A 104,884-nucleotide genomic window follows, 5' to 3' on the forward strand; every position below is an offset into this window, starting at 1 on the left:
CATTTGAATTGGTCTGGTCCACAAAAAAACATGTTGCTACGTGGGGGAGGTGGAGGAGGAGGAGGAGGGAGGAGGAGGAGGAGGAGGAGGAGGAGGAGGGGGAGGAGGAGGAGGAGGAGGAGGAGGGAGGAGGAGGAGGAGGAGGAGGAGGAGGAGGAGGAGGGGAGGAGGGGGAGGAGGATCACCCTAGGGGGGGAGGGGGGGAGGAGGGGGAGGAGGGGGGAGGGGGAGGGGAGGAGGGGGAGGGGGGGGGGAGGAGGGAGGGGGAGGTGGGGAGGAGGAGGAGGGAGAGGGGGGGAGGAGGGGAGGGGAGGAGGAGGAGGGGAGGTGGGGGAGGGGAGGAGGAGGGGGGGGGGTCGGAAATCAGCCCATTTCCTGTTCTTCCCACCAGCTGTAGCTACAGTTGAAACTGATCTGGCAGAACAGTCCTGTTCCATCCATCTGGTGTCAGTATATACCAGGACATCATCAACGACAAAACAAACAGAACAATATTCACCCGCTGAGGAGAACGGCCAGACCGCTATTCTACTTCCTTGATTCCTCACGTCCTGTCTCCTTGCTTCCTTCTCTAAATGCGTTGGTGGAGAAGATCAGAAGGGAGGAAGCTCAGATCTTCCACTCCAATATTCTTTGAAAAAGAGATGAGGAGGGAGGATGTGAGGAATCAAGGAGATACAATTGAGATTCACCCAAAGTGTTGGGCCTTAAGGCACTGCATCCCCCCATCAGTACAGACAGCAGTAGATCACCCTAGGTGTTGGGCCTTAAGATACAGCACCCTTCCCCCATCAGTAGTCAGCAGTTGATCACCCTAGGTGTTGGGCCTTAAGGTACTGCACCCCCCCCATCAGTACAGACAGCAGTAGATCACCCTAGGTGTTGGGCATTAAGGTACTGCACCCCCATCAGTACAGACAGCAGTAGATCACCCTAGGTGATGGGCCTTAAGATACAGCACCCCCCCCCATCAGTAGTCAGCAGTTGATCACCCTAGGTGTTGGGCCTTAAGGTACTGCACCCCCATCAGTACAGACAGCAGTAGATCACCCTAGGTGTTGGGCCTTAAGATACTGCACCCACCATCAGTACAGACAGCAGTAGATCACCCTAGGTGTTGGGCCTTAAGGTACAGCACCCCCATCAGTACAGACAGCAGTAGATCACCCTAGGTGATGGGCCTTAAGATACAGCACCCCTCCCCCATCAGTTGTCAGCAGTTGATCACCCTAGGTGTTGGGCCTTAAGATACAGCACCCCCATCAGTACAGACAGCAGTAGATCACCCTAGGTGTTGGGCATTAAGATACAGCACCCCCTCCCCCATCAGTACAGACAGCAGTAGATCACCCTAGGTGATGGGCCTTAAGATACAGCACCCCTCCCCCATCAGTGGTCAGCAGTTGATCACCCTAGGTGTTGGGCCTTAAGATACAGCACCCCCATCAGTACAGACAGCAGTTGATCACCCTAGGTGTTGGGCATTAAGATACAGCACCCCCCCTCCCCCATCAGTACAGACAGCAGTAGATCACCCTAGGTGATGGGCCTTAAGATACAGCACCCCTCCCCCCCATCAGTAGTCAGCAGTTGATCACCCTAGGTGTTGGGCCTTAAGATACAGCACCCCCATCAGTACAGACAGCAGTAGATCACCCTAGGTGTTGGGCCTTAAGATACAGCACCCCCCCCATCAGTACAGACAGCAGTAGATCACCCTAGGTGTTGGGCCTTAATATACAGCACCCCTAGGTGTTGGGCCTTAATATACAGCACCCCCATCAGTACAGACAGCAGTAGATCACCCTAGGTGTTGGGCCTTAAGGTACTGCACACCCCACCCCCATCAGTACAGACTGCAGATCACCCTAGGTGTTGGGCCTTAAGGTACAGCACCCCCATCAGTACAGACAGCAGTAGATCACCCTAGGTGATGGGCCTTAAGATACAGCACCCCCCCCCCCATCAGTAGTCAGCAGTTGATCACCCTAGGTGTTGGGCCTTAAGGTACCCATCAGTACAGACAGCAGTAGATCACCCTAGGTGTTGGGCATTAAGATACAGCACCCCCCATCAGTACAGACATCAGTAGATCACCCTAGGTGTTGGGCCTTAAGATACAGCACCCCCTCCCCCATCAGTACAGTCAGCAGTTGATCACCCTAGGTGTTGGGCCTTAAGGTACAGCCCATCAGTACAGACAGCAGTAGATCACCCTAGGTGTTGGGCCTTAAGGTACAGCACCCCCATCAGTACAGACAGCAATAGATCACCCTAGGTGTTGGGCCTTAAGGTACAGCACCCCCATCAGTACAGACAGCAGTAGATCACCCTAGGTGTTGGGCCTTAAGGTACAGCACCCCCCCCATCAGTACAGACAGCAGTAGATCACCCTAGGTGATGGGCCTTAAGGTACAGCACCCCCATCAGTACAGACAGCAGTAGATCACCCTAGGTGTTGGGCCTTAAGGTACAGCACCCCCATCAGTACAGACAGCAGTAGATCACCCTAGGTGTTGGGCCTTAAGGTACAGCACCCCCATCAGTACAGACAGCAGTAGATCCAGATCCACTGAGAAAAGACAAAACTCTCATGAGCAGATTTGTCTCTCCCCCTCTGGTCAAACAAAGTTACAGTTCTGGGATAGATTCATCTTTCAGTCGTAAGGTTATTAAATGAGGTTAAACAACACTGATCTAGGTCACTCAGAAAAAAGGCAATTAACTGTGAGAAGGATGGTCCCTGAAGGACAACAGAGAGACAGAGACAGGAACTTAGAGGTTGGGAGATACAACTGGGTCACTTGACAGAGACAGTGTATGTCCTTTATTCAGATACCAATGGCCACTGGTAAAAAATAAATTACAAATCAACATCCTGAAACCGGGCGTAGTGTAGTGTTATGTAGTGTTATGTAGTGTGTTATGTAGTGTGTTATGTAGTGTGTTATGTAATGTGTTATTCAGTGTGTTATGTAGTGTCATGTAGTGTGTTATGTAGTGTGCTATGTACTGTTTTGTAATGTTATGCAGTGTGTTATGTAGTGTTATGCAGTGTGTTATGTAGTGTTATGTAGTGTGTTATGTAGTGTGTTATGTAGTGCGTTATGTAGTGTGTTATGTAACGTGTTATGTAGTGTTATGTAGTGTGTTATGTAGTGTGCTATGTACTGTTATGTAATGTTATGTAGTGTGTTATGTAGTGTTATGCAGTGTGTTATGTAGTGTGTTATGTAGTGTGTTATGTAATGTTATGTAGTGTGTTATGTAGTGTGTTATGTCATGTTATGCAGTGTGTTATGTAGTGTGTTATGTAGTGTTATGTGGTGTTATGTGGTGTTATGTAGTGTGTTATGTAGTGTGTTATGTCATGTTATGCAGTGTGTTATGTAGTGTGTTATGTCATGTTATGTAGTGTGTTATGTAGTGTGTTATGTCATGTTATGCAGTGTGTTATGTAGTGTGTTATGCAGTGTGTTATGTAGTGAGTTATGTGGTGTTATGTAGTGTTATGTGGTGTTATGTAGTGTGTTATGTAGTGTGGTATGTCATTTTATGCAGTGTGTTATGTAGTGTGTTATGTAGTGTTATGTAGTGTGTTATGTCGTGTTATGTAGTGTGTTATGTAGTGTGTTATGTCATGTTATGCAGTGTGTTATGTAGTGTGTTATGTAGTGTGTTATGTAGTGTGTTATGTCATGTTATGCAGTGTGTTATGTAGTGTTATGTGGTGTGTTATGTAGTGTGTTATGCCATGTTATGCAGTGTGTTATGTAGTGTTATGTGGTGTGTTATGTAGTGTGTTATGTCATGTTATGCAGTGTGTTATGTAGTGTGTTATGTAGTGTTATGTAGTGTGTTATGTTGTGTTATGTAGTGTGTTATGTAGTGTGTTATGTCATGTTATGCAGTGTTTTATGTAGTGTGTTATGTAGAGTGTTATGTAGTGTGTTATGTCATGTTATGCAGTGTGTTATGTAGTGTTATGTGGTGTTATGTAGTGTGGTATGTAGTGTTATGTAGTGTGTTATGTCATGTTATGCAGTGTGTTATGTAGTGATATGTAGTGTGTTATGTAGTGTTATGTAGTGTGTTATGTAGTGTTATGTAGTGTGTTATGTAGTGTTATGTAGTGTATTATGTATTTTATGTGTTGTGTTTTGTTTCCTGTTTGTTTACATATATAATAAAATACTGACTAAATGTGTCAGTGTGTCTCTCTGTTTTCACTACACTTGACTGCTGCAGCAGCAACTGAAATGTCTGTGCTGCTAAGACTAGTATTACTGAGACCAGAAGACCAGGAGACCAGGAGACCACCACAGACTACTGAGACCAGGAGACCACCACACTGTCTGTGCTGCTAAGACTAGTATTACTGAGACCAGAAGACCAGGGGACCAGGGGACCACCACAGACTACTGAGACCAGGAGACCACCACAGACTACTGAGACCAGGGGATCACCACACTGTCTGTGCTGCTAAGACTAGTATTACTGAGACCAGGAGACCAGGAGACCACCACAGACTACTGAGACCAGGAGACCAGAGGATCACCATACTGTCTGTGTTGCTAAGACTAGTATTACTGAGACCAAGAAACCACCACACTGTCTGTGCTGCTAAGCCTTGTATTACTGAGACCAGGAGACCAGGGAACCAGGGGACCACCACAGACTACTGAGACCAGAAAACCAGGGGACCACCACAGACTACTGAGACCAGGGGACCAGGGAACCAGGAAACCACCACAGACTACTGAGACCAGGAGATCACCACAGACTACTGAGACCAGGAGACCAGGGGACCAGGAGACCACCACACTGTCTGTGCTGCTAAGCCTTGTATTACTGAGACCAGGCGAGCAGGAGACCAGAAGACCAGGAGACCAGAAGACCAGGAGACCACCACACTGTCTGTGCTGCTAAGCCTTGTATTACTGAGACCAGAAGACCAGGAGACCAGAAGACCAGGAGACCAGAAGACCAGGGGACCACCACACGGTCTGTGCTGCTAAGACTAGTATTACTGAGACCAGAAGACCAGGGGACCACCACACTGTCTGTGCTGCTAAGACTAGTTTACTGAGACCAGAAGACCAGGAGACCACCACAGACTACTGAGACCAGAAGACCAGGAGACCAGGGGACCACCACACTGTCTGTGCTGCTATGACTAGTATTACTGAGACCAGGAGACCACCACAGACTACTGAGACCAGGAGACCAGAGGATCACCATACTGTCTGTGTTGCTAAGACTAGTATTACTGAGACCAGGAGACCAGGGAACCAGGGGACCACCACAGACTACTGAGACCAGAAGACCAGGGGACCACCACAGACTACTGAGACCAGGGGACCAGGGAACCAGGAGACCACCACAGACTACTGAGACCAGAAGACCAGGGGACCACCACAGACTACTGAGACCAGAAGACCAGGGGACCACCACAGACTACTGAGACCAGGGAACCAGGAGACCACCACAGACTACTGAGACCAGGAGATCACCACAGACTACTGAGACCAGGAGACCAGGGGACCAGGAGACCACCACACGGTCTGTGCTGCTAAGACTAGTATTACTGAGACCAGAAGACCAGGGGACCACCACACTGTCTGTGCTGCTAAGACTAGTATTACTGAGACCAGAAGACCAGGAGACCAGAATACCAGGAGACCAGAAGACCAGGGGACCACCACACGGTCTGTGCTGCTAAGCCTTGTATTACTGAGACCAGAAGACCAGGAGACCAGAATACCAGGAGACCAGAAGACCAGGGGACCACCACACGGTCTGTGCTGCTAAGCCTTGTATTACTGAGACCAGAAGACCAGGAGACCAGAATACCAGGAGACCAGAAGACCAGGGGACCACCACACGGTCTGTGCTGCTAAGACTAGTATTACTGAGACCAGAAGACCAGGGGACCACCACACTGTCTGTGCTGCTAAGACTAGTATTACTGAGACCAGAAGACCAGGAGACCAGAATACCAGGAGACCAGAAGACCAGGGGACCACCACACGGTCTGTGCTGCTAAGACTAGTATTACTGAGACCAGAAGACCAGGGGACCACCACACTGTCTGTGCTGCTAAGACTAGTATTACTGAGACCAGGAGACCAGGAGACCACCACAGACTACTGAGACCAGGAGACCAGGTGACCAGGAGACCAGGGGACCACCACACTGTCTGTGCTGCTAAGACTAGTATTACTGAGACCAGGAGACCAGGAGACCACCACAATGTCTGTGCTGCTAAGACTAGTATTACTGAGACCAGGAGACCAGAAGACCACCACAGACTACTGAGACCAGGAGACCAGAGGATCACCATACTGTCTGTGTTGCTAAGACTAGTATTACTGAGACCAGGAGACCAGGGAACCAGGGGACCACCACAGACTACTGAGACCAGAAGACCAGGGGACCACCACAGACTACTGAGACCAGGGAACCAGGAGACCACCACAGACTACTGAGACCAGGAGATCACCACAGACTACTGAGACCAGGAGACCAGGGGACCAGGAGACCACCACACTGTCTGTGCTGCTAAGCCTTGTATTACTGAGACCAGGAGACCAGGAGACCAGAAGACCAGGGGACCACCACACGGTCTGTGCTGCTAAGACTAGTATAACTGAGACCAGAAGACCAGGGGACCACCACACTGTCTGTGCTGCTAAGACTAGTATTACTGAGACCAGGAGACCAGGAGACCACCACACTGTCTGTGCTGCTAAGACTGAGATTCAGAAACCCATTCGCTGGACTGAAGAGACTGAGATTCAGAAACCCATGAATAATGTTTGTACCATGTGTTGTGTTGCTACTATGCTGTGTTGCTGACATGTTGTGTTGCTACTATGCTGTGTTGCTGACATGTTGTGTTGCTACTATGCTGTGTTGCTGACATGTTGTGTTGCTACTATGCTGTGTTGCTGACATGTGTTCTCTTTATGTCGTGTTGATGTGTGTTTTGTCCTATATTTTATTGTTTAATCCCAGGCCCCGTCCCCGCAGGAGGCCTTTTGCCCTTTTGGTAGTCTGTCATTGTAAATAATAATTTGTTCTTTAACTGACTTGCCTGGTTAAATGAAGGTTACATAAAGGTTAAATCAATACAAATACAACGCCAGCCCTGGGCTACATGATCTGTGTCAGTGAGTGTCTTTCTCTGTTCTCCTCCCTACCTCCACTGCACCACAGCAACTGATCTGTCATGGGCACAGACATGGGCACAGACACGGGCACGGCACAGACACAGACACGGGCACGGCACAGACACAGAAACAGGCACAGACACAGACACAGACACAGACACAGAAACAGGCACAGGCACAGACACACACACAGGCACAGGCACAGACACAGACACAGAAACAGGCACAGGCACAGACACAGGCACAGAGGCACAGGCACAGACACGGACACAGACACAGGCACAGGCACAGACACAGACACAGGCACAGGCACAGACACGGACACAGGGACACAGGCACAGGCACAGGCACAGACACAGGCACAGGCACAGGCACAGCACACACAGACACAGACACAGAAACAGGCACAGAAACACAGACAGGCACAGACACAGGACACAGACACAGGCACAGGGACACGGACACACAGGACACAGGCACAGGCACAGGCACAGACACAGGCACACAGGCACAGACACACAGCCACAGACACAGACACAGACAGCACAGGCACAGACAGGCACAGACACAGGCACAGGACCAGCAGAAACAAATCAATCGGTTAATTTCACACATTTATCAGCTTTGGCCTCAAACCCCCTTTTGTTGGTCTCTCAACTTTTTGATTATGTGCTTTTGACTTCGAATGTGAATTTGCCCTACGTCAGCTCGGCCACCATTGGTCAGCCACCTCAGCTCGGCCACCATTGGTCAGCCACCTCAGCTCGGCCACCATTGGTCAGCCATCTCAGCGCCACCTCAGCTCGGCCACCATTGGTCAGCCATCTCAGCGCCACCTCAGCTCGGCCACCATTGGTCAGCCACCTCAGTACCACCTCAGCTCAGCCACCGGCCACCATTGGTCAGCCACCTCAGTACCACCTCAGCTCGGCCACCATTGGTCAGCCACCTCAGTACCACCTCAGCTCGGCCACCATTGGTCAGCCACCTCAGTACCACCTCAGCCACCATTGGTCAGCCACCATTGGTCAGCCACCTCGGCCACCAGTACCACCTCAGCTCGGCCACCATTGGTCAGCCAAATGCTCAATATAGATTATTATTACAGAGAACAGAGAAATTGCGCAAAAATCATTAATACAACTTTTTGTTAAACCAAATATATATATATTTTTCGACCAGCCCACCTCAGTCCAAGATGGTCCAGCCCCTCTGACAACGGCCAATCCGCCCATGTCCTGAAATCAGTTTTCCTTCCCTTAATCAATTCTCAGAAATGTAGTATAAATATGTTCCACTAGGTGGCAGAATATCCCTGAAAACAACTTGTCATCCCTCCCAGAGAGCGGTCCTGTCCATCCACTTACTGTAGTATCAAAACTCTCTGGCACAGACGTAAAAGCATTTACACACTGTGATTCGCTCATGTTAGGATGTCTCACCTTGTGTTAGGATCTAACTGATCTACCATTGGCAGCATCCTGGCTCAGAGAATCCCTAAAGATGCAGGCTATTGGTCAATATCACCTTTATTTAACCAGGTAGGCCAGGTGACAACAAGTCAAATCAAATCAAATCAAATTTATTTGTCACATACACATGGTTAGCAGATGTTAATGCGAGTGTAGCGAAATGCTTGTGCTTCTAGTTCCGACAATGCAGTAAAAACGAACAAGTAATCTAACTAACAATTCCAAAAAACTACTGTCTTATACACAGTGTAAGGGGATAAAGAATATGTACATAAGGATATATGAATGAGTGATGGTACAGAGCAGCATAGGCAAGATACAGTAGATGATATCGAGTACAGTATATACATATGAGATGAGTATGTAAACCAAGTGGCATAGTTAAAGTGGCTAGTGATACATGTATTACATAAGGATGCAGTCGATGATATAGCGTACAGTATCTACGTATGCATATGAGATGAATAATGTAGGGTAAGTAACATTATATAAGGTAGCATTGTTTAAAGTGGCTAGTGATATATTTACATCATTTCCCATCAATTCCCATTATTAAAGTGGCTGGAGTAGAGTCAGTGTCATTGACAGTGTGTTGGCAGTAGCCACTCAATGTTAGTGGTGGCTGTTTAACAGTCTGATGGCCTTGAGATAGAAGCTGTTTTTCAGTCTCTCGGTCCCAGCTTTGATGCACCTGTACTGACCTCGCCTTCTGGATGACAGCGGGGTGAACAGGCAGTGGCTCGGGTGGTTGATGTCCTTGATGATCTTTATGGCCTTCCTGTAGCATCGGGTGGTGTAGGTGTCCTGGAGGGCAGGTAGTTTGCCCCCGGTGATGCGTTGTGCAGATCTCACTACCCTCTGGAGAGCCTTACGGTTGAGGGCGGTGCAGTTGCCATACCAGGCGGTGATACAGCCCGCCAGATTGCTCTCGATTGTGCATCTGTAGAAGTTTGTGAGTGCTTTTGGTGACAAGCCGAATTTCTTCAGCCTCCTGAGTTTGAAGAGGCGCTGCTGCACCTTCCTCACGATGCTGTCTGTGTGAGTGGACCAATTCAGTTTGTCTGTGATGTGTATGCCGAGGAACTTAAAACTTGCTACCCTCTCCACTACTGTTCCATCGATGTGGATGGGGGGGTGTTCCCTCTGCTGTTTCCTGAAGTCCACAATCATCTCCTTAGTTTTGTTGACGTTGAGTGTGAGGTTATTTTCCTGACACCACACTCCGAGGGCCCTCACCTCCTCCCTGTAGGCCGTCTCGTCGTTGTTGGTAATCAAGCCTACCACTGTTGTGTCGTCCGCAAACTAGATGATTGAGTTGGAGGCGTGCGAGGCCACGCAGTCGTGGGTGAACAGGGAGTACAGGAGAGGGCTCAGAACGCACCCTTGTGGGGCCCCAGTGTTGAGGATCAGCGGGGAGGAGATGTTGTTGCCTACCCTCACCACCTGGGGGCGGCCCGTCAGGAAGTCCAGTACCCAGTTGCACAGGGCGGGGTCGAGACCCAGGGTCTCGAGCTTGATGACGAGCTTGGAGGGTACTATGGTGTTGAATGCCGAGCTGTAGTCGATGAACAGCATTCTCACATAGGTATTCCTCTTGTCCAGATGGGTTAGGGCAGTGTGCAGTGTGGTTGAGATTGCATCGTCTGTGGACCTATTTGGGCGGTAAGCAAATTGGAGTGGGTCTAGGGTGTCAGGTAGGGTGGAGGTGATATGGTCCTTGACTAGTCTCTCAAAGCACTTCATGATGACGGATGTGAGTGCTACGGGCGGTAGTCGTTTAGCTCAGTTACCTTAGCTTTCTTGGGAACAGGAACAATGGTGGCCCTCTTGAAGCATGTGGGAACAGCAGACTGGTATAGGGATTGATTGAATATGTCCGTAAACACACCGGCCAGCTGGTCTGCGCATGCTCTGAGGGCGCGGCTGGGGATGCCGTCTGGGCCTGCAGCCTTGCGAGGGTTAACACGTTTAAATGTCTTACTCACTTCGGCTGCAGTGAAGGAGAGACCGCATGTTTTCGTTGCAGGCCGTGTCAGTGGCACTGTATTGTCCTCAAAGCGGGCAAAAAAGTTATTTAGTCTGCCTGGGAGCAAGACATCCTGGTCCGTGACTGGGCTGGGTTTCTTCCTGTAGTCCGTGATTGACTGTAGACCCTGCCACATGCCTCTTGTGTCTGAGCCGTTGAATTGAGATTCTACTTTGTCTCTGTACTGGCGCTTAGCTTGTTTGATAGCCTTGCGGAGGGAATAGCTGCACTGTTTGTATTCAGTCATGTTACCAGACACCTTGCCCTGATTAAAAGCAGTGGTTCGCGCCTTCAGTTTCACACGAATGCTGCCATCAATCCACGGTTTCTGGTTAGGGAATGTTTTAATCGTTGCTATGGGAACGACATCTTCAACGCACGTTCTAATGAACTCGCACACTGAATCAGTGTATTCGTCAATGTTGTTGTCTGACGCAATACGAAACATCTCCCAGTCCACGTGATGGAAGCAGTCTTGGAGTGTGGAGTCAGCTTGGTCGGACCAGCGTTGGACAGACCTCAGCGTGGGAGCCTCTTGTTTTAGTTTCTGTCTGTAGGCAGGGATCAACAAAATGGAGTCGTGGTCAGCTTTTCCGAAAGGGGGCGGGGCAGGGCCTTATATGCGTCGCGGAAGTTAGAGTAACAATGATCCAGGGTCTTTCCACCCCTGGTTGCGCAATCGATATGCTGATAAAATTTAGGGAGTCTTGTTTTCAGATTAGCCTTGTTAAAATCCCCAGCTACAATGAATGCAGCCTCCGGATAAATCGTTTCCAGTTTGCAGAGAGTTAAATAAAGTTCGTTCAGAGCCATCGATGTGTCTGCTTGGGGGGATATATACGGCTGTGATTATAATCAAAGAGAATTCTCTTGGTAGATAATGCGGTCTACATTTGATTGTGAGGAATTCTAAATCAGGTGAACAGAAGGATTTGAGTTCCTGTATGTTTCTTTCATCACACCATGTCACGTTGACCATGAGGCATACGCCCCCGCCCCTCTTCTTACCAGAAAGATGTTCGTTTCTGTCGGCGCGATGCGTGGAGAAACCCGCTGGCTGCACCGCCTCCGATAGCGTCTCTCCAGTTAGCCATGTTTCTGTGAAGCAGAGAACGTTACAGTCTCTGATGTCCCTCTGGAATGCTACCCTTGCTCGGATTTCATCAACCTTGTTGTCAAGAGACTGGACATTGGCAAGAAGAATGCTAGGGAGTGGTGCACGGTGTGCCCGTCTCCGGAGTCTGACCAGAAGACCGCTTCGTTTCCCTCTTTTTCTGAGTTGTTTTTTTTGGGTCGCTGCATGTAATCCACTCCGTTGTCCTGGTTGTAAGGCAGAACACAGGATCCGCGTCACGAAAAACATATTCTTGGTCGTACTGATGGTGAGTTGACGCTGATCTTATATTCAGTAGTTCTTCTCGACTGTATGTAATGAAACCTAAGATGACCTGGGGTACTAGTGTAAGAAATAACACGTAAAAAAACAAAAAACTGCATAGTTTCCTAGGAACGCGAAGCGAGGCGGCCATCTCTGTCGGCGCCGGAAGTTCTCATTTACAACTGGCCCTACTTCAACGAGTCGGAGGAACAGGACGTACTACTCACCCTGGACCAGGACCTTAATCCCAGAGACTCGGAAACAGAAAGATGAACTGTAATATCTTGTGTTTGTTGAAGTCGTGGCTGAATAAGGACATGGATAATATACATCTAGCTGGGTTTCTCTACGCATTGGCAGGACAGAACGGCAACGTCGGGTAAACAGGACGTACTACTCACCCCGGACCAGGTAAGCTCAACGGAGGAGGTGTGTGTGTCTCTTTGTTAACAACAGCTGGTGTGTGAGCTCTTATATTAAGGAAGTCTCGAGGTGCTGCTCGCCTGAGGTAGAGTATCTCATGATAAGCTGTAGACTTTCGTAGCTGTCTACTTACCACCACAAAGTGATGCTGGCACTAAGATCTAATTGGACGAGCTGTATAAGGCCATAAGCGAATAAGAAAAGGCTCATCCAGAAGTGAGCTCCTAGTGGCCGGGGTTTTTGACGCAAGAAAACAGAAATACCATTTATTTTTAGGTATTTACCTAATTTCTACCAACATGTCACCTGTGCAATTAGAGGCGAAAAAACTTGAGACCACCTTTACTCCACACACAGAAATGCGTAGAAATCTCTCCCTCGCCCTCAATTTGGCAAATCTGACCATCTGACCATCACTTTAACCTCCTGATTCCTGCTTACAAGCAAAAACTCAAACAGGAAGTACCATCATTCAATACGGAAGTGGTTCAATGAAGTGGATGCTAAGCTACAGGACTGTTTCGCTAGCATAGACTGGAATATGTTGCGGAATTGTAATTCATAACATATCCTACTAAATGGATGATGGACACCCACAAATGAATAGATACGATATGAAGCATAACATATCTACCCCTGAGTCCAGGTTGGGCTAAGGCCTAAGGCCCACCCGCTATGTGCATCAGGAAACACAGGTATAGATCTCTAAACACCAGGCCCCGTGTAACCTCCTAAACACCAGGCCCCATGTAACCTCCTAAACACCAGGCCCTGTGTAACCCCCTAAACACTAGGCCGTGTGTGACCTAAACACCAGGCCCTGTGTAACCCCCAAAACACCAGGCCCTATGTAGCCTACAGACAGATACACAGTTGGGTCACACCTCTCTAGGGCAGAGTTTAGGACTGGCAACATCATTCATCAAAGTTATTTTGGCAGAGTACTGGAAGACACTGAGACTGACATAATGCATCTGCTTTATGCAACTCTATGAATCTGTGCCAGTCATTTCTCTCTCCAGTCATTTCCTTTCAGCCCAGTGAAGTGTGAGAACCCCCCCCCCTGAGTCTGAGGTGACAGAGAGTATTCTATATCTCCTCTGTCTCCCTCCCAGCCAGGAGACAATCTGTCTCCCTACCATTCATGAGACAATCTGTCTCCCTCTCATCCAGGAGACAATCTGTCTCCCTCCCATTCATGAGACAATCTGTCTCCCTCTCATCCAGGAGACAATCTGTCTCCCTCCCATTCATGAGACAATCTGTCTCCCTCCCATCCAGGAGACAATCCCTGTTCTGAGCCTCTGTCTCCCTCCCATCCATGAGACAATCTGTCTCCCTCTCATCCAGGAGACAATCTGTCTCCCTCTCATCCATGAGACAATCTGTCTCCCTCCCATTCATGAGACAATCTGTCTCCCTCTCATCCAGGAGACAATCTGTCTCCCTCCCATTCATGAGACAATCTGTCTCCCTCCCATCCAGGAGACAATCCCTGTTCTGAGCCTCTGTCTCCCTCCCATCCAGGAGACAATCTGTCTCCCTACCATCCAGGAGACAATCTGTCTCCCTCTCATCCATGAGACAATCTGTCTCCCTCCCATTCATGAGACAATCTCAGCCCCTATTCAGCCCCTATACAGCCCTCCCTCCCATCCAGGAGACAATCCCTGTTCTGAGCCTCTGTCTCCCTCCCATCCAGGAGACAATCTCTTATACAGCCCCTATACAGCCCTTATACAGCCCTTATATAGCTCTTATACAGCCCCTATACAGCCCCTATACAGCCCCTATTCAGCCCTTATACCGTCTCTATACAGCCCCTATACAGCCCCTATTCAGCCCTTATACCGCCTCTATACAGTCCCTATTCAGCCCCTATACAGCCCTATACAGCCCCTATACAGCCCATACAGGAGAAGAAGGTAGGAGACAGGGTAGTAGCCCCTATTCAGCCCCTAGGGTAGGAAAACAGTCCCTATTCAGGAGAGCCCTTATACAGCCCCTATTCAGTAGAGTCCCTATTCAGGATTCAGCCCCTATACAGCCCTATACAGAGAGAAGGGTAGGAGAGAGGGTATGAGAAGAGGGTAGGAGAGGGGGTAGGAGAAGAGGGTAGGAAGAGGGTAAAGAGGGTAGGAGAGATAGAGGGTAGGAGAGGAGGGTAGGAGAGAGGGTAGGAGAAGAGGGTAGGAGAGGGGTAGGAGAGGGGTAGGAGGGTAGGAGAAGAGGGTAGGAGGGAGGGTAGGAGAGAGGGTAGTAGAGAGGGTAGGAGAGGAGGGTAGGAGAGAGGTTAGGAGAGGAGGGTAGGAGAGGGTAGGAGAGAGGGTAGTAGAGAGGGTAGGAGGAGAGGGTAGGAAAATAGGGTAGTAGAGAGGGTAGGAGAGAAGAGGGTGGGAGAAGAGGGTAGGAGAAGAGGGTAGGAGAGGAGGGTAGGAGAGGAGGGTAGGAGAAGAGGGTAGGAGGAGGGAGGGTAGGGGAGAGAGGGTAGGAGAGGAGGGTAGGAGAGAGGGTAGGAGAGGAGGGTAGGAGAGAGAGGGTAGGAGAGGGGAGGGTAGTAGAGAGGGTAGGAGGAGAGGGTAGTAGAGAGGGTAGGAGAGAAGAGGGTGGGAGAAGAGGGTAGGAGAAGAGGGTAGGAGAGGAGTGTAGGAGAGGAGGGTAGGAGAAGAGGGTAGGAGGAGAGGGTAGGAGAAGACGGTAGCAGAAGAGGGTAGGAGAAGAGGGTAGGAGAGAGGGTAGGAGAGGAGGGTAGGAGAGAGGGCAGGAGAGAGGGTAGGAGAAGAGGATAGGAGAGAGGGTAGGAGAGAGGGTAGGAGAGAGGGTAGGGGAAGAGGGTAGGAGCGAAGGGGGTAGGAGAAGAGGGTAGGTGAAGAGGGTAGGAGAGAGGGCAGGAGGGAGGGTAGGAGAAGAGGGTAGGAGTAGAGGGTAGGAGCGAGGGTAGGAGGAGAGGGTTGGAGCGAGGGTAGGAGAAGAGGGTAGGAGAGAGGGTAGGAGAAGAGGGTAGGAGAGAGGGTAGGAGAGAGGGTAGAAGAAGAGGGTAGGAGAATAGGGTAGAAGAGGGTAGGAGAGAGGGTAGGAGAGGAGGGTAGGAGAGAGAGTAGGAGGAGAGGGTAGGAGAGAAGAGGGTAGGAGTAGAGGGTAGGAGAGAGGGTAGGAGAGAAGAGGGTAGGTGAGAGTGTAGGAGAGGAAGGTAGGAGAGAGGGTAGGAGAAGAGGGTAGGAGAGAGGGTAGGAGTAGAGGGTAGGAGAAGAAGGTAGGAGAGAGGGTAGGAGAAGAGGGTAGGAGAGAGGGTAGGAGAGGAGGGTAGGAGTAGAGGGTAGGAGAAGAAGGTAGGAGAAGAGGGTAGGATAAGAGTGTAGGAGAGAGGGTAGGAGAGGAGGGTAGGAGAACAGGGTAGGAGAACATGGTAGGAAAGAGGGAGAAGAGGATACGAGAGAGGGTAGGAGAGAGGGTAGGAGAAGAGGGTAGGAGAAGAGGGTAGAAGAGAGGGTAGGAGAGGAGGGTAGGAGAAGAGGGTAGGAGAGAAGAGGGTAGGAGAAGAGGGTGGGAGTAGAAGGTAGGAGAGAAGAAGGTAGGAGAGAGGGTAGGAGAAGAAGGTAGGAGAAGAGGGTAGGAAGGAGGGTAGGAGTAGAGGGTAGGAGAGAGGGTAGGAGAGAGGGTAGGAGAAGAGGGTAGGAGAGAGGGCAGGAGAGAGGGTAGAAGAAGAGGGCAGGAGAGAGGGCAGGAGAGAGGGCAGGAGAGAGGGTAGGAGTAGAGGGTAGAGGAGGGGGTAGGGGAGGAGGGTAGGACAAGAGGGTAGGAGAGGAGGGTAGGAGAGGAGGATAGGAAAGAGGGTTGGAAAGGGGGTAGGAGGAGGGTAGGACGGAGGGTAGGAGAGGAGGGTAGGAGAGAGGGTAGGAGAAGAGGGTAGGAGAGAGGTTAGGAGAGAGGTTAGGAGAGGAGGGTAGGAGAAGAGGGTAGGAGAAGAGGGTAGGAGAGGAGGGTAGGAGAGAGGGTAGGAGTGGAGGGTAGGAGAGAGGGTAGGAGAAGAGGGTAGGAGAGAGGGTAGGAGAAGAGGGTAGAAGGAGAGGGTAGCAGAGAAGGCAGGAGAGAGGGTAGGAGAAGAGGGTAGGAGAGAGGGTAGGACAGAGGGTAGGAGAAGAGGGTAGATATATCATTCCACACATTCCAGTGGCTGCTTCGATAAGCTCCTATGTGTTTCCATGGTGACGTAATGGCCATGTTTCCATGGTGATATAATGGCCATGTTCTGATGTAGGTCTCTATTTAAACAGCATGTAATGAAATCCTCCTCAATACTGTGACTATTTCTCACGAGTTGGGTCTTCATTTACAACGTTAAAAGGACTGATGAGGAGTTAAAGCTGCTGATTGGCTGCTGTTTAAACCCTTAAATGGGTTCCTATTCGTTGTTGTTCCTACTTTGATGTAATCATGTGTCAGGGGTGTCGTGATGAAGAGGGTGTCACGACCTGCTGAGGAACATGTCTGTCCGCCTCCTGCCAAACACTTCAAACCAGAAACCAGGAAGAGAGGTGGGTGGTTATCAGAACTTCCTCATCTCTCTCCTGTCTACACCACTACAGGGAACATCAGTCATGTCTCCTGTCTACAGGGAACATCAGTCATGTCTCCTGTCTACACCACTACAGGGAACATCAGTCATGTCTCCTGTCTACAGGGAACATCAGTCATCATGTCTCCTGTCTACAGGGAACATCAGTCATGTCTCCTGTCTACAGGGAACATCAGTCATGTCTCCTGTCTACAGGGAACATCAGTCACGTCTCCTGTCTACAGGGAACATCAGTCATGTCTCCTGTCTACAGGGAACATCAGTCATGTCTCCTGTCTACAGGGAACATCAGTCATGTCTCCTGTCTACAGGGAACATCAGTCACGTCTCCTGTCTACAGGGAACATCAGTCATGTCTCCTGTCTACAGGGAACATCAGTCATGTCTCCTGTCTACAGGGAACATCAGTCATGTCTCCTGTCTACAGGGAACATCAGTCATGTCTCCTGTCTACAGGGAACATCAGTCATGTCTCCTGTCTACAGGGAACATCAGTCACGTCTCCTGTCTACAGGGAACATCAGTCACGTCTCCTGTCTACAGGGAACATCAGTCACGTCTCCTGTCTACAGGGAACATCAGTCACGTCTCTGTAATAAAGAAAATGTCCCATGTTTGTTTCAAGTCAACTCAAATGACATCTCAGTTGGTTTGCTGTAAATCAACAAAATAATTGTGTCGCTCAGCCCTGTTGACCATAATACGAGCTCTCCTCCCTGTCTCCACAGTCCTGCTGTATGTGAGGAAGGAGTCACTCAGCCCTGTTGACCATAATACGAGCTCTCCTCCCTGTCTCCACAGTCCTGCTGTATGTGAGGAAGGAGTCACTCAGCCCTGTTGACCATAATACGAGCTCTCCTCCCTGTCTCCACAGTCCTGCTGTATGTGAGGAAGGAGTCAGATGAGGTGTCACTCAGCCCTGATGACCATAATACGAGCTCTCCTCCCTGTCTCCACAGTCCTGCTGTATGTGAGGAAGGAGTCAGATGAGGTGTCACTCAGCCCTGATGACCATAATACGAGCTCTCCTCCCTGTCTCCACAGTCCTGCTGTATGTGAGGAAGGAGCCAGATGAGGTGTCACTCAGCCCTGATGACCATAATACGAGCTCTCCTCCCTGTCTCCACAGTCCTGCTGTATGTGAGGAAGGAGTCAGATGAGGTGTCACTCAGCCCTGTTGACCATAATACGAGCTCTCCTCGCTGTCTCCACAGTCCTGCTGTTTGTGAGGAAGGAGCCAGATGAGGTGTCACTCAGCCCTGATGACCATAATACGAGCTCTCCTCCCTGTCTCCACAGTCCTGCTGTATGTGAGGAAGGAGTCAGATGAGGTGTCACTCAGCCCTGTTGACCATAATACGAGCTCTCCTCCCTGTCTCCACAGTCCTGCTGTATGTGAGGAAGGAGTCACTCAGCCCTGTTCACCATAATACGAGCTCTCCTCCCTGTCTCCACAGTCCTGCTGTATGTGAGGAAGGAGTCACTCAGCCCTGTTGACCATAATACGAGCTCTCCTCCCTGTCTCCACAGTCCTGCTGTATGTGAGGAAGGAGTCAGATGAGGTGTCGCTCAGCCCTGTTGACCATAATACGAGCTCTCCTCCCTGTCTCCACAGTCCTGCTGTATGTGAGGAAGGAGTCAGATGAGGTGTCACTCAGCCCTGATGACCATAATACGAGCTCTCCTCCCTGTCTCCACAGTCCTGCTGTATGTGAGGAAGGAGTCAGATGAGGTGTCACTCAGCCCTGTTGACCATAATACGAGCTCTCCTCCCTGTCTCCACAGTCCTGCTGTATGTGAGGAAGGAGTCAGATGAGGTGTCACTCAGCCCTGTTGACCATAATACGAGCTCTCCTCCCTGTCTCCACAGTCCTGCTGTATGTGAGGAAGGAGCCAGATGAGGTGTCACTCAGCCCTGATGACCATAATACGAGCTCTCCTCCCTGTCTCCACAGTCCTGCTGTATGTGAGGAAGGAGCCAGATGAGGTGTCACTCAGCCCTGTTGACCATAATACGAGCTCTCCTCCCTGTCTCCACAGTCCTGCTGTATGTGAGGAAGGAGTCAGATGAGGTGTCACTCAGCCCTGATGACCATAATACGAGCTCTCCTCCCTGTCTCCACAGTCCTGCTGTATGTGAGGAAGGAGTCAGATGAGGTGTCACTCAGCCCTGATGACCATAATACGAGCTCTCCTCCCTGTCTCCACAGTCCTGCTGTATGTGAGGAAGGAGTCAGATGAGGTGTCACTCAGCCCTGTTGACCATAATACGAGCTCTCCTCCCTGTCTCCACAGTCCTGCTGTTTGTGAGGAAGGAGTCAGATGAGGTGTCACTCAGCCCTGATGACCATAATACGAGCTCTCCTCCCTGTCTCCACAGTCCTGCTGTATGTGAGGAAGGAGTCAGATGAGGTGTCACTCAGCCCTGATGACCATAATACGAGCTCTCCTCCCTGTCTCCACAGTCCTGCTGTATGTGAGGAAGGAGTCAGATGAGGTGTCGCTCAGCCCTGATGACCATAATACGAGCTCTCCTCCCTGTCTCCACAGTCCTGCTGTTTGTGAGGAAGGTGTCAGATGAGGTGTTTTTAAATTATTATTTTTTTGATGCCTTGATGCTGACGTCTCCCACCCTGATAGCCTTGTTGCAAGCAGTAAGTACTACAACAAATATCGAAACGCAACATGCAACAATTTCAAGTTACATTTCATATGAGGAAATCAGTAAATTGAAATAAATTATTTAGGCCTTAATCTTGGGATTTCACATGACTGGGAACACAGACATGCATCTGTTGGTCACAGATACCTTTATTAAATAAGGTCGGGACGTGGATCAGAACACCAGTCAGTATCTGGTGTGGATCAGAAACCCAGTCAGTATCTGGTGTGGATCAGAAACCCAGTCAGTATCTGGTGTGATCAGAAAACCAGTCAGTATCTGGTGTGGATCAGAAAACCAGTCAGTATCTGGTGTGATCAGAAAACCAGTCAGTATCTGGTGTGATCAGAACACCAGTCAGTATCTGGTGTGATCAGAAAACCAGTCAGTATCTGGTGTGGATCAGAAACCCAGTCAGTATCTGGTGTGATCAGAACACCAGTCAGTATCTGGTGTGATCAGAAAACCAGTCAGTATCTGGTGTGGATCAGAAAACCAGTCAGTATCTGGTGTGGATCAGAACACCAGTCAGTATCTGGTGTGGATCAGAAAACCAGTCAGTATCTGGTGTGGATCAGAACACCAGTCAGTATCTGGTGTGGATCAGAAACCCAGTCAGTATCTGGTGTGATCAGAACACCAGTCAGTATCTGGTGTGATCAGAACACCAGTCAGTATCTGGTGTGGATCAGAAAACCAGTCAGTATCTGGTGTGGATCAGAAAACCAGTCAGTATCTGGTGTGGATCAGAAACCAGTCCGTATCTGGTGTGGATCAGAACACCAGTCAGTATCTGGTGTGGATCAGAAACCCAGTCAGTATCTGGTGTGGTTCAGAAAACCAGTCAGTATCTGGTGTGGATCAGAACACCAGTCAGTATCTGGTGTGGATCAGAAACCCAGTCAGTATCTGGTGTGGATCAGAAACCCAGTCAGTATCTGGTGTGGATCAGAAACCCAGTCAGTATCTGGTATGGATCAGAAACCCAGTCAGTATCTGGTGTGATCAGAACACCAGTCAGTATCTGGTGTGATCAGAACACCAGTCAGTATCTGGTGTGGATCAGAAAACCAGTCAGTATCTGGTGTGGATCAGAAACCCAGTCAGTATCTGGTATGGATCAGAAACCCAGTCAGTATCTGGTGTGGATCAGAAACCCAGTCAGTATCTGGTGTGGATCAGAAACCCAGTCAGTATCTGGTATGGATCAGAAACCCAGTCAGTATCTGGTGTGGATCAGAAACCCAGTCAGTATCTGGTGTGATCAGAAACCCAGTCAGTATCTGGTGTGATCAGAACACCAGTCAGTATCTGGTGTGGATCAGAAACCCAGTCAGTATCTGGTGTGGATCAGAACACCAGTCAGTATCTGGTGTGGATCAGAAACCCAGTCAGTATCTGGTATGGATCAGAAACCCAGTCAGTATCTGGTGTGGATCAGAACACCAGTCAGTATCTGGTGTGGATCAGAAACCCAGTCAGTATCTGGTGTGGATCAGAAACCCAGTCAGTATCTGGTGTGGATCAGAAACCCAGTCAGTATCTGGTATGGATCAGAAACCCAGTCAGTATCTGGTGTGATCAGAACACCAGTCAGTATCTGGTGTGATCAGAACACCAGTCAGTATCTGGTGTGGATCAGAAACCCAGTCAGTATCTGGTGTGATCAGAAACCCAGTCAGTATCTGGTATGGATCAGAAACCCAGTCAGTATCTGGTGTGGATCAGAAAACCAGTCAGTATCTGGTGTGGATCAGAAACCCAGTCAGTATCTGGTGTGGATCAGAAACCCAGTCAGTATCTGGTGTGATCAGAACACCAGTCAGTATCTGGTGTGGATCAGAAACCCAGTCAGTATCTGGTGTGGATCAGAACACCAGTCAGTATCTGGTGTGGATCAGAAACCCAGTCAGTATCTGGTATGGATCAGAAACCCAGTCAGTATCTGGTGTGGATCAGAAACCCAGTCAGTATCTGGTGTGGATCAGAACACCAGTCAGTATCTGGTGTGGATCAGAAACCCAGTCAGTATCTGGTGTGGATCAGAAACCCAGTCAGTATCTGGTGTGGATCAGAAACCCAGTCAGTATCTGGTATGGATCAGAAACCCAGTCAGTATCTGGTGTGATCAGAACACCAGTCAGTATCTGGTGTGATCAGAACACCAGTCAGTATCTGGTGTGGATCAGAAACCCAGTCAGTATCTGGTGTGATCAGAAACCCAGTCAGTATCTGGTATGGATCAGAAACCCAGTCAGTATCTGGTGTGGATCAGAAAACCAGTCAGTATCTGGTGTGGATCAGAAACCCAGTCAGTATCTGGTGTGGATCAGAAACCCAGTCAGTATCTGGTGTGATCAGAACACCAGTCAGTATCTGGTATGGATCAGAAACCCAGTCAGTATCTGGTGTGGATCAGAAACCCAGTCAGTATCTGGTGTGGATCAGAAACCCAGTCAGTATCTGGTGTGATCAGAAACCCAGTCAGTATCTGGTGTGGATCAGAAACCCAGTCAGTATCTGGTGTGACCGTTTGCCTCGTGCAGCGAGACACGAGATGAGAGACACGTCTCCCTCAGTGGATGAATTGTACGACAATGGGCTTTTTGTCTGTAGTGATGTAGACAGGAGACGTGGTATCTCAGTGCATTCAAATTGCCATTGATAAAACGCAGTTGTGTTCGTTGTCCGTAGCTTACGCCCAACGCCACCATGGGGCACTCTGTTCACAACGTTGACATTAGCGAACCGCTCGCCCACACCACACACGTGGTCTGCGGATGTGAGGCCGGTTGGACGTACTGCCAAATTCTCTAAAACGACATTGGAGGCAGCTTATGGTAGAGAAATTTACATAAAATTATCTGGCAACACCTCTGGTGGACATTCCTGCACGCCAATTTCACGTTCCCTCAAAACTTGACATCTGTGAAATTGTGTTGTGTGACAAAACTACACATTTTAGAGAGGCCTTTTATTTTCCCCAGCACAAGGTGCACCTGTGTAATGATCATGCTGTTTAATCAGCTTCTTGCTATGCCACACCTGTCAGGTGGATGGATTATCTTGGCAAAGGATACAATGCTTACTAACAGAGAAGTAAACAAATTTGTGCACAACATTTGAGAGAAATGTGCTTTTTGTGCATATGGAACATTTCTGGGATCTTTTATTTCAGCTCATGAAACACGGGACCAACACTTTACCGGTTGTGTTTCTGTTCAGATACACTGGAAACCTGGATAACTGTAATTAAACATGTGTCGTCCTCTGTAACTGTTCTCACAGATCTCAGAGAAGTATGCAGTACCCCGTGAGAAGACCAACATCTACCAGAACAACAGAGGGCGAGTCATTCCATCGATGAAGACCAACATCTACCAGAACAACAGAGGGCGAGTCATTCCATCGATGAAGACCAACATCTACCAGAACAACAGAGGGCGAGTCATTCCATCGATGAAGACCAACATCTACCAGAACAACAGAGGGCGAGTCATTCCATCGATGAAGACCAACATCTACCAGAACAACAGAGGGCGAGTCATTCCATCGATGAAGACCAACATCTACCAGAACAACAGAGGGCGAGTCATTCCATCGATGAAGACCAACATCTACCAGAACAACAGAGGGCGAGTCATTCCATCGATGAAGACCAACATCTACCAGAACAACAGAGGGCGAGTCATTCCATCGATGAAGACCAACATCTACCAGAACAACAGAGGGCGAGTCATTCCATCGATGAAGACCAACATCTACCAGAACAACAGAGGGCGAGTCATTCCATCGATGAAGACCAACATCTACCAGAACAACAGAGGGCGAGTCATTCCATCTATGAATCAAATCAAATCAAAAGTTTGTCTGAATTCAACAGGTGTAGTAGACCTTACAGTGAAATGCTTACTTACAGGCTCTAACCAATGGTGCCAAAAAAATGTGTGTGTGTGTGTGTGTAGGTAAGTAAATAAATAAAACAACAGTAAAAAGACATTTGAAAATAAGAGTAGCGAGGCTCTATACAGACACCTGTTAGTAGCAAGGCTCTATACAGACACCTGTTAGTAGCAAGGCTACATACAGACACCTGTTAGTAGCAAGGCTACATACAGACACCTGTTAGTCAGGCTGATTGAGGTAGTATGTACATGTAGATATCATTAAAGAGACTATGCATTTAAGATAAACAGAGAGTAGCAGCAGCGTAAAAGAGGGGTTGGGGGGACACACAATGCAAATAGTCCAGGTAGCCATTTGGTTACCTGTTCAGGAGTCTATGCTTGTACAAGGTGTTTGTTTTTTGTGCTTGTGAAACAGGAACCTTTTCTTCTCTCCCTCAGGATCCTGGTGAACATGAATGACAATATCATAGAGCACTATTCCAACGAGGACACCTTCATCCTGGCCATCGAGAGGTCAGCGGACTGCTTCCGGGTCACGCTGGCAGAGATCTGACCCTTTGTGAGGGAGTAGGGGCCCCATCTCAAACCTCACTGGACAGCACCCACACCTCAGAGTCCATAGCTCAGAGCCAATGCTGGTCGCCAAGGCTCTCACTCCAGAAGGTGGATTTACTGCGTTGTTCTCAGTGGTGATCGGCTCAACCAAAAGAACCCTGTGGTAACTCAATAGCTCCCCCTGCAGGTGGAGATTGGGACTCCAGGAGAGTGGAACATTAGGGCTCTGGTCTGCCTCTCTCTCTCCAGCATGGTTCCATTAGTTTCCCCCCAGTTAGTGCCTTATGAACATGATCCTGATCCCAACTTCCATCTCGCCTGGGCTCCTGCTATCTCTGTGACTGACAGGAAATCACATCTCTGTGACTGACAGGAAATCACATCTGTGACTGAGAGGAAATCACATCTCTGTGACTGAGAGGAAATCACATCTCTGTGACTGAGAGGAAATCACATCTCTGTGACTGAGAGGAAATCACATCTCTGTGACTGAGAGGAAATCACATCTCTGTGACTGAGAGGAAATCACATCTCTGTGACTGAGAGGAAATCACATCTCTGTGACTGAGAGGAAATCCCATCTCTGTGACTGACAGGAAATCCCATCTCTGTGACTGAGAGGAAACAACACTGAACAACATGCTGAGTCCCAAATGGTACAGAGCCCATTAAAGCTGAGGCTTCAAAGCCCTGCTGCTTTCAAAGTTCAGTCAACAGCTGTTCTAGTAGCAGCACTCAATAAGACTGATTCATATTGTTTACAGATACAAACAACGACATCATCACCCCCTATCTCCATCAGCTATATCACTCCTCCCCAGACCCACTATCCCACACCCCTATATCACTCCTCCCCAGACCCACTATCCCACACCCCCCTCCTCCCCCTCACTATCCCCACCCCTCCTCCCCAGACCCACTATCCCACACCCCTATATCACTCCTCCCCAGACCCACTATCCCCACCCCTATATCACTCCTCCCCAGACCCACTATCCCCACCCCTATCAACTATATCACTCCTCCCCAGACCCACTATCCCACACCCCTATATCACTCCTCCCCAGAGCCACTATCCCACACCCCTATATCACTCCTCCCCAGACCCACTATCCCACACCCCTATCAGCTATATCACTCCTCCCCAGACCCACTATCCCACACCCCTATATCACTCCTCCCCAGACTCACTATCCCCACCCCTATATCACTCCTCCCCAGACCCACTATCCCACACCCCTATATCACTCCTCCCCAGACCCACTATCCCACACCCCTATCAGCTATATCACTCCTCCCCAGACCCACTATCCCACACCCCTATATCACTCCTCCCCAGACTCACTATCCCCACCCCTATATCACTCCTCCCCAGACCCACTATCCCACACCCCTATATCACTCCTCCCCAGACTCACTATCCCCACCCCTATATCACTCCTCCCCAGACCCACTATCCCCACCCCTATCAACTATATCACTCCTCTCCAGACCCACTATACCCACCCCTATCAGCGATATCACTCCTCCCCAGACCCACTATCCCCACCCCTATCAGCTATATCACTCCTCCCCAGACCCACTATCCCCACCCCTATCAGCTATATCACTCCTCCCCAGACCCACTATCCCCACCCCTATATCACTCCTCCCCAGACCCACTATCCCCACCCCTATCAGCTATATCACTCCTCCCCAGACCCACTATCCCCACCCCTATCAGCGATATCACTCCTCCCCAGACCCACTATCCCCACCCCTATCAGCTATATCACTCCTCCCCAGACGCACTATCCCCCACCCCTATATCACTCCTCCCCAGACCCACTATCCTCACCCCTATCAGCTATATCACTCCTCCCCAGACCCACTATCCCCACCCCTATCAGCTATATCACTCCTCCCCAGACCCACTATCCACACCCCCCACCCCTATATCACTCCTCCCCAGACCCACTATCCCCACCCCTATATCACTCCTCCCCAGACCCACTATCCCTACCCCTATCAGCTATATCACTCCTCCCCAGACCCACTATCCCCACCCCTATATCACTCCTCCCCAGACCCACTATCCCTACCCCTATCAGCTATACCACTCCTCCCCAGACAGACCCGTGGGGTCTCTCACTGCGTCCTCATATGCCATGTCTGGACATGCAGACAGACGAATTGAAAGTTAATTAACATTATAATACTTCTGGCAGCCATCTTTCCATCTCCGCCCATAACTTTTGGGCTTTATAACATTCCCGAGACGAGTTGAATTATCGGGTCATTGGGTAGTTTTACTCTGCAGAGACGAGGTGAATTATCGGGTCATTGGGTAGTTTTACTCTGCAGACATGACTCTGCCGTTGTGCTCTAGAATGTGTGAATTTTGTCTCTTGTATAATACATCTTTAAACATTAAATTTATACTGGATTAAGCGTACATTCCTGTTAACTGTAATCTGTTTAGTTTTGTCCCATCATTCCCTCCATCTTGTGCCAAAGTTTATATTTAAACCTTGTTTTCAGTAGTTTATATTTTTTACCTAAGCGATAGTCAGTTGGCTCTCTGCAAGTTTTTGTATAGCTGACCTTTATATGAATATCATTTTCTGACTCAAATAGGATTCCCTTCAAGATGGCTCTGATGTCCAAAATATTAGAGTTCTCTGATTTATAAAACGTTTAAGTTGGATGTACATTATTTGAAAATATCTACATTGGTCAGTCCAAAATTGCTTTTTAAATGTAGTCGTGGAAATAAATGTATTTCCTATTATCAAGTTATTTAGGGTTTTTCTGTGCCTTTAGTTTTCAGACCAATGTATCAGTGGATTGGGAAAAGCTATCCAAGGATTGTTCCAGAAGGTTGTGCTTTTCTAGGGAGGGATAGTGCACTATATAGGGAATAGGGCTCTGGTCTACAGTAGTGTACTATATAGGGAATAGGTCTCTGGTCTACAGTAGTGCACTATATAGGGAATAGGTCTCTGGTCTACAGTAGTGCACTATATAGGGAATAGGGGTCTGGTCTACAGTAGTGCACTATATAGGGAATAGGGCTCTGGTCTACAGTAGTGTACTATATAGGGAATAGGGCTCTGGTCTAAAGTAGTGCACTATTAGGGAATAGGGCTCTGGTCTAAAGTAGTGCTCTATATAGGGAATAGGGCTCTGGTCTAAAGTAGTGCACTATATAGGGAATAGGGCTCTGGTCTAAAGTAGTGCACTAAATAGGGAATAGGGCTCTGGTCTACAGTAGTGCACTATATAGGGAATAGGTCTCTGGTCTAAAGTAGTGCACTATATAGGGAATAGGGCTCTGGTCTAAAGTAGTGTACTATATAGGGAATAGGGCTCTGGTCTACAGTAGTGCACTATATAGGGAATAGGGCTCTGGTCTACAGTAGTGTACTATATAGGGAATAGGGCTCTGGTCTATAGTAGTGTACTATATAGGGAATAGGGCCTTGGTCTAAAGTAGTGCACTATATAGGGAATAGGGCTCTGGTCTACAGTAGTGCACTATATAGGGAATAGGGCTCTGGTCTACAGTAGTGTACTATATAGGGAATAGGGCTCTGGTCTACAGTAGTGCACTATATAGGGAATAGGGCTCTGGTCTACAGTAGTGTACTATATAGGGAATAGGGCTCTGGTCTATAGTAGTGTACTATATAGGGAATAGGGCCTTGGTCTAAAGTAGTGCACTATATAGGGAATAGGGCTCTGGTCTACAGTAGTGCACTATATAGGAATAGGGCTCTGGTCTACAGTAGTGTACTATATAGGGAATAGGTCTCTGGTCTAAGTAGTGCACTATATAGGGAATAGGTCTCTGGTCTACAGTAGTGCACTATATAGGGAATAGGGCTCTGGTCTACAGTAGTGCACTATATAGGGAATAGGGCTCTGGTCTACAGTAGTGTACTATATAGGGAATAGGGCTCTGGTCTAAAGTAGTGCACTATTAGGGAATAGGGCTCTGGTCTAAAGTAGTGCTCTATATAGGGAATAGGGCTCTGGTCTAAAGTAGTGCACTATATAGGGAATAGGGCTCTGGTCTAAAGTAGTGCACTAAATAGGGAATAGGGCTCTGGTCTACAGTAGTGCACTATATAGGGAATAGGTCTCTGGTCTAAAGTAGTGCACTATATAGGGAATAGGGCTCTGGTCTAAAGTAGTGTACTATATAGGGAATAGGGCTCTGGTCTACAGTAGTGCACTATATAGGGAATAGGGCTCTGGTCTACAGTAGTGTACTATATAGGGAATAGGGCTCTGGTCTATAGTAGTGTACTATATAGGGAATAGGGCCTTGGTCTAAAGTAGTGCACTATATAGGGAATAGGGCTCTGGTCTACAGTAGTGCACTATATAGGGAATAGGGCTCTGGTCTAAAGTAGTGTACTATATAGGGAATAGGGCTCTGGTCTACAGTAGTGCACTATATAGGGAATAGGGCTCTGGTCTACAGTAGTGTACTATATAGGGAATAGGGCTCTGGTCTATAGTAGTGTACTATATAGGGAATAGGGCCTTGGTCTAAAGTAGTGCACTATATAGGGAATAGGGCTCTGGTCTACAGTAGTGCAGTATATAGGGAATAGGGCTCTGGTCTACAGTAGTGTACTATATAGGGAATAGGGCTCTGGTCTAAATTAGTGCATTATGTTGGGAATAGGGCTCTGGTCTAAAGTAGTGCACTATATAGGGAATAGGGCTCTGGTCTAAAGTAGTGCACTATATAGGGAATAGGTCTCTGGTCTAAAGTAGTGCACTATATAGGGAATAGGTCTCTGGTCTAAAGTAGTGCACTATATAGGGAATAGGTCTCTGGTCTAAAGTAGTGCACTATATAGAGAATAGGGCTCTGGTCTAAAGTAGTGCACTATATAGGGAATAGGGCTCTGGTCTTCAGTAGTGTACTATATAGGGAATAGGTCTCTGGTCTAAAGTGTGTACTATATAGGGAATAGGGCTCTGGTCTGTAGTAGTGTACTATATAGGGAATAGGGCTCTGGTCTACAGTAGTGTACTATATAGGGAATAGGGCTCTGGTCTAAAGTAGTGCACTATGTAGGGAATAGGTCTCTGGTCTAAAGTAGTGCACTATATAGGGAATAGGTCTCTGGTCTAAAGTAGTGCACTATATAGGGAATAGGTCTCTGGTCTAAAGTAGTGCACTATATAGAGAATAGGGCTCTGGTCTAAAGTAGTGCACTATATAGGGAATAGGGCTCTGGTCTTCAGTAGTGTACTATATAGGGAATAGGGCTCTGGTCTAAATTAGTGTACTATATAGGGAATAGGGCCCTGGTAATCCGTAATGTTCAGTAATATATTATATATATATCATACAGTATAGATCCGTAATGTTCAGTAATATATTATATATATATAATACAGTATAGATCCGTAATGTTCAGTAATATATTATATATATATAATACAGTATAGATCCGTAATGTTCAGTAATATATTATATATATATATAATACAGTATAGATCCGTAATGTTCAGTAATATATTATATATATATAATACAGTATAGATCCGTAATGTTCAGTAATATATATTATATATATTACAGATCCTATGACCTCTCAATACAGAGGACATCCTGTCATTTAGACAGATCCTAGGACCTCTCTATACAGAGGACCTCCTGTCATTTAGACAGATCCTAGGACCTCTCAATACAGAGGACCTCCTGTCATTTAGATCCTATGACCTCTCAGAGGACATCCTGTCAGTCACATTTAGACAGATCCTAGGACCTCTCAATACAGAGGACCTCCTGTCATTTAGACAGATCCTAGGACCTCTCAATACAGAGGACATCCTGTCATTTAGACAGATCCTACGACCTCTCAATACAGAGGACCTCCTGTCATTTAGACAGATCCTAGGACCTCTCAATACAGAGGACCTCCTGTCATTTAGACAGATCCTATGACCTCTCAATACAGAGGACATCCTGTCAGTCTCATTTAGACAGATCCTATGACCTCTCAATACAGAGGACCTCCTGTCATTTAGACAGATCCTAGGACCTCTCAATACAGAGGACCTCCTGTCATTTAGACAGATCCTAGGACCTCTCAATACAGAGGACCTCCTGTCATTTAGACAGATCCTAGGACCTCTCAATACAGAGGACATCCTGTCATTTAGACAGATCCTAGGACCTCTCAATACAGAGGACCTCCTGTCATTTAGACAGATCCTAGGACCTCTCAATACAGAGGACATCCTGTCATTTAGACAGATCCTACGACCTCTCAATACAGAGGACCTCCTGTCATTTAGACAGATCCTAGGACCTCTCAATACAGAGGACCTCCTGTCATTTAGACAGATCCTATGACCTCTCAATACAGAGGACATCCTGTCAGTCTCATTTAGACAGATCCTAGGACCTCCTGTGTTGTATGAAACCTAGTCAGTCTCATTTAGACAGATCCTAGGACCTCCTGTGTTGTATGAAATCCTAGTCAGTCACATTTAGACAGATCCTAGGACCTCTCAATACAGAGGACATCCTCAGTCACATTTAGACAGATCCTAGGACCTCTCAATACAGAGGACATCCTGTCAGTCACATTTAGACAGATCCTAGGACCTCTCAATACAGAGGACATCCTGTCATTTAGACAGATCCTACGACCTCTCAATACAGAGGACCTCCTGTCATTTAGACAGATCCTAGGACCTCTCAATACAGAGGACCTCCTGTCATTTAGACAGATCCTATGACCTCTCAATACAGAGGACATCCTGTCAGTCTCATTTAGACAGATCCTAGGACCTCCTGTGTTGTATGAAATCCTAGTCAGTCACATTTAGACAGATCCTAGGACCTCTCAATAGAGAGGGATTCCTGTGTTGTAAGAAATTCTAGCTCAGAGTCAGATATTTAGAGTCGGGCCAACTTTTATAATGTTTTTTTATATATTGTTGTAATTCTAGACATTCAGTTCTGTATCATTGTTTAAATATTCTCCATGTCATGTTAATGGGGAGACAATATGGCCGCCGTAGACTGTTCTAGTGTGTGTGCATCATAACGCAGGAACCTCAATGTCACAACTACATTCTTGGCTCTGGCCTATCTGTTATTAGTGAGTAGTTGGAACCAACAAACACGAGACTTGGGAAAAAAAAGACACGATATCCGAAAATTCACGCAGAAAACTTGCAGCTTTAATTCTTGCTTTTTAAAGTTGACCAAAAAAAACAAAAATAAATCCTGTGTTAAACAAAAACAACTACAAGATCACTAAATACAGGACACCAATACAAAATCTACAAAATCCAAAGGAGTACAAACATTTTGTTCGACAGATCATTTGACAGTATAAATTTATACAATACTGTTTGTGTTTATTTGGCACATGACCACATGACACCATGGTTTATTTATTTCTTACAGAAATGTTACATCCGACAACTAAAGACAATATAGAAATACATTAAAAAGCAATTCCAATGTGAAAATCATTGCAGTAGTTGTGATCCTCAGTTATTTTTTAAAATGTACTTTCTTTACAAAACAGCAGTTATTAAAAAATAAAAACATTCCAAGATTTGTCCAATGAACACGAAGCCAACTGAAACCACTGGTATAGGCCCTGATCTGGGGCCTCAGTTACATTCAATTAACAGGAGATGGAAGGGTTGGTTTAATGGGGTTGACTGAGCAACTGATGCGCTATAACTGATCCAGGAACTGGTGCAGGACTGAACGCTGGGGGGGGAGGGTGGAGGATGCCTGTGAGCTCAGAGGATATCCAATATTGTATGTACTGTATATATGGAGATGACTCATGTCATATACACTATATGTTACATACTCTGTGTGTGTGTGTGTGTGTGTGTGTGTGTGTGGGTGTGTGTGTGTGTGTGTGTGTGTGTGGGTGTGTGTGTGTGGGTGTGTGTGTACTACATGACTAAAAATAAGTGGACACCTGCTAGTCAAACGTCTCATTCCAAAAATCATTGGCATTAATATGGAGTTGGTTTCCCCTTTGCTGCTATAACAGCCTCCACTCTTCTGGGAAGGCTTTCCACTAGATGTTGGAACATTGCTGCTATAACAGCCTCCACTCTTCAGGGAAGGCTTTCCACTAGATGTTGGAACATTGCTGCTATAACAGCCTCTACTCTTCTGGGAAGGCTTTTGATGGTGTTGAGGTCATGGCTCTGTGCAGGCCAGTCATGTTCTTCCACACCGATTTAGACAAACCATTTCTGTATGGACCTCGCTTTGTGCACGGGGGCTTTGTCATGCTGAAACAGGAAAGGGCCTTCCCAAAACTGTTGCCATAAAGTTGGAAGCACAGAATCGTCTAGAATGGCATTGTATGCTGTAGTGTTAAGATTTCCCTTCACTGGAATTAAGGGGCCCGAACCATGAAAAACAGCCCCAGACCATTATTCCTCCTCCACCAAACTTTACAGTTGCACTATACATTGGGGCAGGTAGCGTTCTCCTGGTATCCACCAAACCCAGATGTGTCCGTAGGACTGCCAGACGGTGAAGCGTGATTCATCACTCCAGAAAACGTATTTCCACTGATCCAGAGTCCAGAAGAGGTGAGCTTTACACCACCCCAGCCGACGCTTGGCATTGCGCATGGTGATCTGAGGCTTGTGTGCGGCTGCTCGGCCATGGAAACCCATTTCATGAGGCTCTCGGCGAACAGTTATTGTGCTGATGTTGCTTCCAGAGGCAGTTTGGAACTCGGTAGTGGAGGGTTGCAACCGAGGACAGATTCTTTCCCGTTCTGTGAGCTTGTGTTGTGTGGCTGAGCCGTTTCCACTTCACAATAACAGCACTTACAGTTGACCTGGGCAGCTCTAGCAGGGCAGAAATTTGCCGAACTGGCTTGTTGGAAAGGTGGCATCCTGTGACGGTGCCACATTGAAAGCTCTTCAGTAAGGTCATTCTACTGGCAATGTTTGTCTATGGAGATTGCATGGCGGTGTGCTCAATTTTATACACCTGTCAGCAACAGTGTTGCTGAAATAGACAAATCCACTAATTTGAAGGGGTGTCCACATACATTTGTAATATATAGACACCCACACACACAGTTGGAGTCATTAAAACTCATTTTTCAACCACTCCACAATTGTCCTGTTAACAAACTATAGTTTGTCCTTCTGGAAGGTTCTCCCATCTCTGCAGCACTCCACCAATGAGGCCTTTATGGTAGAGAGGCCAGACGGAAGCCACTTTTCAGTAAAAGGCACATGACAGCCCGCTTTGAGTTTGCCAAAAGGACTCTGAGAAAATGAGAAACAAGATTCTCTGGTCTGACGAAACCAAGATTGAACTCTTTGGCCTGAATGCCAAGGATCACGTCTGGAGGAAACCTGGCACCATCCCTACGGTGAAGCATGGTGGTGGCAGCATCATGCTGTGGGGATGTTTTTCAGTGGCAGGGACTGGGAGACTAGTCAGAATCGAGGGAAAGATGAACAGAGCAAAGTACAGAGAGATACTTGATGAAAACCTGCTCCACAGCGCTCAGGACCTCAGACTGGGATGAAGTTTCACCTTCCAACAGGACAACAACCCTAAGCACACAGACAAGACAGCGTAGGAGGGTCTTCGGGACAAGTCTCTGAATGTCCTTGAGTGGCCCAGCCAGAACCCGGAATTGAACCCAATCTAAACATCTCTGGAGAGACCTGAAAATATCTGTGCAGCGATGCTCCCCATCCAACCTGACAGAGCATGAGAGGATCTGCAGAGAAGAATGGGAGAAACTCCCCAAATACAGGTGTGGCAAGCTTGTAGCGTCATACCCAAGAAGACTCCAGGGTGTAATCGCTGCCAAAGGTTCTTCAACAAAGTACTGAGTAAAGGGTCTGAATACAGTTTTAAAAATGTCTAAAAACCTGTTTTTGCTTTGTCACTATGGGGTTGTGCTGTCGCTATGGGGTTGCGCTGTCGCTATGGGGTTGCGCTGTCGTTATGGGGTATTGTGTGTGTGTGAATACATTGTATATTTGCCTCAGAGCCAGAGGGCCAGATTCATGGCTCAGATCCTTGTTATGGGGTTGGTTGTGTTGTGGTTGAATATAACAGGGGGTTGGTTGTGTTGTGGTTGAATATAACAGGGGGTTGTGTTGTGGTTGAATATAACAGGGGGTTGTGTTGTGGTTGAATATAACAGGGTTGGTTGTGTTGTGGTTGAATATAACAGGGGTTGGTTGTGTTGTGGTTGAATATAACAGGGGTTGGTTGTGTTGTGGTTGAATATAACAGGGGTTGGTTGTGTTGTGGTTGAATATAACAGGGGTTGGTTGTGTTGTGGTTGAATATAACAGGGGGTTGGTTGTGTTGTGGTTGAATATAACAGGGGTTGGTTGTGTTGTGGTTGAATATAACAGGGGTTGGTTGTGTTGTGGTTGAATATAACAGGGGGTTGGTTGTGGTTGAATATAACAGGGTTGGTTGTGTTGTGGTTGAATATAACAGGGGTTGGTTGTGTTGTGGTTGAATATAACAGGGGGGTTGTGTTGTGGTTGAATATAACAGGGGGTTGGTTGTGTTGTGGTTGAATATAACGGGGTTGTGTTGTGGATGAATATAACAGGGGGTTGGTTGTGTTGTGGTTGAATATAACAGGGGGTTGTGTTGTGGTTGAATATAACAGGGGGTTGGTTGTGTTGTGGTTGAATATAACAGGGGGTTGTGTTTGAACAGCACAACATATCTAGTAACATACAGTACAGTACAGTACCATTCAACAGGGCACATATTGGTGTGTGGTGGTCTATGGTCATTTTTATTTGACCTTTATTTAACTAGGCAAGTCAGTTAAGAACAAATTCTTATTTTCAATGCCTACGAACAGTGGGTTAACTGCCTGTTCAGGAGCCGAATGACAGATTTGTACCTTGTCAGCTCGGGGGTTTGAACTTGCAACCTTCCGGTTACTAGTCCAACGCTCTAACCACTAGGCTACCCTGCCACCCTGCCATTGGTCAGTGGCAAGGCTTAAGCTGGTCATAGGAGCTGCTCTCTCTACAAAGCTTTGCTGCTGTCGACAAACCAGAGGAGAAAGTTGGTTCTCCGTAATAACACAGTGACTTTCACAACATCACTGGGCGGGAGGATCACTGAGCGGGAGGATCACTGGGCGGGAGGATCACTGGGCGGGAGGATCACTGGGCGGGAGGCCACAAGCTCGTCCATCACCACTGAAAACCATCAGCACATGAACACACACATGCACCGTACGTACAGGAACCTGTTCCAAAACAAAACCCCTCCTTTTAAAATAACCCCCCCAGATTGAAACGGGTTTAACATGCCCCAGTCGAAACATCTCAAATGAAATGTGACGTTGTTTCTCTTCACAACATCACTGGGCGGGAGGCCACAAACCCCTCCTTTTAAAATAAACCCCTCCCCCAGATTGAAACGGGTTTAACATGCCCCAGTCGAAACATCTCAAATGAAATGTGACGTTGCTTCTCTTCACAACAGTAGATGAGAAATACAACAGAATTGCTTGATATCCTTTAAACAACTGGAAACGCATCTCATAACATTTGTTCTGTCAACCTTTCTGTTTTCTACTTTCAGGAGAGGGATCTCGTTTAACTTATTAACAGCCCATAACCGAAGGCTGTGAACAAATGTCTTGAAGGCTCTGCTTAAAGGATCATTCTAACATTTTAAATGCAAATTTCCATTTTAAAGTCTTAAAAAAAATTTTTTTTTTACAAAACAAAAGTATTTAGGAGAAACATGTCAAAAATAACCACGTAGTTAACATCAATAACCACATTATCTATGACAGGAAGTGTCCCGAAAGAGCACCCTATTCCCTATATAGAGCACTACTGCAGACCAGGGCCCTATTCCCTATATAGTGCACTACTTTAGACCAGGGCCCTATTCCCTATATAGAGCACTACTGCAGACCAGGGCCCTATTCCCTATATAGAGCACTACTGCAGACCAGGGCCCTATTCCCTATATAGAGCACTACTTTAGACCAGGGCCCTATTCCCTATATAGTGCACTACTGCAGACCAGGGCCCTATTCCCTATATAGTGCACTACTGCAGACCAGGGCCCTATTCCCTATATAGAGCACTACTTTAGACCAGGGCCCTATTCCCTATATAGTGCACTACTGCAGACCAGTAGGGTGGGTTCTGGTCTAAAGTAGTGCACTATATAGGGGATAGAGTGCCCTTTGGGACACTTCCCCTGGGGACAGTCCTCTTCTTTTAATAGAGGTACTAATAGAGGTACTTCAAACCATCACTAAAGGCCTTTAACAGTATCTGCATAGTACGATATGGAGACCCCATATTTAACTTGAGTCTGAAAAATACCGGCACAAATATCAATTACAAATATTACAACTAAAACACAAGTGTATCAAGCTTGAAAAACACACCCACACATACATCCACATTCTAACAGTAAAATAACTCAAAACAATTCTCTCTCTCTCTCATTCCCTCTCTCATTCCCTCTCTCATTCTCTCTCTCATTCCCTCTCTCATTCTCTCTCTCATTCCCCCTCTCTCTCTCATTCTCTCTCATCCCCCCTCTCTCATTCCCTCCCCCTCTCTCTCTCATTCCCTCTCTCATTCCCTCTCTCATTCCCTCTCTCATTCCCTCTCTCATTCTCTCTCTCATTCCCTCTCTCATTCCCTCTCTCATTCCCTCTCTCATTCCCTCTCTCATTCCCTCTCTCATTCTCTCTCTCATTCCCTCTCTCATTCCCTCTCTCATTCCCTCTCTCATTCCCTCTCTCATTCTCTCTCTCATTCCCTCTCTCATTCTCTCTCTCATTCCCCCTCTCTCTCTCATTCTCTCTCATCCCCCTCTCTCATTCCCTCCCCCCTCTCTCTCATTCTCTCTCTCATTCCCTCTCTCATTCTCTCTCTCATTTCCCCCTCTCTCTCTCATTCTCTCTCATTCCCTCCCCCTCTCTCTCTCATTCTCTCTCTCATTCCCTCTCTCATTCCCTCTCTCATTCCCTCTCTCATTCCCTCTCTCATTCCCTCTCTCATTCCCTCTCTCATTCCCTCTCTAACTGTTTACGATACACACAGGAGCTAGGAGGACCTAGTTGAGGGCAGTGGGTGTGTCCAGTACGGAGCGTTGTGGTACTACGTAGTGCACTACGGCAGACCAGAGCCCTATTCCCTACGTAGTGCACTACGGCAGACCAGGGCCCTATTCCCTACGTAGTGCACTACTGCAGACCAGGGCCCTATTCCCTACGTAGTGCAGACCAGGGCCTACCGGGCTTAAGGTACTGCTATACAGGGAACAGGGTGTGATTTGGGATGTAAACCCTAGGACTTATCAAATACACGGCGAGTGGACTGGATCACATCATGACTGGGATCATGAGATCCTGGAGATGTTTCAGGTTGCTGCTGGGAGTGGTTAGAGGAGGAGGAGTCTGGAGAACATGGCTGGCTCTCATTGGCCCGTTGTCTTCAGTGTCATCATTTGAAGGCTTGTCTTCTTCATCAGTTTGCTCCAAAGGTGGAGGGGGGGAGGGGCTATTTGGATTCACCCAAATAAACACTGGAAATAGAATGACAAAGACTGGTTAGTGGAGGTAACAGACTGGTTAGTGGAGGTAACAGACTGGTTAGTGGAGGTAACAGACTGGTTAGTGGAGGTAACAGACTGGTTAGTGGAGGTAACAGACTGGTTAGTGGAGGTAACAGACTGGTTAGTGGAGGTAACAGACTGGTTAGTGGAGGTTGGTGGATGTAACAGACTGGTTAGTGGAGGTTGGTGGATGTAACAGACTGGTTAGTGGAGGTAACAGACTGGTTAGTGGAGGTTGGTGGATGTAACAGACTGGTTAGTGGAGGTTGGTAGATGTAACAGACTGGTTGGTGGATGTAAGTCTGGTTAGTGGAGGTTGGTGGACGTAACAGACTGGTTAGTGGAGGTAACAGACTGGCTAGTGGAGGTTGGTGGATGTAACAGACTGGTTAGTGATCCACACAGCATGAGGGGGTCTTCGATCTCACACTAAGGGGTGAGACATACACAGGAATGAAACGAACAGGAAACCTAAATGAATAGAGTGTAGCCTTACATTGTCTTGACCCCCAAGGTAGGGCGGTTTAGAACTGCCCAGCGCTGCTGGGGTCACACTGTAACAGACGCACGATGGAGGGGTCACTTTTAGCCCCTTTAATGAACTCTTCCAGAGACAGTTTACCTGGAGAAACACAACAGGAGACAGTCAGGTTAGATTAACCTTTAATGAACTCTTCCAGAGACAGTTTACCTGGAGAAACACAACAGGAGACAGTCAGGATAGATTAACCTTTAATGAACTCTTCCAGAGACAGTTTAACTGGAGAAACACAACAGGAGACAGTCAGGTTAGATTAACCTTTAATGAACTCTTCCAGAGACAGTTTACCTGGAGAAACACTAGCTATATGAGTGTATATCATTATCAAATAAAGACCTTGACGTTTGGACAACAAACTGAAAACCAGTGAGTAAGTAGGTCCTCAACTGGTGGAAACCCTAGAAGTCAGATGTGGGATTATTAACAGGTGGGATTATTAACAGGTGGTAACTCTAGTAGTCAGATGTGGGATTATTAACAGGTGGGATTATTAACAGGTGGTAACCCTAGAAGTCAGATGTGGGATTATTAACATGTGGTAACCCTAGAAGTCAGATGTGGGATTATTAACATGTGGTAACCCTAGAAGTCAAATGTGGGATTATTAACATGTGGTAACCCTAGAAGTCAAATGTGGGATTATTAACATGTGGTAACCCTAGAAGTCAAATGTGGGATTATTAACAGGTGGTAACCCTAGAAGTCAAATGTGGGATTATTAACAGGTGGGATTATTAACATGTGGTAACCCTAGAAGTCAAATGTGGGATTATTAACAGGTGGAAACCCTAGAAGTCAAATGTGGGATTATTAACAGGTGGAAACCCTAGAAGTCAAATGTGGGATTATTAACATGTGGTAACCCTAGAAGTTAGATGTGGGATTATTAACAGGTGGTAACCCTAGAAGTCAGATGTGGGAGTATTAACAGGTGGGATTATTAACAGGTGGTAACCCTAGATGTCAGATGTGGGATTATTAACAGGTGGTAACCCTAGAAGTCAGAAGTGGGATTATTAACAGGTGGGATTATTAACAGGTGGTAACCCTAGAAATCAGAAGTCAGATTATTAAAAAGTGGGATTATTAACATGTGGTAACCCTAGAAATCAGATGTGGGATTACTAACATGTGGTAACCCTAGAAGTCAGATGTGGGATTATTAACATGTGGTAACCCTAGAAATCAGATGTGGGATTATGAACATGTGGGATTATTAACAGGTGGTAACCCTAGAAGTCAGAAGTGGGATTATTAACAGGTGGGATTATTAACATGTGGTAACCCTAGAAATCAGATGTGGGATTATTAACAGGTAACCCTAGAAGTCAGATGTGGGATTATTAACAGGTGGGATTATTAACAGGTGGTAACCCTAGAAGTCAGATGTGGGATTATTAACATGTGATAACCCTAGAAATCAGATGCGGGATTATTAACATGTGGTAACCCTAGAAATCAGATGTGGGATTATTAACAGGTGGGATTATTAACATGTGGTAACCCTAGAAGTCAGATGTGGGATTATTAACAGGTGGGATTATTAACAGGTAACCCTAGAAGTCAGATGTGGGATTATTAACATGTGATAACCCTAGAAATCAGATGCGGGATTATTAACATGTGGTAACCCTAGAAATCAGATGTGGGATTATTAACAGGTGGGATTATTAACATGTGGTAACCCTAGAAGTCAGATGTGGGATTATTAACAGGTGGTAGCCCTAGTAGTCAGATGTGGGATTATTAACAGGTGGGATTATTAACAGGTGGTAACCCTAGTAGTCAGATGTGGGATTATTAACAGCTGGTAACATTAGAAGCCAGATGTGGGATTATTAACAGGTGGTAACACAGTATCCACATGTTCATATCGTCATACCATCCTTCTCATCCCAGGATTGAGGGTATTACCGGTTTAGCACAGAAGGGGGCGCTAAAAAAAACAAGAAAAGCCCATTGGGCCTCTATTACCAGAATGCTAACTAAATTACCACAAACCAATAGCAAAATCACATTGACGCTGTTAGCTAAATGCTAACAAGCGACAAAGTACATAAACTAATTGCAAAGACAAACAAATCCATCTCATAAAGTTATACAAGCATAGTTAGCTAGTAGTTACCGTATGTAAAGATATACAAGCATAGTTAGCTAGTAGTTACCGGATGTAGAGTTATACAAGCATAGTTAGCTAGTAGTTACCGGATGTAGAGTTATACAAGCATAGCTAGTAGTTACCGGATGTAGAGTTATACAAGCATAGCTAGCTAGTAGTTACCGGATGTAGAGTTATACAAGCATAGCTAGCTAGTAGTTACCGGATGTAGAGTTATACAAGCATAGCAAAGGATGTAAAGGAAATGTAAACACTAACACGGTATACCCTATACCAGTACACTAACACGGTATACCCTATACCAGTACACTAACACGGTATACCCTATACCAGTACACTAACACGGTATACCCTATACCCTATACCAATACACTAACACGGTATACCCTATACCAATACACTAACACGGTATACCCTATACCAGTACACTAACACGGTATACCCTATACCAGTACACTAACACGGTATACCCTATACCAGTACACTAACACGGTATACCCTATACCCTATACCAGTACACTAACACAGTATACCCTATACCAGTACACTAACATGGTATACCCTATACCAGTACACTAACACAGTATACCCTATACCAATACACTAACACGGTATACCCTATACCAGTACACTAACACAGTATACCCTATACCAGTACACTAACACGGTATACCCTATACCAGTACACTAACACGGTATACCCTATACCAGTACACTAACACAGTATACCATATACCAGTACACTAACATGGGTATACCAGTACACTAACACGGTATACCCTATACCAGTACACTACGGTATACCTATAGAGTTATACACTAACACGGTATACCCTATACCAGAGTTACACTAACACGGTATACCCTATACCAGTACACTAACACGGTATACCCTATACCAGTACACTAACACGGTATACCCTATACCAGTACACTAACACGGTATACCCTATACCAGTACACTAACACGGTATACCCTATACCAGTACACTAACACGGTATACCCTACACCAGTACACTTACACGGAATACCCTACACCAGTACACTTACACGGAATACCCTATACCAATACACTAACACGGTATACCCTATACCAGTACACTAACACGGTATACCCTATACCAGTACACTAACACGGTATACCCTATACCAGTACACTAACACGGTATACCCTATACCCTATACCAGTACACTAACACGGTATACCCTATACCAGTACACTAACACGGTATACCCTATACCATATACCAGTACACTAACACAGTATACCCTATACCAGTACACTAACACGGTATACCCTATACCAGTACACTAACACGGTATACCCTATACCAGTACACTAACACGGTATACCCTATACCAGTACACTAACACGGTATACCCTATACCAGTACACTAACACGGTATACCCTATACCCTACACCAGTACACTAACACGGAATATACCCTATACCAGTACACTAACACGGTATACCCTATACCAGTACACTAACACGGTATACCCTATACCCTATACCAATACACTAACACGGTATACCCTATACCAGTACACTAACACGGTATACCCTATACCAGTACACTAACACGGTATACCCTATACCAGTACACTAACACGGTATACCCTATACCAGTACACTAACACGGTATACCCTATACCCTATACCAATACACTAACACGGTATACCCTATACCCTATACCAGTACACTAACACGGTATACCCTATACCAGTACACTAACACGGTATACCCTATACCCTATACCAGTACACTAACACGGTATACCCTATACCAGTACACTAACACGGTATACCCTATACCAGTACACTAACACGGTATACCCTATACCCTATACCAGTACACTAACACGGTATACCCTATACCCTATACCAGTACACTAACACGGTACCCTATACCAATACACTAACACTGTATACCCTATACCAGTACACTAACACGGTATACCCTATACCAATCTAACACGGTATACCCTATACCTTCTAACACGGTATACCCTATACCAGTACACACCATCTTATACCCTATACCAGTACACTAACACACCATACCCTATACCATAGTACACTAACATCTATATGGTATACCCTATACCAGTACACTAACATCGGTATACCCTATACCAGTACACTAACACGGATACCCTATAAACACACAGACACCATCCTATACCATACACTAACACGGTATACCCTATACCAACACTAACACGGTATACCCTATACCCTATACCAGATACACTAAAACACAGTATACACCATCCCTATACCTACACTAACATTAAACACACAACACATCTTATACCCTATACCAGTACACTAACACACAGACACCATCTTATAGATATCCAATAAACTAACAGACATCCTATACCAATACACTAACACGGTATACCCTATACCCTACCAATACACTAACAGTATACCCTATACCCACCAATACACTAACACGGTATACCCTATACCCTATACCAATACACTAACACGGTATACCCTATACCAGTACACTAACATACCCTATACCCGAACACGGTATACCCTATACAAAAATACACTAACACGGTATACCCTTACCAGTACACTAACACGGTCTACCCTATACCAGTACACTAAAATATCCCAGAACATGGTTTTATACCAGTAAAACACGGTATACCCTATACCAGTTCAGTAACAGATACCCTATACCAGTAATAACACGGTATACCCTCGCTAAATGTACCACACGGTTACCCTAGCCGGTACTAACACGGTTCTATACCCTATACCAATACACTAACACGGTTACCCTATACCCTATACCAGTAATAACATGGTACCCTGGACCAGTACACTATTGGACGGTATGGTCCCTATACCCTATACCAGTACATATGGTCTGGAATACACTAACAGGAACCCTATGGTCTGGAAGGTTCTATACCAATACACTAACACGGTTCTATTGGAAGAATATGGTCTGGAAGGTTCTATTGTACAGAACATGGTACCCTGGACCAGTACACTAACACGGATATATGGTCTGGAAGGTTCATTGGATATATGGTCTGGAACGGTTCTATGGGACCCTATACCTGAAGGTTCTATTGGAGGAATATGGTACCCTGGAATCCCCAGTTCTATTGGTATACCCTAATATGGTCTGGAAGGTTCTATTGGAAGAATATGGTCTAAAGGTAAAAAACCCTATACCAGTACACTAACACGGTATACCCTATACCAGTACACTAACACAGTATACCATATACCAGTACACTCCCTCTATCGGCTGCCACTGTAGGCTGTAATGTGTGGATGAGATGAGACGTACCGTCTCTGTTGGTGTCCATCTGTCTGAAGATCTTCTCTGTTCTCTTCTCTGGAGTAGACTCGTCTTCTGGCATCTTCATCACAGACGACACCATCTTATAGATCGCCTGGAGAATAAACACACAGACACCATCTTATAGATCGCCTGGAGATTAAACACACAGACACCATCTTATAGATATCCTGGAGATTTAAACACACAGACACCATCTTATAGATATCCTGGAGATTTAAACACACAGACACCATCTTATAGATATCCTGGAGAATTAAACACACAGACACCATCTTATAGATATCCTGGAGAATAAAACACACAGATATCCTGGAGAATAAAACACACAGACATCCTGGAGAATTAAACACACAGACACCATCTTATAGATATCCTGGAGATTTAAACACACAGACACCATCTTATACCCTGAACAAAAATAGAAACACATGTAAAATGTTGGTCTCATGTCTCATGAGCTGAAATAAAATATCCCAGAAATGTTTTTAAAAAAAGTGGAGCGATTATATTTTTGTTCAGTATAGATGTCTACAAATAACAATGAATCTCTCGCTAAATGTTCCACTTTGCAGCACGGTCTGGAAGGTTCTATTGGAGGAATATGGTCTGGAAGGTTCTATTGGAGGAATATGGTCTGGAAGGTTCTATTGGAGGAATATGGTCTGGAAGGTTCTATTGGAGGAATATGGTCTGGAAGGTTCTAGTGGAGGAATATGGTCTGGGAAGGTTCTATTGGAGGAATGGGACTGGTCTGGGACTGGGAGCTGGTCTGGAAGGTTCTTGGAGGAATATGGGTCTGGAAGGTTCTATTGGGAATATGGTCTGGAAGGTTCTATTGGAGGAATATGGTCTGGAAGGTTCTATTGGAGGAATATGGTCTGGAAGGTTCTATTGGAGGAATATGGTCTGGAAGGTTCTATTGGAGGAATATGGTCTGGAAGGTTCTATTGGAAGAATATGGTCTGGAAGGTTCTATTGGAGGAATATGGTCTGGAAGGTTCTATTGGAGGAATATGGTCTGGAAGGTTCTATTGGAAGAATATGGTCCGGGCCACGGCCTGCCAGTGATAATGACATTGTCATGAAATACCTGAATCCCTAGTCAATTATTTTTCTCAGTCTTTCTCTGCTAGATACATGGCCATAGGAAAGTCTTTAGAGTAAATGACCTGTTGAAACAGTACATGTAGCAGAGGGACTGTCTGCCAGCGCTGGGGCTGGTCTGGGACTGGGCTAGGACTGGGACTGGGGCTGGTCTGGGACTGGGAGCTGGGACTGGGAGCTAGGACTGGTCTGGGACTGGGAGCTGGGACTGGGAGCTAGGACTGGTCTGGGACTGGGAGCTGGGACTGGGAGCTAGGACTGGTCTGGGACTGGGAGCTAGGACTGGGAGCTGGGACTGGGAGCTGGGACTGGTCTGGGACTGGGAGCTAGGACTGGTCTGGGACTGGGAGCTAGGACTGGTCTGGGACTGGGGTTTGGGACTGGGAGCTGGGACTGGGAGCTGGGACTGGGAGCTGGGACTGGGAGCTGGGACTGGGAGCTGGGACTGGGAGCTGGGAGCTGGGACTGGTCTGGGACTGGGAGCTGGGACTGGTCTGGGACTGGTCTGGGACTGGGGCTGGGACTGGGAGCTGGGACTGGTCTGGGACTGGGAGCTGGGACTGGGAGATGGGACTGGGTCTGGGACTGGGAGCTGGGACTGGGAGATGGGACTGGGAGATGGGACTGGGAGCTGGGACTGGGAGCTGGGACTGGTCTGGGACTGGGGTCTGGGACTGGCTGGGACTGGTCTGTGACTGGTCTGGGACTGGTCTGGGACTGGGAGCTGGGACTGGTCTGGGACTGGGAGCTGGGACTGGGAGCTGGGGGTCTGGGACTGGGAGCTGGGACTGGTCTGGGACTGGTCTGGGACTGGGAGCTAGGACTGGTCTGGGACTGTCTGCCAGTGGGCTGGGAGCTCAGATTGGTCTGGGACTGTCTGCCAGCAGCTAGGACTGGTCTGGGACTGTCTGCCAGCACCTAGGACTGGTCTGGGACTGTCTGCCAGCACCTAGGACTGGTCTGGGACTGTCTGCCAGTGGGCTGGAGCTCGGATTGGTCTGGGACTGTCTGCCAGTGGGCTGGGAGCTCGGATTGGTCTGGGACTGTCTGCCAGCACCTAGGACTGGTCTGGGACTGTCTGCCAGTGGGCTGGGAGCTCGGATTGGTCTGGGACTGTCTGCCAGTGGGCTGGGAGCTCGGACTGGTCTGGGACTGTCTGCCAGCAGCTAGGACTGGTCTGTCTTATGGATAAAGACAGTGATGCTGCTGTTTAGACAAGTGTTTCATTACAGATCTGGCCAGTTTCTGCAACATTTTACGAGGAGTTTACATGAGTATATATTTCAATAGACATCGGTATGTGTAGCTAGTCTAAGCATTTTAGGTGAAGTTTATACAGGAGTGAAATCCAACAGTAAGATATGTTGCTGATCAACAATAATCAGTCAACATGAACCACGCTACAGAGGACAACCAGTTGGTACACATTACTGAAGGTCAATTCTCACCTCTATCATCTCAGACCTCCTCATGTGTCTGTTCCTGCCTCACCTCTATCATCTCAGACCTCCTCATGTGTCTGTTCCTGTCTCACCTCTATCATCTCAGACCTCCTCATGTGTCTGTTCCTGCCTCACCTCTATCATCTCAGACCTCCTCATTTGTCTGTTCCTGTCTCACCTCTATCATCTCAGACCTCCTCATTTGTCTGTTCCTGCCTCACCTCTATCATCTCAGACCTCCTCATGTGTCTGTTCCTGTCTCACCTCTATCATCTCAGACCTCCTCATGTGTCTGTTCCTGTCTCACCTCTATCATCTCAGACCTCCTCATGTGTCTGTTCCTGCCTCACCTCTATCATCTCAGACCTCCTCATGTGTCTGTTCCTGCCTCACCTCTATCATCTCAGACCTCCTCATGTGTCTGTTCCTGCCTCACCTCTATCATCTCAGACCTCCTCATGTGTCTGTTCCTGTCTCACCTCTATCATCTCAGACCTCCTCATTTGTCTGTTCCTGTCTCACCTCTATCATCTCAGACCTCCTCATTTGTCTGTTCCTGTCTCACCTCTATCATCTCAGACCTCCTCATGTGTCTGTTCCTGTCTCACCTCTATCATCTCAGACCTCCTCATGTGTCTGTTCCTGCCTCACCTCTATCATCTCAGACCTCCTCATGTGTCTGTTCCTGCCTCACCTCTATCATCTCAGACCTCCTCATTTGTCTGTTCCTGCCTCACCTCTATCATCTCAGACCTCCTCATGTGTCTGTTCCTGCCTCACCTCTATCATCTCAGACCTCCTCATGTGTCTGTTCCTGCCTCACCTCTATCATCTCAGACCTCCTCATGTGTCTGTTCCTGTCTCACCTCTATCATCTCAGACCTCCTCATGTGTCTGTTCCTGCCTCACCTCTATCATCTCAGACCTCCTCATTTGTCTGTTCCTGTCTCACTTCCTCTATCATCTCAGACCTCCTCATGTGTCTGTTCCTGTCCCTCACCTCTATCATCTCAGACCTCCTCATGTGTCTGTTCCATGGTAGATGTCTGTTCCTGCCTCACCTCTATCATCTCAGACCTCCTCATTTGTCTGTTCCTGTCTCACCTCTATCATCTCAGCAGACCTCCTCATTTGTCTGTTCCTGCCTCACCTCTACCATCTCAGACCTCCTCATTTGTCTGTTCCTGCCTCACCTCTATCATCTCAGACCTCCTCATGTGTCTGTTCCTGCCTCACCTCTATCATCTCAGACCTCCTCATGTGTCTGTTCCTGCCTCACCTCTATCATCTCAGACCTCCTCATGTGTCTGTTCCTGTCTCACCTCTATCATCTCAGACATGCTCATGCATCTGTTCCCGTCCAGGTCGTGCATACCGTGCCTACAAATAACTCACACCAGAACTACAAATCCCAGCTCTCTGTTCCTGCCTCACCTGTACGATCTCCAGCATCTCAGACTTGCTGATGTATCCGTTCCCGTCCAGGTCATACATGCTGAAGGCCCACTTCAATTTTTGCTCCAGCTTGCCCCGCGACGTGACGCTCAGAGCGATGATGAACTCCCGGAAGTCTATGGTCCCGTCCCCGTTGGCGTCGAAGGTGCGGAAGACGTGCTCTGCGAACTTGGAGGCGTCTCCGTAAGGGAAGAAGTTACCGTAGATCTTCTTAAACTCCTCCATGGAGAGGTTCCCGCTGGGGCAGTCTCTCAGGAAGCCCTTATACCACTCCTGGATCTCATGCTCTGTGAAGTCTGTGCTCTCCAGCAGATCCTGCATCACCTCTGGGCGGAGTTTGCTGTTCTGCTTCCCCATGACTGGTGGTTACTATAGTAACAGCTGGAAGAGAGAGAGAGGGGAAACAGAAGCTGAGAAAAGGAGACGAAGATGTCCACTAGAGTACTAGTACTGAGGTATGTTATGTTAACCATGATGATAACAGATGTCCACTAGAGTACTAGTACTGAGGTATGTTATGTTAACCATGATGATAACAGATGTCCACTAGAGTACTAGTACTCGTACTGAAGACCATGATGATAACAGATGTCCACTAGAGTACTAGTACTCGTACTGAAGACCATGATGATAACAGATGTCCACTAGAGTACTAGTACTCGTACTGAAGACCATGATGATAACAGATGTCCACTAGAGTACTAGTACTCGTACTGAAGACCATGATGATAACAGATGTCCACTAGAGTACTAGTACTCGTACTGAAGACCATGATGATAACAGATGTCCACTAGAGTACTAGTACTCGTACTGAAGACCATGATGATAACAGATGTCCACTACAGTACTAGTACTGAAGTATGTTATGTTAACCATGATGATAACAGATGTCCACTAGAGTACTAGTACTGAGGTATGTTATGTTAACCATGATGATAACAGATGTCCACTACAGTACTAGTACTCGTACTGAAGACCATGATGATAACAGATGTCCACTAGAGTACTAGTACTCGTACTGAAGACCATGATGATAACAGATGTCCACTAGAGTACTAGTACTCGTACTGAAGACCATGATGATAACAGATGTCCACTAGAGTACTAGTACTCGTACTGAAGACCATGATGATAACAGATGTCCACTACAGTACTAGTACTCGTACTGAAGACCATGATGATAACAGATGTCCACTAGAGTACTAGTACTCGTACTGAAGACCATGATGATAACAGATGTCCACTACAGTACTAGTACTCGTACTGAAGACCATGATGATAACAGATGTCCACTACAGTACTAGTACTCGTACTGAAGACCATGATGATAACAGCGAACAGAAAGAACAAAATGTTAGCTGTATGTTGACGGCTGTACAGAGAAATTAGAGATGCACATCCTACATGACACAGAAGAAAAAGGACCCAAAACGTATGTTTGGTTGTTTGCATAGCACAGAAAGCTTCATTAGAAGACTACTTATCAGAGCAGCAAAGTAAGCAGACAGAACAGTATCTCTCTACTGCTATGCAACCAAACCGCCTGTATCCTTTTAAGGTACCCTCATTGTGGAACGAGGGAGAAGTGGACTTCACTGTGCCCAGGAGTCTTCACATGCTCAATGTAACCAAACATATTGTTCTGTCTGAAGTCATGGAATATTCCATGCAGACAGACAGACAGACACTACTGAACGTAAGGCTGTAGAAAACACCTGGAGACAGACACTACTGAACCTACGGCTGTAGAAAACACCTGGTGACAGACACTACTGAACGCTAGCTTGCCAAGAGAACACCTGGAGACAGACACTACTGAACCTACGGCTGTAGAAAACACCTGGAGACAGACACTACTGAACCTACGGCTGTAGAAAACACCTGGAGACAGACACTAGAACTACTAGAAAACACCTGAGACAGACACTACTGAACCTACGGCTGTAGAAAACACCTGGAGACAGACACAGACGTACTACTGGAGACAGACACTACTGCTAGCTTCCCAAGAAAACACCTGGAGACAGACACTAGAACACCTGGAGACAGACACTACTGAACGTAGGCTGTAGAAAACACCTGGAGACAGACACTACTGAACGTAAGAAAACACCTGACACTACTGAAAACACCTGGAGACAGACACTACTGAACGTAAGGCTGTAGAAAACACCTGGAGACAGACACTACTGAACTACTGAACCTACGGCTGTAGAAAACACCTGGTGACAGACACTACTGAACGCTAGCTTGCCAAGAGAACACCTGGAGACAGACACTACTGAACCTACGGCTGTAGAAAACACCTGGAGACAGACACTACTGAACGTAAGGCTGTAGAAAACACCTGGAGACAGACACTACTGACAGAAAACACCTGGAGACAGACACTACTGAACCTACGGCTGTAGAAAACACCGGCTGTAGAAAACACCTGGAGACAGACACTACTGAACCTACTGGCTGTAGAAAACAGAACAGACACTACTGAACCTACGGCTGTAGAAAACACTGGAGACAGACACTACTGAACCTACGGCTGTAGAAAACACCTGGAGACAGACACTACTGAACCTACGGCTGTAGAAAACACCTGGAGACAGACACTACTGAACCTACGGCTGTAGAAAACACCTGGAGACAGACACTACTGAAGCTAGAAAACACCTGGAGACAGCTACTGAACCTACTAGAAAACACCTGGAGACAGACACTACTGAACCTACGGCTGTAGAAAACACCTGGAGACAGACACTACTGAACCTACAGCTGTAGAAAACACCTGGAGACAGACACTACTGAACCTACAGCTAGAAAACACCTGGAGACAACACTACCTGGAGACCAGACAGACACTACTGAACCTACAGCTGTAGAAAACACCTGGAGACAGACACTACTGAACGCTAGCTTGCCTAGAGAACACCTGGAGACAGACACTACTGAACGCTAGCTTGCCTAGAGAACACACTGAGTGGACTTGATAAAGGTGCTGTGATCATACTACTAACAGTTGACAGAGCAATGAGTCATACTACAGAACTATAACAGTTGACAGAGCAATGAGTCATAAGTCACCACTAAAAGCTACCTGGCTCCTTCCTCCTCATGATGAGACAAGAGAAGTAAATTCACAAAATCCACCACTTCAGCGCAAGACACCACTTCATAACAAACTCAACTTCACAAAGCTCATCAGTCATTTACCGCTCAAGAGAAACAAGACACACTAAGTTCAGCACCAAACCCAACTTCATCAAGTTCCTAAGGGGTTTCTGGGCCTTACACAGTACAGCTCTAGAGAAGGGCTGGTAGATCGTCTACTATGTACCAGACAGAGCTGAGGCCTTACACAGTGCCAGTACAGCTCTAGAGAAGGGCTGGTAGAGCGTCTACTATGTACCAGACAGAGCTGAGGCCTTACACAGTACAGCTCTAGAGAAGGGCTGGTAGATCGTCTACTATGTACCAGACAGAGCTGAGGCCTTACACAGTACAGCTCTAGAGAAGGGCTGGTAGATCGTCTACTATGTACCAGACAGAGCTGAGGCCTTACACAGTGCAGCTCTAGAGAAGGGCTGGTAGATCGTCTACTATGTACCAGACAGAGCTGAGGCCTTACACAGTGCCAGTACAGCTCTAGAGAAGGGCTGGTAGATCGTCTACTATGTACCAGACAGAGCTGAGGCCTTACACAGTGCAGCTCTAGAGAAGGGCTGGTAGATCGTCTACTATGTACCAGACAGAGCTGAGGCTTTACACAGTACAGCTCTAGAGAAGGGCTGGTAGATCGTCTACTATGTACCAGACAGACACAGTACAGCTCTAGAGAAGGGCTGGTAGAGCGTCTACTATGTACCAGACAGACACAGTACAGCTCTAGAGAAGGGCTGGTAGATCGTCTACTATGTACCAGACAGACACAGTACAGCTCTAGAGAAGGGCTGGTAGATTGTCTACTATGTACCAGACAGACACAGTACAGCTCTAGAGAAGGGCTGGTAGATTGTCTACTATGTACCAGACAGACACAGTACAGCTCTAGAGAAGGGCTGGTAGATTGTCTACTATGTACCAGACAGAGCTGAGGCCTTACACAGTACAGCTCTAGAGAAGGGCTGGTAGAGTGTCTACTATGTAGCTTGCCTAGAAAACACCTGGAGACAGACACTACTGAACCTACGGCTGTAGAAAACACCTGGAGACAGACACTACTGAACCTACGGCTGTAGAAAACACCTGGAGACAGACACTACTGAACCTACGGCTGTAGAAAACTCCTGGAGACAGACACTACTGAACCTACGGCTGTAGAAAACACCTGGAGACAGACACTACTGAACCTACGGCTGTAGAAAACACCTGGAGACAGACACTACTGAACCTACAGCTGTAGAAAACACCTGGAGACAGACACTACTGAACCTACAGCTGTAGAAAACACCTGGAGACAGACACTACTGAACCTACAGCTGTAGAAAACACCTGGAGACAGACACTACTGAACGCTAGCTTGCCTAGAGAACACCTGGAGACAGACACTACTGAACGCTAGCTTGCCTAGAGAACACACTGAGTGGACTTGATAAAGGTGCTGTGATCATACTACTAACAGTTGACAGAGCAATGAGTCATACTACAGAACTATAACAGTTGACAGAGCAATGAGTCATAAGTCACCACTAAAAGCTACCTGGCTCCTTCCTCCTCATGATGAGACAAGAGAAGTAAATTCACAAAATCCACCACTTCAGCGCAAGACACCACTTCATAACAAACTCAACTTCACAAAGCTCATCAGTCATTTACCGCTCAAGAGAAACAAGACACACTAAGTTCAGCACCAAACCCAACTTCATCAAGTTCCTAAGGGGTTTCTGGGCCTTACACAGTACAGCTCTAGAGAAGGGCTGGTAGATCGTCTACTATGTACCAGACAGAGCTGAGGCCTTACACAGTACAGCTCTAGAGAAGGGCTGGTAGATCGTCTACTATGTACCAGACAGAGCTGAGGCCTTACACAGACAGTACAGCTCTAGAGAAGGGCTGAGGCCTATGTACCAGACAGAGCTGAGGCCTTACACAGTGCCAGTACAGCTCTAGAGAAGGGCTGGTAGTACAGCTCTAGAGAAGGGCTGGTAGATCTACTATGTACCAGACAGAGCTGAGGCCTTACACAGTACAGCTCTAGAGAAGGGCTGGTAGATCGTCTACTATGTACCAGACAGAGCTGAGGCCTTACACAGTGCAGCTCTAGAGAAGGGCTGGTAGATCGTCTACTATGTACCAGACAGAGCTGAGGCCTTACACAGTGCCTACAGCTCTAGAGAAGGGCTGGTAGAGCGTCTACTATGTACCAGACAGAGCTGAGGCCTTACACAGTACAGCTCTAGAGAAGGGCTGGTAGATCGTCTACTATGTACCAGACAGAGCTGAGGCCTTACACAGTACAGCTCTAGAGAAGGGCTGGTAGAGCGTCTACTATGTACCAGACAGAGCTGAGGCTTTACACAGTGCAGCTCTAGAGAAGGGCTTGTGTGTAGTTCACATACACTTAGGTTGGAGTCATTAAAACTCGTTTTTCAACCACTCCACAAATGTCTTGTTAACAAACTATAGTTTTGGCAAGTCGGTTCGGACATCTACTTTGTGCATGACACAAGAGTCATTTTTCCAACAATTGTTTACAGACAGATTATTTCATTTATAATTCACTGTGTCACAATTCCAGTGGGTCAGAAGTTTACATACACTAAGTTGACTGTGCCTTAAAACAGCTTGGAAAATTCCAGAAAATTATGTCACGGCTTTAGAAGCTTCTGATAGGCTAATTGACATAATGAGTCAATTGGAGGTGAACCTGTGGATGTATTTCAAGGCCTACCTTCAAACTCAGTGCCTCATTGCTTGACAAATCAAAAGAAATCAGCCAAGACCTCAGAAAAAGAGCTGTAGACCTCCACAGGTCTGGTTCATTCAATTTCCAAACGCCTGAAGGTACCACGTTCAACTGTACAAACAATAGTTACGCAAGTCTAAACACCATGGGACCACATTCCACATTCTTAAAATAAAGTGGTGAGCCCAACTGACCTAAGACACGGAATTTTTACTAGGATAATATGTCAGGAATGGTGAAAAACTGTCTGATGGTGGTTGTAAACTTCCGACTTCAACTGTATGTACCAGACAGCTGCGGAGTAGAGGAGTCTGTCCTCAGGAGAATGTGTTCATCCTCCTCTCAGCGGCCGGAAAGTCTGTCTCATATCACAACGAGACGTTTCCTACTTTAAAAAGATAGATCCTTTTTCGTTGGTATCCAATTGGTAGTAGTTACAGTCTTGTCTCATTGCTGCAACTTCAGTACGGACTCGGGAGAGGCGAAAGTCGAGAGCCGTGCGTCCTCCGAATCACACCCGAACCAAGCCGCACTGCTTCTTGACACAATGCCCACTTAACCCGGAAGCCAGCCGCACCAATGTCTCGGAGGAAATACCGTACACCTGGCGACCGTGTCAGCGTGCCCGGCCCGCCAACAGGAGTCGCTAGTTAGTGTGTGATGGGAAAAGGACATTCCTGCCGGCCAAACCCTCCCCTAACCCGGACAACACTGGGCCAAACCCTCCCCTAACCTGGACAACACTGGGCCAAACCCTCCCCTAACCCAGACCACGCTGGGCCAATTGTGCGCCACCCCATGGGTTTCCTGGTTGCGGCCGGCTGGACTCAAACCCAGAATCTCTAGAGGCACAGCGATGTCTTAAGACCACTGAGCCACTCGGGAGGCCCTCTCTGACATTTACTGCAACAGGAAGTGAGTTCCCCCCCCCCCTCTCTCTCTCTCTGTGTGAGAGATCAGGTCTCTCTCTCTCTGTGAGGTCAGGTGTCTCTCTCTCTCTCTCTGTGTGAGAGATCAGGTCTCTCTCTCTCTGTGTGAGAGATCAGGTCTCTCTCTCTCTCTGTGAGGTCAGGTGTCTCTCTCTCTGAGGTCAGGTCTCTCTCTCTCTGTGAGGTCAGTCTCTCTCTCTCTCTCTCTCTGTGAGGTCAGGTCTCTCTCTCTCTCTCTGTGAGGTCAGGTCTCTCTCTCTCTCACCTGTGTGAGATCAGGTCTCTCTCTCTGAGGTCAGGTGTCTCTCTCTCTGTGAGGTCAGGTGTCTCTCTCTCTGTGGTCAGGTCTCTCTCTCTGTGTGAGATCAGGTGTCTCTCTCTCTCTCTGAGGTCAGGTGTCTCGGTGTCTCTCTCTGAGGTCAGGTGTCTCTCTCTCTGAGGTCAGGTGTCTCTCTCTCTCTGTGAGGTCAGGTGTCTCTCTCTCTCTCTCTCTGAGGTCAGGTGTCTCTCTCTCTCTCTGAGGTCAGGTCTCTCTCTCTCTCTGAGGTCAGGTCTCTCTCTCTCTGAGGTCAGGTGTCTCTCTCTCTCTCTCTGAGGTCAGGTGTCTCTCTCTCTCTCTCTCTGAGGTCAGGTGTCTCTCTCTCTCTCTGTGAGGTCAGGTGTCTCTCTCTCTCTGTGAGGTCAGGTGTCTCTCTCTCTCTGTGAGGTCAGGTGTCTCTCTCTCTCTGTGAGGTCAGGTGTCTCTCTCTCTCTGTGAGGTCAGGTGTCTCTCTCTCTGTGAGGTCAGGTGTCTCTCTCTCTCTGTGAGGTCAGGTGTCTCTCTCTCTCTGTGAGGTCAGGTGTCTCTCTCTCTCTGTGAGGTCAGGTGTCTCTCTCTCTCTGTGAGGTCAGGTGTCTCTCTCTCTCTGTGAGGTCAGGTGTCTCTCTCTCTCTCTGAGGTCAGGTGTCTCTCTCTCTCTGTGAGGTCAGGTGTCTCTCTCTCTCTGTGAGGTCAGGTGTCTCTCTCTCTGTGAGGTCAGGTGTCTCTCTCTCTCTGTGAGGTCAGGTGTCTCTCTCTCTGTGAGGTCAGGTGTCTCTCTCTCTGTGAGGTCAGGTGTCTCTCTCTGTGAGGTCAGGTGTCTCTCTCTCTCTGTGAGGTCAGGTGTCTCTCTCTCTCTGTGAGGTCAGGTGTCTCTCTCTCTCTCTGTGAGGTCAGGTGTCTCTCTCTCTGTGAGGTCAGGTCTCTCTCTCTCTGAGGTCAGGTGCTCTCTCTCTCTCTGTGAGGTCAGGTGTCTCTCTCTCTCTGTGAGGTCAGCTCTCTCTCTCTGTGAGGTCTCTCTCTCTCTGTGAGGTCAGCTCTCTCTCTCTCTGTGAGGTCAGCTCTCTCTCTCTGTGAGGTCAGCTCTCTCTCTGTGAGGGCTCTCTCTCTGTGAGGTCAGGTCTCTCTCTCTCTCTGTGAGGTCAGCTCTCTCTGTGAGGTCAGCTCTCTCTCTGTGAGGTCAGCTCTCTCTCTCTCTGTGAGGTCAGTCTCTCTCTCTCTGTGAGGTCAGTGTCTCTCTCTCTCTCTGTGAGGTCAGCTCTCTCTCTCTCTGTGAGGTCAGCTCTCTCTCTCTGTGAGGTCAGGTGTCTCTCTCTCTCTCTGTGAGGTCAGCTCTCTCTCTCTCTGTGAGGTCAGCTCTCTCTCTCTCTGTGAGATCAGCTCTCTCTCTCTGTGAGATCAGGTGTCTCTCTCTCTCTGTGAGATCAGGTGTCTCTCTCTCTCTCTCTGTGAGATCAGCTCTCTCTCTCTGTGAGGTCAGGTGTCTCTCTCTCTCTCTGAGGTCAGGTGTCTCTCTCTGTGAGGTCAGGTGTCTCTCTCTCTCTGTGAGGTCAGGTCTCTCTCTCTCTCTGTGAGGTCAGGTCTCTCTCTCTCTGTGAGGTCAGGTCTCTCTCTCTCTGTGAGGTCAGGTGTCTCTCTCTCTGTGAGGTCAGGTGTCTCTCTCTCTCTGTGAGGTCAGGTGTCTCTCTCTCTCTGTGAGGTCAGGTGTCTCTCTCTCTCTGTGAGGTCAGGTGTCTCTCTCTCTCTGTGAGGTCAGGTGTCTCTCTCTCTCTGTGAGGTCAGCTCTCTCTCTCTCTGTGAGGTCAGCTCTCTCTCTCTCTCTGTGAGGTCAGCTCTCTCTCTCTCTCTGTGAGGTCAGCTCTCGCTCTCTCTGTGAGGTCAGGCTCTGTCTCTCTCTCTGTGAGGTCAGGTGTCTCTCTGTGAGGTCAGGTGTCTCTCTGTGAGGTCAGGTGTCTCTCTGTGAGGTCAGGTGTCTCTCTGTGAGGTCAGGTGTCTCTCTGTGAGGTCAGGTGTCTCTCTCTCTGTGAGGTCAGGTGTCTCTCTCTCTGTGAGGTCAGGTGTCTCTCTCTCTCTCTGTGAGGTCAGGTGTCTCTCTCTCTCTGTGAGGTCAGGTGTCTCTCTCTCTCTGTGAGGTCAGGTGTCTCTCTCTCTCTGTGAGGTCAGGTGTCTCTCTCTCTCTGTGAGGTCAGGTGTCTCTCTCTCTCTGTGAGGTCAGGTGTCTCTCTCTCTCTGTGAGGTCAGGTGTCTCTCTCTCTCTGTGAGGTCAGGTGTCTCTCTCTCTCTGAGGTCAGGTGCTCTCTCTCTCTCTGTGAGGTCAGCTCTCTCTCTCTCTGAGGTCAGGTGTCTCTCTGTGAGGTCAGGTGTCTCTCTGTGAGGTCAGGTGTCTCTCTGTGAGGTCAGGTGTCTCTCTGAGGTCAGGTGTCTCTCTGTGAGGTCAGGTGTCTCTCTCTCTCTCTGTGAGGTCAGGTGTCTCTCTCTCTGTGAGGTCAGGTGTCTCTCTCTCTCTCTGTGAGGTCAGGTGTCTCTCTCTCTCTGTGAGGTCAGGTGTCTCTCTCTCTCTGTGAGGTCAGGTGTCTCTCTCTCTCTGTGAGGTCAGGTGTCTCTCTCTCTCTGTGAGGTCAGGGTGTCTCTCTCTCTCTGAGGTCAGGTGTCTCTCTCTCTGAGGTCAGGTGTCTCTCTCTGTGAGGTCAGGTGTCTCTCTCTCTCTGTGAGGTCAGGTGTCTCTCTCTCTCTGTGAGGTCAGGTGTCTCTCTCTCTGTGAGGTCAGGTGTCTCTCTCTCTCTGTGAGGTCAGGTGTCTCTCTCTCTCTGTGAGGTCAGGTGTCTCTCTCTCTCTGTGAGGTCAGGTGTCTCTCTCTCTCTGTGAGGTCAGGTGTCTCTCTCTCTCTGTGAGGTCAGGTGTCTCTCTCTCTCTCTGTGAGGTCAGGTCTCTCTCTCTGTGAGGTCAGGTCTCTCTCTCTCTGTGAGGTCAGGTCTCTCTCTCTCTGTGAGGTCAGCTGTCTCTCTCTCTGTGAGGTCAGCTCTTTCTCTCTCTGTGAGGTCAGCTCTCTCTCTCTCTGTGAGGTCAGTGTCTCTCTCTCTCTGTGAGGTCAGCTCTCTCTCTGTCTCTCTCTCTGTGAGGTCAGGTGTCTCTTCTCTCTCTGTGAGGTCAGGTGTCTCTCTCTCTCTCTGAGGTCAGGTGTCTCTCTCTCTCTCTGAGTCAGGTGTCTCTCTCTCTCTGTGAGGTCAGGTGTCTCTCTCTCTCTCTGTGAGGTCAGGTGTCTCTCTCTCTCTGTGAGGTCAGGTGTCTCTCTCTCTCTGTGAGGTCAGGTGTCTCTCTCTCTCTGTGAGGTCAGGTGTCTCTCTCTCTGTGAGGTCAGGTGTCTCTCTCTCTGTGAGGTCAGGTGTCTCTCTCTCTGTGAGGTCAGGTGTCTCTCTCTCTCTGTGAGGTCAGGTGTCTCTCTCTCTCTGTGAGGTCAGGTGTCTCTCTCTCTGTGAGGTCAGGTGTCTCTCTCTCTGTGAGGTCAGGTGTCTCTCTCTCTCTGTGAGGTCAGGTGTCTCTCTCTCTCTGTGAGGTCAGGTGTCTCTCTCTCTGTGAGGTCAGGTGTCTCTCTCTCTCTCTCTCTCTGTGAGGTCAGGTGTCTCTCTCTCTCTGTGAGGTCAGGTGTCTCTCTCTCTGTGAGGTCAGGTGTCTCTCTCTCTCTGTGAGGTCAGGTGTCTCTCTCTCTCTGTGAGGTCAGGTGTCTCTCTCTCTGTGAGGTCAGGTGTCTCTCTCTGTGAGGTCTCTCTCTCTGTGAGGTCAGGTGTCTCTCTCTCTCTGTGAGGTCAGGTGTCTCTCTCTCTCTGTGAGGTCAGGTGTCTCTCTCTCTGTGAGGTCAGGTGTCTCTCTCTCTCTGTGAGGTCAGGTGTCTCTCTCTCTGTGAGGTCAGGTGTCTCTCTCTCTCTGTGAGGTCAGGGTCTCTCTCTCTCTGTGAGGTCAGGTGTCTCTCTCTCTCTGTGAGGTCAGGTGTCTCTCTCTCTCTGTGAGGTCAGGTGCTCTGTGAGGTCAGGTGTCTCTCTCTCAGTGAGGTCAGGTGTCTCTCTCTCTCTGTGAGGTCAGGTGTCTCTCTCTCTCTGAGGTCAGGTGTCTCTCTCTCTCTGTGAGGTCAGGTGTCTCTCTCTCTCTGTGAGGTCAGGTGTCTCTCTCTCTCTGTGAGGTCAGTCTCTCTCTCTCTGTGAGGTCAGGGTCTCTCTCTCTGTGAGGTCAGGTGTCTCTGTGAGGTCAGCTCTCTCTCTCTGTGAGGTCAGGTCTCTCTCTCTCAGAGGTCAGGCCTGTGAGGTCTCTCTCTCTGTGAGGTCAGGTGTCTCTCTCTCTGTGAGGTCAGCTCTCTCTCTCTCTGTGAGGTCAGTGTCTCTCTCTCTCTGTGAGTCAGGTCTCTCTCTCTCTGTGAGGTCAGTGCTCTCTCTCTCTGTCTGTAGTCAGGTGTCTCTCTCTCTCTGTGAGTCAGGTGTCTCTCTCTCTCTCTGTGAGGTCAGGGTCTCTCTCTCTCTCTGTGAGTCAGGTGTCTACTCTCTCTGTGAGTCAGGTGAGGCCTTCTCTGTGAGGTCAGGTGTCTCTCTCTCTGTGAGGTCAGGTGTCTCTCTCTCTCTGTGAGGTCAGGTGTCTCTCTCTGGTCTCTCTCTCTGTGAGGTCAGGTGTCTCTCTCTCTCTGTGAGGTCAGGTGCTCTCTCTCTCTGTGAGGTCAGGTGTCTCTCTCTCTCTGTGAGGTCAGGGTCTCTCTCTCTCTGTGAGGTCAGGTGTCTACTCTCTCTGTGAGGTCAGGTGTCTCTCTCTCTGTGAGGTCAGGTGCTCTCTCTCTGTGAGGTCAGTGTCTCTCTCTCTGTGAGGTCAGGTGTCTCTCTCTCTGTGAGGTCAGGTGTCTCTCTCTCTCTCTGTGAGGTCAGGTGTCTCTCTCTCTCTCTGAGGTCAGGTGTCTCTCTCTCTCTGAGGTCAGGTGTCTCTCTCTCTGAGGTCAGGTGTCTCTCTCTCTGTGAGGTCAGGTGTCTCTCTCTGTGAGGTCAGGTGTCTCTCTCTCTCTCTGTGAGGTCAGGTGTCTCTCTCTCTCTGTGAGGTCAGGTGTCTCTCTCTCTCTCTGTGAGGTCAGGTGTCTCTCTCTCTGTGAGGTCAGGTGTCTCTCTCTCTGTGAGGTCAGGTCTCTCTCTCTGTGAGGACTCTGTGAGGTCAGGTCTCTCTCTTCTGTGAGGTCAGGTCTCTCTCTCTGTGAGGTCAGGGCTCTCTCTGTGTGAGGTCTCTCTGTGTCAGGTGTCTCTCTCTCTGTGAGGTCAGGTGTCTCTCTCTCTGCTGAGGTCAGTGTCTCTCTCTCTGTGAGGTCTCTCTCTCTCTGTGAGGTCAGGTGTCTCTCTCTCTCTGTGAGGTCAGGTGTCTCTCTCTCTGAGGTCAGGTGTCTCTCTCTCTGTGAGGTCAGGTGTCTCTCTCTCTCTCTGAGGTCAGGTGTCTCTCTCTCTCTGTGAGGTCACTCTGAGTCAGGTTCTCTCTCTGTGAGGTCAATCTCTCTCTCTGTGAGGTCAGGTGTCTCTTCTGTGAGGTAATCTCTCTCTCTGTGAGGTCAGGTGTCTCTCTCTCTCTCTCTGTGAGGTCAGGTGTCTCTCTCTCTCTCTGTGAGGTCAGTGAGGTCAGGTGTCTCTGTCTCTCTGTGAGGTCACAGCTTCTCTCTCTCTGTGAGGTCAGTGTCACTCTCTGTGAGGTCAGTGTCTCTGATAGGCTCTGTGAGGTCACTTCTCTCTGAGGTCAGGTCTCTCTCTCTGAGGTCAGGTGTCTCTCTCCTGTGAGGTCAGGTGTCTCTCTCTGTGAGGTCAGGTGTCTCTCTCTCTGTGAGGTCAGGTGTCTCTCTCTCTCTGTGAGGTCAGGTGTCTCTCTCTCTCTGTGAGGTCAGGTGTCTCTCTCTCTCTGTGAGGTCAGGTGTCTCTCTCTCTGTGAGGTCAGGGTCTCTCTCTCTCTGTGAGGTCAGGTGTCTCTCTCTCTCTGTGAGGTCAGGTCTCTCTCTCTCTGTGAGGTCAGGGTCTCTCTCTCTCTGTGAGGTCAGGTGTCTCTCTGAGGTCAGGTGTCTCTCTCTCTCTGAGGTCAGGTGCCTGAGGTCACTCTCTGTGAGGTCAGGTGTCTCTCTCCTCAGAGGTCAGGTGTCTCTCTCTCTCTGTGAGGTCAGGTGTCTCCTCTCTCTCTCTGGAGGTCAGGTGTCGTCTCTCTCTCTGTGAGGTCAAACAATCTCCTCTGTGAGTCAACACTCAGGTGAGGTCACTCTCTCTCTCTTGAGGTCAGCTTCTCTCTCTGTGAGGTCAGCTCTCTCTGTGAAAACTCTCTGTGAGGTCTCTCTCTCTCTCTGTGAGGTCAGGTCTCTCTCTCTCTCTCTGTCAACTAGAGGTCAGTCTCTCTCTGTGAGGACTCTCTCTCTGTGAGGTCAGGTCTCTCTCTCTCTCTGTGAGGGTCTCTCTCTCTCTGTGAGTCTCTCCTCTGTGAGATCAGACACCTGTGAGATCATCTCTCCTCTGTGAGGTCAGGTGTCTCTCTCTCTGTGAGATCAGGTGTCTCTCTCTCTCTGTGAGTCAGGTGTTCTCTCTGTGAGATCAGGTGATCTCTCTCTCTGTGAGGTCAGGTGTCTCTCTCTCTGTGAGGTCAGGTGTCTCTCTCTCTCTGTGAGGTCAGGTGTCTCTGAGGTCAGGTCTCTCTCTCTGTGAGGTCAGGTCTCTCTCTCTCTGTGAGGTCAGGTCTCTCTCTCTCTCTGTGAGGTCAGGCTCTCTCTCTCTCTGAGGTCAGGTCTCTCTGTGAGGTCACTCTGTGAGGTCAGGTGTCTCTCTCTGAGGTCAGGTGTCTCTCTCTCTCTGTGAGGTCAGGTGTCTCTCTCTCTGTGAGGTCAGGTGTCTCTCTCTCTCTCTGTGAGGTCAGGTGTCTCTCTCTCTCTGTGAGGTCAGGTGTCTCTCTCTCTCTCTCTGTGAGGTCAGGTCTCTCTCTCTCTGTGTGAGAGTCAGGTCTCTCTCTCTCTGTGAGGTCAGGTGTCTCTCTCTCTGAGGTCAGGTCTCTCTCCTCTGTGAGGTCAGGTCTCTCTCTCTCTGTGAGGTCAGGGTCTCTCTCTCTCTGTGAGGTCAGGTCTCTCTCTGAGGTCCTCTCTCTCTGTGAGGTCAGGTCTCTCTCTCTGTGAGGTCAGGTCTCTCTCTCTGTGAGGTCAGGTGTCTCTCTCTCTGTGAGGTCAGGGTCTCTCTCTCTCTCTGTGAGGTCAGGTCTCTCTCTCTCTCTGTGAGGTCAGGTCTCTCTCTCTCTCTGTGAGGTCAGGTCTCTCTCTCTCTCTGTGAGGTCAGTGTCTCTCTCTCTCTCTCTGAGGTCAGGTGTCTCTCTCTCTCTGTGAGGTCAGGTCTCTCTCTCTCTCTCTCTCTCTGAGGTCAGGTGTCTCTCTCTCTCTCTCTCTCTCTCTCTGTGAGGTCAGGTGTCTCTCTCTCTCTCTGAGGTCAGGTGTCTCTCTCTCTCTGTGAGGTCAGGTGTCTCTCTCTCTCTGTGAGGTCAGGTGTCTCTCTCTCTGTGAGGTCAGGTGTCTCTCTCTGAGGTCAGTCTCTGAGGTCAGGTCTCTCTCTCTCTGTGAGGTCAGGTGTCTCTCTCTGAGGTCTCTCTCTCTCTGAGGTCAGGTCTCTCTCTCTCTCTGAGGTCAGGTGTCTCTCTCTCTCTGTGAGGTCAGGTGTCTCTCTCTCTCTGTGAGGTCAGGTGTCTCTCTCTCTCTGTGAGGTCAGGTGTCTCTCTCTCTGTGAGGTCAGGTGTCTCTCTCTCTCTGAGGTCAGGTGTCTCTCTCTCTCTGTGAGGTCAGGTGTCTCTCTCTCTCTGTGAGGTCAGGTGTCTCTCTCTCTGTGAGGTCAGGTGTCTCTCTCTCTCTGTGAGGTCAGGTGTCTCTCTCTCTGTGAGGTCAGGTGTCTCTCTGTGAGGTCAGGTCTCTCTCTCTCTGTGAGGTCAGGTGTCTCTCTCTCTCTGTGAGGTCAGGTGTCTCTCTCTCTCTGTGAGGTCAGGTGTCTCTCTCTCTCTCTGTGAGGTCAGGTCTCTCTCTCTCTGTGAGGTCAGGTGTCTCTCTCTCTCTGTGAGGGTGTCTCTCTCTCTGTGAGGTGTCTCTCTCTCTCTCTGAGGTCTCTCTCTCTCTGTGAGGTCAGGTCTCTCTCTCTGTGAGGTCAGTCTCTCTCTCTGTGAGGTCAGGTCAGGTGTCTCTCTCTCTCTCTCTCTGTGAGGTCAGGTGTCTCTCTCTCTCTCTGTGAGGTCAGGTGTCTCTCTCTCTCTGTGAGGTCAGGTGTCTCTCTCTCTCTGTGAGGTCAGGTGTCTCTCTCTCTCTGTGAGGTCTCTCTCTCTCTCTCTGTGAGGTCAGGTGTCTCTCTGTGAGGTCTCTCTCTCTGTGAGGTCAGGTGTCTCTCTCTCTCTCTGTGAGGTCAGGTGTCTCTCTCTCTCTGTGAGGTCAGGTGTCTCTCTCTCTCTGTGAGGTCAGGTGTCTCTCTCTCTCTCTCTGTGAGGTCAGGTGTCTCTCTCTCTCTGTGAGGTCAGGTCTCTCTCTCTCTGTGAGGTCAGGTGTCTCTCTGTGAGGTGTCTCTCTCTCTGTGAGGTCAGGTGTCTCTCTCTGTGAGGTCAGGTGTCTCTCTCTCTCTCTCTCTGTGAGGTCAGGTGTCTCTCTCTCTGTGAGGTCTCTCTCTCTCTGTGAGGTCAGGTGTCTCTCTCTCTGTGAGGTCAGGTGTCTCTCTCTCTCTGAGGTCTGTGAGGTCAGGTGTCTCTCTCTCTGTGAGGTCAGGTGTCTCTCTCTCTCTCTGTGAGGTCAGGTGTCTCTCTCTCTCTGTGAGGTCAGGTGTCTCTCTCTCTGTGAGGTCAGGTGTCTCTCTCTCTCTGTGAGGTCAGGTGTCTCTCTCTCTCTGTGAGGTCAGCTCTCTCTCTCTCTGTGAGGTCAGCTCTCTCTCTCTCTGTGAGGTCAGGTGTCTCTCTCTCTCTGTGAGGTCAGCTCTCTCTCTCTCTGTGAGGAGGTCTGTGAGGTCAGGTCTCTCTCTCTCTGTGAGGTCAGCTCTCTCTGTGAGGTCAGGTGTCTCTCTCTGTGAGGTCAGGTGTCTCTCTCTCTCTCTGTGAGGTCAGGTGTCTCTCTCTCTCTGTGAGGTCAGGTGTCTCTCTCTCTCTGTGAGGTCAGGTCTCTCTCTCTCTGTGAGGTCAGGTGTCTCTCTCTCTCTGTGAGGTCAGGTGTCTCTCTCTGTGAGGTCAGGTGAGGTGTCTCTCTCTCTGTGAGGAGGTCTGTGAGGTCAGGTGTCTCTCTCTCTCTCTCTCTCTGTGAGGTCAGGTGTCTCTCTCTCTGTGAGGTCAGGTGTCTCTCTCTCTGAGGTCTCTCTCTCTGTGAGGTCAGGTGTCTCTCTCTCTCTGTGAGGTCAGGTGTCTCTCTCTCTGTGAGGTCAGGTGTCTCTCTCTCTCTGTGAGGTCAGGTGTCTCTCTCTCTCTGTGAGGTCAGGTGTCTCTCTCTCTGTGAGGTCAGTGTCTCTCTCTCTCTGTGAGGTCAGGTGTCTCTCTCTCTCTCTGTGAGGTCAGTCTCTCTCTCTCTCTGTGAGGTCAGGTGCTCTCTCTCTCTCTCTCTCTGTGAGGTCAGGTGTCTCTCTCTCTGTGAGGTCAGGTGTCTCTCTCTCTCTGTGAGGTCAGGTCAGGTCAGGTCTCTCTCTCTGTGAGGTCAGGTGTCTCTCTCTCTCTGTGAGGTCAGGTGTCTCTCTGAGGTGTCTCTCTGTGAGGTCAGGTGTCTCTCTCTCTGTGAGGTCAGGTGTCTCTCTCTCTGTGAGGTCAGGTGTCTCTCTCTCTCTGTGAGGTCAGGTGTCTCTCTCTCTCTGTGAGGTCAGGTGTCTCTCTCTCTCTCTGTGAGGTCAGGTGTCTCTCTCTCTCTGTGAGGTCAGGTCTCTCTCTCTCTCTGTGAGGTCAGGTGTCTCTCTCTCTCTGTGAGGTCAGGTGTCTCTCTCTCTGTCTGTGAGGTCAGGCTCTCTCTCTCTCTGTGAGGTCAGGTGTCTCTCTCTCTCTGTGAGGTCAGGTGTCTCTCTCTCTGTGAGGTCAGGTGTCTCTCTCTCTCTGTGAGGTCAGGTGTCTCTCTGTGAGGTCAGGTGTCTCTCTCTCTCTGTGAGGTCAGGTGTCTCTCTGTGAGGTCAGGTCTCTCTCTCTGTGAGGTCAGGTGTCTCTCTCTCTCTGTGAGGTCAGGTGTCTCTCTCTCTCTGTGAGGTCAGGTGTCTCTCTCTCTGTGGTCAGGTGTCTGTGAGGTCAGGTGTCTCTCTCTCTGTGAGGTCAGGTGTCTCTCTCTCTCTCTGTGAGGTCTCTCTCTGTGAGGTCAGGTGTCTCTCTCTCTCTGTGAGGTCAGGTGTCTCTCTCTCTCTGTGAGGTCAGGTGTCTCTCTCTCTCTGTGAGGTCAGGTGTCTCTCTCTCTCTGTGAGGTCAGGTGTCTCTCTCTCTCTGTGAGGTCAGGTGAGGTCTCTCTCTCTCTCTGTGAGGTCAGGTGTCTCTCTGTGAGGTCAGCTCTCTCTCTCTGTGAGGTCAGGTGTCTCTCTCTCTCTGTGAGGTCAGGTCTCTCTGTCTCTCTCTCTGTGAGGTCAGGTCAGGTCTCTCTCTCTCTGTGAGGTCAGGTGTCTCTCTCTCTCTGTGAGGTCAGGTGTCTCTCTCTCTCTGTGAGGTCAGGTGTCTCTCTCTCTGTGAGGTCAGGTGTCTCTCTCTCTGTGAGGTCAGGTGTCTCTCTCTCTCTGTGAGGTCAGGTGTCTCTCTCTGTGAGGTCAGGTGTCTCTCTCTCTCTGTGAGGTCAGGTGTCTCTCTCTCTGTGAGGTCAGGTGTCTCTCTCTCTCTGTGAGGTCAGGTCTCTCTCTCTGTGAGGTCAGGTGTCTCTCTCTCTGTGAGGTCAGGTGTCTCTCTCTGTGAGGTCAGGTGTCTCTCTCTCTCTGTGAGGTCAGGTGTCTCTCTCTCTCTGTGAGGTCAGGTGTCTCTCTCTCTCTGTGAGGTCAGGTGTCTCTCTCTCTGTGAGGTCAGGTCTCTCTCTCTCTGTGAGGTCAGGTCTCTCTCTCTCTCTGTGAGGTCAGCTCTCTCTCTCTCTGTGAGGTCAGCTCTCTCTCTCTCTGTGAGGTCAGTCTCTCTCTCTGTGAGGTCAGGTGTCTCTCTCTCTCTGTGAGGTCAGTGTCTCTCTCTCTGTGAGGTCAGGTGTCTCTCTGTGAGGTCAGGTGTCTCTCTCTCTCTCTGTGAGGTCAGGTGTCTCTCTCTCTCTCTGTGAGGTCAGGTGTCTCTCTCTCTCTGTGAGGTCAGGTGTCTCTCTCTCTCTGTGAGGTCAGGTGTCTCTCTCTCTCTGTGAGGTCAGCTCTCTCTCTCTCTGTGAGGTCAGCTCTCTCTCTCTCTGTGAGGTCAGCTCTCTCTCTCTGTGAGGTCAGCTCTCTCTCTCTCTGTGAGGTCTCTCTCTCTCTGTGAGGTCAGCTCTCTCTCTGTGAGGTCAGGTGTCTCTTTCTCTCTGTGAGGTCAGGTGTCTCTCTCTCTCTGTGAGGTCAGGTGTCTCTCTCTCTCTGTGAGGTCAGGTGTCTCTCTCTCTCTGTGAGGTCAGGTGTCTCTCTCTCTGTGAGGTCAGGTGTCTCTCTCTCTCTGTGAGGTCAGGTGTCTCTCTCTCTGTGAGGTCAGGTGTCTCTCTCTCTGTGAGGTCAGGTGTCTCTCTCTCTCTGTGAGGTCAGGTGTCTCTCTCTCTGTGAGGTCAGGTGTCTCTCTCTCTCTGTGAGGTCAGGTGTCTCTCTCTCTCTGTGAGGTCAGGTGTCTCTCTCTCTCTGTGAGGTCAGGTGTCTCTCTCTCTGTGAGGTCAGGTGGTCTCTCTCTGTGAGGTCAGGTGTCTCTCTCTCTCTGTGAGGTCAGGTGTCTCTCTCTCTGTGAGGTCAGGTGTCTCTCTCTCTGTGAGGTCAGGTGTCTCTCTCTCTCTGTGAGGTCAGGTGTCTCTCTCTCTCTGTGAGGTCAGGTGTCTCTCTCTCTCTCTGTGAGGTCAGGTGTCTCTCTCTCTGTGAGGTCAGGTGTCTCTCTCTCTCTGTGAGGTCAGGTGTCTCTCTCTCTCTGTGTCAGGTGTCTCTCTCTCTGTGAGGTCAGGTGTCTCTCTCTCTCTGTGAGGTCAGGTGTCTCTCTCTCTGTGAGGTCTCTCTCTCTGTGAGGTCAGGTGTCTCTCTCTGTGAGGTCAGGTGTCTCTCTCTCTCTGAGGTCAGGTGTCTCTCTCTCTCTGTGAGGTCAGGTGTCTCTCTCTCTCTGTGAGGTCAGGTGTCTCTCTCTGTGAGGTCAGGTGTCTCTCTGTGAGGTCAGGAGAGGAGACATGGACAGAGAGAGGAGACATGGACAGGGAGAGGAGACATGGACAGAGACAGGACACACCCGTTAGGATCTCTCCACCTCCCCTAGAGAGACAGGACACCCGTTAGGATCTCTCCACCTCCCCTAGAGAGACAGGACACCCGTTAGGATCTCTCCCACTCCCCTAGAGAGACAGAACACCCGTTAGGATCTCTCCACCTCCCCTAGAGAGACAGAACACCCGTTAGGATCTCTCCACCTCCCTAGAGAGACAGGACACCCGTTAGGATCTCTCCACCTCCCCTAGAGAGACAGGACACCCGTTAGGATCTCTCCACCTCCCCTAGAGAGACAGGACACCCGTTAGGATCTCTCCACCTCCCCTAGAGAGACAGGACACCCGTTAGGATCTCTCCACCTCCCCTAGAGAGACAGGACACCCGTTAGGATCTCTCCACCTCCCCTAGAGAGACAGGACACCCGTTAGGATCTCTCCACCTCCCCTAGAGAGACAGGACACCCGTTAGGATCTCTCCACTCCCCTAGAGAGACAGGACACCCGTTAGGATCTCTCCACCTCCCTAGAGAGACAGGACACCCGTTAGGATCTCTCCACCTCCCTAGAGAGACAGGACACCCGTTAGGATCTCTCCACCTCCCTAGAGAGACAGGACACCCGTTAGGATCTCTCCACCTCCCCTAGAGAGACAGGACACCCGTTAGGATCTCTCCACCTCCCCTAGAGACAGACAGGATCTCTCCACCTCCCCTAGAGAGACGTTAGGATCTCTCCACCTCCCTAGAGAGACAGGACACCCGTTAGGATCTCTCCACCTCCCCTAGAGAGACAGGACACCCAGGTTAGGATCTCTCCACCTCCCCTAGAGAGACAGGACACCCGTTAGGATCTCTCCACCTCCCCTAGAGAGACAGGACACCCGTTAGGATCTCTCCACCTCCCCTAGAGAGACAGGACACCCGTTAGGATCTCTCCACCTCCCCTAGAGAGACAGGACACCCGTTAGGATCTCTCCACCTCCCCTAGAGAGACAGGACACCCGTTAGGATCTCTCCACCTCCCCTAGAGAGACAGGACACCCGTTAGGATCTCTCCACCTCCCCTAGAGAGACAGGACACCCGTTAGGATCTCTCCACCTCCCCTAGAGAGACAGGACAGAGATCTCTCCACAGGACACCCGTTAGGATCTCTCCACCTCCCCTAGAGAGACAGGACACCCGTTAGGATCTCTCCACCTCCCCTAGAGAGACAGGACACCCGTTAGGATCTCTCCACCTCCCCTAGAGAGAGACACTCAGCATTCTGGAGACCTTTAAACTGCCGCCTGGTTCTCTCAGTAGTTGCCATGGAAACCTCCAGCACAGACTAGAGACCATTGATAAGCTGTAAAAACACCCTGAGAGAGAGGGGAGATGGAGGGAGGAAAAATGGAGAGAAGGGAGGGAGGAGATATGGAGGGAGGGGGTATGGAAGAAAATCTGGAGGGAGGAAGGAGATATGGAGGGAGGGGGTATGGAAGGAGAAAGGAGGGAGGAAGGAGATATGGAGGGAACAGAGGAGAAAGGAGGGAGGAGGGGGAGGGATGGAAGAAAATCTGGAGGGAGGAAGGAGATATGGAGGGAGGGGGTATGGAAGGAGAAAGGAGGGAGGAAGGAGATATGGAAGGAATGGAGGAGAAATGGAGGGGGAGGAGGTATGGAAGAAAATCTGGAGGGAGGAAGGAGATATGGAGGGAGGGGGTATGGAAGAAAATCTGGAGGGAGGAAGGAGATATGGAGGGAGGGGGTATGGAAGAAAATCTGGAGGGAGGAAGGAGATATAGAGGGAGGGGGTATGGAAGGGGAGAAAGGAGGGAGGAAGGAGATATGGAAGGAATGGAGGAGAAATGGAGGGAGGGGGTATGGGAGGAGAAGGGAGGGAGGAAGGAGATATGGAGGGAACAGAGGAGAAATGGAGGGAGGGGGTATGGGGAGGAGAAGGGAGGGAGGAAGGAGATATGGAGGGAACGGAGGAGAAATGGAGGGAGGGGGTTGGGAGGAGAAGGGAGGGAGGAAGGAGATATGGAGGGAACGGAGGAGAAATGGAGGGAGGGGGTATGGGAGGAGAAGGGAGGGAGGGGGGAGGGAGGGAGAAGGAGGGAGGAAGGAGATATGGGGAACGGAGGAGAAATGGAGGGGGGGTATGGGAGGAGAAGGGAGGGAGGGGGGTATGGAAGGAGAAATGTAGGGAACGGAGGAGATAGAGGGAGGGGGTATGGAAGGAGAAATGTAGGGAACGGAGTAGATATGGAGGGAGGGGGTATGGGAGGAGAAGGGAGGGAGGAAGGAGATATGTAGGGAACGGAGGAGAAATGGAGTATGGGGGGTATGGGAGGAGATATGGAGGGAGGGGGTATGGGAGGAGATATGTAGGGAACGGAGGAGATATGGAGGGGGGGGGTATGGGGAGAAAAGGAGGGAGGAAGGAGATATGGAGGGAACAGAGGAGAAATGGAGGGAGGGGGTATGGGAGGAGATATGGAGGGAGGGGGTATGGAAGGAGATATGTAGGGAACGGAGGAGATATGGAGGGAGGGGATAGTACTTCCTTAACTCTCCCTCGTAGTGACTCACTGATGAACTGAGAGAGTGAGGGGAGAAGAGTGAGGGCTGGTGGTTAGTGGGGTGTGTGTGATTGACCTGAAAGAGGGGGGGGGAGAAGAGTGAGGGCTGGTGGTTACCTGAAAGGGGGTGTGTGATTGACCTGAGAGATTGAGGGGAAAAGAGTGAGGGCTGGTGGTTAGTGGGGTGTGTGTGATTGACCTGAGAGGGGGGGGGAGAAGAGTGAGGGCTGGTGGTTAGTGGGGTGTGTGTGATTGACCTGAAAGAGGGGGGGGGGAAGAGTGAGGGCTGGTGGTTAGTGGGGGTGTGTGATTGACCTGAGAGAGGGGGGCTGGTGGTTAGTGGGGTGTGTGTGATTGACCTGAGAGAGGGGGGGGGCTGGTGGTTAGTGGGGTGTGTGTGATTGACCTGAGAGGGGGGGAAGAGTGAGGGCTGGTGGTTCGTGCGGTGTGTGTGATTGACCTGAAAGAGGGGGCTGGTGGTTAGTGGGGTGTGTGTGATTGACCTGAGAGAGGGGGGGGGGATAGCTGGCTTTAGCCTGGCTAAAAGGACAGCCTATAGATCACATGAAGGAGCCAAGCCACAACACTGCCTCCACAGCTGAGGAGAGGATGATACAGGGGTCAACATGTCCAGGTAGGAAACAGCACGGTGACAACAGCACGGTGACAACAGCACGGTGACAACAGCACGGTGACAACAGCACGGTGACAACAGCACGGTGACAACAGCACGGTGACAACAGCACGGTGACAACAGCACGGTGACAACAGCACGGTGACAACAGCACGGTGACAACAGCACGGTGACAACAGCACGGTGACAACAGCATGGTGACACGGTGACAACAGCACGGTGACAACAGCACGGTGACAACCACTCATATTTCCAGCTTAGAGGAGTGAAATCAATTGAGACAACAAAGCTCCAGACACCCACACACACCTCCCCCCTCCCCTACTACGACAGCTGCTCTGTGGGGGAATGACCTGCTCCCCACCCCCACCTCCCCCTCCCCTACTACGACAGCTGCTCTGTGGGGAATGACATGCTCCCCCCCCCCCACCCCCCTCCCCTACTACGACAGCTGCTCTGTGGGGAATGACATGCTCCCCCCCCCCCCGACCCCCCCCACCCCCCCCCTACTACGACAGCTGCTCTGTGGGGAATGTCCTGCTCCCCCTACTAAGACAGCTGCTCTGTGGGGAATGACCTGCTCCCCCTACTAAGACAGCTGCTCTGTGGGGAATGTCCTGCTCCCTTAAGACTCAGAAATAACCGGATGTATCTGGTTTTCAGGGACGGTATCTTCAGCTTCCGGAAACCGGATGTGGGGACTCCGCTCAGGGGTTTCTGTTATGCCTGCCACTCTGGGATAAGCTGTAAACACTCACAAAGAAGATGAGGAGGAGAGGGAGGACGAAGAGGAGGAGAGGGAGGAGGAGGAGAGGGAGGACGAAGAGGAGGAGGAGGAGAGGGAGGAGGAGGAGGAGGGAGGAGAGGGAGGACGAAGAGGAGGAGAGGGAGGACGAAGAGGAGGAGAGGGAGGGACGAAGAGGAGGAGAGGGGGAGGAGGAGGAGAGGGAGGAGGAGGAGAGGGAGGAGGAGGAGGAGGAGGAGAGAGGGAGGACGATGAGAGGGAGAAGGAGGAGAGGGAGGACGAGGAGAGAGGAGAGGGAGGAGGAGGAGGAGGAGGAGGAGAGGGAGGGAGGGAGGAGGAGGAGAGGGAGGAGGAGGAGGACGAAGAGGAGGAGAGGGAGGAGGAGGAGGAGAGGGAGGATGAAGAGGAGGAGGAGGACGAAGAGGAGGAGAGGGAGGACGAAGAGGAGGGGAGGGAGGAGGAGAGAGGGAGGACGAAGAGGAGGGGAGGGAGGAGGAGGAGAGGGAGGACGAAGAGGAGAGAGGAGGAGGAGGAGGAGGACGAAGAGGAGGAGAGGGAGGACGAAGAGGAGGAGAGGGAGGACGAAGAGGAGGAGAGGGAGGACGAAGAGGAGGAGAGGGAGGACGAAGAGGAGGAGAGGGAGGACGAAGAGGAGGAGAGGGAGGACGAAGAGGAGGAAGAGGGAGGACGAAGAGGAGGAGAAAGAGGAGGACAAGCAGGAGGAAGAGGAGGAGCGGGAGAAAGAGGAAGAGGACGAAGAGGAGGAGGAAGAGGACGAGGGAAGAGGAGAGGGAGGAAGAGAGGGAGGACGAAGAGGAGGAGCAGGAGGAAGAGGAGAGGGAAGAAAATGAGGAGTAGGAGCAAGACACTCCCCAGGCCCACTCTACTGTACCCCAACCCTGCCTAAACCACCCTGCCTAAACCACTGTATTACAGACTACTGTACCCCAACCCTGCCTAACCCACCCTGCCTAAACCACTGTATTACAGACTACTGTACCCCAACCCTGCCTAACCCACCCTGCCTAAACCACCCTGCCTAAACCACTGTATTACAGACTACTGTACCCTAACCCTGCCTAAACCACCCTGCCTAAACCACTGTATTACAGACTACTGTACCCCAACCCTGCCTAACCCACCCTGCCTAAATCACCCTGCCTAACCCACCCTGCCTAAACCACTGTATTACAGACTACTGTACCCCAACCCTGCCTAACCCACCCTGCCTAAACCACCCTGCCTAAACCACTGTATTACAGACTACTGTACCCTAACCCTGCCTAAACCACCCTGCCTAAACCACTGTATTACAGACTACTGTACCCCAACCCTGCCTAACCCACCCTGCCTAACCCACCCTGCCTAAATCACCCTGCCTAAACCACCCTGCCTAACCCACCCTGCCTAAATCACCCTGCCTAACCCACCCTGCCTAACCCACCCTGCCTAAATCACCCTGCCTAACCCACCCTGCCTAACCCACCCTGCCTAAATCACCCTGCCTAACCCACCCTGCCTAACCCACCCTGCCTAAACCACCCTGCCTAAACCACCCTGCCTAACCCACCCTGCCTAACCCACCCTGCCTAACTCACCCTGCCTAACCCACCCTGCCTAACCCACCCTGCCTAAATCACCCTGCCTAACCCACCCTGCCTAACCCACCCTGCCTAAATCACCCTGCCTAACCCACCCTGCCTAAATCACCCTGCCTAACCCACCCTGCCTAAATCACCCTGCCTAACCCACCCTGCCTAACCCACCCTGCCTAACCCACTGTATTACAGTCTACTGTATTTTAGTCAATGCCACTGACATTGCTGGTCCTAATATTCATATATTATTTACTGTACTGTTGGAGCTGGGAACACAAGCAATTAGTTAGATATCACTGTTGGAGCTAGGAACACAAGCATTTAGTTAGATATCACTGTTGGAGCTAGGAACACAAGCATTTCACTACACCCGCAATAACACCTGCTAAATATGTGACCAATAAAATTGGATTTTTAGTAGCCTGACAATCCCCTGCCACTAGGAGGTAAGTAGCCTGACAATCCCCTGCCACTAGCAGGTAAGTAGCCTGACAATCCCCTGCCACTAGCAGGTAAGTAGCCTGATAATCCCCTGCCACTAGCAGGTAAGTAGCCTGACAATCCCCTGCCACTAGCAGGTAAGTAGCCTGACAATCCCCTGGCACTAGCAGGTAAGTAGCCTGACAATCCCCTGCCACTAGCAGGTAAGTAGCCTGACAATCCCCTGCCACTAGCAGGTAAGTAGCCTGACAATCCCCTGCCACTAGCAGGTAAGTAGCCTGACAATCTCCCTGGCACTAGCAGGTAAGTAGCCTGACAATCCCCTGCCACTAGCAGGTAAGTAGCCTGAGTTGGGTGTTTGCCAGAGACTGGCCCATTGGGAGGGGTTGAACAACTAAAGGATCTGACTGTTTAAAAAGAGAAAGGAGTCAACAACTAGAGGATCTGAATCAGTGTTTAAAAGGAGAAAGGAGTCAACAACTAGAGGATCTGAATCAGTGTGTAAAAGGAGAAAGGAGTCAACAACTAGAGGATCTGAATCAGTGTTTAAAAGGAGAAAGGAGTCAACAACTAGAGGATCTGAATCAGTGTTTAAAAGGAGTCAACAACTAGAGGATCTGAATCAGTGTTTAAAAGGAGTCAACAACTAGAGGATCTGAATCAGTGTTTAAAAGGAGTCAACAACTAGAGGATCTGAATCAGTGTTTAAAAGGAGTCAACAACTAGAGGATCTGAATCAGTGTTTAAAAGGAGTCAACAACTAAAGGATCTGAATCAGTGTTTAAAAGGAGAAAGGAGTCAACAACTAGAGGATCTGAATCAGTGTTTGAAAGGAGAAAGGAGTCAACAACTAAAGGATCTGAATCAGTGTTTAAAAGGAGAAAGGAGTCAACAACTGGAGGATCTGAATCAGTGTTTAAAAGGAGAAAGGAGTCAACAACTAGAGGATCTGAATCAGTGTTTAAAAGGAGTCAACAACTAAAGGATCTGAATCAGTGTTTAAAAGGAGTCAACAACTAGAGGATCTGAATCAGTGTTTAAAAGGAGAAAGGAGTCAACAACTAGAGGTCTGAATCAGTGTTTAAAAGGAGTCAACAACTAGAGGATCTGAATCAGTGTTTAAAAGGAGTCAACAACTAGAGGATCTGAATCAGTGTTTAAAAGGAGAAAGGAGTCAACAACTAGAGGATCTGAATCAGTGTTTAAAAGGAGTCAACAACTAAAGGATCTGAATCTGTGTTTAAAAGGAGTCAACAACTAGAGGATCTGAATCAGTGTTGAAAAGGAGAAAGGAGTCAACAACTAAAGGATCTGAATCTGTGTTTAAAAGGAGTCAACAACTAGAGGATCTGAATCAGTGTTGAAAAGGAGAAAGGAGTCAACAACTAGAGGATCTGAATCAGTGTTTAAAAGGAGAAAGGAGTCAACAACTGGAGAGGATCTGAATCAGTGTTTAAAAGGAGAAAGGAGTCAACAACTAGAGGATCTGAATCAGTGTTTAAAAGGAGTCAACAACTAAAGGATCTGAATCAGTGTTTAAAAGGAGTCAACAACTGGAGGATCTGAATCAGTGTTTAAAAGGAGTCAACAACTAGAGGATCTGAATCAGTGTTTAAAAGGAGAAAGGAGTCAACAACTAAAGGATCTGAATCAGTGTTTAAAAGGAGTCAACAACTAGAGGATCTGAATCAGTGTTTAAAAGGAGAAAGGAGTCAACAACTAGAGGATCTGAATCAGTGTTTAAAAGGAGAAAGGAGTCAACAACTAGAGGATCTGAATCAGTGTTTAAAAGGAGAAAGGAGTCAACAACTAGAGGATCTGAATCAGTGTTTAAAAGGAGTCAACAACTAAAGGATCTGAATCAGTGTTTAAAAGGAGTCAACAACTGGAGGATCTGAATCAGTGTTTAAAAGGAGTCAACAACTAGAGGATCTGAATCAGTGTTTAAAAGGAGAAAGGAGTCAACAACTAGAGGATCTGAATCAGTGTTTAAAAGGAGAAAGGAGTCAACAACTAGAGGATCTGAATCAGTGTTTAAAAGGAGTCAACAACTAGAGGATCTGAATCAGTGTTTAAAAGGAGAAAGGAGTCAACAACTAGAGGATCTGAATCAGTGTGTAAAAGGAGAAAGGAGTCAACAACTAGAGGATCTGAATCAGTGTTTAAAAGGAGAAAGGAGTCAACAACTAGAGGATCTGAATCAGTGTTTAAAAGGAGTCAACAACTAGAGGATCTGAATCAGTGTTTAAAAGGAGAAAGGAGTCAACAACTAGAGGATCTGAATCAGTGTTTAAAAGGAGTCAACAACTAGAGGATCTGAATCAGTGTTTAAAAGGAGAAAGGAGTCAACAACTGGAGGATCTGAATCAGTGTTTAAAAGGAGAAAGGAGTCAACAACTAAAGGATCTGAATCAGTGTTTAAAAGGAGAAAGGAGTCAACAACTAGAGGATCTGAATCAGTGTTTAAAAGGAGTCAACAACTAGAGGATCTGATTCAGTGTGTAAAAGGAGTCCCATCAGAACAGAACAGTCACTCACTCCAACATGGCTTCAGCCTATAGTCTAACAACATGTTCGGTTTGATGCCTCTCCTAGAACAGCGTCTGATCGATGAGCCTGCTACAGGTTCTAACGGTTTGATGCCTCTCCTAGAACAGCGTCTGATCGATCAGCCTGCTACAGGTTCTAACGGTTTGATGCCTCTCCTAGAACAGCTTCTGATCGATCAGCCTGCTACAGGTTCTAACGGTTTGATGCCTCTCCTAGAACAGCGTCTGATCGATCAGCCTGCTACAGGTTCTAACGGCGTTCCGTTCAGCCGTGTCTTTAAAAAGGGGCCTGCTCCTTCATCACGTTGCCGCGGCAACAGACTCGGCACGCACAACCAGCCTGTTATTGATACAGAAGAAGAGGAACAACAATAAATCAAATGAGAAAAGAAAATATCTAAAGAAAGACATTTTCCTCAACGAATCATCCAACTAAAACTAAAAACCTCACGACGTTGTCGTTGGATTACAGCCAGATTAGACCACAAGGTATTTGTTGACCAAAGTAGCTATTTCTGCAGAGTAAAGAGCAACAGTTTTGCAGGAGGTTCTGTACCAGACCTGGGTCAAATACACGTGTTACCACTTTCAAATACTCCGAGGTACCCCCCCCCCCCTCTCCTCACATGCAGGGTGGGGAGATTCAGCACCTTTTGGGACGGTACCAGGCATATTCAAATCAATGTACTGGTCAGACTAGTGGCTGCATCATGTAGGAGGAGGTCAGTGTGTTTGGAGGAGCCTCTGCAGTCTACAGGAGGGCTGGGGGCTGTGTTTGGGGGCCTCTCAGTCTACAGGAGGGCTGCCAGTGTGTTTGCAGGAGCCTCTGCAGTCTACAGGAGGGCTGGGGGTCAGTGTGCCTGCAGGAGCCTCTGCAGTCTACAGGAGGGCTGGGGGTCAGTGTGTTTGGAGGAGCCTCTGCAGTCTACAGGAGGGCTGGGGGCTGTGTTTGGGGGTCAGTGCTGGGGGTCAGTGGTGGAGGAGCCTCTGCAGTCTACAGGAGGGCTGGGGGTCAGTGTGCCTGCAGGAGCCTCTGCAGTCTACAGGAGGGCTGGGGGTCAGTGTGCCTGCAGGAGCCTCTGCAGTCTACAGGAGGGCTGGGGGTCAGTGTGTTTGGAGGAGCCTCTGCAGTCTACAGGAGGGCTGGGGGGGAGGGGGGCGTGACTAATGTGTTGGTTCCCTTGTGAGGTTCCTTAAATCCATCAGCAGGCAATTGGCAGGAAGGAGGAATGTCTAACCCCTCCCAGGGCTCGGCAGAGAGGAGAGGAGAGGGACAGCCAGACAGCCCTCTCCAACTCATCAGGACAGACAGCCAGCCCTCTCCAACTCATCAGGACAGACAGCCAGCCCTCTCCAACTCATCAGGACAGACAGCCAGCCCTCTCCAACTCATCAGGACAGACAGCCAGCCAGCCCTCTCCAACTCATTAGGACAGACAGCCAGCCCTTTCCAACTCATCAGGACAGACAGACAGCCCTCTCCAACTCATCAGGACAGACAGCCAGCCCTCTCCAACTCATCAGGACAGACAGCCAGCCCTCTCCAACTCATCAGGACAGACAGCCAGCCCTCCAACTCATCAGGACAGACAGCCAGCCCTCTCCAACTCATCAGGACAGACAGCCAGCCCTCTCCAACTCATCAGGACAGACAGCCAGCCCTCTCCAACTCATCAGGACAGACAGCCAGCCCTCTCCAACTCATCAGGACAGACAGCCAGCCCTCTCCAACTCATCAGGACAGACAGCCAGCCCTCTCCAACTCATCAGGACAGACAGCCAGCCCTCTCCAACTCATCAGGACAGACAGCCAGCCCTCTCCAACTCATCAGGACAGACAGACAGCCCTCTCCAACTCATCAGGACAGACAGACAGCCCTCTCCAACTCATCAGGACAGACAGACAGCCCTCTCCAACTCATCAGGACAGACAGACAGCCCTCTCCAACTCATTAGTTGAGTGCACTGCAGCAGCATACCCATGCTGGTATAAAGAGGGGCTCCAGGGACATGCCCTGCAGCCCTGGGGTCCAAACGAACACAGCCCCACTTCCTGTGGTCAGACAGAAATATAGCAACAGGATATGACATAATGGAAAATAACAAACAAAGAGAAAGTAGCATCAGGACAAGGAAACAGGAAGTCAGGGCTCTGGGGTCGAGCTGACTCGTCTACCGCTGTTATCATACCATCTGAATACAGCCACAGACCACTCCTTTCTGAAACGGAGGGAAACATTCAAACATGGCTCCTGAAATGGTTCCATGACAGAGCAGCAGTCAGATGTCTTCATCAGGTCTTCATCCTCCTCTGAAACAGAGCAGCAGTCAGATGTCTTCATCAGGTGTTCATCCTCCTCTGAAACAGAGCAGCAGATGTCTTCATCAGGTCTTCACCCTCCTCTGAAACAGAGCAGCAGATGTCTTTCACCAGGTCTTCATCCTCTTCATCCTCCTCTGAAACAGAGCAGCAGATGTCTTCTTCAGGTCTTCATCCTCCTCTGAAACAGAGCAGCAGATGTCTTCATCAGGTCTTCATCCTCCTCTGAAACAGAGCAGCAGATGTCTTCATCAGGTCATCATCCTCTTCATCATCCTCTGAAACAGAGCAGCAGATGTCTTCATCAGGTCTTCATCCTCCTCTGAAACAGAGCAGTCATATGTCTTCATCAGGTCTTCATCCTCCTCTGACTTCCTGATACAGTAACTCTGGAGGAGCAGGACAGGTCTAATGTGGACAATCAGCTGTAGACACAGACAGGGACTGGCATGGTTCTCTCTCAACACAATGCCTCGTAGTAACAGACACAGACAGGGACTGGCATGGTTCTCTCAACACAATGCCTCGTAGTAACAGACAGGGACTGGCATGGTTCTCTCTCAACACAATGCCTCGTAGTAACAGACAGGGACTGGCATGGTTCTTCAACACAATGCCTCGTAGTAAAAGACACAGACAGGGACTGGCATGGTTCTCTCTCAACACAATGCCTCGTAGTAACAGACAGGGACTGGCATGGTTCTCTCAACACAATGCCTCTGTAGTAAAAGACAGGGACTGGCATGGTTCGCTCTCAACACAATGCCTCGTAGTAACAGACAGGGACGGGCATGGTTCTCTCTCAACACAATGCCTCGTAGTAACAGACAGGGACTGGCATGGTTCTCTCTCAACACAATGCCTCGTAGTAACAGACAGGGACTGGCATGGTTCTCTCAACACAATGCCTCGTAGTAAAAGACACAGACAGGGACTGGCATGGTTCTCTCTCAACACAATGCCTCGTAGTAACAGACAGTTGTTTAACTCTGACCAGACTGCCACCCTGATAATTATTCACACCACACTCTCAGGGCTTCCCAGCAGGTTAAGACAGAACGGATGACCCAGCACGATGACCCACTCTGAGTGGTGATATTCATCAACACTGACTGGGATCCAATCAGCATGCCTGATAATTCCCTCAGGGGAGCTGACTAGGATCCAATCAGCACGCCTGATAATTCCCTCAGGGGAGCTGACTGGGATCCAATCAGCACGCCTGATAATTCCCTCAGGGGAGTTCACTTCCTGCTAGCTGTTTGTTAATTTCCAACAATAAGACATTAAGAGTGAGAATGTTTAGTCATGAATGTCAGTCCTGTCAGAGGCAGTGTTAGGGCCTGGGTAACACCGTGTGTATGATAAGCAGTGTGTTTGATAAGCAGTGTTAGGGCCTGGGTAACACCGTGTGTTGGATAAGCAGTGTTAGGGCCTGGGTGGTGTGTTGGATAAGCAGTGTTAGGACCTGGGTAACACCGCATGTTGATAAGCAGTGTTAGGACCTGGGTAACACCGTGTGTTTGATAAGCAGTGTGTTTGATAAGCAGTGTTAGGGCCTGGGTAACACCGTGTGTTTGACAGCAGTGTGTTTGATAAGCAGTGTTAGGGCCTGGGTAACACTGTGTGTTTGATAAGCAGTGTTAGGACCTGGGTAACACTGTGTGTTTGATAAGCAGTGTTAGGGCCTGGGTAACACCGTGTGTTTGATAAGCAGTGTTAGGACCTGGGTAACACCGTGTGTTGGATAAGCAGTGTGTTTGATAAGCAGCGTTAGGACCTGGGTAACACCGTGTGTTTGATAAGCAGTGTTAGGACCTGGGTAACACCGTGTGTTGGATAAGCAGTGTTAGGACCTGGGTAACACCGTGTGTTTGATAAGCAGTGTGTTTGATAAGCAGTGTTAGGGCCTGGGTAACACCGTGTGTTTGATAAGCAGTGTTAGGGCCTGGGTAACACCGTGTGTTTGATAAGCAGTGTTAGGGCCTGGGTAACACCGTGTGTTTGATAAGCAGTGTTAGGGCCTGGGTAACACCGTGTGTTGGATAAGCAGTGTTAGGACCTGGGTAACACCGTGTGTTGATAAGCAGTGTTAGGGCCTGGGTAACACCGTGTGTTTGATAAGCAGTGTGTTGATAAGCAGTGTTAGGACCTGGGTAACACCGTGTGTTTGATAAGCAGTGTTAGGACCTGGGTAACACCGTGTGTTTGATAAGCAGTGTTAGGGCCTGGGTAACACCGTGTGTTGATAAGCAGTGTTAGGACCTGGGTAACACCATGTGTTTGATAAGCAGTGTGTTTGATAAGCAGTGTTAGGACCTGGGTAACACCGTGTGTTGGATAAGCAGTGTGTTGGATAAGCAGTGTTAGGGCCTGGGTAACACTGTGTGTTTGATAAGCAGTGTGTTTGATAAGCAGTGTGTTGGATAAGCAGTGTTAGGGCCTGGGTAACACCATGTGTTTGATAAGCAGTGTGTTTGATAAGCAGTGTTAGGACCTGGGTAACACTGTGTGTTTGATAAGCAGTGTGTTTGATAAGCAGTGTGTTTGATAAGTAGTGTGTTTGATAAGCAGTGTGTTTGATAAGCAGTGTGTTTGATAAGCAGTGTGTATGATAAGCAGTGTGTATGATAAGCAGTGTGTTTGATAAGCAGTGTGTTTGATAAGCAGTGTGTTTGATAAGCAGTGTGTATGATAAGCAGTGTGTTTGATAAGCAGTGTTAGGGCCTGGGTAACACCGTGTGTTTGATAAGCAGTGTTAGGGCCTGGGTAACACCGTGTGTTTGATAAGCAGTGTTAGGACCTGGGTAACACCGTGTGTTTGATAAGCAGTGTTAGGACCTGGGTAACACTGTGTGTTTGATAAGCAGTGTGTTTGATAAGCAGTGTTAGGACCTGGGTAACACCGTGTGTTTGATAAGCAGTGTGTTTGATAAGCAGTGTGTTTGATAAGCAGTGTGTTGGATAAGCAGTGTGTTTGATAAGCAGTGTTAGGACCTGGGTAACACCGTGTGTTGGATAAGCAGTGTTAGGACCTGGGTAACACCGTGTGTTTGATAAGCAGTGTTAGGACCTGGGTAACACTGTGTGTTTGATAAGCAGTGTGTTTGATAAGCAGTGTTAGGACCTGGGTAACACCGTGTGTTGATAAGCAGTGTTAGGACCTGGGTAACACTGTGTGTTTGATAAGAGTGTGTTTGATAACAGTGTTAGGCCTAAATTAGGTTTGATAAGCAGTGGTTTGATAAGCAGTGTTAGGACCTTCCGTGTGTTTGATGGTGATGTGCCCTTCCTTCTATGACAACAGGAACAGAGAAAGACCCTCCACAGAGGCTAAATGAGGTTCCTATGGTTCTATGCAAACATTATACTAAAACACGTGACAGTCTATGAGCCCGGGGGAAGTGAAACAACCCCAGAGAGGTCACAGGTCATCAACGCAATGAGTGTCGAATTTACTTAACAGAAGGTTAATTTGGGACGTGTGGCTCCTTTGATGGAATAGAAGGTCCGTAGTGATTAGGTTGTGACATCCCGACACTATCTGGGAGTTGGTCCGTAGTGATTAGGTTGTGACATCCCGACACTATCTGGGAGTTGGTCCGTAGTGATTAGGTTGTGACATCCCGACACTATCTGGGAGTTGGTCCGTAGTGATTAGGTTGTGACATCCCGACACTATCTGGGAGTTGGTCCGTAGTGATTAGGTTGTGACATCCCGACACTATCTGGGAGTTGGTCCGTAGTGATTAGGTTGTGACATCCCGACACTATCTGGGAGTTGGTCCGTAGTGATTAGGTTGTGACATCCCAACACTATCTGGGAGTTGGTCCGTAGTGATTAGGTTGTGACATCCCAACACTATCTGGGAGTTGGTCCGTAGTGATTAGGTTGTGACATCCCAACACTATCTGGGAGTTGGTCCGTAGTGATTAGGTTGTGACATCCCAACACTATCTGGGAGTTGGTCCGTAGTGATTAGGTTGTGACATCCCAACACTATCTGGGAGTTGGTCCGTAGTGATTAGGTTGTGACATCCCAACACTATCTGGGAGTTGGTCCGTAGTGATTAGGTTGTGACATCCCAACACTATCTGGGAGTTGGTCCGTAGTGATTAGGTTGTGACATCCCAACACTATCTGGGAGTTGGTCCGTAGTGATTAGGTTGTGACATCCCAATACTATCTGGGAGTTGGTCCGTAGTGATTAGGTTGTTATGAGTGTACTGATATACGTAGGACACGTGACATCCCAACACTATCTGGGAGTTGTGCCTGCCATCACGCGCGTAATCAGCCTCATTGGCTGGAACGGTCCCACCTGACCTGGCCTCCTCCTGACTGCCTTCCATTACTTTGCATTGTTAGAGCGGCCAATGGAGTGTCTGGTCAATATAACGGACCATCTGTGGCCAGGCTGAGGATAGGCTGAGGATAGGCTGAGGCTAGGCTGAGGCTGTGGCTAGGCTGAGGATAGGCTGAGGCTGTGGCTAGGCTGCGGATAGGCTGAGGAGGCTGAGGCTGAGGCTGAGGATAGGCTGAGGCTGAGGATAGGCTGAGGCTGTGAGGCTAGGCTGCGGATAGGCTGAGGCTGTGGCTAGGCTGAGGATAGGCTGAGGCTAGGCTGAGGATAGGCTGAGGCTAGGCTGAGGCTAGGCTGAGGCTAGGCTGAGGCTAGGCTGAGGCTAGGCTGAGGATAGGCTGAGGCTAGGCTAGGCTGAGGCTAGGCTGAGGATAGGCTGAGGCTAGGCTGAGGCTAGGCTGAGGCTGAGGCTAGGCTGAGGCTGAGGCTAGGCTGAGGCTGAGGATAGGCTGAGGCTAGGCTGAGGATAGGCTGAGGCCAGACTCTAAAGCTGTAGTCTCTGTGTTGTAGCAGACAGAACACCCTGGTTTTCAAACCGGTCAAGAACTTTATTTTTCTGGTGGGAACGGTGGAAGTGGTTCTGTTCAGAAGGAACCGGTTCAGAATAATAATTCTGGTGGGAACGGTGGAAGTGGTTCTGTTCAGAAGGAACCGGTTCAGAATAATAATTCTGGTGGGAACAGTGGAAGTGGTTCCGTTCAGAAGGAACCATCTAAAGCCGCTAGTCATCGTGACAGCGAGGCTGCTTTTCAGAACAGAAAGCAGAGCAGACAACAGCTTGACATTCAGACATGTAGCACAGCCAGAGTCCTCTCTGCTGAACAAATAACCCCTCTTCCATATCACCCCCCCAAAACAACAGCTGCTTCCACCGATAGTGTTGCATCCTTACATCTCATTTACTGCATGTATTCTGACCAGGGCCCCACAGGGGCGGCATTCTGGACCGAAAAAGCTGCCATTATTTCAGGTCCAATCATGGGAGAGTGTGTGTTTTCAGAGAGAGTGGGTGATTCACAGAGTGCCTCTGGTGAACCTCAAACAACCTAAAATCACTATTTCCCATAAACCTGTCTTAGTTTCAGCTCAAGCTGAGCTGAAGAGCGGTCGGGTCGGTGTTGTGAATGTCTTTCTGTGGTGGTACAACGCTGGGTGCTGCCATTAGGAGAGATGGTCAACTGACACCATTAGGAGAGATGGTAAACTGACACCATTAGGAGAGATGGTCAACTGACACCATTAGGAGAGATGGTCAACTGACACCATTAGGAGAGATGGTAAACTGACACCATTAGGAGAGATGGTAAACTGACACCATTAGGAGAGATGGTAAACTGACACCATTAGGAGAGATGGTAAACTGACACCATTAGGAGAGATGGTAAACTGACACCATTAGGAGAGATGGTAAACTGACACCATTAGGAAAGATGGCCAACTGACACCATTAGGAGAGATGGCCAACTGACACCATTAGGAGAGATGGTCAACTGACACCATTAGGAGAGATGGTCAACTGACACCATTAGGAGAGATGGTCAACTGACACCATTAGGAGAGATGGTCAACTGACACCATTAGGAGAGATGGTAAACTGACACCATTAGGAGAGATGGTCAACTGACACCATTAGGAGAGATGGTCAACTGACACCATTAGGAGAGATGGTAAACTGACACCATTAGGAGAGATGGTAAACTGACACCATTAGGAGAGATGGTAAACTGACACCATTAGGAGAGATGGTAAACTGACACCATTAGGAGAGATGGTAAACTGACACCATTAGGAGAGATGGTAAACTGACACCATTAGGAGAGATGGTCAACTGACACCATTAGGAGAGATGGTCAACTGACACCATTAGGAGAGATGGTAAACTGACACCATTAGGAGAGATGGTCAACTGACACCATTAGGAGAGATGGTCAACTGACACCATTAGGAGAGATGGTCAACTGACACCATTAGGAGAGATGGTCAACTGACACCATTAGGAGAGATGGTCAACTGACACCATTAGGAGAGATGGTCAACTGACACCATTAGGAGAGATGGTCAACTGACACCATTAGGAGAGATGGTCAACTGACACCATTAGGAGAGATGGTAAACTGACACCATTAGGAGAGATGGTACACTGACACCATTAGGAGAGATGGTAAACTGACACCATTAGGAAAGATGGCCAACTGACACCATTAGGAGAGATGGCCAACTGACACCATTAGGAGAGATGGTAAACTGACACCATTAGGAGAGATGGTAAACTGACACCATTAGGAGAGATGGTAAACTGACACCATTAGGACAGATGGTAAACTGACACCATTAGGAGAGATGGTAAACTGACACCATTAGGAGAGATGGTAAACTGACACCATTAGGAGAGATGGTCAACTGACACCATTAGGAGAGATGGTCAACTGACACCATTAGGAGAGATGGTAAACTGACACCATGTCTTTACATCCAGCTTTAGTACAGCGCCGGACACACAGAGGCGTATCAGAGGGGATAAGTACTGGGGACTGTGACTGTCATGTTAAATTAAACTGGCCTAAGAAGTACTCATCTGGGGACTGTGACTGTCATGTTAAATTAAACTGGCCTAATAAGTACTCATCTGGGGACTGTGACTGTCATGTTAAATTAAACTGGCCTAATAAGTACTCATCTGGGGACTGTGACTGTCATGTTAAATTAAACTGGCCTAATAAGTACTCATCTGGGGACTGTGACTGTCATGTTAAATTAAACTGGCCTAAGAAGAAAGCACGGAAAAACCGTCAAGAGATATCGGATTGGATTCACAGAGAGACACGAGCTATCTACTTCCACCTACGCATTAACCACCCACCTGGAACGACACACACACACACACACACACACACACACACACACACGGAGGTTGGTCTATGAGATGTGTGTATTCTGGCTGAGGACAGAGGACTGATATAACACAATAGCAGCCTTGTGCCACCATGGTAATCTCCTCCCTCTGATCAGGGAGACAAGTCCTAAACCATCTCTGACTGGTCTCTCTGTGTCTCTCAGCTTTAGGACCAGGCAGCTTGTTTCTCTCTCTGTGGTTTTCAGTCTCTGATCAGCTTCAGGACCAGCCCACTGGCCTGTGTCCCTCCCTGCTGTTAGTCTCTCTGATCAGCTTCAGGACCAGCCCACTGGCCTGTGTCCCTCCCTGCTGTTAGTCTCTCTGATCAGCTTCAGGACCAGCCCACTGGCCTGTGTCCCTCCCTGCTGTTAGTCTCTCTGATCAGCTGACTGGCCTGTGTCCCTCTCTGTGGTTAGTCTCTCTGACCAGCCCACTGGCCTGTGTCCCTCTTTGCTGCTTCTCTGTAGCTCTGACAAAAGTTGTGTAATCCTTCCTCTGAGAGGACAACTCCCCGCTGTCCAGCGCATGCTAGACCAAACCAGCTGAGCACACACACACACACACAGCCCCAACCCACCGGCACACACCCCTATCTCCCCAGACAGGGGAGAATCAATGAGAGTGAGTCATTGTGGGGAGGGTAAAGAGTCATTGTGGGGGGTAAAGAGAGTGAGTCATTGTGGGGAGAGAAAAGAGTCATTGTGGGGGGTAAAGAGAGTGAGTCATTGTGGGGAGGGTAAAGAGTCATTGTGGGGGGGTAAAGAGAGTGAGTCATTGTGGGGAGGGTAAAGAGAGTGAGTCATTGTGGGGAGGGTAAAGAGAGTGAGTCATTGTGGGGGGTAAAGAGAGTGAGTCATTGTGGGGAGGGTAAAGAGAGTGAGTCATTGTGGGGAGGGTAAAGAGAGTGAGTCATTGTGGGGGGTAAAGAGTGAGTCATTGTGGGGGGCGGTAAAGAGAGTGAGTCATTGTGGGAGGGTAAAGAGAGTGAGTCATTTTGGGGGGGTAAAGAGAGTGAGTCATTGTGGGGGGGTAAAGAGTGTGTGTCATTGTGTGGGGGGGTAAAGAGAGAGTCATTGTGGGGGGGTAAAGAGAGAGAGTCATTGTGGGGGGGGTAAAGAGAGAGAGTCATTGTGGGGGGGTAAAGAGAGTGAGTCATTGTGGGGGGGTAAAGAGAGTGAGTCATTGTGTGGGGGGGTAAAGAGAGTGAGTCATTGTGGGGGGTAAAGAGAGAGAGTCATTGTGGGGGGGGGGGTAAAGAGTAAAGTGAGTCATTGTGGGGGGGTAAAGAGAGTGAGTCATTGTGGGGGGGGTAAAGAGAGTGAGTCATTGTGTGGGGGGGTAAAGAGAGTGAGTCATTGTGTGGGGGGGGGTAAAGAGAGTGAGTCATTGTGTGGGGGGTAAAGAGAGTGAGTCATTGTGGGGGGGTAAAGAGAGTGAGTCATTGTGGGGAGGGTAAAAAGAGTCATTGTGGGGGGGGTAAAGAGAGTGAGTCATTGTGGGGAGGGTAAAAGAGTCATTGTGGGGGGGGTAAAGAGAGTGAGTCATTGTGGGGAGGGTAAAGAGAGTGAGTCATTGTGGGGAGGGTAAAGAGAGTGAGTCATTGTGGGGGGTAAAAAGAGAGAGTCATTGTGGGGGGGTAAAAGAGAGAGTCATTGTGGGGGGTAAAGAGAGAGAGTCATTGTGGGGAGGGTAAAGAGAGTGAGTCATTGTGGGGGGTAAAGAGAGTGAGTCATTGGGGGGGTAAAGAGAGTGAGTCATTGTGGGGAGGGTAAAGAGAGTGAGTCATTGTGGGGAGGGTAAAGAGAGAGAGTCATTGTGGGGGGGTAAAGAGAGTGAGTCATTGTGGGGGGTAAAGAGAGTGAGTCATTGTGTGGGGGGTAAAGAGAGTGAGTCATTGTGGGGGGTAAAGAGAGTGAGTCATTGTGTGGGGGGGTAAAGAGAGTGAGTCATTGTGGGGGAGGGTAAAGAGAGTGAGTCATTGTGGGGAGGGTAAAGAGAGTGAGTCATTGTGTAAAGGGGTCATTGTGGGGGGTAAAGAGAGTGAGTCATTGTGTGGGGGGTAAAGAGAGTGAGTCATTGTGGGGGGGTAAAGAGAGTGAGTCATTGTGGGGGGGGTAAAGAGAGTGAGTCATTGTGGGGGGGGTAAAGAGAGTGAGTCATTGTGGGGAGGGTAAAGAGAGTGAGTCATTGTGGGGGAGGGTAAAGAGAGTGAGTCATTTGGGGGGAGGGTAAAGAGAGTGAGTCATTGTGGGGGGTGTAAAGAGTGTGTGTCATTGTGGGGGGGTAAAGAGTGTGAGTCATTGTGGGGGGGGAAAGAGAGAGTCATTGTGGGGGGGGTAAAGAGAGAGTCATTGTGGGGGGTTAAAGAGAGAGAGTCATTGTGGGGGGTAAAGAGAGAGAGTCATTGTGGGGGGTAAAGAGAGTGAGTCATTTGTGGGGGGTAAAGAGAGTGAGTCATTGTGTGGGGGGTAAAGAGAGTGAGTCATTGTGGGGGTAAAGAGAGTGAGTCATTGTGGGGAGGGTAAAGAGTCATTGTGGGGGGTAAAGAGAGCGAGTCATTGTGGGGAGGGTAAAGAGAGTGGGTCATTGTGGGGAGGGTAAAGAGAGTGAGTCATTGTGGGGGGGGTAAAGAGAGTGAGTCATTGTGGGGAGGGTAAAGAGAGTGAGTCATTGTGGGGGGTAAAGAGAGTGAGTCATTGTGTGGGGGGGGTAAAGAGAGAGAGTCATTGTGGGGGGGGTAAAGAGAGAGAGTCATTGTGGGGGGGGTAAAAGAGAGAGTCATTGTGAGGGGGTAAAGAGATGAGTCATTGTGGGGGAGTAAAGAGAGTGAGTCATTGTGGGGGGTAAAGAGAGAGAGTCATTGTGGGGGGTAAAGAGAGTGAGTCATTGTGTGGGGGGGTAAAGAGAGTGAGTCATTGTGTGGGGGGTAAAGAGAGTGAGTCATTGGGGGGTAAAGAGAGAGAGTCATTGTGGGGGGGGTAAAGAGTCAGAGAGTCATTGTGAGTCATTGTGGGGGGTAAAGAGAGAGTCATTGTGGGGGGTAAAGAGAGTGAGTCATTGTGGGGGGTAAAGAGAAGAGTCATTGTGGGGGGTAAAGAGAGTGAGTCATTGTGTGGGGGGTAAAGAGAGTGAGTCATTGTGGGGGGGTAAAGAGAGTGAGTCATTGTGTGGGGGGAGAGAAGAGTCATTGTGGGGGGGGGTAAAGAGTCATTGTGGGGGGTAAAGAGTCATTGTGGTGGGGGGGTAAAGAGTCATTGTGGGGGGTAAAGAGAGTGAGTCATTGTGTGGGGGGTAAAGAGAGTGAGTCATTGTGGGGGGTAAAGAGAGTGAGTCATTGTGTGGGGGGTAAAGAGAGTGAGTCATTGTGGGGGGTAAAGAGAGTGAGTCATTGTGGGGGGGGTAAAGAGTCATTGTGGTGGTGGGGGGTAAAGAGTCATTGTGGGGGGGGGTAAAGAGAGTGAGTCATTGTGTGGGGGGTAAAGAGAGTGAGTCATTGTGGGGGGTAAAGAGAGTGAGTCATTGTGTGGGGGGTAAAGAGAGTGAGTCATTGTGGGGGGTAAAGAGAGTGAGTCATTGTGGGGGGTAAAGAGAGTGAGTCATTGTGGGGGGGGTAAAGAGTCATTGTGGGGGGCAGAAAAATGTGTGTTCCTTTGCACATTATATATCTGTAATATACACCCACAACATATACCCGCAACATATACCCACAATATACACACACAGGAGAGGGCCAAAATCCCTGCTGCAGTATGTGTAAACCTGATCAAGAACTACAGGAAACATATGATCTCTGTAATTGCAAACAAAGGTTTCTGTACCAAATATTAAGTTCTGCTTTTCTGATGTGTCAAATACTTATGTCATGCAATAAAATGCAAATGAATTACTTAAAAATCATACAATGTGATTTTAGTTTTAGATTCCGTCTCTCACAGTTGCAGTGTACCTATGATAAAAATTACAGACCTCTACATGCTTTGTAAGTAGGAAAACCTGCAAAATCGGCAGTGTATCAAATACTTGTTCTCCCCACTTTATATACCCACAACATATACCCATAATATATACCCACAACATATACCCACAACATATACCCACAACATATACCCACAACATATATCTACAACATATACCCACAACATATACCTACAACATATATCTACAACATATACCCATAATATATACCCACAACATATATACCCACAACATATATCTACAACATATACCCACAACATATACAGCGCCTTGCGAAAGTATTCGGCCCCCTTGAACTTTGCGACCTTTTGCCACATTTCAGGCTTCAAACATAAAGATATAAAACTGTATTTTTTTGTGAAGAATCAACAACAAGTGGGACACAATCATGAAGTGGAACGACATTTATTGGATATTTCAAACTTTTTTAACAAATCAAAAACTGAAAAATTGGGCGTGAAAAATTATTCAGCCCCCTTAAGTTAATACTTTGTAGCGCCACCTTTTGCTGCAATTACAGCTGTAAGTCGCTTGGGGTATGTCTCTATCAGTTTTGCACATCGAGAGACTGAAATTTTTTCCCATTCCTCCTTGCAAAACAGCTCGAGCTCAGTGAGGTTGGATGGAGAGCATTTGTGAACAGCAGTTTTCAGTTCTTTCCACAGATTCTCGATTGGATTCAGGTCTGGACTTTGACTTGGCCATTCTAACACCTGGATATGTTTATTTTTGAACCATTCCATTGTAGATTTTGCTTTATGTTTTGGATCATTGTCTTGTTGGAAGACAAATCTCCGTCCCAGTCTCAGGTCTTTTGCAGACTCCATCAGGTTTTCTTCCAGAATGGTCCTGTATTTGGCTCCATCCATCTTCCCATCAATTTTAACCATCTTCCCTGTCCCTGCTGAAGAAAAGCAGGCCCAAACCATGATGCTGCCACCACCATGTTTGACAGTGGGGATGGTGTGTTCAGGGTGATGGGCTGTGTTGCTTTTATGCCAAACATAACGTTTTGCATTGTTGCCAAAAAGTTCAATTTTGATTTCATCTGACCAGAGCACCTTCTTCCACATGTTTGGTGTGTCTCCCAGGTGGCTTGTGGCAAACTTTAAACAACACTTTTTATGGATATCTTTAAGAAATGGCTTTCTTCTTGCCACTCTTCCATAAAGGCCAGATTTGTGCAATATACGACTGATTGTTGTCCTATGGACAGAGTCTCCCACCTCAGCTGTAGATCTCTGCAGTTCATCCAGAGTGATCATGGGCCTCTTGGCTGCATCTCTGATCAGTCTTCTCCTTGTATGAGCTGAAAGTTTAGAGGGACGGCCAGGTCTTGGTAGATTTTTGTGGTCTGATACTCCTTCCATTTCAATATTATCGCTTGCACAGTGCTCCTTGGGATGTTTAAAGCTTGGGAAATCTTTTTGTATCCAAATCCGGCTTTAAACTTCTTCACAACAGTATCTCGGACCTGCCTGGTGTGGTCCTTGTTCTTCATGATGCTCTCTGCGCTTTTAACGGACCTCTGAGACTATCACAGTGCAGGTGCATTTATACGGAGACTTAATTACACACAGGTGGATTGTATTTATCATCATTAGTCATTTAGGTCAACATTGGATCATTCAGAGATCCTCACTGAACTTCTGGAGAGTTTGCTGCACTGAAAGTAAAGGGGCTGAATAATTTTGCACGCCCAATTGTTCAGTTTTTGATTTGTTAAGAAAGTTTGAAATATCCAATAAATGTCGTCCCACTTGTTGTTGATTCTTCACAAAAAAATACAGTTTTATATCTTTATGTTTGAAGCCTGAAATGTGGCAAAAGGTCGCAAAGTTCAAGGGGGCCGAATACTTTCGCAAGGCACTGTATCTACAACATATACCCACAACATATACCCACAACATATATCTACAACATATATCTACAACATATACCCATAATATATACCCACAACATATATACCCATAATATATACCCACAACATATATACCCCCCCCCCACACTGTTTCTACCCGTCTTCATCTGCCCCGTAGAAACAACAGCACCAGCAACAACAACAGAAGGGATCAACTCTGTAGAAGCCTGGGTCTGTACTGTGTCAATGGTAGGTTACGGAGGGGGGGGGGACTCTTTGGGGATCAGCTCTGTAGAAGCCTGGGTCTGTACTGTGTCAATGGTAGGTTACGGAGGAGGGGGGGGGGGCTCTTTGGGGAGATTCACCTACTGCTCACCTCTTGGCCACAGCACAGTGGTGCTGTTATTACAGACACTGACCCTGTCCCTCTCAGCTCATTCACCGTCAAGCCACTAACAGCTCGTCTGATCACAGACAAATCACCTTGTTCCTCAAAAAGAACAGACATGGAAACAACCAGTCATCACAGCCCAGTCAGCTATACAACATCACAGCTCAGTCAGCTGTACAACATCACAGCCCAGTCAGCTGTACAACATCACAGCCCAGTCAGCTGTACATCACAGCCCAGTCAGCTGTACAACATCAGACAATCACAGCCCAGTCAGCTGTACAACATCACAGCCCAGTCAGCTGTACAACATCAGACAATCACAGCCCAGTCAGCTGTACAACATCAGACATTCACAGCCCAGTGAACTGTACAACATCACAGCCCAGTCAGCTGTACAACATCACAGCCCAGTCAACTGTACAACATCACAGTCCAGCCAGCTGTACAACATCAGACATTCACAGTCCAGTCAGCTGTACAACATCACAGCCCAGTCAGCTGTACAACATCACAGCCCAGTCAGCTGTACAACATCACAGTCCAGTCAGCTGTACAACATCAGACATTCACAGTCCAGCCAGCTGTACAACATCACAGTCCAGTCAGCTGTACAACATCACAGTCCAGTCAGCTGTACAACATCACAGTCCAGTCAGCTGTACAACATCACAGTCCAGCCAGCTGTACAACATCACAGTCCAGTCAGCTGTACAACATCACAGCCCAGTCAGCTGTACAACATCAGACATTCACAGTCCAGTCGGCTGTACAACATCACAGCCCAGTCAGCTGTACAACATCACAGTCCAGTCAGCTGTACAACATCACAGTCCAGTCAGCTGTACAACATCACAGTCCAGTCAGCTGTACAACATCAGACAATCACAGCCCAGTCAGCTGTACATCACAGTCCAGTCAGATGTACAACATCACAGTCCAGTCAGCTGTACAACATCACAGTCCAGTCAGCTGTACAACATCACAGTCCAGTCAGCTGTACAACATCACAGTCCAGTCAGCTGTACAACATCAGACATTCACAGTCCAGTCAGCTGTACAACATCACAGCCCAGTAAACTGTACAACATCACAGTCCAGTCAGCTGCACAACATCAGACAATCACAGCCCAGTCAGCTGTACAACATCAGACATTCACAGTCCAGTCAGCTGTACAACATCACAGCCCAGTAAACTGTACAACATCACAGTCCAGTCAGCTGCACAACATCAGACAATCACAGCCCAGTCAGCTGTACAACATCACAGTCCAGTCAGCTGTACAACATCACAGTCCAGTCAGCTGTACAACATCAGACAATCACAGCCCAGTCAGCTGTACAACATCACAGCCCAGTCAGCTGTACAACATCACAGCCCAGTCAGCTGTACAACATCACAGCCCAGTCAGCTGTACAACATCACAGCCCAGTCAGCTGTACAACATCACAGCCCAGTCAGCTGTACATCACAGCCCAGTCAGCTGTACAACATCAGACATTCACAGTCCAGTCGGCTGTACAACATCACAGCCCAGTCAGCTGTACATCATCAGACATTCACAGTCCAGTCGGCTGTACAACATCACAGCCCAGTCAGCTGTACAACATCACAGCCCAGTCAGCTGCACAACATCAGACATTCACAGCCCAGTCAGCTGCACAACATCACAGCCCAGTCAGCTGTACAACATCAGGAGATCCATACAGATTCATACAGATGGAGTTCATACAGATGGAGTTCATACAGATGGAGTTCATACAGATGGGCCCAAAACAGCACAGAGAAATACCAGAAAGCAACCTGGAACCAAAATATCCAAACACTCTTAGATAACTTTCTGGATAGCACATCCACTCACAGTGAAGAAGGCATCAATCTAGCAGAACAAAACATTAAACCTTGACAAAGTACAGGCTCAGTGAGCACAGCCTTGCTATTGAGAAGGGAAGACAAGGGAAAACCTGGCTCCCTGTAGAGGAAAGGCTGTGTAACCACAGCAGAACCTGGCTCCCTGTAGAGGAAAGGCTGTGTAACCACAGCAGAACCTGGCTCCCTGTAGAGGAAAGGCTGCGTAACCACAGCAGAACCTGGCTCCCTGTAGAGGAAAGGCTGTGTAACCACAGCAGAACCTGGCTCCCTGTAGAGGAAAGGCTGTGTAACCACAGCAGAACCTGACAGCAGAACCTTTTTAAATGAATCAATTAGAGTGTAATTTCCCCAAATTTGAAACCCTTACTCAAGGTTTCAAAGACCTCTTCTGTTGGGGGAGGACGCAGAGAGGGCCATCTTCTGTTTTCCTGTTGGGGGAGGATGCAGAGAGGGCCATCTTCTGTTTTCCTGTTGGGGAGGACGCAGAGAGCTGTGGGTTGGCAGAGCACTACATAGCTGCCTGTCATAGGATGAGGAACTGTGTCTGACAGACCAACCATGTCCTCTATGTGGGTTGGCAGAACACTACATTGCTGCCTGCCATAGGATGAGGAACAGTGTCTGACAGACCATTGCTGCCTGCTATAGGATGAGGAACAGTGTCTGACAGACCATTGCTGCCTGCTATAGGATGAGGAACAGTGTCTGACAGACCATTGCTGCCTGCTATAGGATGAGGAACAGTGTCTGACAGACCATTGCTGCCTGCCATAGGATGAGGAACAGTGTCTGACAGACCAACCATGTCCTCTATGTGGGTTGGCAGAGCACTACATAGCTGCCTGTCATAGGATGAGGAACAGTGTCTGACAGACCATTGCTGCCTGCCATAGGATGAGGAACAGTGTCTGACAGACCATTGCTGCCTGCCATAGGATGAGGAACAGTGTCTGACAGACCAACCATGTCCTCTATGTGGGTTGGCAGAGCACTACATAGCTGCCTGCTATAGGATGAGGAACAGTGTCTGACAGACCATTGCTGCCTGCCATAGGATGAGGAACAGTGTCTGACAGACCATAGCTGCCTGTCATAGGATGAGGAACAGTGTCTGATAGACCAACCATGTACTCTATGCTTATTGTTATTGATCAAAGTGCAGTTATTTTTTTGGATGACAAAGCTGTCATCAAGGCAAAGGGTGGCTCCTTTGAAGAATCTCAAGTATAAACAGATCTTTTGAATTGTTGAACTTTTTTGGTAACTACATGATTCCATATGTGTTATTTCATAGTTTTGATGTCTTCACTATTATTCTACAATGTAGAAAATAGTAAAAATAAAGAAAAACCCTTGAATGAGAAGGTGTGTCCAAACATTTGACTTGTACTGTACATTGTTACGTCATGCCAATAAAGCTAATTGAATTGAACTTAATTCAATTGAGTGACAGAGATAAACAAAAACATTTATTTTTACCTTTATTTAACGAGGCAAGTCAGTTAAGGACAAATTCTTATTTTCAATGACGGACTAGGGACAGTGGGTTAAATACCTTGTTCAGGGGCAGAACGACAGATTTGTACCTTGTCAGCTCGGGGATTCGATCTAGCAACCTTTCGGTTACAAGTCCAACGCTCTAACCACTAGGCTACCTGCCGCCCCAGACACAGACAGAGATACAGACAGAGAGAGATACACACAGAGAGACAGACATAGAGAGAGATCAATCTCCAAGTTAACCTCTTTGCTTCACCCTCCAAAGGGCCTCTTCATGCCTGTGCAGAGACAGAGAGCTTGTATTTCTACAGCCCGGTTTCACAACAGGAAGAGGCTCCGTTGTGACTGCAGTGAGTGGCCCATTTCAAATCAACACATTTGGAGCTGGTTAAACTGGAATGAAAGAGCCGAACCGACCAAAAGTGTCGCTTGTTTCTCCCGTCGTTAGTCAACCGTTGTTTACTGTCCATCTAAGTAACCCTCTTTAAAAACGTCTTGTGGGAAACATACACTTCAATGAGGTGAGCTAACACGTTCCTGTGTCGTTCAGACAGCGACACACAGACAGCTGGACAGTGACATGTCATCATCACGGACGTGCATTACCCATAGAGAAACAGCAGCATTACATTCCACTGGGAGATGAGGGCTTTTAGCTGATGATTAATCATCATTATCATCTCAAACTACCTCAACATCATCTCAGAGGATTAATCATCATTATCATCTCAAACTACCTCAATATCATCTCAGAGGATTATCATCATTATCATCTCAAACTACCTCAATATCATAGAGGAGGATTAGACCCCAGGTCAACAGTCTACATCCTAAACTACCTCAATATCAGAGGAGGATTAGACCCCAGGTCATCAGTCTACATCCTAAACTACCTCAACATCATCTCAGAGGATTAGACCCCAGGTCACCAGTCTACATCCTAAACTACCTCAACATCAGAGTAATGGACCCAGCTCATCAGTCTATATCCTAAACTACCTCATCATCAGAGTAATGGACCCAGCTCATCAGTCTACATCCTAAACTACCTCATCAGAGTAATGGGCCCAGCTCATCAGTCTATATCCTAAACTACCTCATCATCAGAGTAATGGACCCAGCTCATCAGTCTATATCCTAAACTACCTCATCATCAGAGTAATGGACCCAACTCATCAGTCTACATCCTAAACTACCTCAGAGTAATGGACCCAGTCTATATCCTAAACTACCTCATCATCAGAGGAATGGACCCAGCTCATCAGTCTACATCCTAAACTACCTCATCATCAGAGTAATGGACCCAGCTCATCAGTCTATATCCTAAACTACCTCATCATCAGAGTAATGGACCCAGTCTACATCCTAAACTACCTCATCAGAGTAATGGACCCAGCTCATCAGGCTATATCCTAAACTACCTCATCATCAGAGGAATGGACCCAGCTCATCAGTCTATATCCTAAACTACCTCATCATCAGAGTAATGGACCCAGTTCACCAGTCTACATCCTAAACTACCTCATCATCAGAGTAATGGACCCAGCTCATCAGTCTACATCCTAAACTACCTCATCATCAGAGTAATGGACCCAACTCATCAGTCTACATCCTAAACTACCTCATCATCAGAGTAATGGACCCAGCTCATCAGTCTACATCCTAAACTACCTCATCAGAGTAATGGACCCAGCTCATCAGTCTATATCCTAAACTACATCATCATCAGAGTAATGGACCCAGTCTATATCCTAAACTACCTCATCATCAGAGTAATGGACCCAGTCTATATCCTGAACTACCTCATCATCAGAGTAATGGACCCAGTCTATATCCTAAACTACCTCATCATCAGAGTAATGGACCCAGCTCATCAGTCTATATCCTAAACTACCTCATCATCAGAGTAATGGACCCAGCTCATCAGTCTATATCCTAAACTACCTCATCAGAGTAATGGACCCAGCTCATCAGTCTATATCCTAAACTACCTCATCAGAGGAATGGACCCAGCTCATCAGTCTATATCCTAAACTACCTCATCATCAGAGTAATGGACCCAGTTCATCAGTCTACATCCTAAACTACCTCATCATCAGAGTAATGGACCCAGCTCATCAGTCTACATCCTAAACTACCTCATCATCAGAGTAATGGACCCAGCTCATCAGTCTACATCCTAAACTACCTCATCATCAGAGTAATGGACCCAGCTCATCAGTCTATATCCTAAACTACCTCATCATCAGAGTAATGGACCCAGCTCATCAGTCTACATCCTAAACTACCTCATCATCAGAGTAATGGACCCAGCTCATCAGTCTATATCCTAAACTACCTCATCATCAGAGTAATGGACCCAGCTCATCAGTCTATATCCTAAACTACCTCATCATCAGAGTAATGGACCCAGCTCATCAGTCTATATCCTAAACTACCTCATCATCAGAGTAATGGACCCAGCTCATCAGTCTACATCCTAAACTGCTATACTAAGTTGACTACAACAGAGAGGGAGAACAAGAGGAAAAGATAAAGCGAGGGAGAAGAGAACATGTCATGTCTGTGGAGGAGATATGTAACCCCCCCTCTTTATCTCTGGTCCCCACAGGCTGTTGGATTCTCCCTCTTCCTCCCCACACCCACTTAAAACCCCATTCCCTCCTCTGAGGCAGCTGCTTGCCCCCTTTACTCCCCCCTCTAACCTCAGCCCCAACCTCAATCCCTCCAGCCCCAACTTCAGCCCTCTAGCCCCAACTTCAAGCCCTCTAGCCCCAACCTCAAGCCTTCCAGCCCCAACCTCAAGCCCTCCAGCCCCAACCTCAAGCCCTCCAGCCCCAACCTCAAGCCCTCCAGCCCCAACCTCAAGCCCTCCAGCCCCAACCTCAAGCCCTCCAGCCCCAACCTCAAGCCCTCCAGCCCCAACCTCAAGCCCTCCAGCCACTGACATTAGAACGCTTCGGGAGCCGCGTGGAGCATGAAATGACTCCAGGAGCATTACTCCTACACCACAGTCCTCCAGGAGCATTACTCCTACACCACAGTCCTCCAGGAGCATTACTCCTACACCACAGTCCTCCAGGAGCATTACTCCTACACCACAGCCCTCCAGGAGCATTACTCCTACACCACAGTCCTCCAGGAGCATTACTCCTACACCACAGCCCTCCAGGAGCATTACTCCTACACCACAGTCCTCCAGGAGCATTACTCCTATACCACAGTCCTCCAGGAGCATTACTCCTACACCACAGTCCTCCAGGAGCATTACTCCTACACCACAGTCCTCCAGGAGCATTACTCCTACACCACAGTCCTCCAGGAGCATTACTCCTACACCACAGTCCTCCAGGAGCATTACTCCTACACCACAGCCCTCCAGGAGCATTACTCATACACCACAGCATTTACACTCCTACATTACTTCTAACCCAACCCCCTCTTTCCAACAGTATTCTAAACCCCCTATTTCCAACAGTATTCTAAAACCCCTATTTCCAACAGTATTCTAACCCCTCTTTCCAACAGTATTCTAACCCCTCTATCCAACAGTATTCTAACCCTAACCCCCTCTAACCAACAGTATTCTAACCCCCTCTTTCCAACAGTATTCTAAACCCCTCTATCCAACAGTATTCTAACCCCCCTCTATCCAACAGTATTCTAACCCTAACCCCTCTAACCAACAGTATTCTAACCCCTCTATCCAACAGTATTCTAACCCCTCTAACCAACAGTATTCTAACCCCCTCTAACCAACAGTATTCTAACCCCTCTAACCAACAGTATTCTAACCCCTCTAACCAACAGTATTCTAACCCCCTCTAACAGTATTCTAACCCCCTCTGACCGACAGTATTCTAACCCCCTCGGACCGACAGTATTCTAACCCCCTCGGACCGACAGTATTCTAACCCCCTCGGACCAACAGTATTCTAACCCCTCTAACCAACAGTATTCTAACCCCCTCTAACCAACAGTATTCTAACCCCCTCGGACCAACAGTATTCTAACCCCCTCTAACAGTATTCTAAGTCTCTGGACTCATGGGAAAGTAACATTTCATAACCCTTCACAGTTCCTTATTCAAACCAACACAATGCAAATGTTCTGCCGACTGTTGCCTGTGGTCAATCCTGCAGCTCTCACAACATTGCAAAAGCCATATGAGAAGCGTGTGTTGCCGAGCTTAAAGAAAATAGCTGATCATTTAAACAAAAACAACCGGTTTCTCACACAAAAAGACAAGACCAGAGATCTTACCTCACCTGGTGTGTAGTAACGTAGGTCTGTTAACAGTCCATAATCCAACAGGTCCTATGTTTGCAGAGTGTCAGCTACAGGCAGCAGTGACAACAGGAGAGGATCTAGCTAACAGAACAGAGAAAGAGGCTCGACTAGACACCAGGCAGAAGTGACAACAACTAGCGACTCCCAACACCCAAGAAGAAGAAGAGACTCTCACAAGCCCCCACAGCTGCTAAGTGAATGTCTGAGCGAAGCTTTTCACCCAAACTCTGCCTCCTCTCCTCTCTGACGTCAAACCCCCGGTGGGGTCACATGACACGGTTCTATGAAAGGCGTTGCCCTGGTAACAGTAGAACACAGGGGGGGGAGCTACTGCTGAAAGCGTTTTCAATAGGTCGTCTATAACACAGCGCAGCCAGGGCTGGGAAATACACTCTACAAGTCTGTCAGCAGCACAGAGAGACCACAGACACGTGTTAACATCAACCCTGCAGAGTTTCAAAGGTTTCCTTTTAAACTGGACAACAGAACTGAGTCACCTGGAAAAAGAGGGAAAGGGGGTTTGGGTTTAGGTCACTCCATTTTCATACTATACGCAGTCTGATCTTCTCAGCTAACTACTGAACCACACGCAGTCTGATCTTCTCAGCTAACTACTGAACCACACGCAGTCTGATCTGCTCAGCTAACTACTGAACCACACGCAGTCTGATCTGCTCAGCTAACTACTGAACCACACGCAGTCTGATCTGCTCAGCTAACTACTGAACCACACGCAGTCTGATCTGCTCAGCTAACTACTGAACCACACGCAGTCTGATCTGCTCAGCTAACTACTGAACCACACGCAGTCTGATCTGCTCAGCTAACTACTGAAACCAGTCTGATCTGCAGCTAACTCATCTGCTCAGCTAACTACTGAACCACACGCAGTCTGAGATTCTCTGCTAACTACTGAACCACACGCAGTCTGATCTGCTCAGCTAACTACTGAACCACACAGTCTGATCTTCTCTGCTAACTACTGAACCACACGCAGTCTGATCTGCTCGGCTAACTACTGAACCACACGCAGTCTGATCTGCTCAGCTAACTACTGAACCACACGCAGTCTGATCTGCTCAGCTAACTACTGAACCACACGCAGTCTGATCTGCTCAGCTAACTACTGAACCACACGCAGTCTGATCTTCTCGGCTAACTACTGAACCACACGCAGTCTGATCTTCTCTGCTAACTACTGAACCACACGCAGTCTGATCTGCTCGGCTAACTACTGAACCACACGCAGTCTGATCTGCTCGGCTAACTACTGAACCACACGCAGTCTGATCTTCTCAGCTAACTACTGAACCACACGCAGTCTGCTAATCTGCTGAACCAGCTAACTACTGAACCACACGCAGTTTGATCTGCTCAGCTAACTACTGAACCACACGCAGTCTGATCTTCTCAGCTAACTACTGAACCACACGCAGTCTGATCTTCTCAGCTAACTACTGAACCACACGCAGTCTGATCTGCTCAGCTACCTACTGAACCACACGCAGTCTGATCTGCTCAGCTACCGACTGAACCACACGCAGTCTGATCTGCTCAGCTAACTACTGAACCACACGCAGTCTGATCTTCTCTGCTAACTACTGAACCACACGTAGTCTGATCTGCTCAGCTAACTACTGAACCACACGCAGTCTGATCTTCTCAGCTAACTACTGAACCACACGCAGTCTGATCTTCTCTGCTAACTACTGAACCACACGTAGTCTGATCTGCTCAGCTAACTACTGAACCACACGCAGTCTGATCTTCTCAGCTAATTACTGAACCACACGCAGTCTGATCTTCTCAGCTAACTACTGAACCACACGCAGTCTGATCTTCTCAGCTAACTACTGAACCACACGCAGTCTGATCTGCTCAGCTACCTACTGAACCACACGCAGTCTGATCTGCTCAGCTACCTACTGAACCACACGCAGTCTGATCTGCTCAGCTAACTACTGAACCACACGCAGTCTGATCTTCTCTGCTAACTACTGAACCACACGCAGTCTGATCTGCTCAGCTAACTACTGAACCACACGCAGTCTGATCTTCTCAGCTAACTACTGAACCACACGCAGTCTGATCTGCTCAGCTAACTACTGAACCACACGCAGTCTGATCTGCTCAGCTAACTACTGAACCACACGCAGTCTGATCTTCTCTGCCAACTACTGAACCACACGCAGTCTGATCTTCTCAGCTAACTACTGAACCACACGCAGTCTGATCTTCTCTGCTAACTACTGAACCACACGCAGTCTGATCTGCTCAGCTAACTACTGAACCACACGCAGTTTGATCTGCTCAGCTAACTACTGAACCACACGCAGTCTGATCTTCTCAGCTAACTACTGAACCACACGCAGTCTGATTTTCTCAGCTAACTACTGAACCACACGCAGTCTGATCTTCTCAGCTAACTACTGAACCACACGCAGTCTGATCTTCTCAGCTAACTACTGAACCACACGCAGTCTGATCTGCTCAGCTACCTACTGAACCACACGCAGTCTGATCTGCTCAGCTACCGACTGAACCACACGCAGTCTGATCTGCTCAGCTAACTACTGAACCACACGCAGTCTGATCTTCTCTGCTAACTACTGAACCACACGTAGTCTGATCTGCTCAGCTAACTACTGAACCACACGCAGTCTGATCTTCTCAGCTACCTACTGAACGACACGCAGTCTGATCTGCTCAGCTACCTACTGAACCACACGCAGTCTGATCTGCTCAGCTAACTACTGAACCACACGCAGTCTGATCTTCTCTGCTAACTACTGAACCACACGCAGTCTGATCTGCTCAGCTAACTACTGAACCACACGCAGTCTGATCTTCTCAGCTAACTACTGAACCACACGCAGTCTGATCTGCTCAGCTAACTACTGAACCACACGCAGTCTGATCTGCTCAGCTAACTACTGAACCACACGCAGTCTGATCTTCTCTGCCAACTACTGAACCACACGCAGTCTGATCTTCTCAGCTAACTACTGAACCACACGCAGTCTGATCTTCTCTGCTAACTACTGAACCACACGCAGTCTGATCTGCTCAGCTAACTACTGAACCACACGCAGTTTGATCTGCTCAGCTAACTACTGAACCACACGCAGTCTGATCTTCTCAGCTAACTACTGAACCACACGCAGTCTGATTTTCTCAGCTAACTACTGAACCACACGCAGTCTGATCTTCTCAGCTAACTACTGAACCACACGCAGTCTGATCTTCTCAGCTAACGACTGAACCACACGCAGTCTGATCTGCTCAGCTACTACTACTGAACCACACGCAGTCTGATCTTCTCAGCTAACTACTGAACCACACGCAGTCTGATCTTCTCAGCTAACTACTGAACCACACGCAGTCTGATCTTCTCAGCTAACTACTGAACCACACGCAGTCTGATCTTCTCAGCTAACTACTGAACCACACGCAGTCTGATCTTCTCAGCTAACTACTGAACCACACGCAGTCTGATCTGCTCAGCTAACTACTGAACCACACGCAGTCTGATCTTCTCAGCTAACTACTGAACCACACGCAGTCTGATCTTCTCAGCTAACTACTGAACCACACGCAGTCTGATCTGCTCAGCTAACTACTGAACCACACGCAGTCTGATCTGCTCAGCTAACTACTGAACCACACGCAGTCTGATCTGCTCAGCCCAACACTGGCTGTTCATGTAGAGGTACTGCTACCAGACAGTGAAGTCAGAATTTGAAATGGAATAAAGATCTACAGATAAAAACAAAAAGTTGAGGAAGTAGAAGGTTTCCTCCAGGGATCTCACCCTCCGATTGGCTGTCTAAAACCACAGGGATCTCACCCTCCGATTGGCTGTCTAAAACCACAGGGATCTCACCCTCCGATTGGCTGTCTAAAACCACAGGGATCTCACCCTCCGATTGGCTGTCTAAAACCACAGGGATCTCACCCTCCGATTGGCTGTCTAAAACCACAGGGATCTCACCCTCCGATTGGCTGTCTAAAACCACAGGAATCTCACCCTCCGATTGGCTGTCTAAAACCACAGGCATCTCACCCTCCGATTGGCTGTCTAAAACCACAGGGATCTCACCCTCCGATTGGCTTTCTAAAACCACAGGGATCTCATCCTCCGATTGGCTTTCTAAAACAACAGGGATCTCACCCTCCGATTGGCTTTCTAAAACCACAGGGAACAGCAGAGGGAACACCCCCCTATCCACATCGATGGAACAGTAGTGGAGAGGGTAGCAAGTTTCAAGTTCCTCGGCATACACATCACAGACAAACTGAATTGGTCCACTCACACAGACAGCATCGTGAAGAAGGCGCAGCAGCGCCTCTTCAACCTCAGGAGGCTGAAGAAATTCGGCTTGTCACCAAAAGCACTCACAAACTTCTACAGATGCACAATCGAGAGCATCCTGGCGGGCTGTATCACCGCCTGTTACGGCAACTGCTCCGCCCTCAACCGTAAGGCTCTCCCAGAGGGTAGTGAGGTCTGCACAACGCATCACCGGGGCAAACTACCTGCCCTCCAGGACACCTACACCACCCGATGTTACAGGAAGGCCATAAAGATCATCAAGGACATCAACCACCCGAGCCACTGCCTGTTCACCCCGCTGTCATCCAGAAGGCGAGGTCAGTACAGGTGCATCAAAGCTGGGACCGAGAGACTGAAAAACAGCTTCTATCTCAAGGCCATCAGACTGTTAAACAGCCACCACTAACATTGAGTGGCTGCTGCCAACACACTGACACTGACACAACTCCAGCCACTTTAATAATGGGAATTGATGGGAAATGATGCAAATATATCACTAGCCACTTTAAACAATGCTACCTAATATAATGTTTACTTACCCTACATTATTCATCTCATATGCATACGTATATACTGTACTCTATATCATCGACTGCATCCTTATGTAATACATGTATCACTAGCCACTTTAACTATGCCACTTTGTTTACATACTCATCTCATATGTATATACTGTACTCGATACCATCTACTGTATCTTGCCTATGCTGCTCTGTACCATCACTCATTCATATATCCTTATGTACATATTCTTTATCCCCTTACACTGTGTATAAGACAGTAGTTTTGGAATTGTTAGTTAGATTACTTGTTGGTTATTACTGCATTGTCGGAACTAGAAGCACAAGCATTTTGCTACACTCGCATTAACATCTGCTAACCATGTGTATGTGACAAATAAATTTGATTTGATTTGGTGATTTGGATCTCATCCTCCGATTGGCTTTCTAAAACCACAGGGATCTCATCCTGATTGGCTTGTCTAAAACCACAGGGATCTCAGCATCCGTTGGCTTTCTAAAACCACAGGGATCTCATCCTCCGTTGGCTTTCTAAAACCACAGGGATCTCACCCTGTTGGCTTTCTAAAACCAGACGGCTACATGTTGGTGTTTCTAAAACCACTGGGATCTCACCATGTTGGTGTTTCTAAAACCACATTTTGGGGATCTCAGACAGCTACATGTTGGTGTTGTCTCAGAAGCTACATGTTGGGATCTCATCCAGCTACATTGGCTTTCTAAAAGCCACCTTGGGTTGTCATCCTCCGACAGCTACATGTTGGTGTTGTCTACCCCAGACAGCTACATGTTGGTGTTGT

General features: G+C 48.4%; 2 protein-coding genes across 4 annotated transcripts; both read right to left on the minus strand.

The window, feature by feature from the left end:
- Positions 1–37,140: 37,140 nt before the first annotated feature.
- Positions 37,141–99,464, minus strand: LOC112241402 (neurocalcin-delta A). Of its 3 annotated transcripts, none has more exons than XM_042317570.1 (5): positions 99,209–99,462; positions 47,753–48,154; positions 43,758–43,863; positions 38,269–38,394; positions 37,141–37,742 (listed from the first exon to the last, which is right to left on the minus strand). In XM_042317570.1, the coding sequence occupies exons 2-4, from the start codon at positions 48,128–48,130 to the stop codon at positions 38,297–38,299; spliced, it is 582 nt and encodes a 193-aa protein (XP_042173504.1). In that variant the 5' UTR covers positions 48,131–48,154; positions 99,209–99,462; the 3' UTR covers positions 37,141–37,742; positions 38,269–38,296. The 3 variants fall into 3 exon arrangements, with proteins under 3 accessions (XP_042173504.1, XP_042173503.1, XP_042173505.1); XM_042317569.1 differs by having other exon boundaries at positions 99,204–99,461; XM_042317571.1 differs by lacking the exons at positions 37,141–37,742; positions 38,269–38,394 and adding an exon at positions 38,499–38,601 and having other exon boundaries at positions 99,204–99,464.
- Positions 50,476–82,436, minus strand: LOC121845734. The gene is made up of 3 exons (XM_042317578.1): positions 82,320–82,436; positions 50,639–52,026; positions 50,476–50,578 (listed from the first exon to the last, which is right to left on the minus strand). The coding sequence occupies exons 1-2, from the start codon at positions 82,434–82,436 to the stop codon at positions 51,031–51,033; spliced, it is 1,113 nt and encodes a 370-aa protein (XP_042173512.1). The 3' UTR covers positions 50,476–50,578; positions 50,639–51,030.
- Positions 99,465–104,884: the final 5,420 nt, after the last annotated feature.

This window comes from Oncorhynchus tshawytscha, unplaced genomic scaffold (assembly GCF_018296145.1).
Source record: "Oncorhynchus tshawytscha isolate Ot180627B unplaced genomic scaffold, Otsh_v2.0 Un_contig_556_pilon_pilon, whole genome shotgun sequence".
In the NCBI taxonomy this organism is placed as follows: Eukaryota; Metazoa; Chordata; class Actinopteri; order Salmoniformes; family Salmonidae; genus Oncorhynchus; species Oncorhynchus tshawytscha.

Excerpts from the sequence above, each read along its gene's own strand:
- LOC112241402 (XM_042317570.1), bottom strand. The coding sequence starts at position 48,130 with ATGGGGAAGCAGAACAGCAAACTCCGCCCAGAGGTGATGCAGGATCTG. Across the intron at positions 43,864-47,752 it reads AGATGCTGGAGATCGTACAG|GCGATCTATAAGATGGTGTC; the intron begins GTGAGGCAGGAA and ends TTTATTCTCCAG. Across the intron at positions 38,395-43,757 it reads GATGGACACCAACAGAGACG|GTAAACTGTCTCTGGAAGAG; the intron begins GTACGTCTCATC and ends GTGTTTCTCCAG.
- LOC121845734 (XM_042317578.1), bottom strand. The coding sequence starts at position 82,436 with ATGGAAGGCAGTCAGGAGGAGGCCAGGTCAGGTGGGACCGTTCCAGCC. Across the intron at positions 52,027-82,319 it reads TGGGATGTCACGTGTCCTAC|TGTCTGTCTCCAGGTGTTTT; the intron begins GTATATCAGTAC and ends TAGGTTCAGTAG.